Genomic DNA, 144,179 nt, shown 5'->3' on the forward strand with positions numbered 1-144,179 from the left:
TGTCCACACAGCCCTTTAGGGAATTCTTTCCAGTTGTGTGGAACTCAGTTCAAAACACACTTTTACTATGTGTCTGTGTGCATGTGTGCTAAGTCGCTTCAGTTGACTCTTTGTGACCGTAGGGACTGTGACCAGGCTCCTTTGTCCACGGGATTCTCCAGGCAAGAATGCTGGGGTGGGTTGCCATGCCCTCCTCCAGGGGAGCTTCCGGACCCAGGGATCGAAGCTGTGCCCCCTGTGGCTCCTGCATTGCAGGCAGATTCTTTGCCACTGGGCTTCTAGGGAAGCCCCTATACATGCATACTGCATGTCAGATCCTAAGTCTGGTTCTGGTGGTATGAAGAAGGTAAGGAGGGCAGCTGTTCAGGTTGTACATTCTATAACCCTAAGGGGCACAGAATCATGTATCTATTAAGTTCTGTTCCTGCAGATGCTGGAAGGTGACTTGAAGAAGACGGGGTGGCTGTGATGTCAGTTAGACACGGTTTCTTCCCTCAGTGAGCTCACCATCCGGCAGAGAGTAGGGCTGTAAGACACTGGAAGATCACAGGCTAGAAGCTGGAAGAGCTTCTCGCTCTTTTAAGAACAGGCTACATATATAGTGTTAGATAATGGTGGAAAACAACTTTGGTGCACTCTGGTCTCCTTACGATTATTGCTGTGCGTGTGCGCTTAGCATGTGCACGCTCAGTCATTCAGTCGTGTCTGACTCTACGACCCTGTGGACTGCAGCCCGTCAGGCTCCTCTGTCCATGGGATTTTCTAAGCAAGAATACTGGAGGGGGGCACCATGACCAGGGATTGAACCTGGCTCTCCTGTACTGCAGGTGGATTCTTTACCGTCTGAGCCACCAGGGAAGCCTGCTATTATTGCTAGTTAAGCACAAAATCACTGCAGATGGTGACTGCAGCCATGATATTAAAAGACGCTTACTCCTTGGAAGAAAAGTTATGACCAACCTAGATAGCATATTCAAAAGCAGGGACATTACTTTGCCGACTAGGGTCCGTCTAGTCAAAGCTATGGTTTTTCCTGTGGTCATGTATGGGTGTGAGAGTTGGGCTGTGAAGAAGGCTGAGTGCCTAAGAATTGATGCTTTTGAACTGTGGTGTTGGAGAAGACTCTTGAGGGTCCCTTGGACTACAGGGAGATCCAACCAGTCCATTCTGAAGGAGATCAGCCCTGGGATTTCTTTGGAAGGACTGATGCTAAAGCTGAAACTCCAGTACTTTGGCCACCTCATGCGAAGAGTGGAGTCATTGGAAAAGACTGATGCTGGGAGGGATTGGGGGCAGGAGGAGAAGGGGACGACCGAGGATGAGATGGCTGGATGGCATCACTGACTTGATGGATGTGAGTCTGAGTGAACTCCGGGAGTTGGTGAGGGACAGGGAGGCCTAGCGTGCTGCGATTCATGGGGTCGCAAAGAGTCGGACACGACTGAGCAACTGAACTGAACTGAACTGAAGCACAAAAATTCCATTCTTTTACCATTACCAGGATCCATTACCACCTCCCACGGACTCCCATGACCCAAGTATCTTCCCCCATCAAAGGAACGCCTTCTCTAACCTAAATAGGAAAAGAATCTGAAGGATATATCTGAATCACTTTGCTGTATACCTAAAACTACCACAACATTGTTAAAAACAACTATGCTCCAATACAAAATATAAGTTGGAAATAAAAAAAGAACATCTTCTCTTGTCCTTATATTCCATTGCCCCCAGTCAGGACAAGGCTATTAGTATTCATTATTCTTAGGAGTGAAAAAGTGAAAAAACAAAATAACCAAGCTGACTCTGACAGACGATGTTTCTTCCCAATCTCTCCAGAGGCTACCCTGGGGCAAAGCTGGCTGTGCCCAGCTTAGACTTGGGGCATCTAACTGTGAAATTTATGGCTTCAGAACCCCTGCCTCAACCCCTATTCATAACCGCCAATACCTTTCCTCCTGCATCTGAGATAACTTCCCTGCGTGATAATAATTCACCCTATGCTCCAAGCAGTGCCAATATCACATACGTTACTTTATTATTCATTCATTGGTTTTCCAAGGCAAGTGAAAAAATAATTTAAACCAATTATATGTACAGAGGCTTGGTTAGTTTTCCCAATAACTTCCAGAAAGATCCCCATCCCCTTAGATGGCAAAGAAGGGTTACATTTAACATCTATACAAAACTCCACCTATAAAAGTCACATGTGTAGAAAGGTTTCTTTATTAAGCATCACGTCTGGGGAATGGGCAGGGGTCGGGACGGAAGGCGGAGGAGCATGTGCAGGGTGGGGTCCGCACACACCTGCCCGGGCTAGTCCTGTGCAGGGGGAGCTGGGGGCTGGTGGGGCTCAGGTGGTCTGCAGTGGGGTCTCCAACATCTCCATGAGGAAAGTGTCAATGGGTGTGTCCCCGATGAGCTTGAAGAAGAAGAGGTGCTCCAGGCACTTCAAGCCGATAGAACGCAGGGCTGGGAGGCGCAGCAGCAGCTTGGCAAACCTGTAGGGAAGCGAGGAGACCTTAAGAACAGGGGGCCAGCATGCACGGGGCAGCTGCTGGCGTGAGGCCGCTTGTTTGGTCTTCTTGACCAATCTGTGGTCAGAAGAAAGAGCCTGAGGGAGGAATCTAACATGGCCGGAGAATCTCTAATCTGGGGGAGCCTCAGAAATAGGCTTGAGGTCTCATTTAGCTTCTTTAGATGGAAGCTGGATCCTGTGACCTCTTGAGCAGTGCTCGACTTCTGTGGTCAGAGCCCAGGATTGCCCTCAGCACCCCCATTCATGGCAGGTGAGAGCTAGTCTGCTTGTGATGACTCACAGCACCAGTCCTAACCACAAGATGTTCCTTACATTCTTTGCGCCCAGAGATCCCTGGGATGATCTGCCCAAACACTTGGAACACAGCTCACAGATGTGCTGAACCCACAAGGTTCGTCACCATCGGGGAAGGTGCTCCAGGCATTCAGGCCATTGGAGCGCAGGGCTAGGAGGTGCAGCCACAGCTTGGTAGGCCACGCATCAGGCATTGCAATAGGCCCTGGGAACCAGGGGGAGCCCCTGCTCTCAGGACCAGCAGTTCTGATCACCTCACCAGGCTATGCATTTCCTCACGACACCCTTACCTTAAGCAATGTGACCTCAGTGTGCCTCAGTTACATTTTTGCTACCACTTTATAACCACTTTGTAATCAGCTTCTTAGTCTATTGCTTACCTTTGTTTTATTTTTTGCCTAAGAAATGTGGCTTTCTTTTTAAAAATTTTTTTTTAATTTATTAAAATATAGTTGTTTTACAATGCTGTGTTAGTTTCAGGTGTGTGCAGCAAAATTACTCAGTTATGCATATGTATACATACATGTATATTCTTCAGCTTATTTTCTGTTATAGATTATTATAAGGTATTTAATCTAGTCTCCTGTCCTATATAGTAGGTCCTTGTTGGTTATCTATTTTATATGCAGTAATGCACATCTGTTAATCCCAGACTCCTGATTTACCCCTCCTCCCCTTCCCCCTTTGGCAACCATAAGTTTGTTTCCTACATCCATCAGTCTATTCTGTTCTATAAGTTCATTGGTATCCCTTTTTTAGATTCTACATGTAAGCGGTATCATATGCTATTTGCCATTCTCTGTCTGACTTACGTCACTTAGCACGATAATCTCTAGCCACCGTGGAGAACACTATGGAGGTTCCTTAAAACACTAAGAATAGAGTTACCATATGATCCAGCAATCCCACTCATGGGCACGTATCCAGAAAAAACCATAATTCAAAGAGATACATGCACCCCAGTGTTCACAGCAGAACTATATACAATAGCCAAGACAACATAAATGTCATCAGCGGAGGAATGGATAAAGAAGACGTGGTACACATGTACAACGGGATATTAGTCAGCCATAAAAAGAATGAAATAATGCCATGTGCATCAACATGGATGTGTTTACTAGTTAGGAAGAGAGGCAGAAAGGTAATAGTAGTCTCTGACCCTCGTGGGCCCACAGTCTGTTAGGGGAGATAACACACACATGCACGCACGCACTCACACTTACTCACACATGCCTCCCTCATATGTGCACACACACACCCTCATCACTCTCACTCACAGATGTGTGCACACACACTCACTCACACTCTAACCCACCCTCGCACACAGAAGCTTGCACACACACATATTCCCCTCCGCTCTCATCTTCCTTCACACACTGGTACAAACACTCAGGCACACAGGCATGTGTAGACACACTCACACTTTTCTATAATTAAAGACCTTTAGTTGCAGGGCTCAACAAAGGGAGAGAGACTAGCGTGTGAAGAATTAGCCTCCTTCCTACATGTCCCTCAATCAAGCCACGTTTCCAACCTGCTTCTGTGGCCGTTCTTCATCTCTCCAAGTCCTTTTTGCCAATGAAGCTTATTTGTAATGTTATTTATGATAATGACCAGAAATTAAATAACTCTACTCACAACTTTCAATAAAAAGGACAGGAACCAAAATCATGTTAACCACTACAGCCTTAAATCAGCAACTTCTGGTTGGGCTGGATCTTCCCTGGTGGTCACAACATTATTTCATGAGAAATTTTCAAACTGGAATCTTGATACTCCTTGAAAATGCATATAGGCCTATATTTGTGTCAAAAGAAGTTTTAAAGAAATGTGGCAGTATAAGAAAAATAAAGCAGCACCATCTTAAGGGGTCAGAATTACCTTCCTATATGGAAAAATTAAAGTTCTATATCAAGGCCAGCACACACCTTCAAAATGTTTGATTAGGAAGCTTCTGAGAGCATCTGAATGGTGTCACCATGCTGTGAAGAGGCCATCAGACAAACAACAAGCGGGCTGAGCTCCTGGTTGTGGCTCCGAATGGAAGTTTTATGGAATTAAGCAAAGGAAAAGGCTTTACACTTCTTTATAAAGTGTAAAATTAGACTGAGATTATCTCTGAAAGTGTATTTTTTTTTTACTCTAAAAAGGCCAAAGTTTTACAATATGTAAAATACTAAGTATTTTAGGTGCAAACTATTATACACAGAATGGATAAGCAACCTACTGATTAGCACAGGTAACTATATTCAATATCTTCTGATAAATCATAATGAAAAAGAATGTGTGCGTATATATATATATATATACACACACGTGTATAACTACAATCACTGTGCTGTACAGCAGAAATTAACACAGCGTTATCAATAAAATACATTAAAAAAAAATGCTAACCATGCTGTTACATGGCTGTCTGCTGTCTGCCCCAGGTTTAGAAGCGGAGATCAAGCCTGTAGAAATAAGCACACTCACTAATAGAGCCACCGGGTGGCAGTCACATTTCTCGCTGACAAGTCTGGCAGCAAGGCCTTTGAGGGTCCCTGCGGTGTGAGAGAGAGAATGTTCCTGCAAGCTCTGCCCTCTCCTGAGTTTTGATCTCTGCTTTCTGGCTAGAGGAAGCAGAACTTGGCCCTGCAAGGTGTACTTCTGAAAAGTCTCCACCGAGGGGCAGCCCTCCACCACCGAGAAAATGGCCATGACAGGCCCTGCGTGCCAGGAACATCGTCTGCCATTTCACAAACCGGAGGTAAGCAGCCTTTGACACACTTCCTACCTGGTTGAGCCAAGTAACATACTGATGGACTTTCTTGGTCTCAGGGCGATCACTGTCTGCCCAGGCTGTATTGGACATACCAGACGTACCCTCTGCACCCACTTCCTGAGCCCCCAGGCCCTGCTTTGGGCCAGGCAACAAGTGTCGGCACTTCTCACTCGTGCCTGGAGGCAACTCAAGCCCCTGGCAGTCCCTTTCCTGGGAAAACAGGCAAGTTCCAAAGTTTTCAAAGTGACATTCATCAGAAACAACCGAATGTCAACCACAGGGCAATGACTAGACACATTAGGGTCCATCTATCCTCTGAAATATTACAAAATCACTGAAAGCAAGAATTTTGTGCTAAGGGAGGAAAGCAGTACACTGAACCAAATGATTTCAGATCTGTAACTATACATTTCTAAGTATACATATATGCATAAATGAAGCTACTAGAAATATACCTCTCAAATTTACAATCAATATTATCTGCTTAATTTTTTAATACATTCATTTTTAATACAGTTAATGAATTTTTTAGATACTTTCATTTTTAATAATAAAAATAAATACATTTTAAAATACATTTTAGATACATTCCTTATTCAAAAAATCATGCTTGGCTTTTATCAAAAAAAAAAGTTTTCTTTTTTAAAGAGGAAAAGGATGAGTATGAGCTTTCCTAGTTCTAATGCCTGGCACACAACATGTGCACACACACACAAAACCATGTGTGATGGTGCCTCACAGCTGGGAGATCCAGTGAGTGTCACCAGCATTCTGGTGAGTTTTCAGTCAGCTCCTAAGGGCCAGAGGCTGAGCTGATGTTGGCAGCCAGGCCCTGCTTGCTGGGTAGTTTTTTCAATCTTACCCATTGCAGGTATAGGAGAGACTCCAGGCACCCACCGAGATCCACTCTCCCCTTCTTTCTTGGCATCTAGCTGCGTACATTCTCCAGATGAGCCGTGTGACCGAGTTTTAGCCAATGGAAGTGAGGGAAGGGAGATGGGCCCTTTCCGGGTCAAGGTGTTGCTCGTAGAGTCTCACCTCTGGGCCCCTCCTCTTCTGCCCCTTCAACCATCAGCGTACAAACACAACGTGACTAGGGGACCACGGAGCCCCGAGAAGGAGGAAACCTGGGTTCCCGAGGGATGGCGTGGAAAACAGTCAGTGCTCTAGACTGATTATCCACCCAGGATTGACTGGTGAGGAGGAAGTACATTTGTGTTCAACTACGGACATCGGGAAACCTGTTGTCACAACTTACGCTCCCTAACACACAAGGCCTGCACATTTATTGTACCAACAGGCTAGATCCCACTCACTCAGACTCATTCATTTCCTGTGATAAAAAAAAAAAAAAAAAGCAGAGCTCAGCCTCTTCTAGACAACTGATTGTGGCTTATGATCCAGGAAAAATGGGCTAATAAAAATCATAGGGGAATAAAAGTCATCAGTGAGAACTGGGAACACATAATTAATTCTAAAAACAAACTAATGCCTTTAACGGAGTTGATTTAGGTTTCATTTGCAGTTTTCCGTGAGATTGGTGATCTTTTTCTCTCTTTTTAACTAGAGTTAGCAGAGTAAGGAAACTTTTATTCAGTTGTACTTGGGGAAAACATTTGGGAAAAGTATTCAACGACTCAGGAATACTGACAGATGGCCTCAGAGACCTTCTGACCCGTGTCCTCCTTTTCAGACAAGAGGTTCAGACGCAGGACCTTGCCAGAGCCTACAGATGGCGCCCTCAGGGCCAGCGGTCACCCCTCTTGGCTGCCAAAGCCTGTACCTTCTACTGCAGTAGGGCTCTCATTGGGGCGAAGCGGAAAGCAGTGCAGTCACATTGGAGAACACAGGCTCTTTGAAATCAAACACACTTGTGTTCACAGCTCACTACACCATGCACCAGCTCTGTGACCCTGGGCGAGTTCCTTACCCTTTCGGAGCCTTGAGACCTCTTTAGAAATTAGAGATAAGGACTTCTCCAATTATTCACTCATTTGCATGTTCACTCAACATTTAAAGATGAGTATTATTTGCCAAGAATGGTGATAAGCTCTCGAGTGCTCGAGTGATGCCGCAGTGGTGAGTGGTGGATATACAAGAGAGACAAGACCTCCAGTTTCATGAAGCTAACGTTTGAGTAACTGTGAGCTAGTTGTGAAAAACTCTAGACAGAGCGTGCTGACCATCAGCCATTCACCAATGGCTACGTTGTTCACATTCTTTCAGGACCCCCTCACCTGCCTGGTTGTTCTGGATACTTTTGCTTGGTGTAGGCCTCGAGGGTGGCATAGACCTTCTCTCGCAGAGTCTCTACCTCAGACGGGTTGGAGAGACCCTTCGCATCTGAAAAAGACAGCTGATTAAACCTCTGGTTACGCACCTCTGTGGAACACCCTGATACAGAGGCTGTCCCCATGCATATAGGCCACCTCCTGTAGAGTTACTAGAGACACACCGGACGAGGGGCACTGTGAAATACACAGAGCTGGTGCTTTGTGCCTGCCAATCTACCCAATAAACTCTTGAAGCAAAGGTACCCAGCGCTGACTCCAAGGAGGAGAGTTTCCTTTTATCTGGGCCATTGTGCATATACAACCTTTACACATTTATTGAGTGTTTGCTCTGTGCTAAGCACGGGCTGAATGAAAAGACAGGGAACAAAACCCAGACGCAGCCAGGCCCTGCTTCCACTAACCGATCACCTGACTCAAGAGACGAAGTGTGTGCATCGGTCACTGTGTAGTTCTGAACACTCATCTTTCCGGACCCTTGGCGGCCTCTGGTGAGAGCTGAGCTCTCGCTCCTCCTCGCAGTGCTTTTCCTCCTTGAGACCCCAGGACGTCATTCTCTGGTTCTTCCCTGTCTCACCCACTGCTCCCTCGCAGGCACCTTGGCTGTTTCTTCCTTTTCTGCACAACTTCTAAATGTGGCCATGCCCCCGGACCCAGTCCTCAGCCCTCTGCTCTGCTTCTGCTTCCTCCCTGGATGGGTTCGCACCAGCCTCCCTATACTTTCCACGCTAGGTATAGGCTGACAGCTCTCAAATGTGCATCTCTGGTCCTGCCTCTCCTCTGAACTCCAGAGTCACATGAATAATTGCTTCCTGGACAGCCGTTCTTGGACATCTACATCCATCTCAGAGTTTCATGTCCAAACACCTGCTTCCTAGCCACCCACCCTTAGAACCTCCGCTTCAGTCAATGAAAACTGTTTTCCAATTGTTCAGGAAAACAAAAATATTTAATGCCTCTCTTTCATATCCTAGGTACAATCTATCAGCAAAATCCCATAAGTTCCGCCAAAAAATATATGCAGAACCTGACTACTATTTTTTTCGTCTCGCATGGAAGTAGTTTACTTAAGGCAGTGACCAAGGGAAGAGGAGGGAGGGACCGGAAAAGAAAAAGCAGGGAAGGAAGAAAAGGCAACACAAGAGCACATGACTGGACTGATCACGGCCATGGGCAACCGGGACTCAGTCTCACAGGGACCCTCTTAGAAGGCATGTGGAATGTGCCGCAGAATTGTCTACCAGGGAAGGAAGATGGAAGCACTTATTTACTCACTAGCTTCTGTCACCCCCTGGAGAACCTGACCATTTTTTACCACCTCCTTTACTATCCTAGGCCTCTATCATCTCCCACCTTCCCCACTGACCCCCAATGTGCACACTCCACGCCCGTTTGAGACACTTTTCAAGATGCCTCAAGGAGCAGAGGCCATGCAGAGGCGACTCTGTCCTCCCCACGGACAGGTCTCCTGGCCCTGCCTCCTCCCCTCTCTGTCTCAGCCGAGCTAGAGGGCCAACTACCATCAGAGCGCTGGGGGCTGACCAGGGAGGAGGGCAAACAAGACGCTGTCACCTGGGTTAAACAGCACGATGGCTCGCAGGCACCCCAGCTCTGACTTATCCATCTGCATGTCCTTCATTTTGGAGACCAGCTCAGTCAGAACTCTGTTCACAGGAAACAATGACAGGTAGTGAGAAAATCACGAGCAGCAGACCAAAAGCTGATAAAATGAATGCAATCAGTATTTATGATGTACCCACCCCGCCCACATTTTCCAGTCAATGGGCCAGGTACTAGGGGCACAGAGATGAATCAGGTGCAGTCCCTGATCTCAAGGAGCTCTCAGTTTAATCAAAGCAACAGACACAGAAACAGCACATAGCAACAACGCCAAGGCAGTGACCGACATAATCAGAGTCCCAGGAGGAGGCAGGGAACTCAGAGAGGGGGCTGCAAAAGCAGCCGAGAGGTTTTGGAAATTGGTAGAAATGCAACAGGCAAAGCAGGCTTTTCTGGAAGAGCGCAGCAGAGGATGGTGTTCACTGACACAGTAGAAATCTCCAGGCACCATCAAGAGGACTAAGTTCACTGAAGACCACGTGCGGAACATGTTGTGGGAAAAGGCAGGGAAGGAGTAGAGACATCTTAGATCGACATGCATATGGCCCTGGAAGATTGTTTATGTTGGGGTTGGAAAGGGGCCACAGGTCCCCAGCACTAAGCTCACCCTTCCTTTTCCTAGTGCGTCTCCATCCTGTCACCCCAAGCCATTCATCTCTACTCCTTTCTCATCTCCTTAAATCACCTGGCTTAATTTCCCTGAGGGCACAGAATCCCAGGCTGAGGCCATTGCTCCCTCAGCAGGCTTGCCCCAGAGAGATGGAGGGTCCAGCAAAAAGCCTAGCTCATCTTTCCTGAACTTCTAAAGTCAGATTCTAAGCCTTCATTCCTGTTCCAGCCCTCTCGGATAAGCAGTTCAAATTCCCCACCCCTACTCATTCAGTCATGTCCAACTCCAGAGACTGTAGCCCGCCAGGCTCCTGTGTCCATGGGATTCTCCAGGCAAGACTACTGGAGTGGGTTGCCATTTCCTTCTCCAAGGGATGTTCCTGACCCAGGAACTGTACCCAGGTCTCCTGCATTGCAGGCAGATTCTTTGCCGACGGAGAAACAGAGGAAGCCAGTCTTACTAGGTGATGTTAGTAACACTGTCTCTTCCTTGGAAACCGATAGGTTTTCATCTGCCAGTAACTCTGCTGGCCTCTGACTGGCTCTGTCTCCTTGAATCAACATTTCTTTTAATCACTTTCTCATTTCCCAGGTTTATGCTTTCATGTGCTTAATGGTCTCTGCTTCCAGCCATATATGTACAGCTGCTTGAGCTATCCATTCTAAACACAGACATGCACACACAAATACACACACACACACACACACACATGCTGGAAGCAGAAGAGAGCCACCTGTCAAAGATGGAGCCAACCCCAGCGCTGTGGGCACTGCTTCGGTGGACGTGTAATCCCGTGGCCAGAAGGATGCCATCCTGCACAGAAACCGAGCGGTGGGAAAAGGAGGCGATCAGCAGCTCATTCCACCCTGCAAGGATAAGGAGGTGGCCTTGAGGGAAACCTGACTGCACTCTCGCTTCATGGATAGTCATCCAAGGCATGTATTATTATCCTTTGGAATAAAAATAGAATCAGAAAACCAGTTCCAGACAATACTGCTAATTAGTGAAGAAACAAATGATACGACTGGGTTCTCCTGACTTGGGGCTATGCCCATCCCTCAGTCTCCCCCTATGCTGCCTAGAATGGCAGCTTGAGAACAAGGACTCTTTATTCCCCAGTCCATCAACAGACATGGATCAAACACTTAACAGGTAATAGTCACGATGTTAGCTGCCGTGGTGGATAAAGCAAGCATACCTTGCAGTCTCTGCCCCCAGGACCTGACAACCTAGTTTTATTTCTTTGGCATTGTCTAGTATCACCCAGCATGGCATGAAGCTTTCCATCGACACTCAGGGATCGCTCATTATTTGATAGGAATGAAATGAGTGCACTGGCTTCCAAGGCTCAGCCAATCTTCATGAAATTTCTCTGCTGGCTCCGTGACACAGAGGAGCTTTGACGTATGTCAACTGCAGTGTCCCAGAAATGGGAGGGGAGAGAGGTTACAACACGTAGAATATTAAAATAGGAAGGGACCCTGGAATCCACCTAGTACCAGTCTGAGCAAAATCTTTGGCTTCCCTTAGTTCGTCTGTGAAATGGAATATCTCTATTTTCCAATTTCATAATAATAATGAGGCAGAGCTTCAGATTGGCTTCAGTAAAAACTATTTAACTCTCCTCAAAAATTAAATGCAAATTATAAAGGCTATGTAAAATTTACATGGAAAAATAGTTCTTTCCTGGTCACTCTAAGGATTCTAGGAAGCAGTTAAAGAAGCCCAACGGACAAAAAAGTCTCTGCTTCTTACTAACTTCCCTCTTTTTTAATTTTTATGTGTGTGTTTAAAAGTTATTTTTCTCTGATAATAAAATGCATGTAGAAACTAATACAAATTTCATTGTGTAAAAAAATTTAAATATCAAAAAAGAAAAAGTCTTAGTCATCCATTAACAAATTGTTTTGTTTGGGAATGAAAAGTTTGGGAGAGGGCCATCTAAATTTAAGAGATTGTAAGTAATATAAAAAAGAACAATCTCACGTAGGGTAATCCTGTCTCAACAAGATGTACCAGCTTGGATGGGTTCAACTCCATCAGGTCACTTGTTTTAGAATCCCAAGGGCAAAATGGCAACCCACGTGCTTGTCCCAAGAAAAAAGGATCCTTAGTATCACTTACCTGCCCGGAGCAGAATGACCTGGTCCTCCAAGGTGAGGTCAGAGAAATGGGGAATACGCTTGGCCCATTCAACGAGAGTAAAAAGCTGCTTATCAGCAGCATGACATATATTGGTGACAGGGTCATTAGTCTAAAAAAAGAACAAAGTAATCTGAAGGGGCAGATTCTAAGACTCACACACATCCCTTGCCCATGTCTAGCCCCATCTAAGATACGGCAGCTGGATGGAGATCTAAGGCCACCTACCGAATTCTCCGTGTTCATGTCACCATAGGATTCTGTCTTTGGTTCAACAGCAAGTTCAGCTTCCAGAATCCTCTCCACGGGCATATCTTCATGGCCGCTATTGGCACACTCTGCCTCACTCTCAGCCCGCTCCCGGCTTCTCTGCCTTTCTTCCTGCACAGCTGGCAGCGACAAGGATGTGCAGGTGTTACCATGTGCCCAGGACAACAGTGGGAAATTTAGTTACCTCCCTAAGCCTCCATTTCCTCATCTGTAAAATGGGCACCATCATGGTAGTGAATCAGGACATTGTCCTTTTAACAAGAAAGCAGAGTTTTGCTTATGCCTCTGCAGAACTGTGGGGTTTTTAGTCCATATTCTTTCCAGTTCATAATGATGACCTCTCTAAGAAGTATTCATTTTAAGCTTTAATTACCTCCAACTTTGCCCTTTCTTTAAATGAACCACTGTCTCCTCGCATGCAGTGTGCCATGTCCTTTCCCCACCTGCTACCTCTAATAAACTATGAGCACGCAATAGTTAAGCAACAAGCACATTACTCTAAAAACCCCCTCTGTCAGATCCTATGCGTCATCCTTGGCATTCACGTCCCATTAGGTCTGCCCCTAGTGCACCAGCCTGAACACAACATCACCTGATCTGACTTGTCAGGGAAGATCTTTAGGGAGCCACGCGGGCATTTAGTAAGCAGAAGGGTGGAGGAATGTCACCTAGATGACATTTCAGAATCAGTAGATGATTTAGAGGGTGAGGAAGGGTACACAGGCAGAGGGGGAGGCTGGAATTTTCTCAGATTCCCAAAACTTAGGGTTTTCATCTAGAACCTTCTGGGTCTGTGCATGAGAATATCAGCCAATATTCCCCAATTCTGTCCTCTTCACTGGGAGGACAGTCTCTATGAGGTTGGTTTCAATTCTCTCAAAAGCTTTAGTTTTCATCTTATTCCCAGTAGCAATAAACAGAATTCAATATTAGCACACATCTTTTTAAATCCCAAGAATCAAGAAAAGTATACTCTAAACAGTGGCTAAGCAGGACCTCAGGGATAACTCCTCCATCAGTGACTTCTACGTCTCATCCCCTCTCCTTCCCTCCCCGTCATCCACTTTCCCAGGCACCTCCTACTCTCTGAGGGCAGAAGGAGCTGCCGAGGCTGCAGCATGAACGGGGACTGGCTGCTGGACATTTAGTTTGTCACGCAAGGGATATTATCGATCTGTCAAAGTAGGTCAGAAAAGAGTCTGCCTCACAGACACAGCTGATACATCACAGTCTCAAATAGAGACGCACCAGGAAGCCTCAAGATGAGAATAATACTCAGGGGTTGAGAGGGAAGGAGGGTAGGAAGGAAGGAGTAAAGGAAGAAAAGGAAGAGAGTCTAAAGCAAGGGATTAAGAAAAAGAAGAAACAGGAGAGAAAGAGAACAAAGACGAGAAAATAGCAGAAGGGCAAAAATCATGTACTTGGAGTCAAATCTTTCTCAAAATGGGCCTGACCATTTCCTAGCTAGTAGCATCAGACATGTTACTCAGCCTACAAAGCCTCAGCCTCCCTATATGTAAGGTGGGGCTTGTAGCACTTAACCTAGATTGTTTTCTGAAGATTAAACGAAGTAATAATTTAAAAGTTAAAAAAGTAGCGTTTTCCCTCCCCTTGGTCTCTCTTTACACTCTTGGACTCTGCTCTGGTCCTCTCTCTATCCTCTCTTTGGACCTCATCCTCTCTCTCCTTGTTTCTCTTTTCCCCTCATCCTTTCTTTCTGTTCATCCTGTTAGCCCTCATTCACTGACAACATACAGAAACTCTCATATGTGTTTTTATATTCAGTTGGATTTGCTGGTTAAAAAGTTGAATGCTTCTTGTATTAATTTTTTAAGATAGGTTAATGGGCTTCTATTTGTCTTAATTTGAAAAGATGGGGAAAGCAATAAAAGTTCCTTTTGTGGTGCTCAATTGATTTCTTCTATAGATTTGTAACACTCAAGGAAAATAACTTTCAAGCTTCAAAGAAAATAACCTTGGCTTCAGGGAATTAGATCCTAATTCCAATCCTGTCATTAATTGAGTGATCTTTTTCTATTCATTTCTCTTTTTTTGTGCCATGAATCTTACTGTCGTCAATAGGAGTCCAGTATCTCTGGTTGAAGGACATTCTCTATGGACAGACATTTTGAGCTACTGCTACTCCATACATCAGGCTACATTTAGGGGACAGAGGGATCTAAAACAGGATTATTCTTGAGTCCAACATGTATCTGTTGAGATGTACTAAAATAGCCAAAATTTATCAAGCTCTTTCTCTATGTCAGAATTGCGCTCAACGTTTTTCATAGATCATATGTCATTTAACCCTCTGAAGAGCTATCAACCACAGAGAAGTTAGGTGACCTGCCCAAGATCACAGGGCTAGAAAATGATGAAGTCATCATTGTAGATAGACCTAGGCTGGCGGTCTGAGCCTACCTCTAACCCCTCTTTACTACCTCCAAAGCTGTAGGCTGATTGGCTTAATAAACCCACAAGGATATCAAATGCTGCCTAAATTGCCTCAAAATAATCCATTCTCTTACTACCCAAACCACATCATATGACCCCAAATTGTGGAAACAGACTACCCCAGAACCCTGACTGTTTGGTGGCCTGGATGCCAGAGGGTCCCAGTCATACAGCAGCTCTGCCATTAGCTTGCTATGTAAGCTTAGGCAAGACTCTAGCCTCTCAGAACTCCCGCTTCTTCTTTCAGAAAATATATGTGTTACATCGGACAATAGCAAATGTCCATTTCAGCTTCACCCCAGTATGTACCCTGATCCCAGACAGGTGAATTCTGAGCCAACCTCAGTTTTATCTCTTTCTATCTGTCCAACTCTCTAGTAACATAAATTCCATTGTATCACTCAGTTATCTGTTCCAGAATTTTATTATTCTTGTCCACAAGAAGGTGTATGAACTGAGCCCTAAATTTTGCAGACAAAGACCAGAAATGATAGTGGCAAAGGGAAGGCTGTCCAGTCACTTTTAAAAAGTGACATTTCATATAGTGGGATGAGGAATTGATTCATTTCTTTGCCTTCTCTTTGTCAGGGTAAATAGTATGAATTCCTTTAGTAACTTCCCAAACAGCCCTTTTCCACTCCTAATTTTTAACGATTCAGCGTTTCATCACTCTTGTTTCACCACATTATTTTTTTTAATTCAGGAACCAAAACTGGACCCAATTTTCTAATAATGAATCAGAATACTAGGTGTAAAAGAATCTAGAGCCTATTATACAGAGTAAGTCAGAGAGAAAAGGACAAATACCATATATTAACGCACATATATGGGATCGAGAAAGATGGTACCAACGATCCTACATGCAGGCAGCAAAGGAGACACAGACAAAGAACAGACTTTGGGACTCAGTGGGGGAAGAGCGTGGAATGCTTTGCGAGAACAGCATTGAAACGTATACATCACCATGTGAAAACAGATGATCAGTGCAAGTTTGATGCATGAAACAGGGCATCCAAAGTCAGTGCTCTGGGATAACACAGAGGAACAGGGTGGGGAGGGAGGTGGCAGGAGGGTTCAGGATGGGGGGTACATATGTATACCTATGGCCAATTCATGCTGATGTATGGCAAAAACCATCACAATATTGGAAAGTAATTATCCTCCAATTAAAAGAAATAATTTTTTTTAGAAAAAGGACAGCCCAGGCTGTTATAATCCACATGTCCCTGTTTGACTTACTTTTTTAAAATAAAGAATCATATTTCCCATAGTTTTCTCCGTGAACCACACTGACCCTAATTGAGCCGGAAATATTTAGGTTGAGTTTTGAGAGACAGAATTAGACTGTGAAGCAACAGAATCAAATATAGGTGATTCTCAGTCATTAGTAATCACACTCTATGCTTATAGGAGACACACTTTGGGGTCATTAATTTAATTTTTTGGCTATCACAGTGGTGGAAGCTACAAAGAGTGAGTTACCAATTCTATCCTGGTGAAGAGAAGACAGTCTCTACCATCTGATTTTTCGCATCACATGTTCCAGTCTAGAAAATCGTTGACCCCTCTACAGCAAGTATGACACAAACATAAAGTAGACACCCAGTTAATACATGATGAATGAATGACTGAGCAAATGGATCATTTAGAAGCACCTGAATTACTAAAACATCTGACTCCAATATTTAGTTCAAACCACTCATTCATTCTCTCAACAAATATTTCCTAAATATCTCCTATGTGCTAGTCCCTGGTGATACAGCAGTAGGGGGTAGGGAGGCAGGAAAAATACCCCTGCCTTTTTGGAGACAGGCAGTAGACAAAATTTAAATATGTGTCAGATAGTAATAAATGCTATAGGAAATAAACTGGGAAGTATTAGGGGCGGTTGATGTGATATGAGTCAGTCTAGTCAGGCAAAACTTCAAGAAGTTGACAAGCAAAGATACAAAGGAGAAGTGAGCCACACAGACACCCGGGAGAGGGCAGTCTGAGCAGACAGAATAGTAAGCGTAAAGCCCTGAGGCTGGAGCAGAAAGACAGGGGGTAGCCAGACCAGGTACAGACTTGAAGTCATAACCAGGATTCTGCCTTTTTTCTAAGTAAGAAGTGAAGGCACTGGAGCGTTTTGGTGAAAGAAAGGCTTCTCCTGACCCACTTGTTCAAAGACTCACTCTGGTTGCTTTGATAAGGAGAGACTGAAGGAAGATAAAGACGGAAGCAGGCAAACTTCTTAGGAGGCTATTTGTATTACTACAAAAAAAAAAAAAAAACCCAAACAAACAAAAAAACAGTGGCTTGGCAATAACAGTAAAAATGGTGAGACACAGAAAGATTCTTAACACATTTTGAGAAAGAGACAAGATTTCCTCACCCATTGAATGTGGTGCATGAAAAAAAAAAAGAGGTGTTAAATGGCTTTTGATCTGAGTAGCTGAAAAATGGCTATTTCCTAAAATGGGGAGAACCATATGATGAACAGGCTGAGAGGGCAGGTTTGGGTCTGTTAATTTGAGACTCTTGATAGATAACAGAGTGAGAGTCCATCCTTAGTTCCATAGTTGCTTCTTGCCCTGGTAGGAGAACAGATGTGAGATGAGCTCTGAGCTGGAAGTAAGAAGTTCCAGTCTCTGTTTATCACCTATCCTTGGGACCTTGGGAAACTCTCTCCACCAATCCAAGTCTATTTCCTCAGCTATAGAATGGCTAGGTAAAGAAGCTGCCTGCAATGCAGGAGACCCAGGTCCAATCCCTGTGTTGGGAAGATCCCCTGGAGAAGGGAATGGCTACCCACACCAGTATTCTTGCCTGGAGAATTTCATGGACAGAAGAGTTGGATACAAGTCAGTGACTAACACTTTCACTTTCAGAATGGTTAGGGTTACTAAGTTATTCTTAAGGGCCACCTCCATCCCAAACATTCTAAGAGTGCCATTTTTTCCTTGCTGGTAGGATTCTTTCCTATAAAAGGTCCAAACCCTTTTTCCACCGGTCCTTTTAGCCAGCTTCCCCTCTCCTCATAGAAGAGAAGTTCTTTAAGAATAAAGAGTCACCTGGGAGAGACAAAAAAAACACTTTGTTCCCATTTCTGAGAGGCTCTTGACTCTTGAATCTATTAAGATTTACCATTTACACCCTGTACCTCTTGAGTTCACTAGCTAATTAACTTCTTGATTTGATTTATTTGTGTTACTTAATGGAAAGAATTTTTGATCTTGTAAATAAACAGAAAGCATGCTCAGACTTTTTTTCCCTACGACAACCCAGCTAACCTACTCTGTAAATTTGAAAGACGTAACATTTTAAAAGTACACAATGATGATCCCTCTGAATGAGAAGGCTGTCTGATTATTGGTAATGCCAATAATCCCCAAAGACTTTGGAATACACCAATCTCAGAGGATTTATAGCAAACCAAGGTTATAAAAGCCCAGAGAGATTAATTAAACCAGCAGGCTTCCCCAGGGTGAGGATTAGAGGGGAGAGTCAGCTGTGCCCAGAAGGTCAGTCTGATGCTCCATGGGGGCCAGCACCCTGAGACCTCAGCTCTAACACTGCCTGGATATTGGAAGAGGAAGAGAGTGGGTCCTGTGTGGACCATCATCTGAGGTCCAGGACGGGTGAGAATGGTGAAGGAAGATGCTCCTGCTCGCTTTGCTTAGGGATACACACTTACCAGGGCAGGAGGCCTCCGATTGCAGCACTTGAGAAATCATGGTTCCCAAAGTCATTCCCTCCTCTGCCTCAAACTTGTTCACACAGTCCAGCCTAGCAGGACTCTTTCCTATGTCTTGCACTTGCTTCTATATGCAAACAGAGTGGAGAGCAGGGAAGCGGGAAGCCTTACCTTCCCTCTTCATGCCCATGACCAGGCACTTCTGATAGCGGCAGTACTGACAGCGGTTGCGCTGACGCTTGTCAATGAGGCAGTCTTTGTTATCCCGACACGTGTAGATGAGGTCTTTCCTTATGGTTCTCTTGAAGAATCCTTTGCAGCCTTCACAACTGTACACACCGTAGTGCTTTCCTGGCCAAAAGAGAAGGACATTCCATAAGTTGTCTCTGTGTTTATCTGGATCTTTCACTCAAAAGAATCTCTTGGCTCTTCCTGGAAAAACTAGCACATCACCTCGGCAATGGGAACAAAAGCAAAGACTGACTAGCGGAGAATGCAGGCTTGATGACAGGAACCACACCAAGGCAGAGGAAATATGCCCTTTCTTGTGTCTCCCCTCTAGAAGTAATTCTCTGGAATCACTAATTCCAGGGAATGTTATTAAAACAGTCCTGACCTAAGACTTCGCTTCCATTTATTTAACAGGTCATTTCTTATGTTTAGTTAAGCAAAATGTTCTGCCTTCATTCAAGACATTAGTGTTCATAAAAAATTAAAATATCTACGACTGTTGTGTATTATCTAGCAGGGAAATAACCTCAGTCTCACTCGTATTTCTCCATAACTGAAGTCCGAGGACTTAAGAATCTCTCTTTGAACTATTATCCTTTATCATAAACTACGTACAAGAAACTAACTTATACATTTTTCAAATATTATTGCCTATCAGAGGAATAAACTGTTACATGATCTTTACGGCATTGCATGACATGTAATCTTGAAATGTGACATAGAGATCTTACGGAAGCTGCTTTTACTTGATCCAGGATAATCTGTTACCTCTTTCATTGCCCTTATTACCTGTTCCACACATCCAGTTTTCCATGACCCCAGCCAAGGATGGCTGATTTGTGTCAGGAGAGCCACCTCACACAGGACCACACAGGCATCAAGAATCAGTCACCATGGACTTCCTGGGTGGTCTGGTGGCTTACGACTCTACTCGGAAAGCAAGGGGCCCGGGCGGGTTCAATACTTGGTCAGGGAGCTAGATCCCATATGCTGCAACTAAAAAAGATCCTGCATACCACAACTAAAAGGATCCCACGTGCCCAATTAAGACCCCACACAACCAAAGAAATAAATATTTTTAAAAAGGAGTCTTTCTAGGTAGACGTCTTCCTAATACTACACACCAGGCAGCTGTGCTCAGTTGGTTGAAATTGTGAGACTTGAACAATATAATGAGACAAATTATGCAAAACAAATTTCTGTCTGATTCTTGAGTGTGACATGTGATGCAGTTTAGCTATAGACCTGATATGACTTTCTAATCTGGTGAATCTGAAGTCCCTGAGAACTAACCAATGTTAATATCTGGATCCCAGGAGCTTATATTTCAGAGGAAGCCACTTTAAGGTGCAATGGTGGCTAGAGATAGCCTGCTTGATGAAGTTAGTCTGTGTCTAATCAGCTGACTGCACCGATTTACTGAACTCATAGAATAACAAATAATGCTCTCAGCTCTGAAGTATTTGTCATTAAGAAACATGGGACCAACTTATCATTTCCATGGTTCTCCCACACATGAATGAACCACCCAACTTCAATTAAACCATAGCAGAAAAACACTCTCTATCAGGGTGTGGCTGGAATTCTGTTGCTATGGCAATGGCCAAATCTGCCCAATTTGGGAACAGCTTTTTGAGAACAAGCAGACACTACCCATGTAGCTAAGCTCCAGGCACTGGGAACTTTCAATGGAGTGACATTTTGCAGTGACTTTACCGGCAATAAAAAGCAGAGAAAATATTGTCAGCCATCATAGACAGACATAGAAATCTTCCTCATCTTCTCTTTCATCAAGTCAGAGATTCAATCATCATCAAAACTGTTGAGATGGGGAGTAGAGGGGCAGGAATTTTGGAGAGGTAGGGAAAGAAGTCACGAAAGAAAGAATTTGGGCAAAAGTGGAAGAAGATAAAGAGAATAAAATCAGGGAAAACAATAATTTCCACCCAGGGAAACATGTTAAAAGCCTAGAAGGTTGTAGAGGGGAATTTGCTAAAATATCAAAGGATTTCTCTTTGTTGGAAACATTATAGATAACTTTTTTAGTTTTCACTGGTAACTTTCTAGTTCTCCCATATTTAGTACATTAAGATATTATTTTTAGAACTATAAAAATAATTTTTTAATTAAAGAGACTCTAGATTGAAATACTTGGTCATCACAACATTAAAATATTATTTTTAGAATTAAAAAAATAATTATTTTAGTTAAAGAGACTCTAGATTGAAATACTTGGTCATCACAACCATTTCTGTATCCCAGATACACACGCAACACAGTAATTCCAGGGAAGCTTCCTGAAATGTTTCCTATTAATCTATCTACCTAAAGTGAAATCACACTTTAAATTCATCAAGACTGTGGTGACAGAAATTTACAGCCTGGGCCCCAGCTTGGATCACCGTAAAGGACTCTTTTTTTCTTCTTGGGTACAAAGGAGCCAAGTAGGAGGTAGAACAGGTGTCTCCGCTGGGACCTGCGTTGCATGGGGCTCTTGGGAGGGGTGTCTGCCTCTGTACGTACCTGAGGATCTGTCCCCACAGATGGCACAGATGTGCTTAACCAGAGACCCGGGGCTGGTGGATGGGCAGTTCATGTGTCCAATGCCAGGAAGCCCTGGTAAGGGCTTGATGTCCTCTGAAATGCTGACACTGTTGACCACATTTAGCTTCAAAAAAAAAAAAAAAAGATACAATAAAACAGAGCCAGAGTAAACCCAGACCCCAAGGCAGAAACTAACAAGGCCTTCCTTGGGGGAAAAAAGCAGGTTCTATTTCAAGAAGTAGTTTCCAAGTACAGAGTGTCTAAAATTGCGTACGAAGAATGTGAATTTAAGGGAGAAAAAGAGTAACATAGAGGAACTAAGTCATTTCTAAATGCCAAAACCTAAACTGAAAATCACAACACATCTACATCAGAGCTCTCAACTTTAACTCATTTTACTCATGTATTATTTGAGCTAGAAATCCACACTGAACAGCACACTTAGGACAAGTCTGTGTATTTCTAAATTTTTTATTAACTACCTCTTGTCTATTCAGCAGCGCTCCAAGAGGAGATATGGCCCTCAGGCAAAAGACTGAGACTCTGAGACAACCAAGCAAAATATGCAAATTCATTTGTCTAGAGAATCAATAGACATTCACAAGCACTCATTATGTCAGGCTCCACGCCAGGCTCTGTAGTACAAAGGTAAGTAAAATGCACACCTAAGATGTTTGCAGTAAAATGAACGAGGAGACATGTGTGGTGGTCATCTCAGTGAGCCTACTTAAGACACTAAGCCAAATGCCCCAATCACTGCAGTAGCACTAAAAATTAGCTTAAAAGCCCCGATCATACTTTAGAACTTGTCTATAAGGAAAAAATAACCTCCATGGAAATATAAAATTTTTAGCACCAAAGAGCAGCACTTCCCAGTACCTGACATCAACCCAGCACGTGGTAGTACGTTAGGAGGAAGACGGGCCTGTAGGCTGGACAGCTGGTGTTTGTCAAGTGGGGTAGAAATCAAGCATTGTTCTCACCCAGGCTCCAAGGACAAAGCTATGGCAACAGCTGAACTCTGCTAAAGTAGAGAGGTAAGGTGCTCACTCTTGAGATCAAGGAAGACTTCCCTGTCTGCACATGTGCAGGAAGGCTCCTTGGGGTCAAAAGGGAGGGGGCTCCATGGGCCGCACGCCATGAAAAGTGTGAAGTGCGCCCTCTGCAGTGGGATCCATCTTAGCACAAAGTTGCGAACACATCTTGGGGAGCTTCCTAGGAGCAGTCAGATATGAAGAAAGTAAGATAATTGGCCAGTGTAAACAAAGACACGCCTCCCAGGTGGCGCTAGTGGTAGAGAATCATTCTGCCAACGCAGGAGACAGGAGAGACATCCCGGGGTCAGGAAGATCCCCTGAGGAGGAAATGGCACCTCACTCCAGTATTCTTGCTAGAAGAATCCCTTGCACAGAGGAGCCTAGCTGGCTACAGTCCATGGGGTCACAAAGAGTCAGACATGGCCAAGCATCTGAGCGCACGCACAAAGACCCAGAAGGACAGTCCTGCATAAGTGATTTAAATCACCTCTTTCCTGCTCTGCTCCTCATTCAGGATGCCCACACTTGTCCCCAGGTGTGTATTTCTGCCTAGCTTCAGACTTACTGTGCTCCTGCTCACTAGAAAGGGTGCTCATACTCTTTCTTTCTGGGTGTGTATTTCTTCCTTACTTTTGTCTTAAATAAACTGTTTTTCTGTGTGCTCTCCCATACATGTTACGCTGTGTCTCTAATAAACTTTGTAACTACTTTTAAGTTTTGCCTCCATGAAATATTCTTGCTTTCCAACAGGGGAAAGAGCCAGGGCCACTTTGCTTCTAGCTTCTAATCCCCGGTTGGCTAGGATTCCTGGTTTTCATCCAGGTTACCCGGGTTCAATTCCTGGAGCTAAGGTCTCTTAGCAAGATCATTCATCGTTATCTCTCTGGAATCAGTAGGGAATTGGTAGAACTGAATGGCTCAAAAAAGGAACATTGTGTGATGCCTTTCCTTACCCCTTAGCACAAGTTAGCATTAGCTCCTCACCACCACCAACTCCATGTCTCTTGGTGCTCTAATGGAGATGACCGAGGAGCCACTGCTACCTGTTTTCTATTCATCAAAGAAAAGTTAAATAAACATACGTCCGTCATCAATCAGCAGCATTTCTGTACCATGGGTGCAGGTCAACATTTCAGACACTGTGAAGGGAAATATAAAATCTAGATCTGTCTCTCACTCCTCTAAAATGGTCACAATCTCAGTGAGGAGTCAGAACACACACAAACACTAAGAACACTTCCAAGTAAATGCACACAAAGGTGATGCTGAGTTCACATGCGCTCAGGTGCCTGGTGGCAGCAGCTGGTGAATGCCTGGGGGTTTTAGGGAGGGCCCACTGACTTCTGCATGGTCTATATGAATTCTGAGTCACACTGCCCAACCGAAGTGACTGCAACTCCAAACTGAACCAAAGGTAGGGTTGTCTTCTCTATTCAAGGCCTTTGAAACACAAGAAATGATCAAAAAAACATAAAATATAACAGAGCCTGAGTGAGGTTCCTTCAAAATTTACTATCTTTTTAATTCACTAAACAAATATTTATTGAGCAGGAGGTGGGCAGAGGTTCTGGATTAAATGCTGTCAGGGATGCCAAAAAGAAAAGATAGCGTTCAGGGCCTTGCTTTGAAATCAAAGTCACCAGGAATTTTTAAAAATTAATTTGTGTGAGAAATGAAAACACATATGTGATGAGAGAATTCTCCCTCCTCTTCCTCCTCCGCCCTCCTTTTTGTACAAGGCTAAGACAAGATATCTAGAATGTATGTTCAGTAATTTTTTTCTTTTGGTATAATACAGTGGTTCTCATTGCCAAATATACTCCTGGGAGCTTTGGAAAAAATTTAATTCCAAAGTCCCACACCAAGAAATGATCTGAGGGTCACTGGCGCTGGCATTTCTTTAAGTTGATCAGATAATGCTAATGGCAGTCCAGGGTTCCAAAACACTGATGTAGAGGAGAAAACTTGCTTTGAAATCACACAGCCCTGGGATTGACTCCCCGTCTACCCTTATTAGCTGCATGACTTCAAAGAAGTCTTGGATCCCAGGTCAACATCCCTCCTTATTTATCTTCCTTGACCTTCTGTCTCCTTGTCTGTAAAATGAACATAGTAATACCTAACTTACAGAGTCACTGGGAGGATTAGATGAGATGATAATGTAAAATGCCTGTCACAATGCCTGGTACACAGTAGATGTTCCATAAATTAGAGCTCTTATCATCCCAATAAAATCTGGTTAATTCAGATTTTGAATGTTTATTATGAACCAACATTCTGCTATGTGCTAGGAATTCTGAGCATCTCAAGGAAAGTTAGATCCATCCCACGAAAAGGAAATATTTTAGAGAGCTCTCTAACTGACCTATGTCTGCATATCCTGAAATGGATAATAAAGATCATGGCAATAAGGAGGAAGACAGTATCACCTGGGGCTCAGGAGACCCTCACCCACCTTCCCTTCCCACTCCCATCTCTAGTAGGACCAGCTCCACCTTCTCCAGTCTGCAGTGATCACAGAACAGTAATTATTGTTCTTGCTACTCAGTGCTACCAGCCAAGGAAAGTTTGCTCAGAGCCAGTTAACTATTTTAATCCTCACAACAACTCTATGAGGTTTTCCTGTTTTTCAGCTGAGGAAACTGAGCCAAAAAGTGGTTCATTTATTCATTCATTCACAGGTCCTACTGGGATACAAAAGAGAAGTTGCAAGCACTGCCTCAGGAAACTGGCCACAATGAGATAAAAAGCTGGTTGGGATAATTTAGGAAAGAAAGATCACAAGCAAGATTAGGGAAGATGCCTCCAAGGAAGGAGCATTTGATCTGGGACTTGACAACTTTAAAAAAAGAATGGTATTTGAAAGAGCCAGTGGGTGAAAGGTTTTGACAACAAAGACCCGGAGAGAAACCCAACTATTTGTGTGTATGGATGGGAGATAAGATTGAGAGGTGAGCTGTAACCAAGCCCGAGGCTTGATTGCCCAGGGAAAGCAAGTGGACTTAATCTGAGAGGCCATGAGGAGCCATGAGGTTTCCAGCAAAGGAAAAAAGCCCTTAAAGTATGAGGCAGCAGAACAAGGAAGAGTAGAGAGACACCCAAGGCTATGGCAGCTGCCCATGTAGCAGGTTAGGCACCTTCCCAGATCTAACATGTTGGGGCTGGAACCCTGGGCTTTTGGATCCCAGCTTGTCATTCTTCCTTCCCCACCTTGTCTGTCTTATGCAGGAGCCCCCGATTGCCCCTGCTCTGGCTGCTTCCAGCCCCCACCTCACAGGCAATAAGCCGCCAGAGGAGGAGACTTGGATCTGGTCACTGTCTCCTGGCAGCCCCTCTCCAAAACCCTTCCTTTTCCTGGGCTGGATGGTGGTGGGAGGCGGTGGTAGGGACACATGGGTTGATGCCCTCTCCTCTGTCCGTCTCTTTGCTGGCTTGGGGTTTGTAGGGGCTAAGAGCAATGGTAGATGAGATTGAAAGCAGCCACCAGAGCTCAAACCCATTAGCTGCCTGGTCCCGGTCCCACAGCTCCAGCTGTCTTGTTCCATTAGAAGCAGCTCTGCTGAAGTGAGCACTTCCGAGCTGGGATTTACCAGGCAGCTGGCCGCTCCTGAGAAAAAGGAGAAAAACACACTTGGCTGACCTGTCTTCCATTTGCAGACTCTCAGCCAAGGACTGAATGCATCCTAGATGCCCTCGAGCCATCACCAAACATCAGGTCCCACATTTCTGAGCTGCTTTCAGCCCAAATTATTCCATTCAAGGCAGATACGTGGCCAGCCAGGCAGAATTCAGGCAGGCACTCCTCTTCCAGTGGGCGGAGTCCTTAGAGTGGCTTATCTTCAGTCAAGAGAGGGTCTTCACCATGAGAAGTGCAGAGCCTGGACTTGCCACTTCCTTGCTGTGTGATCTTGACAGGATGACTTCACTCAGAGACTCCACTAACTTATGCACAGACTACAGCAGTGGTTTTCAAGCTGAGAATATGTGTGGCAGGGGGTGGGGAGGTTGAGTAAGAAGTTTTCACATCTCCTACCTCGAGTTCACCAGATCTGTTTTTACTTAATGTGCAATGACTTCCAAACATGCTTTCACTTGAAGACTTTATGGCTTTTTAAAGATCATTAAACAAGATGGTCTTCAAGATCTGTTCTAGCTGTAACATTTTTTAATTTTTACTATATTTTTATTATTTTTTAATTTTTGGTCACGCCGCACAGCTGTGAGATCTTATTTCCCCAATCAGGGATCAAACGTGTGTTCCCTGCTGTGGAAGTGCAGAGTCTTAACCACTAGACCACTGGGGAAGTCTCACATTTGTAACTTTTATTATCAAAGTAATCTCTGTAAAAATGCAAGCATCTGAAAGGGGAACAATTCAGTTATCAATCACTACCTGGGCAGGAATTGTCAGTGACAGAATGCAGATCAGGCAGCAGGGTTGGGATAGGCAAATGAGGTGGGGGCCTTCCAAAGACTTGCAGGTCCTGCTTCAGAGTCCAGCCAACAGACAAAGTTACGAAAATACAGCATTACACACACACACACACACACACACACACACACAGAGGAAAATGTAATCTAAATCATCTGTCAGAAAGCTGCATAAATATCTCCTCAATTATATACATGCTGTTTTGGGAAACAGCTCACTCCACTTAGATCCTCCCCAGGCCAGGGACTGAGTCCCGTACATTTTAAAAATCTCCAGTTCTTAGTGTAATAAATGCTTGTTGAAATGAACTTCTCTGGAACCTTTCAACAACAAAGAACACCACTTGGACTAATGATCACATAGGTATATAACATTCATCACCTTGGTGCCTGATATGCCACCTGGGTGTAATAATAATAATAGTAAAAATAATACCACCTTATGGCCATAGAGCATCATAAGTACTTAAGAAGGGACTTCTTAAGTCCACATCTTGTCTGATATATACAAAACACCTCTGTCGGGTGATCAGGGCAAAGTGTGTTATCCCACAATAGAAAAAAGGAACTGAGATAAATATAAGTTCAAAGTGATGGTTTGCAAAAGGTTACGCGGTCCTTGCTTCTGGAGTAATCAGTCCAGTTCTCTTTACTTTTCAAGACTGAAAATCCAACAAGAGCAAAAAGAGAAGCTCAAACACCAGAAAGGCAGAGCACAGAACAGGACACCCCACCTGCTCTCACCCCAAGCACCTCCCTGCTCCCTTTACCCCTAAATCACACTCACCCTAGACTCAGGTCACAGAAGACACATGTTCCCACACGAACTCCACTCAGCCTCAGTCCTGGGCAAGAAAGGCAGGCTGCATAGGAGCCGTCTGTCTGGGGCAAACGCCCAGCCCACAGTGGCTAACTCTGAAGGCACTGGGTGCCCCGTGTCACCCAGTTAATTGGGCAAAGTGTCACTGCCCCGTGACTCCAGAAACCAAGCCCCAAATGTGGCTCTGTGTCTGGGGCTGCTGAGCTCCACCAGTGCTTGGCAAGCTTAATACAGCTCTCATAGCCAAACTTGGCTTCAGCCTCTGCACACAACCCAGTTGGCCAAGACCAGAGCTTCCAGCTGACCTTTCAACCCCAATCCCTCTGTACAGACATATGGTCCAGGAATAGCAGCCCTGCCACTCACACGGCTGTGGAGCTGAATTTATTGGCCAGATTTGGTTCAATGAGACTGGAGTGTGTCTAAAAGCAGGCTTGGAGGGCGGGTGGCTTGCCCCCTCCCCACCCACAAGCCCTGTCACTGGTCATCGCCTCACCCTGTTTTATATCTTCATGAATATAGTCATGGTCATTTGAAACTGTCTGGTTTCTTCATTTGGTTTTTGTCTGTCTTGCCTGCTGCAGTATAATTGCCATGAAAGTAAAGACTTTTTCAGTGCTTATCCCTAGAACCTAGGACAGTGTCAAATAGTGACACAAATTGCTGCTGCTGGTGTTGCTAAGTTGCTTCGGTCATGTCCAACTCTGTGTGACCCCATAGACGGCAGCCCACCAGGCTCCCCCATCCCTGGGATTCTCCAGTCAAGAACACTGGAGTGGGATGCCATTGCCTTCTCCGAGTGACACAGATTCAGTTCAGTTCAGTTCATTCCCTCAGTCGTGTCCAACTCTTTTGCGACCCCATGAATTGCAGCACGCCAGGCCTCCCTGTCCATCACCAACTCCTGGAGTTCACTCAGATTCACGTCCATCGAGTCAGTGATGCCATCCAGCCATCTCATCCTCTGTGGTCCCCTTGTCCTCCTGCCCTCAATCCCTCCCAGCATCAAAGTCTTTTCCAATGAGTCAACTCATCACATGAGGTGGCCAAAGTACTGGAGTTTCAGCTTCAGCATCATTCCTTCCAAAGAAATCCCAGGACTGATTTCCTTCATAATGGACTGGTTGGATCTCCTTGCAGTCCAAGGGACCCTCAAGAGTCTTCTCCAACACCACAGTTCAAAAGCATCAATTCTTCAGCGTTCAGCTTTCTTCACAGTCCAACTCTCACATCCATACATGACCACAGGAAAAACCATAGCCTTGACTAGATGGACCTTAGTCAGCAAAGTAATGTCTCTGCTTTTGAATATGCTATCTAGGTTGGTCATAACTTTTCTTCCAAGGAGTAAGCGTCTTTTAATTTCATGGCTGCACTCACCATCTGCAGTGATTTTGGAGCCTCCAAAAATAGTCTGACGCTGTTTCCACTGTTTCCCCATATATTTCCCATGAAGTGATGGGACCAGATGCCATGACCTTCGTTTTCTGAATGTTGAGCTTTAAGCCAACTTTTTCACTCTCCTCTTTCACTTTCATCAAGAGGCTTTTTAGTTCCTCTTCACTTTCTGCCATAAGGATGGTGTCATCTGCATATCTGAGGTTATTGATATTTCTCCTGGCAATCTTGATTCCACCTTGTGTTTCTTCCAGTCCAGCGTTTCTCATGATGTACTCTGCATAGAAGTTAAATAAGCAGGGTGACAACATACAGCCTTGACGTACTCCTTTTCCTATTTGGAACCAGTCTGTTGTTTCATGTCCAGTTCTAACTGCTGCTTCCTGACCTGCATACAGATTTCTCAAGAGGCAGGTCAGGTGGTCTGGTATTCCCATCTCTTTCAGAATTTTCCACAGTATATTGTGATCCACACAGTCAAAGGCTTTGGCATAGTCAATAAAGCAGAAATAGATGTTTTTCTGGAACCCTCTTGCTTTTTCCATGATCCAGCGGATGTTGGCAATTTGATCTCCGATTCCTCTGCCTTTTCTAAAACCAGCTTGAACATCAGGAAGTTCACGGTTCATGTTGCTGAAGCCTGGCTTGGAGAATTTTGAGCATTACTTTACTAGCATGTGAGATGAGTGCAGTTGTGCGGTAGTTTGAGCATTCTTTGGCATTGCCTTTCTTTGGGATTGGAATGAAAACTAACCTTTTCCAGTCCTGTGGCCACTGCTGAGTTTTCCAAATTTGTTGGCATATTGAGTGAAGCACTTTCACAGCATCATCTTTCAGGATTTGAAGTAGCTCAACTGGAATGCTATCACCTCCACTAGCTTTGTTCGTAGTGATGCTTTCTAAGGCCCACTTGACTTCCCATTCCAGGATGTCTGGCTCTAGGTGAGTGATCACACCATTGTGATTATCCGGGTGGTGAAGATCTTTTTAGTACAATTCTTCTGTGTATTCTTGCCACCTCTTCTTAATATCTTCTACTTCTGTAAGATCCATACCATTTCTGTCCTTTATCGAGCCCATCTTTGCATGAAATGTTCCCTTGGTAACCTAATTTTCTTGAAGAGATCTCTAGTCTTTCCCAGTCTGTTCTTTTCTTCTATTTCTTTGCATTGATCACTGAGGAAGGCTTTCTTATCTCTTCTTGCTATTCTTTGCAACTCTGCATTCAGATGCTTATATCTTTCCTTTTCTCCTTTGCTTTTCGCTTCTCTTCTTTTCACAGCTATTTGTAATGCCTCCCCAGACAGCCATTTTGCTTTTTTGCATTTCTTTTCCATGGGGATGGTCTTGATTCCTGTCTCCTGTACAGTGTCACAAACCTCATTCCATAGTTCATCAGGCAGTCTATTTATCAGATCTAGGCCCTTAAATCTATTTCTCACTTCCACTGTATAATCATAAGGGATTTGATTTAGGTCATACCTGAATGGTCTAGTGGTTTTCCCTACTTTTTCAGTTTGTCTGAATTTGGTAATAAGGAGTTCATGATCTGAGCCACAGTCAGCTCCTGGTCTTGTTTTTATTGACTGTATAGAGCTTCTCCATCTTTGGCTACAAAGAATATAATCAATCTGATTTTGGTGTTGACCATCTGGTGATGTCCGTGTATAGAGTCTTCTCTTGTGTTGTTGGAAGAGGGTGTTTGCTATGACCAGTGCATTTTCTTGGCAAAACTCTATTAGTCTTTGCCCTGCTTCATTCTGCATTCCAAGGCCAAATTTTCCTGTTACTCCAGGTGTTTCTTGACTTCCTACTTTTGCATTCCAGTCCCCTATAATGAAAAGGACATCTTTTTTGGGTGTTAGTTCTAAAAGGTCTTGTAGGTCTTCATAGAACCATTCAACTTCAGCTTCTTCAGCGTTACTGGTTGGGGCATAGACTTGGATTACCGTGATATTGAATGGTTTGCCCTGGAGACAAACAGAGATCATTCTGTCATTTTTGAGATTGCATCCAAGTACTGCATTTCAGACTCTTTTGTTGACCATGATGGCTACTCCATTTCTTCTGAGGGATTCAGATTAGGTCTTGCTAAATAGTTATTTGAATAAATGTGAGTGTCCTTTGCAAAATTTTACTTCCAGAACTTAAATCTCTCTGTGTCTCTAATCTATTGACTTTGACCTGCCCTCCTGAAATCCATTCCCTTGTGGCTTAGCTGGTAAAGAATCTGCCTACAATGCAGGAGACCTGGGTTCGATCCTGGGGTTGGGAAGATCCCCTGGAGAAGGGAAGGGCTACCCACTCCAGTATTCTGGCCTGGAGAATTCCATGGACTGTATAGTCCATGGGGTCGCAAAGAGTCGGACAAGACTGAGCGACTTTCACCTTCACCTGAAATCCATTCACATGAATGAAAATGAATAAACAAATCTCTTCAAGGTCCCACGTTCTAAGGGGTAGAGGATCACCAGCTCTGCTGATGACAGTGCGAGAGAGAGGCATAAATCCATGTCCCTTCGCACTGCCATCTGGTCTCCACTCCTCTGAGTGGCTGACACTCTCATGGAACGCAAGACTGGAAGTTCTCAGGTCCCTTTTCTATGCTCCCTTCGGTTCCATCCCTACAACTACACAGCACTGCAATTTGTCTGTGTAATGTGCCATGTGCCCCCCAGGACTCCTTGGGATCACTAAGTATTCATGTTTTAATCCTTGGCAGCCAACAGGAAGATCCTGGGGTCACTGTTTAAGACAGAAGACACCATAGCTGTGAGTAAATGCAGCATCGTGGAGACTGAGTGGGGTGTGGAGATTTGGAGTCTAACCTCGGCTCTGCTGTGACTAGCTGTGTGAAGCTGGACACGTCACCTGAGCCCACTGAGCCTACATGGGATGAGGAGCCTGGATGGAATCAGTGGTTCTCAGCTGGGCCGGGATGGGGCAGTTAGAATCCTCTGTGGGGCTTTTACAACTCACAGAAGGGCCAAAATATGGGATAAGGGAGAAATGTGTATGCTGAGAAAGATCCTACAGGTGAGGGCCATTAGATTACAAATTAGGGTTAAAAGGACTGGCCAAATGGGACCCGCATAAGTACTCTGCTTGGCCATGAAATACTTCAAGTCTCTGAATTTGAATGGCTTCAAGTGGGGAGGCCAGCTCTCTACAGCCCCCACCGGTCTGATTCACCCCTCTATGTTACCTGTCTGGCCCCTGGCCCCTGTAATCCCTACACTAGAGAACTGATAAGGTCTTCTCCAGTTTCTTTAACCCACACATGAAAAACTTTCTGAAGTCCTTACTGGCTATAAAATTCTATCACTCCACATGGCTTTGCTTTTAGACTCTGAGCACACACTCTCTCTCTAGGGAGAGTCTCTGAAATTCTCTTTGTAGCGGTAAGAAATGCTAAACCAGTGATGGCCTTGTCTCTTCTACAAACTATAAATTCAAAAGAGATTATAAGACCTACTAATTCTACAGCTAGGCGTGCTGGTGGTTGGGACAAGAGGGACCCTGACCCCTGTTGTGAGGTACCAGCCCAGTGAGAGTGTGGCAGACAGGGTCATTATTCCTAATGCTTCACGCCTCCTAATTCTTCACGTCCTTTGCATTGTGTCTTTGTAGTTCCTTACATTGAAATAGGCACAAATTATTCCCCTGTCCCAGCAGTGTTGGAGTCAGTCATACAGTTTCCTTAGACCAGTGGGATATCAATGGACATGATGTGAGCAGAGACTTCACTGTATTTTCCTGGTTTGGTTTAGACTTTTGCACTCCGGGGGGACACGTTGAAAAAAGCATGATCCAGGAAGCTGCTGCTCCTGTAGTCAGGACATGAAGAGCTGACCTGCACCCAGGCTGCAGCCTAGACCAATTCCTCCACCATCTGAAACAGAACCTTCCTCAGTTCAGTTTAGTTGCTCAGCTGTTTCCAGCTCTTTGTGACCCCATGGACTGCAGCACGCCAGTCTTCCCTGTCCATCACCAACTCCCGGCGCTTACTCAAACTCATGTCCATCAAGTTGGTGATGCCATCCAACCATCTCATCCTCTTGTCCCCTCTCCTCCTACCTTCAATCTTTCCCAGCATCAGGGTTTTTTCAGATGAGTCAGTTCTTCACAACAGGTGACCAAAGCATTGGAGCTTCAGCTTCAGCATCAGTCCTTCCAATGAATATTCAGGACTGATTTCCTTTAAGATTGACTGATTTGATCTCCTTTCAGTCCAAGGGACTCTCACGAGTCTTTCAGCACCACAGTTCAAAAGCATCAGTTCTTTGGCACTCAGTTTTCTTTATGGTCCAACTCTCACATCCATACATGACCACTGGAAAAACCATAGCTTTGACTAGACAGATATTTGTTGTCAAAGTAATGTCTCTGCTTTTTAATATGCTGTCTAGGTTGGTCATAGCTTTTCTTCCAAGGAGCAAGTGCCTTTTAATTTCATGGCTGCAGTCACCATCTGCTGTGATTTTGGAGCCCCCAAAATAAAGTCTGTCACTGTTTCCATTGTTTCCCCATCTATTTGCCATGAAGTGATGGGACCAGATGCCATGATCTTAGTTTTCTGATGAGTTTTAAGCCAACTTTTTCACTCTCCTCTTTCACTTTCATCAAGAGGCTCTTTAGTTCTTCACTTTCTGCCATAAGGGTGGTGTCATCTGCATATCTGAGGTTATTGATATTTCTGCTAGCAATCTTAATTCCACCTTGTGCGTCATCCAGCTGGGCATTTCGAATGATGTATTCTGCATATAAGCTAAATAAGCAGGGTGCCAATATACAGCCTTGATGTACTCCTTTCCCAATTAGGAACCAGTCTGTTGTGTCATGTCCAGTTCTAACTGTGGCTTCTTGACACCTGCATACAGATTTCTCAAGAGGCAGGTCAGGTAGTCTGGTATTCCCATTTCTTGAAGAATTTTCCACAGTTAATTGTGATCCATACAGTCAAAGGATTTGGCATAGTCAATAAAACAGAAGTAGATGCTTTTCTGGAGTTCTCTTGCTTTTTCAATGATCCAACAGATGCTGGCAATTTGATCTCTGGTTCCTTTTCTAAATCCAGCTTGAACATCTGGAAGTTCATGGTTCACGTATTGCTGAAGCCTGGCTTGGAGAATTTTGTGTATTACTTTGCTAGCGTGTGAGATGAGTGCAACTGTGCGGTAGTTTGAGCATTCTTTGGCTTTTCTTTGGGATTGGAATGAAAACTGACCTTTTCCAGTCCTGTGGCCACTGCTGAGTTTTCCAGCCTTGCTGACATACTGAGTGCAGCACTTTCACAGCATCATCTTTTAGGATTTGAAATAGCTCGACTGGAATTTCATCACCTCTGCTAGCTTTATTCATAGTAATGCTTCCTAAGGCCCACTTAGCTTCACATTCCAGGATGTCTGGCTCTAGATGAGTGATCACACCATTGTAGTGTTACCTCACTCATGAAGATCTTTTTTGTATAGTTTTCCTGTGTATTCTTGCCACCTGTTCTTAATATCTTCTGCTTCTGTTAGGTCCATACCATTTCTGTCCTTTATTGAACCCATTTTTGCATGAAATATTCCCTTGGTATCTCTAATTTTCTTGAGGAGATCTCTAGTCTTTTCCATTTATTGTTTTCCTCTATTTCTTTGCCTTGATCACTGAGGAAGGCTCTCTTATCTCTCCTTGCTATTCTTTGGAACTCTGCATCCAAAGGGTATATGTTTCCTTTCTCCTTTGCCTTTAGCTTCTCTTCTTTTCTCAGCTATTTGTAAGGCCTCCTCAGACAACCATTTTGCCTTTTTACATTTCTTTTTCTTGGGGGTGGTCTTGATCATGGCCTCCTGCACAATATCACAAACCTCTGTCCATAGCTCTTCAGGAACTCTGTCTATCAGATCTAATCCCTTGAATCTATTTGTCACTTCCACTGTATAATCCTAAAGGATTTGATTTAGGTCATACCTGAATGGTCTAGTGGTTTTCCCTACTTTCTTCAATTTAAGGCTGAATTTGGCAATAAGGAGTTAATGATCTGAGCCATAGTCAGCTCCCAGTCGTGTTTTTGCTGACTGTATAGAGCTTCTCCGTCTTTGGCTTCAAAGCAAATAATCAATCTGATTTCAGCATTGACCATCTATTGATATCCATGTATAGAGTCTTCTCTTCTTTTGTTGGAAGAGGGTGTTTGCTATGACCAGTGCATTCTCTTGGCAGTTCTCAAAGGTTAATTCTGTTAGCCTTTGCCCTGCTTCATTTTGTACTCCAAGGCCAAATTTGCTTGTTATTATATTTATCTCTTGACTTCCTATTTTTGGATTCTAGTCCCCTATAATTAAAAGGACATCTCTTTTGGGTGTTAGTTATAGAAGATCTTGTAGGTGTTCACACAACTGTTCAACTCCAGCTTCTTCAACATTACTGGTTGGGGCATAGACTTGGATTACTGTGATATTGAATGGTTTGCCTCGGAAATGAACAGAGATCATTTTGCCATTTTTGAGACTGCATCCAAGTACTGCAGTTTGGACTCTTTTGTTGACCACGATGGCTACTCCATTTCTTCTAAGGGATTCCTGCCCACAGTAGTAGATATAATGGTCATCTGAGTTAAATTCACCCATTCCAGTCCATTTTAGTTCACTGATTCCTAAAATGTCAATGTTCACTCTTTCCATCTCCTGTTTGACCACTTACAATTTACCTTGATTCATGTACCTAACATTCTAGGTTCCTATGCAATATTGCTCTTTACAGCATCAGACTATTTGCATCACCACTCACATCCACAGCTGCATGTTGTTTTTGCTTTGGCTCTGTCTCTTCATTCTTTCTGGAGTTATTTCTCTACTGTTCTTCAGTAGCATATTGGGCACCTATCAACCTGGGGTGTTCATCTTTCAGCGTCCTATCTTTTTGCCTTTTCATACTGTTCATGGGGTTCTCAAGGCAAGAATACTGAAGTGGTTTGCCATTCCCTTCTCCAGTGGACCACGTTTGGTCAGAACTCTCCACCATGACCTACATGGTGGCCTTACACAGCATGGCTCATGGTTTCATTGAGTTAGACAAGGCTGTGGGCCATGTGATCAGTTGATTAGTTTTCTGTGATTGTGGTTTTCATTCCCACGGATTATACAATCCATGGAGTTCTACAGACCAGAATACTGGAGAGGGTAGCCCTTCCCTTCTCCAGGGGAATCTTCCCAATCCAGGGATCAAATCCAGGTCTCCTGCTTTGCAGGCAGATTCTTTACCAGTTGATCCACACAGGAAGCCCAAAAAGAAAATGAAGTGGCTCAGTTGTGCCTGACTCTTTGTGACCCTATGGACTGTAGCCTGCCAGGCTCCTCCATCCATAGGATTTTCCAGGCAAGAATTCTGGAGTGGATTGCTGTTTCCTTCTCCAAGGTGTCTTCCTGACCCAGGGACTGAACCCAGGTCTCCCGCATTGCAGGCAGACTATTTACCTGAGCCACGAAGGGATCTAGAACTTTTCTAAACAACACATAAACTTGTAAGAAAATAATTGTGTGTTTTTGTAAGCCATGGCAATTTGGGGATTGTCTGTTATGCAGCATCACTGAAGCAATAGCTGAGCACTCCCAGAAGTGAAGGTTGATGGTCTCGGTGTGACATTGCTAGAAAGAAATAAATAGCATCCGGCCAACCTGTAGTTTTCTTAGAGCAGCAAACAATGTCTACCATGCATATCCATCCTTGCCTCTGTTGCAGCAAAAGGCACTAGGAACTAAAGTGAGGGTTTCCCCCCCTGATTTTCCACAATCTTTGCCTCTATCTCAGAGATAACATGTACTTAACACAGTCTGCCTTGTTTTAGATTTAGCCATGTGCAGCACCTGCTTCTCAATGGTAAACTCCTGGAGAGCAAAGACCACATCCTGACCATTTCAGTATCACCTACAGGATATAGGAAAGGACCAGGCACTTCACTGACTTGAAAAATACCTAGTATTGAGTTGAGAAGGAACAAGGGGGTCCATCCCATGGAAGACAAACAGGCCTAAGAGATGTTGACATTACAGCCAGGACTGAACCATCAGAACTCCCGGACCATGAGGCACTGTCAGTTCTCTGCAGCTGCTTGAGGATACACTCAGTGAAGGTCTTGCAGGAGGGAAGCCTACACAGACAACCCGATTCCTTCACCAGCGTGCATTAAGCACCTACTGAGTGCTGGCTCAGCACCAGGATGAACCTGTTAAAGGTGTCTGGAAAGACATTGAAGAAGATGGATGCACACCTACCTGAGAGCTAGGCGGGGCAACCAGATTGATTCCTGGAGGGGCTGCGAGTGCTCCCGAGGGTGGGCCCATGGCAGAAGTGATGACTCGATATGGAGAGCCCAGGGCATTGAGGGGGGTCCCCACTGCACTCAGAGTTCGTGGGGCACTCACTGGGGTGTCAGTGTAGCTGGGGTGGCTGTCCATGGGCTTCCCTGTGGACAAGGCTGCCGATGGACTCATGGACGTGGAGCCAGTATGGCCGGGAGAACCTGTAAGGAGAAAAAACCAAAGGTGATGGGAGGCCAGGGGAGCACAGGGATGGTGTGTGAGGACAGAGTCCCCTCCTTTTGTCTCCTCTATCATTCCCCTTCTTCCAGCCCTACCTGCACACCTGTGAACTCTCACAGCTGGTAGAATAAAGGCCAGCAAAGACCAGGAAGGGGAAAGGACTTGCTGTAGGACAGGTTCTCTGGTGTACCACATGGAACGCACCTTGAATTGTATCAGAACAACAATCAGGGCCATGGGGACATAACCCACAAGTCCCCAGGCTGCGGGGACTGTGACCTGAGCCAGTCAGACAGGGAAGGTGAGTCCGTACCAAACTCCCAGGTTGGGGGTGGAGTGAGCAGGTGTCCGGGCTGCTCCCAGAATTCCCTGCTCAAACTCATTTTGCTCTGAGAACAAGGGTAGGGCTGGGCCTCTATAGTCAGGAGAAATTCATTCATTCATATGTAATTATGAATTCATATGCACCATCTATTATGGTGCAGGTGCCGCATCAGAGGCTAGCGATTCAGAATTGAACACGGTGCCTGCTGTCGGGGACACATTCCCTGATGATCATGGGGAGGGCAGAGGCTGTTACCATGCCTTTCACGCTCTGTAGCTTTTGCAGTTTTAGTCCCATAAGGTTCTTATCCAATCTCTAGAGCATAGGGTTAATCAGCACTTAGGGAAGAAGACTCAGGATGGCTGGGCATGGCTCGGCGGCCACAGAGACCCAAGAAGCCAAGTGCGACCAGGCCTGCCCAGACTGTTTCTTCTCTGGGGATAGGAAGCTGTGGCCACAAGTGAAATGGGCTCTGTGACAGATGACATCCGGTAACTTTTTCCTAGAAAAGTTGAGCCCAAGTTCCCTGCTAGATGCAACTCAAGATAAAAGAAAAAAGCATACCCAACTTCCATCTCAGGAGCCCAGCAAGGAGCACTCTCTCCAGAAGAGAGGAGCTGTGAACTTTAGGGTCCACAGCAGCAGGGCAGACACTCAGAGAACAGCAGAGCAGCCCACCAGGACTCACAGTGCCGGCTCCTTGTGTGGCTGGCATGCAAGAACAGATTCAGAATGAGCAGGTGCTAGGCTTCAGCACGGCACCCATGCTGTCCTCATGGATGGAACATGAGAAGGTTATGGGGAGAGGTGGTCGGTAAGCCTGGCCTGCCGGAGAAGTCATCCAATTCTCCACTTTCTCCTGGAGCCAAACTACAGGGCAGTCTTAAGCCTTTCAGAAACTTTTGTGGTACTTCCATAGTACTAGGACTAGGATGCAGAGAGGGGGTATTCTCTTCACATTCTGGAGGGGAACGTGGAGCATCGGAGGTGTAACTGTGCAGCAATTCTTAAACATAAATATCTCACTAGAAAAATGTCAACCTGGAGTTGCCCTTGGAGCTTCTCCTAGCTTTATTGCTGTTTAATTTCCAAGTGGTGTCCTACTCTCAAGACCCCATGTAGTGTAGCCTGCCAGGCTCCTCTGTCCACAGGATTTCCCAGGCAAGAATACTGGAGTGGGTTGCCATTTCCTTCTCCAGGGAATCTTCCTGACCCAGGAATCAAGCCCGTATGTCCTGCCTTGGAAGGCGGATGCTTTCCCTGCTGAGCCATCAGGGAAGCCCACTCTCCTAGCTTAGCTAAGGTCTACTTGCAGAGAGAACAGTCAGTCCTGTGTCTGAGGAGGCCAGAACCTTCCAGGAGTCTCAGTGTATCAGGGACACTTGTCTCATAAGCAGATGAATCCCAACTGCCGTGTTCTAAGTACCACAACTGAGGTGAACCACACGCTGTGGGTCCACAGAGATGTGGCCAAAGGGTTCGAAGGGATAGGTGAGATGCTTCTTGAGTGTCCTAAATAGCATCAGGCAAATTTCGATACATCAACTTATTCTACCAATTTCCATACTTTCACTCATTCTGTCTTGACAATAGGGCTGTGAAGATCATCTCAGCCTTTTACAGATGAATGACAACTTAGGCTTGGCCCCATGCTGCTCCAAGTTCTGGGATGACTTGCCCCCATCTCCTTTGTCTAGAAGTTTTTATTTTTCCTTCAAGGTCTAACTCAAGTACCACCTCCTCCAGGAAGTCTTCCCTGGTATTCTTAATCCGGTTTGATGCCCTTTTCTGTTGTTATTTCCTTGTATTTTCCATTTAACTGAGAGGGAGAACGGTGTCTGTTTTTGTATCCTCACCACTAGCACGTTACTCGGCACTAGGCAGGTAGCAAATAGCAGATCCTAGATTCAAACTGTCAATCTGAAGCCCATGCTGTCTCCTGTGCACTCTGTCAAGGACAGCAGAGATGATTTGGAGAGCCACCACATCACAAAGTACAAGATGACTCAATGATGAAGTGATCTCGAGCTGAAAGTTCATCTGAAGGAGAGAGAAGAGGGCAACTTCCAAGAGCTCAAGCCAGAAAACCCAAAAATCTTCCCAGACGGTCACTGATCTGAAAGAATTTTAGACTCTTCAGCAGCCCTGGAAGACTGTGACATTTAAAGAGGCCAATGTGCACCTTGAGCCTGCCACTAAGATAACATGTGACAGGTGAGTTAGGAGCCAGCCCAACGTGATGGGTGAGGAGCCGTGAACTTGGCTGGGATGACAGCTGTCCTTCCCCAAGCCATCTGCGGGAAACTGACTTTCCCTTCCCTGCGTAGGCTTTCCAAAACTGACCCAAGGACCCTGCATATTCTACTTGAAATGGACCTCAGGGACTGTGCTTTTCATTTCTACATCTCCAGGCTGATGTCCAGTGCTTCACACCAGCCCAGAGCTGTGGGACAGACAGGAACAAGGTTTCCCTTCACACAGTCATCAATCTGAGAGTTAGCAAGGCATGCAGCCTGTAACACTGGCGATACGGAACATCTGAGGTGGCGTGGCAAACGCTTAAAATATATTAATCATTTTATTTTCATTTTTACTGTCTCCTTCTGTTTATAGCAAGTGACTCTGCTTCCATCTTTTATAGGAAATTATCTTCCTAAAAATCCCTATTTAAGTTTTCAAAAAAAAGTAAACTGACCTCAGAAAATTTCTATGTACAAGAACATGTGATATGTTGAATATCATGAAGACAGTATACAAAGGAATGATGTTTGAGAAACATGAACTGTAATTTGCTGTAGATAAGGAGGGAGAAATGAAGAATAACACAAAATTTCCAGTTCTGTTTTGTTTTGTGTTCATGAATTAAGTTTACTCTCCTTAAAGTTTATTTTATATTGAAGTATGGTTGATTTATAATGTTGTGTTTGTTTCAGGTGTAAAGCAAAGTGATTCAGTTATGTATAGACACTGATTTAATGTTTTTGCAGCTATTATTATATGTAGTTATTTGTAACATCTAATACATATAGACAGATATGGAATTTAGCTTTTATTCCACATATAAAAATAAAGTATTGACTGCTGCTGCTGCTGCTAAGTCGCTTCAGTCGTGTCCGACTCTGTGCGACCCTAGAGATGGCAGCCCACCAGGCTCCCCCGTTCCTGGGATTCTTCAGGCAAGAACACTGGACTGGGTTGCCATTTCCTTCTCTAATGCATGAAAGCGAAAAGTGAAAGTGAAGTCACTCAGTCATGTCCGACGCTTCGCGACCCCATGGACTATAGCCTACCAGGCTCCTCCATCCATGGGATTTTCCAGGCAAGAGTACTGGAGTGGGGTGCCATTGCCTTCTCCAAAGTATTGACTAGCTTGATCATTTACTTAAAAAAAAAAAAAAGAAACATGAGCTGTACAAAAAGTATGAAAATATGGGCTTGGGGAAACTCACAAATTGTTTACAGAATAAAATGAGAGGATGCAAGAGATTTGAAATTTAAACTACATTATTTTTATTATAATTAATAATAATACAAATTAAGATGATCAGAATATTCCTTGATTACTCAGTGATGGCAATGGCATATTGAGACAGAATGCAACAGCCAGTTAAAGTCTGGTTTACCATGGCCTTTAAAATGTCTGCTGAGTCAATGGCCCAGAAGAGATGGGCTATGTTATAACCATATTCTTATAAGAAAAATTCAAAAAGACAAACACATCTTCACAAATTTTTATTCTTTGCCTCTCACAATGAATGACCACTGTTGCTTAGAAATAAATAGCTTTGCTTTTAGAAAAGGTGGAAAATAAAGATGAAAGTGTTGTTCAATGGAAAATGAATCCATTCTCCCAAATAGACACTAAAACATTCCTATCTAGGACATTTTTCATCAGTTTCTTCAGCTCTCACTCCACCCCCCCCCCCACCATGGCCATGTGGAAACTACAGCTAGCACAAGTTTTCCAGAAGTTTGGTTTCTAGTCTAAATCCAAAGTCAAGGTTTTCTCTAATGCTTCTACCTGGCTCCTGTGCAGAGGCTGGGAGCCCAGTTTTCCCAGCCTCCACAGCCTATCAGCTTTGTTCGCTCCCTGACCACATGCCCTCTAGATCCTCATCAGTCCCTCATACTGTGCCCACTCTCAGATGTTCATTCTCTTTGCACAGCAATAATTTTTATAGAGATTAATTCATCTGATGGGAGAGGGATAGTTGACTTTCTCTGGACCTTCTCTTCTCTCCTGGCAACATACCAAAGAAATGCCTTTCATCTTCCAGGGCTCACTCTCCCCAGTAAGAAGGCAGCACCTAGTGGCTCCTAAGATCCCTTCCAATGCTGTTCAGTGAACACTGAGGTGGGTAGGACATAGCTCACTGGCATCTAAAAGAAGGGTGTGCAGGTGGTGGTGGTCTGGAATGGGAGAGTATAGACCACTTGCCCAGGGGCCCCGTCATCATCAGCTGGACCGTGTTAACCCTTCAGGCTGTTTGGGATTCCAGATTGCAGTTTGAGATGCTGACAGTGTCACCAGGAACCAAAGAGGTTATGGAATCTGCAAAGTGTTTGATTTTGAAGTCCATGTGTACATTGTATGAGCATCCAGAGTGACATCTATGTGGAATACAAGACTCTGAAGCTGCCCAAATGTCCTAGGTTCCAGTCATGTAAACCTGGGCCAGGAACTTGACCTCTCTGATCTAGTTTCCTCAGCCATAAATGGAGGTATCCATATCTAGCTCAGAGATGCTAAAACCATTTGAGACCACTAGTGCAGGGTAGCAGCTACAATTACCTACCGCACTACAAAGGTGGTGAGAGAGACCTATGTCTGGCTTGAATACCATTGTAGAAGATTATGTAAATAGAGTTTAACCCACGCCACACCAAGAGTAAATGTTCTATTAAGAACAGCTACCACCAGGCGCTAGTCCAAACATACCAGTTGTTTATAATATTAACCACTTCTCTGAGCCCAGAGTGCCCCTCCATCATCCCAGCAACCTCAACCCTTCCCCTTGAACCCTCCAGATCTCCCCATTATCCATCACAACATGGAGATTTCCTCCATGCTAACTTCCATTCTGAATGCCTGGTGCCCTACTGGCTATCACATATTTTAAATTTCACCACAATTATCATTGTAGTGTCTAGCACTGTGCCTGGAATACAGTAGATACTCAAAAATTATTTGTTGACTGATCAGTGAATGAGTTTTCCTGGTGGCTCAGATAGTAGAGAATCTGCCTACAATGTGGCAGACGTAGATCCGATCCCTGGGTTGGGAATATCCCCTGGAGAAGGGAATGGCAACCCACTCCAGTATTCTTGCCTGGAGAATTCCATGGACAGAGGAGCCTAGCGAGCTATAGTCCATGGGGTCAAAGAGTGGGACACTACTGAGAGATTAAACACTTTCAGTGAATGGAATAGTTCTTTTGTGAACTGATACAACCATATAGGGAGTCCATCGGTAGAAATAATTTGCATGAGAAATCTATGTTCCTTATGTTTACCAAAACAAAAATCTCTGAAATCTCTAGATAACAAATTGCATGTGTGTGTTGAGGGGGCACTTATTGAGAAAGAAAAGCCCAGGTACTTAGAACTACAGAATTCAACCAAGGCAAGGAAGTTGCTTAGCAACCTCATCCTCAGCCAGTAAACATAAAATGTCAAGCATGAGTCTTTCTGATTGGCCAGACAAGGGAACAAATGGCTTGGCATTTCCACCCTAAACTGCTGTGCCTGGGTAGAGAGTTCACTGTCCCATCCTCAGGATGGAATGGAAACTTAGGATGAATCATCAATAATGGTAACACCCAGCCACAGGGAAGTGGACAGAGGCTAAAAAAAAAAAAAAAAAAAATCCTTGCTATTTCTAAGAGTCAGGACTCTCCATTAGAAACCAAGGGAATGTCATGGGGCCGTATCCCAATCTACTTTCTGTCATGGTGGACACAATCTCACAACCAACTTGCCTCCATTTTGCTAATGGAGGGATGTGTTACATAAGCCTAACAGTCATAGAATATTCAAAAACCTTCCTAGTCAAAGGGAAACTTGTTCACATATCTTTTCCCTACTTGGCTTATAATATACAGACAGGCTGCAAGGGAGGTAGGGAGGCCTGCAATATGAAGACACTCAACTGACACTTAAATGTCATCTCCTCTGCTAAGTAAAAACAACAGATAATATTTATTAAGCCATTGCCATGAGCCAGACATAGATCCAAACGCTTTACATATACTGACTGAATTCATTCCTACAAACCCCTTTAAGGTTACCAACTTTCATCCCTATTGTACAAATGAAAAGCAGGGGGACAGAGAAATTAAATAACTTGCCTGAGAGAACATGCATGGCTAGTACATTATACAAGTAGCATCTGATTCTAGAGGAAAGGCAGCAGACCTGAATTTTAACCCCAGCCGCACCATACACTATACTGGCTGCGTGGCTCCTTACAGCAGTTTCTCAGGAGTACTCCTTCCTCTAGCTTCCCAGGGCCCAATTTTTGTCCCCAGCTCTGCCCTTCCTAACCCAACTGTGGCCTCTCTCAGGATTCTGACTTGGTATTCTCTTTTAGATTTTTATTGGAGTAGAGTAGATTTACAATGCTTAGTTTCAGGTGTATAGCAAAGTGATTCAACTATACATATATTCACTCTTTTTTAGATTCTTTTCCTGTAGGCCATTACAGAGTACTGAGTAGAGTACCCTATGCTATACAGTAGGTCCTTATTAGTTACCTATTTTATATATAGTACATGACCTGGTACTTTCTGACTAAGATATTTCCTTTCTGATTCTAGCCCCTCATACCAAACCCAAGCTCTGGTTTCCTTCCTCAGGTAACCCAGACCTCAGTTCAACTCAGCTTTTTCCTCTCTCTTTCTTCCACAGAAGGGGCACTCAGATGCCCAGGACTGGCTCATATGCATTTCTTATAGTTAAACTGCTGTGGCATTTTCAAAAGTGCTTCCACATACTCGTCTGAGCTGTACCACCACTCTGAGACTGGATGGGAAAGTATTTTACAGGCATTGAACTCCACTTTTTAACAGATGTGGACATCACATTATTAGCTGAATTCTTACTGAGTGAGAAGCACAAGTAGAAACTGCATTTTTTAATGGGAAGCCTTCTCTGCTACCAGTGTCCTTTCTGGCTTTCTCAATGGGGAAAGTGAAGACCCATGATGGAGGTGGGAGCATGTGGGAGAAGAGACACTCCCTCGGCCCCTGTGGCTCAGCCTCCGTGGCCTCTCAGCAGGAATATGAGGAGACAGGATGCAGCGGCTGATGAGCCCTGTGCAGCTCCAACCAGCCCGCCAGCCTGAGCCCACACAGCCTGACTCCTGCGGGCCCCACCGGAGGGCTGGCGGGCTGTTCGGCTGGGGGCGGGGGCTTGCTTCTTCCAGCGCTTGGATGAGGGGGAGGGAGAGATTGGCGGCCTCTCCTCCCTCTCTGCCACCACTCTCCCCTCCATCCCTCCTTCTCCCTCCATCCCCACCCCTTTCCCTAAAACCTGCAATGATGGAGGTAGTGAAAAGCAGCAAAGATTGATAATCAGCCTCATTACTACCAGCATTATATATAATTATAGCAAAACCTCACTCATTTGGATCAATTGAGAGAAAAATCAGTCTAAATTCGTGACAAGTTGGCAGATTACTTTTAAATTACAATTTTATTACTTCTAAGTAATACACGTGAAGAGTTTGTGTTTCAAGTACCACAAGCTAATGGTTATTAAGTGGGGATTTTATAAAATCTGCTTTAAAAGATTCTTTTGTAATTAACACCCCGTTAATATGCTAATGAGATTTCTACTATGCTTTCTTTTAAAATTGCTTAGAAACCAATGTAACTTAAAGAGGCTCAAGACTTCCACAGTCGTACTTGCTTAACAAACCTTTTTTTGTTATTTTTCATGAATGTGCAAATACAGACTATTTCCTGCCATGATCAATTTAATCACCATTCCAAATTAATAATATCACAAATTAGTAAGGCCATGTTGTTTGGGGGTAGAAGTTAGACTTTCAGGACTTCAGGAACCACTTCATTTTCTAGAGAAGTTGCATGACTTGGTCGTGCAGTCAGGGCAAAAACCCTGGGCCTTCTGCTCCCACATCCAAGCTTATTCCATCCAGAACATACTGCCTTTCATTCGTAAAACTCTTTATAATTGTCTGCTGTGTATTCCCATATCGATTATTGGTTCTGTCAGTCAAAAAAAAATGCTTGTTGAGGGCTCCTAACTGTGTACCAGGCTTTCTGCCACTGTTGTTCAGTCGCTCAGTCGTGTCTGACTCTTTGCAACCCCATGGACTGCAGCACGCCAGGCTTCCCTGTCCTTCACCATGTCCTAGAGTTTGCTCAAACTCATGTGCATTGAGTCAATTATGCCATTCAACCATCTCATCCTCCCTGCTAGATGCTACAGATATAGCAGTTCCTTGGAAGCCTTTCTGTTCCATCCAAGCTTCAGTTCAGCTCAGTCATGTCCAACTCTTTGCGACCCCATGAATCGCAGCACGCCAGGCCTCCCTGTCCATCACCAACTCCCGGAGTTCACTCAGACTCACATCCATCGAGTCAGTGATACCATCCAGCCATCTCATCTTCTGTCGTCCCCTTCTCCTCCTGCCCCCAATCCCTCTCAGCATCAGAGTCTTTTCCAGTGAGTCAACTCTTCGCATGAGGTGGCCAAAGTACTGGAGTTTCAGCTTTAGCATCATTCCTTCCAAAGAAATCCCAGGGCTGATCTCCTTCAGACTGACTCAGAGTACTTGGAAGGGAAGAAATTCTCCTCATTAGACAGATTAGAAAATTGAGGTTTAGAATGATAAAGGGACCCTTTCAAGCAGTTGTTGTGAATTATTTAAAGACCTAGAATCTGAGTTTAGTCTGGCACAATTTCTGTCAGCTTCTCTGCACGTAATTAATGGCATATTGCTTACATACCACCCTTCCTACCCAGGACCAAATTTGAACCTTGCTGGTACAGATGGATATTGTGCCATCCCCAGCATATTGGAGACACAAGGGGTTACTGGAGAGAAGGGGCTCCACCAAACAGGACCAGCTGTCTGTTCCTTTAAACCAAATCCTGCACTGGTGCGCCAGGTACCAGCCCATGAAGACAAAGGCCAGGAAGCGCTCCAGGCATTAACTTACGGTGCCCTCTCTAACCCCTTGTTCCTGAAGCCCTTGAACACCAACTCTGCCCACACCCAGCTCTTGAATCCATGACTTCAATCTCTTTCTCTGTCTCTGTAGGCTTCTTGTTCACATTCTGAGGGGATCTTCCTTACCCAGGGATCAAACCCTGGTCTCCTGCATTGCAGGCAGCTTCTTTACTGTCTGAGCCAAGAGGGAAGTCTCAAACAAATCATCAGTTCAGTGTGTCGTTAGTGCGTGCTTAGTCGCTCAGTCATGCCCAACTTTTTGTGATCCTTTGGACTGTATCCTGCCAGGCTCCTCTGTCCATCGGATTTTTCAGGCAGGAATATTAGAGTAGGTTGCGATTTCCTCCTCCAGGGTATCTTCCCGACCCAGGGATCTAACCCGCATCTCCTGTGTCTCCTGCATTGCAGGCAGATTCCTTAATCACCTGGCCATTGTAAAGCCCATGCTCTCCCTAGCCTCTCAATATGGACTGTCTTCTAAAGATTGTAGTTATTTTAAAATATGGTGAACCATAGAGCAGAAATAGGGACATAGACATAGAAAACAAATGTATGGATATCAAGGGGAAATGGGTGGGGTGGGAAGAATTGGGGGATTGGGATTGACTTATATAAACTATTGATACTGTGTATAAAACAGAAAACTAATGAGAACATACTGCCTAGCACAGGGAACTCGACTCAATGCACTGTAGTGACCTAAATGGGAAGGAAATCCAAAAAGAAGGGATATATGTTTATGGATAGCTGCTTCACTTGTTGTACAGCAGAAACTAACACAGCATTATAAAGCAACTATACTCCAATAAAAATTAATTTAAAAATACAGAGAACCGTATCCTTAGTGCAATGTTACCATTGGGTAATGGGCATGGTATTATTTGTTCTCAGGTCCTAAATACCTAAATTCCTTGGACCATTCTCTTAACCTCAGCCACAAAAAACATCTCCAGAAATAAATCATCTCCAACTGTCCTACAGACTTCAGAGCTTGTAACTGGTTTATATACTCCTTCAGGACAGAGGATGGGTCTGAATTCTTGGTGTCCTACACAGCCCTTGCATAAACCATATGCTGAGCCAAAGTGTGCTACCTGAAAGATTGACAGGCCCTCCTGGAGCAGTCTGGAATATTCTTTCCCTCCTGGTGATCTCTAACTTTTGCCCTGTTCCCTATGTCACTGGGACTGAGAAAACACAGATATCATGAGCCCCAACCTTTCCAAGACTGGTTCCCCATGACATTGGGGACCAACCAAAGGAGAGACAAAAGAGATGCTGAGTCACAGAAATGCAACCCAGGCAGCCAGCCTAGAAGGAACATCCCAATGTGTTTATCAAGCGCTTTCTTTACTGGTCCTCTGACTTCTTGTAAATGTATTTTGAGTAAAAGATCACAAGCTTTTCCATTTTTTAAGCTCAGATGCTGAATTCTACTATCCCAATAGAAATTTGAGCTTGGTCTTGAATCTGCAAACTCTTGCCCTCTCCCTCGCTCCTTTCTCAGTTACAGTATCTGATAAAAGGAGCAAGCAGGCCCAGGCTGTGCAATTTGAAGTTGAGGAAACTCATGGGAATATGACTCACTAAGGACACTGGCCTGGGGTGAGGCTATCCTAAAGATTATAGGGATGGGAGGTCCCAGGTCACTGCCCTCTTTCTGCCAGATCTCACAAGTGTCTGTCCTGGAACGATTTGCTAAAATATAATTTTCTGTAACTGGCCCAGAATGGATGCCTTATTAACTTCACTTTGTCAGCCTCTCATAGAGCACAGTCTGACACTTTAAGAACGGGCATGCCTCCCCTAAGAAAAACCTCATACAAAATTTAAGCTGAATATACACCATAGGCTCCAAGTTTTCTGAAGTAGGAAAGAGAAACCAACTTTTATTGTGTGTTTACAATTTTCCAGCCTTTGTTTTATTGAATCCCTATACTGTGGAATGTTAACCCTTGACCCTGTATAGTTGGTAGTATTGTTATTTTACCAAGACATGAGGGGAGGGCTCTCTGTGGCTTAGCCTCCCTCCACATTTCTTTCTGCCACCACAGGTGGCCCCCAAGGGTGCTCAGGAGAACCCAGTTTGTAGAGCATAAGTAGCCACAGGTCCCAGGCAAGCCCCACCTGCTTTCCCTGGTTTCCTCATCTGTAACTGAGGGGTCAGTTCAGATGAGCTACAAGTCTTTTTCTGGCTTTAAAGATTCAGCTCTTGCAGGGAAGCTGGGGTGGGAGTAGGGGGTAGAGGAGAGGTGAAGAGCTGTTCAGAGCTCGTGCTGTTATTCACTGCTAACTGGGAGACAATCAAAATAGTACCAAAACTTCTCTGGAATGATCCCCTAGGGGTGGGCCAACATACTCAACACAGCACATCCCCATGCATTAGCTTATATGTTTGACCACAGCCACTTCCCCATCACAACAGAAGAGCTGAGCAGTTGAGACAGAGGCCATAACCAGCCACTGAACCAAGACCTGGGTCAGTCTCAAGAGAGCCACCCAAACCCAGGCCTTCTAGAACAGTCGCATCTTAGATTCCCTCGGCCTCTGTGTTTTCTACTTTCCAATAAGAGAAAAAAATAGCAGCTTCCTCCGGGAGCCCCTGGCACCCCAGCCACCCAACTCCGGTGGCTAAGTTCTCTGCAGATACAGAAGCTACATAATGAGGGGAAGGAAGAGGTGGAGAATTTTGATTACTCTTTGCATAATTTCTTCCCCCAGTTGCTATTCAGCTCTCTATCTCTTGGTAAGATTGTAAATGTTTCAGAAAATAGTTTAGACTAAATATACTCCTTCCTAAATCTCATAAACATTTATTCCTTCCTACATAAACCCTAACCACTTACCTCCAGGGTAAGTCCCTATTAGCCACCCACACATTTGTGGAGGGGAAAAATATGTTCTGGCATACACATAAATACACACACACACCCTCCTCCCACATCTTCATATTGCCCTCCACACACAGACACACACATACACACCCCCCTCCAACTCAACCCCTCCTCTGTGGCTATTACGTAAGAAGGGGACTATTCCACACAAGTGGTCAGACTCAGTACAGTAGGGCTCTTACAAATCATTAGACCCCCAGGGAAAAAGTGAAAGTGTTAGTTGCTCAGTTGAGTCCGACTCTTTGGAACCCTTTGGACTGTAGCCCACCAGGCTCCTCTGTCCATGAGATTCTCCAGGCAAAAATACTGTAGTGGATAACCATGCCCTTCTCCAGGGGGTCTTCCTGACCCAGGGAAGATCTCCTGCATTGCAGCCAGATTCTTTACCATCTGAGCCACCAGGGAAGACCCAGGCCCCCAGAATAAGCCAGCAATTAATTCTCCAGAGGCCGCTATTGCACCTGAGTGCCTGCTAAGTTACCGTGTACTTTACTCCTCGAGGCCAGGCTCCTGTGTCTACAGCTGCTAGGCAGTGGCGTGACTGGCTTGGGGCTCCTCATCCCTTCAAGGGATGTGCGGCTGCCTTAGCTTCCTGTGGCAACTCTGTGGCCCACAGAAGTTGTGGGAGGCAGCTCAGCACCGCTTGAACTCAGGACCAGACTGCCTGGGTTCAAAGCCTTGGCTCTGCCATTTTCCAACTCTGGGACCTTACAATGAGTTATTGCAGCTTACAATGCCTGTTTCCTCATCTATAAAAGGAGTGTAATAATGATGGTAATAATACCCACTCAAGGAGTTGTCATGAGGATTAAATGAGATGATAATGGTGAAGTGCTTACAATGGTAGTGGGCACTTAGTAAGTGTTACTGTGTGCTTGTTAAATGAAATGAGACAAGTCCCCTCTCCCCTGATCTCCTTTTCACCCTGAGGATTACTGCACAATTGGAAGGGGGATTACAGGATTTGTTCTGCCATCTTCTTAGAGGCTGCAACTGTCTCATCCAGGCAAACAAATCTCTTACTGGGCAGCTGGCAGAAAAAAAGAAGAGAAAGGTTCTTGCCTCATCACATGGGAGAGACCAGAGCTGGGCAAGTGGGCACCTTGGTGGGGCCACTGCAACCCAGCTAGTCTCCACCCTGCGGCCAGTTTGCCCAGTGTCTTGTTCACTGATGGGAGGATGGTCTGATATCTGGTAAGCACAGCCCAGACACAAATCCCAGGTGTTATTTCCCAAGGGTGACATTGCTTCCCTAGAGATTCTCAGAAATCACGGGAGCCCTCTGCAGTTCCACTAGCTAATATATAATAGGGCAGAGGTTATACACTAAATCATTTAATATGTGTGGTACAACTTGCCTCATTGGGGCGAAAGGAGTGAGAGACTGTAGGCTATGTCTGCTTCAGACTTCAGGCCTCCCAAGCACCTGCAGGGGGGTCCTTCTCCCTCCCACCCCCCTCTGTCACCTCTGCAAGTTATCAGGCAGACCTTCCTACAGATGGGGCCCTTACCTTTGCTCAATGTTTCTGCCTCTTAGCTGGCAAATACAAACACAATGGAAAACCTCAGTACAACTAAACCAAATAATTGTTCTCCTCCCTCAAGAATGGGGAGGAAAAGGAGCATCAGGGCAGACGTTCAACAGCCTAGATAATCCTTCCCCTGCCCCCGCTCCCCCCCCACCCCATGGTTATATCAACCTCCTCTTGCATGGCCCAGCCATTGCGTTTCCTTTTGTCTGAAACTTAATTACACTAAATACCAGAGCCCCCACAATTATGAAATTTTAAACCAGCAACGTATGTGGGTCTTTATGAATTTAATTTTATTTCCCCAGATTCCTAATTCATTATTCTACAGTAATTTTTGATTTTTAAATTAATTTTCATGTTAGTACTTGGGCAGAATAGAGGGGACAAAAATATTAACTTTTATTAAACACTGAATATATAGACAACACTCTATATCTGCTTTTTCAAGCATTTGCACGTTAAATGCTCACAACCATGGTCTGAGATGGGATTTTGAACTACATTTTAGAGATGAGGCTCAGAGAGGTTCAATATCTTGCCTAAGGTCACACAGCTAGTAAGTAAAAACCTGGGAACCAAACTCAGTTCTCTCTATCTGTATAGAGAGATAGAGAGATAGACAGATAGAGATCTTTCATGCTTTTTTCATTGCATCAGATAGAACGAACGTAATTAGAAGTTTGACTCAGGGGCTTTTCTAGATGGGCTCTCTTCCTCAACCCCATATAACCTTAGCCTGGTACTGCCTTCCTTGAGGCCTCAGTTTACCCATCTATATTAAGAGAGGACTAAAGCACTCTTTTGGAGAAGGCAATGGCACCCCACTCCAGTACTCTTGCCTGGAAAATCCCATGGACGGAGGAGCCTGGTGGGCTGCAGTGCATGGGGTCGCTAAGAGTTGGACACGACTGAGCTACTTCCCTTTCATTTTTCACTTTCATGCATTGGAGAAGGAAATGGCAACCCACTCCAGTGTTCTTGCCTGGAGAATCCCGGGGACGGGGGAGCCTGGTGGGCTCCCATCTATGGGGTCGCACAGAGTCAGACATGACTGACGTGACTTAGCAGCAGCAAGGCACTCTTTGAGGTCTCAGGGTATTACAATCCCAAGATTCCAGACAGCAGCTCCCAGTGAATTTTGGACTAGACCTTCTTTCCCCAGACTGTCTCTTCCTACACCTGTCCGCCTTCAATCCTTCTATTCACCCCAACCATCTCAGAGGGTCTCCTAGGCAGTTAAGAAGCCATAACCTCACAGACCTCGAGGGTCCCAAGAATCTCATGGATAAGCATGTTCTTCAGACAACTGAACTCAGGAGGAAAAGGAAAAAGTGCTTCTCAGCTGAGAAGGGGACCAAGATGGGAGTCAGGAAGGCTTTCCACAGCACCCAACTGTATACTGAAGATCAGATGTCTGCTTCACAGCCTTGGCCACCACACTCACTGGGTCACGTCACAAGACTGGCCCCAGTAACTTCAATGTTGTCTTCCCCAGAACGTGTGGCCAGGGTCCCTCACCCATCGGATCCAAGCAGCAACCTCCTTCTGCAACCAACGGTGCACATAACATGCCGTATTACAATGTGTCTGCGCAATGACAAGCTTGCCCAGGACAAATAGTACAGACTCTATCTCATGAACATCTGTGTTATGAGCACCTAACTTCATGCTTAGTTCATAAAAACTGCCCAACGCATCCCGAATAAATAAGCAAACCCCCTGGCTTAATGTCTCCAGGACAGGAACCCCATCCGCTTCCAGTGTCCCACTACACCTTATGGAGGGGCGTGCCCAGTGGAATAGACAAGCTTTGCTCCCAGGCCTTCAGATGAATTGCCTATCTGTCCTCACAGGAGGTGGGGAGGGCAGGGACTTTTCAGTCCTCAAGACCTAACAAGAATTTCTGCTTTGTCGTGCCTGCCAGCGTCTGCTCTCCGCTTTGGCTCCTAAGATTCCAAACCTCCTGCCACCAGCTGACAAGTCAGAGGCAGTTGGTCAGCTGTTGGGCCCGTTTACCCAAAGCTGGGCTACTGTGCTGCTTCTGTCACTGAGTCAAAGGAGCCCTGGGACCAAAGTGCCTGGGTGTGAGGGCAGCCCCTGGGAAGTGCCACCTGGCTGCCCTGCCTGGCTTGGCAACCTGGAGCTCCAGCTGCCTGTTCTCTGCTATGAGAGCCCAGACACCCCCTCCCCCCCACCACCACCACGCCCAGATCTCAACCCTCAGAATGGAGGTGTTGGCAGTGACCCTGGAAGTGGAATTGGGGGCAGCAGCAGGGGAGGGGACAAGAGGCTATTAGCAAATCAAAAGGGGAGAAAACAGAGGAAGGAAAACAGGCAGCAAATTAAAGCACTATGTTTTCTTTTTTTAAAAAAAAATGCAGTTCTAGGGAAATCTGCTTTTAAATAAAACAATCAGTCTGTTGTTATGAAGTATCCCAGGTACCCTTAATATTGGCAAAACCTTTTCCGTCATTTTTTTTTTTTCTCATGGCAAGCTGGGTATTAGGTTCATCCCAGTAATTTCCTCTTACCTCTTCCATTCTTCACACCCCCACAAACCCACTGAGTTAGAACAATGCTCTCAGTCTACCTTTGTCTCAGACATACTCCCAAGCATGTTGGTTCAGGCTCTCCTTAGAATATCCCCATATCCTCCCATCTGTTCACTCATTCGAATGTGCAAACAGATCCTCACCTACGGACCCGTTCTCTCCCACTCTCCCTCCCTCCCTCTCCCCATCCGTGCCCCTCACTCCTGCCCGCGCGCTCACACGCACACTCACACGGAAACACACCATAGACGCCGATAAACACATATGCCCTCCTTCCCAATTCAATCCTAATCCAGTTATCCGGATCTCCCCATGTCCGCTCGGTCTCTCCAGACGGTCCCGGCGTTGAAGCCGTGTGAAATACTCACCTCCAAAGCCTGTGGGAAACTTCATGAAGTGAGAATAATTTCCATACATGTTGACTCTTCAGTTCATAGTCCTCCTGGACGCGTCTGCTCAGTGGCTCGGCCTCTCCCTGCTCCCAAGCGCAACCGGGCTCCCTTCAACTTGGGCTAACAAGAGTGGTCATCGCTTCCTAGCAGCCCGGGCAGCTCGGGCTGGGCCAGCCCTCTGGGATTAGTCAGGAATCTGCCTCTCGATCTGAGCGTCCACATCGTGCGTCGAGCCGGCGGTGGCGGCAGCAGCTGGTGCCTGTCAGTAATCACGCATAATGCCGCCGCCGCCGCTGCCACACTGCCACCGCCGCGCTGCCGCGGGAGGCAGATCCTGTTGCTAGTTTGATTAAGTCGGGGCAGGGCTGCTGCGTGCGACTCTTGCAGCTCCCGGCTGGTCCCCAGAGGTCCCCACCGGTGGCACGATCTGTTATCTGGGAAGCCAATCGATGTGCGACTGACCCAGAGTAGGTCAGGACAGAGGAGGGGGAAGTGGGGAGGGACTCTTTAGATGTCTTTTCTTTGACTTGCGTCCCCCCCCAAAAAAAAATCAATGGGGTTTTATTAAAATGGGTTTCTTCCCTATGGCTTCTAACTAGCCAATGCACTTGGTGCTTGATCTGGGAAAGGAGGTGGGGATGGAGCGAAGAGAGAACAGACCCCTTCATAAACCCAAGATTGGCCAAGAGTGAGAGATCCTCCCCAACTTTGGAAAAACTAATCCAGAGTGGCCCTTAGACTTGCAGTAAGCACCGCCTGCTCTGGTGGCCGGAAGCACTGGTCTGTGCTCAAATGGTCGAAGCTTGAGGAGGGCAGTAAGGAGCCAGAGCTCACTCACACAGAACACAGTACAGGTAGGAAAGACAGACAGGTGGGCCTCCGATGTGTCACTGAAGGGAAGCGTTCACCTTATATACCACTGTCATCAGGCTGCCTGTTCAAAAAGTGCCATTGAATCCTCACTGACACAGAGCTTCTTTGGTGGAACCGGCCCACAGATCAGAGTCTATGCATCCCTTTGATGTTTGGATCTGTTATACAGATTTCCTGACAAGCCACTGCTCCACCTATACTCGAACACCTCCAGTGATGGGAAGCTCACTATCATTTCATTCCATTCCATTTCTGAACAGCTCATGAGAAAGTTTTCACTGAGCTGAAATCTATCTCCTCCCCGCTTCTTCTGCCCACAGGTTCTAGGCTACTCCCTGGGGCCACACAGGAGAAGCCTGTGGGGTCTTTCACAATAGGATCATCTGCAAATTCGGAGATAAATCTCCCAAGGCCATAATCTACAGTCTCTAGGCATTCTTGTCTCTTTTATTCATTTCACATATCACCAACTGTTCAAGTCTATTCACAATCTATCCTTCTTCTATGAATGTACTTCAATTTACGTAGATACCCTTATGGTAGGGAAAGGGGTCAGCCAGACTTGGATACAATACCCCATATATAGTCCAAATCTTCTCCTCGTGGAGAATGTATTGGGAGGGCAATGGGGGTGCTGTCAGCACACCCACCAGAGGTCAGGGTCATGATCTGAGCTCTGAGGGTTTTCTTCAGATGCCGCACTGCACGTAGACCACCACAGAGGCCGTCAAATCAGAGTCCCATGGTGGGGAAATAAAAAGCAAGATTCACATGGTAGGAGAGCCCGGAACAAAAGCTAAGAATAAAAGGTTAGAGGCAGGAATAGAGTTGGGATGGCAAGAGGGGAGGAGGCCAAGATGGAGGGTCAGAGCAAAAGCAGGTCAGGAAGGAGGAAGAAAGATCAGGCCAGCACTGTGAAGAGTCTTCTTGCCCAGAGCTCCCCTAGCAGGCCTCTGGTCTCAGAACATCAGCTGAGACCTGCATGGACATGACCAGTGAAAGACATACATGGAATATCATTTGCTAAATTGCATTAGCTCTGGGCAGCCTCACATGCTTATTCATGTAGGAATTGATAAATCCATACCCCCAAGTTGTATTTTATGCACATCCCCCATTCCATTCTTGGGCAATTGGTTTGAGAATCAACAAGCAGTATCTTCCTATGTTCCCCTGAAAGGAAAATGTTTAAATTCATCATCCCAGAATTTTTGAGATCCTGCTTCCTTTGTCCAGTGTATTTTTTACTCCTCTCCCCATATAATGACTTCTGAAGATCTGATGAACTGCTTTCCGTATTTTATCCAACTTGTGGATAACAACGTTGAAAAGGACATAACACGGACGTCTTGCAGCCTACCACTAGAAAGTCCATTCATTAGTATCTTTGACACTTTGTTCTGTCACTTGCTAGTTTTATGGCTTGGAGAGGCTGTACCTAAAAAGAAAGTACCAATTCAGGAGCCAGTCTTGCTGGGTACAAATCCCAGGTCCATTGCTTATAACCTCATGATACTGGCAAGTTACTAAATTTCCCTGAGCCTCCGTTACCACATAGGTTTGTTGTGAGGGTTAAACCAGCCATGCACGTGTTACTCAGCCACCCAGTCATGTCTGACTCTTTGCAACCCTATGGACTGTAGCCTACCAGGCTCCTCTGTCCATGGGATTCTCCAGTCAAGAATATTGGAGTGAGTTGCCATTTCCTTCTCCAGGGGATCTTCCAGACCCAGGAACCGAACCCACATCTCCTGCTTGGCAGGTGGATTCTTTACCACTGAGCCATCTGTCAGGCCAATACATATTAAACACTTAGAATATGCCAGATATACAGTAAATGTGTAAGCTATGCATGTAAACTATTTTGGTGATGATAATGATAATGATGATTATGATGATGATATAGCTCAAAGCAAGTCGATTAACCTCTTGTTTCCCTTTTCTCATCTGTAAAATAATGGAGAAGGGCTAGATATGTTTTAAAATTCCCTTCAACTTTAAAATTCAGTGCAAACTATAATATATACACACCACTATATTTAAAAGAGATAACCGGCAAGGATCTATTGTATAACACAGGGAACTATACTCAATACCTTTTAATAAACCATAGTAGAAAATAATCTGAAAAGAATATATGTGTGTGTGTGTGTACATATATATAGATATATATATATATAACTGAATTACTTTACTGTACATTTGGACCTAATACAACATTGTATGGAGAAGGCAATGGCAACCCACTCCAATACTCTTGCCTAGAAAATCCCAGGGATGGAGGAGCCTGGTGGGCTGCAGTCCAAGCGGTCGCTAGGAGTTGGACACGACTGAGTGACTTCACTTTCACTTTTCACTTTCCTGCATTGGAGAAGGAAATGGCAACCCACTCCAGCGTTATTGCCTGGAGAATCCCAGGGATGGGGGAGCTGGGTGGGCTGCCATCTATGGTGTCCCACAAGAGTTGGACACGACTGAAGCGACTTAGCAGCAGCAGCAACACTATTGTAATTCAACTATACTTCAATAAAAAAATAATATATCAAATAAAATTTGTAAAAATAAAGTAGAAAAATCCAATGCAAATTAATTCACCATCCATCCATTATTGTCCATTTTCTCCAGAGAGGTATCTGAAGGAAGCATCCCAATGAAGTGCCAACTAAATTTTCTATGGTACTCCTGTCAGAGAAGGAAATGAGTTGCTCCAACACAGTTGGCTTTCTGGTGAACAGGTGCTGGCAAGGGTTCTTCCACGTCCTCCAAAGCCATCCTTTAGCAAGCTCTCTGTAGAGCCTTGTCCAAGGTCATTGTCAAGATGATCTGCTGGCAGTTTGTGGTGGACTCTGCCTTCTTCCCCTTGTGCTAAATTAGGTGTGCTGTCTATTTCCTTTCCTCCCAGAATAAAGACCAGATTCCTTAGTCTGGCATGGAAAGACCTCACCATGCCATCTCATCCTACCTTTTGAGCTTCACAGTGGGAAAGTGTGCTGGTTCAGTTATGTGAGGCCCCCACTGTCCAGCTGTGTGGTCTTGGGCAGGCTCATTTATTCTCTGGGAAAACACCCACACTGCCAACCTCACTGAGGTTTCTGGGTTTTATTTTGTTTTATAGATCAAATGTGATGAGAGCTGTGCATGCACTTTGGTTTAGTTTGGGGTTTTGTCTGTTTGTTTTATACTAAGAAGTTCTATGCAAACAAGGAAGTCCTATTTTCTTGCTTGTCTTTCTTCCCTTTCTCTGATGGTCCCTTCTGCTCTGGCTAACTTGCTTGCTCACTGTGGGAGCCCAATATGCTCATTCCAACTTCTAGTTCATTGTTCATACCCAGTTACCATCTCCCAACAAAATTTTTCCACACAAACACTAAAACACACAATAGGTGCTCAATAACTATTTTTGCATTAAAAAATGCTTGATATGATTAGACCCCAAATATCCCAGCCTGCTGTCCTTATGGGTTACCTTCCATCTGGTTTAACATTCCATAACAAGCCATAAAGTACTAAGCCTAAAGCACAAAAAATATGAATGTAGCTTTTCTTTCTAATCCACATTTTTTGCTTGGCACCACTGTGCCTTGTTTAAGTTCATTATTGATATAACAACTTTATCCTGAGCTAAGCCCTTCTCAGATAACTCTGTGTCTCACTCACTCCAGTGTCTCCAGCTGGTCCTGAATTTTCACTAAGATGTCAAATTAAAAACCAAATACTCAGTGTCCATAGTGGGACTCACCAAATCCATTCATGAGAATTCTGAGCTTATTTCTTGTTAAAGCTAATTATTTTTTCTCCTTAAATGATATGTTCTGTTTTTATGAAAGCCATTTGTGCCTTTGAATAAATGAAAAGGGCATGTATTTTCACTAGTATGCTCAACACAGACTCAATGTAACGTCTTACATTCACTCTGGTAATGAAAGAATATAGATTTAACATTGGTCTTTATTTTCCTTTTTTCGCTTTAGAGTAAATGGTGATAGAAAGAATATTTTGCAGTGAACACAAATGAAAAGCCAAAGTTACTTATTTGCCAATTGCCGACATTAAATATAAGATTTAGACACAAATATCTCCACACTGATGTTATGGATTAATATTTTTATCTTTGTATAGTATTTTACCTACATGACTGTATATTGTTTCAGTTATTTTCCTCAATACTGAAGATAAATAGGGCAGGTTGTATTATCCCAGTTTTATAAATGAGGAATTTGAGACCAAGGCTGTGACAGCAGAGAAGGAAAAATAGCTACTCTAACAAATTGGATTTTGGATGTGGTCTCATAGTTAGGTAGTGACAGAAATAAGTATAAACACTGGGCCCCAACTCTGACTCCTAGCCAATGTATCTTGCACCAGACCATAATCTTTCTCTTATTAATGATATGTTTCTTTTTTACATGTCTTTCTGTGTGTGTAAGGGGATTTCCATATATATTGTTTTTTCTCTTTGCTGTCCCTCATTCATTTGCTTATCATTCAGCCAACACTGATCGAGACCTTTTTGCCTGTCACTCACTGGGGATACACTAAGGGACAAGATAGATAAAGTCCCTGACCTCATGGAGTTTATGCCAGCTGATGGGAGAGGTGGATGTCAAACAAATGGTCACAGACACAAATATATCATTATAATCTGTGATAAGTACAAGGAAGGAAAATAATTGGATGAGATGAGAGACTATAGCAGAGGAATCTAATTTCAGTTGAAAGGTCAGGGCAGACTTCTTTGAGAAAATGACAGTTATACTCAGACCTGAAGGATGAGTAGGATTCAGCCAAGGTGAAAAAACAAAGAGCAGTGGTTGGGGAGGGTGTACCAGACAGAGGAAAGAGAGACTCTGAGAGCCCCGACAAGGGAGTGAGCTTGGTGCATTCGAGAAGCTAAGGAATGAGAATGTTCAGGTCTCACCTTCAGATGCCCTAGCCGTCAGGATTTCCATCACCCCATTGGCCTACCCACAATCCGACGTTCAACACGCCATGTCAGCTGTATACTACTGACAGCCTCCCTTCTTGTCTTTTCTCTCCCCCACATGCTGGTCAAATTCAGATGACTTGCCATTTTCCGAAGGCACCACCCCAGTAATCCATCTTTGCTCTGCTCCTCTGCGCAGAACAGCTTCCCTGCTTTCTGTTCTCCATCCAAATACCACCCATTCCCCCAGGCCATTTTCATGGCGCCTTTTGGGTGCTCTTTGGTTGCACCGCTCTCTCTCCTAGACTCCTGTAGTCTGTAGTTGGGTTGGGACCACTCTTGTGTCACCAGACGTTGTTATTAACTCCTCAAGTTGTTATAATCATGAATGCAACTGAAAACCTGTCCTACTAGAAGCAAAGCTTAAATAACTGTCAACTTGATCTGAGTTACTCTTGTAGCCCCATAAGTCTTTACAACAGAGTCTAACACATACCAGAAATCTAGTACATGTGAGACTAGTGAATAATTAAGTTCACTGATTACACCGAGATCCCAGGGCATCGGACAAAAGGGGGCCGGTGTTCAGCCCAAATTTCATTTTCATGAGTTCCGTTTTCTGGAATCACAGGCTCATCTGTGGACAGGCTCCATAATGGCATTAGTACAGGGCATCAGTCTCGATGACTGAGATCCTTTGAGGAGAGAAATGAGGTACCTAATTCAGAAAGAGTGATGATTAGCTTTAAATTAGAACTGTATCCGTTATCATAAAAAAAAAAAAAACAACTGGGCCATAAGGCCTGAAATGTGTCCAAAAGTACACACTATATTTACAAGGTGTCATCCATGGCTCTGCAACCAGCCACGTTTATACTGTAGCTAACTGCTCTAATCATTGATGAAACCAGCTGACTGAATTAAATGTGCCTCAAGGGAGATATTCCCAAACTTGTCTGTGCACTGGAATCACCCAGGAAGCTTGAAAAATTCAAAAATTAGATACTTAGACAATCTACCTCCAGAGATTATTTAGTCAGTCTGGGGCTGTGGTCTGCGCTTTGGAACTGTTAAAAGAATGCCAGGAGATTCTAACATGCAGATGAGCTTGGGAACTATTGACTTAAGGAAAGAGAACCTTTCCACGATGGGAGGCTAAGAAGGACCCATCAGCAGAAAATGAGAAACCACTTCCCAAGATAGTTCCAAGGAACCGATAAGATCCACTTTGCCCATCTGCTAGTACATACAATTGGGGCTTATGAACCTGAGGAGCTCTTGCTTAGCAGGAGACGTGGTGGCTGAGGCCATCTGCTGTGTAGACTTGCATACACTGACTTGAGGTTTGCTGGCACTGCGTTCTCAGCATGACATGCTCACACCCCACCCTGTCTGCTGTCAAAATCTTACTTGTTAAAGGCACTATCTAAAGGCCGTTTTCTCTGTCAATCTTCCTTTGCAAATAGTACTTCCACTGCTTTCCAAAAAAAACTTGCTTAAATATTTATTACAGCACTAGTTGAATTTCCTTTTGTGTCATAACTCGTTAAACTGGAATCTTCTTTCTGAGTGTAGGGAGAACCTCTTATTCATCTTTATGTTATCAAAGAATCTAGTATTTTACTTTGTACACAGTAAGGGTTTGATAAATGCTTATTGAATGGATGCTGAGATTATAACTATGAACATAACAGGCTCTGTCTCTGTTCACATGGAGCTATGAGCTGAGAGTTTAAGGGTAACTTATAATGACCCTTAACTCCAAACTAAGTAACATTGTCATAAAAATTTCAAGGTAGAAGGCACATTTATGGGTATGCCTCCATCTCTTGGTTCCCAGTCAAATGATGATCATAAAACCCTCCCTGTCATAAACAACTCAACCACAGCTGCAAAGCACATGGGAGCTCTCAGGATACAGAACAACTGTGATCCTGCTGAGAGAATAATAGGGCTGAGACCAGAGGGAAACATCTGGTCCCTAGCAGAGAGAGGCCAGCCATGCAAATATGGGACACTCTAATCCAGACTGGGTCCAGATCCAAGGAGTCCCAGCCAAAGAGGTGGACGTCAGCCTCAGACCTCAGAAAGGCCTGTTTAAGTCCCTTTGAGGGAGGAAAAATGCTCGACCAAAGCCCAACCCCCAAGACCAGGCCACTGTCACTTGGATTCTGTTGAACCCACGTGTTGAGCTGGCTACCACCTACACTTATTCAGGTATAGAGCTGGAGGCTGCAACCCAATCACACACAAGCCAAGCAATCTATTTTCAGATCACACTTACTCTTGGGGAAGAGGCTCTAAATATACCGTCCAGTGACTGCTGGAGGCAGAAGATCACTGCTAGCAGCTGAGCAGGGCGGGGCAGACAGGGACGTTATGAAGCTCACCATTAACCCTGGCACAGCCCAAAGGCCCCACCACTTGTAGAGCTATATTTACAGAAGGGCAAGTGTCTATCTGACTGGGTTTTCATTTAGGAGCGCCTAGGCATAGGTTCGGAGAAAGCAATGGCACCCCACTCCAGTACTCTTGCCTGGAAGATCCCTTGGGCAGAGGAGCCCTGTAGGCTGCAGTCCATGGGGTTGCTAAGAGTCAGACACAACTGCGCGACTTCACTTTCCCTTTTCGCTTTTATGCATTGGAGAAGGAAATGGCAACCCACTCCAGTGTTCTTGCCTGGAGAATCCCAGGGACGGGGGAGCCTGGTGGGCTGCCGTCTATGGGGTCGCAGACTCAGACACGACTGAAGCGACCTAGCAGCAGTGGAAGTAGGCACAGGTTTGGTATGGCAGTAAAAGTCTCTGTTTTGCCCTCTCCAAGATCCACTGAGCAAAGCGTATAAGATACAGCAAAGGAGGGTTTAGGTGAAACTGACCCTGTTGTGTTCAGGCATTCATATCATAGGAGGGTCTTACAATTATATAAGCAGTAGTAATGAAATTTCCCATGGGTATAGCACCTCTTACTCTACAATGTGTTTTTATAGCTTATTTAAAAACAAGCACAAAATATTATTAAAAGCAAAATCCAAGGGAACTGCAGTCAGAAAGAATGCTGGATATTAAAACATGAGAATGTATCTTGCTATAATGATTTTCTCCAGAGTAGGGAAGGTCTTCTGAGTTAGTGGTTAGCTGAGAAGTAGTCCTCTTCCTGCCAAAGGCCAAACACACTGTAACCACCTTTATTTCCAGGCAGCTGTTCCCAAAAAGCCAGAAAGAATTTAGTTTCAGAAGGAATTGTATGAGAACTACATTAACCACCAGCATTCAGGTAACTCTGTTCAGCAGCAAAAATGAATAGAAACAGCTAAAGACAGAAAGATGGTTGATTGGGGTTGGGAGGAGGGAGGGTCCTGGGTTGCGGCACAAGGAAGGTCTTAAAGTCAGAGTATTCAGCAATATCAGACAGAATGTGAGTAATTGCTGTATTTAATGTATCATGTTAACCTTATGGGCTTCCCTGGTGGCTCATATGGCAAAGAATCTCCCTGCCTGGAAGACCTGGGTTCAATTCCTGAGTTGGGAAGATCCCCTGGAGGTGGAGGGCATGGCAACCCACTCTAGTGTTCTTGCCTGGAGAATCCCCATAAACAGAAGAGCCCGACAAGCTACAGTTCACGGGGTCGCAAAGAGTCAGACATGACTGAGCAACTCAGTACACACACACATTAGCCTTATAGGAGACTGTTGTGCCAGTTCCGCTAGTATCGACCATGGAACTCCCAGGAGAGAAGAAGCTGTGGCGGGGTTGCTCAGAGGGTCCAGGCACATCGGCATCAGATTCATATGGGGTGGCAGGGAGGCAGTTTGTTGAATACAGAGACTTCTGAGCTTTTCTTGGACTCTCTGAATTAGAATCTTTGGGACCTGGACATGTATCTGTCTTTAAAAAAAATACTATGTATTTTGTATTCTCTTTTTGTATTTATTTATTTATAGGAAAAGGAGTACATCAAGGCTGTATATTGTCACCTTGCTTATTTAACTTATATGCAGAGTACATCATGAGAAATGCTTGGCTGGAGGAAGCACAAGCTGGAATCAAGATTGCCAGGAGAAATATCAGTAACCTCAGCTATGCAGATAACACCACCCTTATGGCAGAAAGTGAAGAAGAACTGAAGAGCCTCTTGATGAAAGTGAAAGAAGAGAGTGAAAAAGTTGGCTTAAAGCTCAACATTCAGAAAACGAAGATCATGGCATCCAGTCCCATCATTTCATGGGAAATAGATGGGGAAACAGTGGAAGCAGTGGCTGACTTTATTTTTCTGGGCTCCAAAATCACTGCAGATGGTGACTGCAGCCATGAAATTAAAAGACGCTTAGTCCTTGGAAAGGAAGTTATGACCAACCTAGACAGCATATTAGAAAGCAGAGACATTACCTTGCCAACAAAGGTCCATCTAGTCAAGGCTATGGTTTTTCTAGTGGACATGTATGGATGTGAGAGTTGGACTATAAAGAAAGCTGAGCACTGAAGAATTGATGCTTTTGAACTGTGGTGTTGGAGAAGACTCTTGAGAGTCCCTTGGACTGCAAGGAGATCCAAACAGTCTATCCTAAAGATCAGTCCTAGGTGTTCACTGGAAGGACTGATGTTGAAGCTGAAACTCCAATACTTTGGCCACTTGCTGTGAAGAGCTGACTCATCTGAAAAGACCCTGATGCTGGGAAAGATTGAGGGCAGGAGGAATAGGGGACGACAGAGGATGAGATGGTTGGATGGCATCACTGACTCAATGGACATGGGTTTGGGTGGACTCCGAGACTTGGTGATGGACAGGGAGGCCTGGCATGCTGCAGTCCATGGGGTCACAAAGAGTCAGACACGACTGAGCAACTGAACTGAACTGATTTGTTTATTTATCTATGTATTTATTTATTCTCTTTTGGGCCATGCAGCATGCAGGATCCTAGTTTCCTGACCTGGGATCAAACCCATGCCTCCTGCAGTGGAAGCATAGAGTCTTATCTGTTGGACTGCTAGGGAAGACCTGGACACATGTCTCTTTAACAAGATTCACAAGTGAGTCCTATGAGCAGTGAAATTTGAGAATCACAGCCTTACAGAATGGTGTTGAAGAAGAGCAAATCTTGACTGGGTGTGTGTGCCACCTTTTAGCATTCGAGATTATTCATGCACCCCTCCTGGTTACTTTGTAGGCCAGCGTGATTGCCTTTTCACAACCTAACTGATTTCCTAAAGGCACAGTTTTTAAATAGTGGAATCAAACTCGAGAACCAATTCTTTTGATTCTAAATTCTGTCCATTTTCCCCCTATGCTTCACTTCACCTTTGGGATGCAACTCTTGAACTGTCCCACCTTCTGTCCCTGGCAAAAAGGAAGTCCAGCCTCTGGTCAGAGAAAGATTCTGAAAAATAGGTTGCGTGTGGGGGTAAGGTGGGAGTGAGGTGGTGCTGGCCTGCAGCTACAGGTCTTGGAAAGACTTGGTTGGGAGAAATAAGCCCAAGAGACAAGAAATATTTTGAAGCATTTATTATACAGAGAGCAGTCCCAAAAGATCTCTAGTTAAAGAGACTGACTTAGAGGAACTGAAGGGTTGGCAGGGACTGGGGATAGATAGAGAACAGTTTGCTGATGCAATGGCATGCAAAGTGGAAGGCAATGCTGGCTGCCTATGAGTTCGTCCATGAGCAGCTGTTAAGTATACAACGCTATTTCTGAAATCACCCAAACATCAATAACTCCCAAGGTGGAATTTCAGCACCATCAGCAGCCTGGGGCACAGATATTTAGGGACTGCAGCCTTTCTGATGCCAAGTCAAGACCAATGTGTGAGCTGCTATCGTCCCTTCCCCCTTTGGCCTGGGGTGATGCACTGGGTCTATCTAGCCCTTTACTGGCCTCCGCCAGCCAAGACTGGAAAGACTGTGAAATCAGAGACGGGGAAGGCAGCTGCAGCAGAGAGGACTTCCCTTTGACATCCTGGCAGGTAAAAATAACCCCCAAGGACTTCAGGCCACAAAAAGCAAAATCAAAAAAGGAGGAAACTCAATAAATCCAACAAGTAGTTCTTGAACATCCGTTATTTCCCCAGCTGTTTGAAGGCCAGTGATATACCCTCTCAGTACTTCAGGGAGGGATCCATCATGCCTGGCAATTAAGAAAAGCAATCATGATGAGTGCTAAAAATGAATCACCCTTTTCCCATTGGAGGGTGAGCAGAGGACTGCTTTAAAACTTCCATTTATTGATCAGTTTGCCAGGGTAGACCAGGAAGACACTGTGAGTGAGGCGGAGAGGAAGCTGCCACCCTTCCCTCCCCACCCCACCCCCACCCCCGTCCATCCAGCCTGTGCTCTCCTGGCAGATTAATCATCCTAATGCGCAGGGCCAAGGTGACTCCTCAGACCAAACACTCTAAACAGCTCCACTTTGCCCACAAAGGTATCTACACTGAGTCCGAGCCCACCTCCCCAGCATCTCCAGCCTCCTCTTGCCTGAGCACATGCCAGACTCTGGAAATACACACAGCGAACTCTTTACTCAAACACACCTTGCACGCTCCTTTGTCCCCAGACTTTTGCTTAGGCTGCCTCGCTCTCTGGGGTAACATCGTCTGTGCTATCTATCCCTTTAGCTGAATCCTAGCTTATCCTAAATGCTGCCTCTTGCTGATCCTCCCCAGCTCATGGTCTCTCCCCTTCTTCTGTGTGGCTCTCTGTAGCTCTTTCTCTCTCTCCCTGCCCTTGAAACATCCACCTCCCACCCCCACCTCCCAGCCTTTTGGATTTCTCGGTTCTGATCCATAACCAGCTCAGTCATGTGACCTTTGAATCTTCTCAGTGTGAGGCATTCCTACCAACTCATATCATGGAACTTTCTGCTACTGAAAACCCATCCCTCCTGCCCTTTGCTTTCACTGTTTAATTCACGCTGTCTCTTGAGCCTCCACCACGGACTTGGCCTAATTTTGATGAGACCAGGATCTCATTTTCCTTTTGGGGCAGAGATGGGGCAGGGGTAAGGCATATCATCCCAACTTTTTGGATCGAATTCTTTTCCTGAGGAAGTTTCCCATGTGGCAACCCCCAGTCCTTCCACCAGCCAAGTCAGAGCCTCATTTCTATGCCCTCACTGTGTACCCATTCTCCCTCTCCAGCACATAGCATGATTGTCATTAAATGATGGCATAAATGTTTGTTTAACACCTTCTCTCTTCACAGACAGAAGCTCCAAGAGGGCAAGGCCCACATCTGTTTTTGTTTTTTCACCAGTGAACTCCAGGACAAAGTTGGTAGACAAAAAATAGGTGGTGAATGGATGAATGGCATTTATTCCAAGCTATGCTGGATGACCGGAGAACGCAATGGCACCCCACTCCAGTACTCTTGCCTGGCAAATCCCATGGACGGAGGAGCCTGGTAGGCTGCAGTCCATGGGGTCGCTAGGAGTCTGGACACAACTGAGCAACTTCACTTTCACTTTTCACTTTCATGCATTGGAGAAGGAAATGGCAACCCACTCCAGTGTTCTTGCCTGAAGAATCCCAGGGAGGGGGGAGCCTGATGGGCTGCCGTCTACGGGGTCACACAGAGTCGGACACCACTGAAGCGACTTAGCAGCAGCAGCAGCAGCCTGCTGGATGACAACACATCGCATCCCTTCTTCACTGTTTAAGAATAAGGAGACGAAGGACACTGTTTGTCCTTCCTCAGCACTTCCACCAGTGCCTTGTTCATGGTATGTGCCAAAAAAAGGAAAGGAAAGGGATGAAGATGGGAGGGGAAAGGAAGGAATGGAAGGGAAGAGAGAGGAGGAGAGGAAAGGAAAGGAAAGAAGAGGAAGCAAGTGATGGTGGGTCAGTAACATCACATTTGAATCAAAAAGCAAACACATTAGTCAAAAAATCAGCAAGTACGGGAAGGGATGTGGGAGGGGGGTTCAGGATGGGGAACACGTGTGTGCCTGTGGTGGATTCATGTTGATGTGTAGCAGAACCAATACAATATTGTAAAGTAATTAGCCTCCAATTAAAATAAATAAATTTAAATTTAAAAAATCAACAAATAATTGCTAAGCATCCTTTCTGCAAAAAAAGGTTTAGAATATTTGTCTATCTGCTGATCCCCTAGAAGAGAAGTTGTTGTAGAGACCGCAAAGAATCAAGTTTTCAGTCTTCTGTTTCCCCTGAGAGTCTGTACAAACTGCATCAGTCAGACTGCCCTGAAATGTCAGTTTCAGTACCCTCAGCCTTTGAAAGACTTCCCAGGTGGTTCAGTGTTAAAGAATCTGCCTGCCAATGCAGGAGATGTGAGTTCAGTCCCTGGGTTGGGAAGATCCCCTGGAGAAGGAAATGGCAACCAACCCACTCCTGTATTCTTGCCTGGGAAATCCCACGGACAGAGGAGCCTGGCAGGCTACAGTCCATTGGTTCGCAAATAGTCAGACATGATTTAGCAAGTGAGCATCCACACACAGCCTTTAAAATGAACACAAAATTCTTAGCTCACAGAGATATTGTGAAGATTGAAAGAAGGGATGTGTTTGAAAGCCTTTTGTAAAATGTGACATGTGATAACATGTATAATTATTATAAGTGCATGATGAAAAGGAAAAGGCAACAAAATGAGACTTGGCTGGGAGCATCTCTAGACAGCAAAGTACAAGCCAGGAGTAGGGCGTGAGGTCTGAGCTCTCTGGGCCCCTCTGTCCTGCCCCCTGACAAACCCTTAAGCCTCCTGAGACACAGGTCCATCATCTTGTCAAATGGGCTCCAAGGCGCCCAGCTTCCAGGGAGGAGCAGGCTTACTAATACAGAGATTGTTTTAATAATGTGAGGTACTGGGTGCTATGGTAACGGGCATTACATGATCTGGAGAAGTGGAATAGCTTTTGATAAGAATAGGGAGCCTGCAGTTGCGAACCAGGGTGCGGGGGGATGCACACAGTATGGGGGTGGAGGTAAATGCAAATGTAGATAGACACAGAGTAGGCACCAAAGGGAAGGAACAGACTGTGTTGGGGTTCCTGCCTCTCAGGCAGCTTCTCCTGTCTGGGCCCTGCTAGCTGAAGAATGATTTTCTGCTGATGTTGCAGTTTAGGGTCTCCCCATGTACTTAAGCTGGTAGCCCCAGCATTTTTTAAAAAGATATAAATACATGCATAAGTGCAGATAAAATCAGACTTTTGGTGATTTTTACCAAAAAATTAGAAACATGCATTTCTTTGTTTTGGGTTGTTTTTAATTCACCAACAGATGGCTTTACGAAGTTTTCTTATAACTCTGTTTGGCATGACCTCTTGGTTGTTGATGTTCTCCGTGAGTCCTAGCAACTTGGGGGGCTAGAAAGCTTGTACACTGTTAATAGATCAATTGCAATGCTGAAGTCCAAATCATCAAACTTAATTACCCTGTCCACTCAGGACTCTGCACAGCATGGAAGGCTGCCAGAGCAATGGAGAGCATATTAGATGGGCAAGGAAGGAGATTCATGCCTAATGAGTCATCTATGCTGCAGGCGCTGGACAGGATACTTTATCCGCACTAGCTTCCACCAGGGAGTCTGATATCTCGGGTTCTGGGCCCAGCTTGGCACTAGCCAGCTGTGAGATCATTGGGTTTTCTCAAAGAGAAGAACATCTGCTCGTGGACACTTTTATGATCTCTTTATTAAATGAGCTTCCTCTTCCAGTGGTCCCTAAATGTCTGCTATTTAACCTTTGCTTTCTTCTTACCTCTTGCTAGTTCCTCACTTATAACTGAGATCCTGAGACAGTCATGATGGTGAAGAGAGCTTAGTCCCTTCTTGATTTTGTCTCACCTTATGGCTGAAATATTAGCTGCCTCAATGGTAAACTGAGTGTTGCTATTTTTGTGTTTATATATATGTTTGTATTGTTGCCAGGACTAAAGGAGATGGGTAGGAGAGAGAGGAGAGATTTAGACTGGGAAATTGAAAGAACTCCCTGGCTACTAGGATGTAGAATGTGGGGTCCACAGGAATGGTACCAGGGTCCCAGTAGCATGGCTGGCTAAGAACATTCTTTTCTATGAATTTTTAAGAAAAGCTAGACTTCCCATCCTGCAGTAGTATAAGATCAAATGTGCCTGCAGGAAAAAGAAGGAACTGCCTACTGGCTTCTTTAAAGATTTTATATGAATTTAAAAGAGCTTTGAATTTTTACAAAAATATTCTTTAGCCTGAAATAGAGCAGAATTTGAACAACGATTCACTTTGGATCATGGAATTTTGAGATGACTTCTATTTTCTTCTGCAAACCTATTAACCTTGCCTATTACCTATTATATTTACAATGAGAAAAATAATTAAAATATTTAACATTTTGAACAAAAATATTCTTCAGTCTTCAGAATTGCTTGCTTTTGCCATTGGTATGTAACAAATCACAGCCTCTTTCCTCCTTACATTTGATTTCATAAGTCAAATAGCTAAGGAACAACAGAACAAATAAACAAAAGGAGCCTGAAAGCCTTACCTTCCTAAAAAAGCCACAAGGTTGGAGACAAAAAACTACATTTTATGAGCATCCCCTTGGCACAGCCTCTCAGGGTCCCCTCACCTGAATTACATTAGACTATCTCATCCCATTAATGAATCAATCTCTTCAGTTGCCCCTCCCCCTTCTGTCTTCCACTCTCCCCCATCCATGATTATTTAACTACCATCTGTTTTCCATGTCCCTCGAAAGTCAACTAAAAGATACACCAGCAAGATTCATGGACGATTAAAACCCATCTCATTCCTTTTCTATCCTGCTGATTTTCCATATGCCTTTATAAGGTGTGTGTCTTACGAAATCAGAAGACCTAGGTTCAAATCCTAAATTTGCTATATGATCTTAGAAAATACACTTACTCTGTCTGAGTCTTCCTGTTCTTATCTAGGAAAGGTAAAGGATAGTCGTGAGAATGAGAGAGTCGCGAAACGATGAGCCGACTTCTGAGAACACAGGGCAAGGTAACCGTCGCGTAGCAGGCACTCAGTACAAATGAGGGGGCCCTGTTCTTACCCTGAGAGGACCATTCAACTCCAAATCCAGTGCCTGGGGTTACCCAGCAGGCCCGCCGGATTTTTTTCATCTTTTCCAAGTATTAATAGAAGCTTCAGCAGCTTAGTCCCCAAGAGACCAGGCTGACAAAGACAATTTCCACAAGTCACAGCTATCAACAGTCTGCTGTTACGTGGACCTGTGATCAGTCTTAGAAACAGTGCTGGGGGCTAAGCATTGAGCCAGTTCTGCCTGCCATGGAACAGTAGAATGGCTCTCTTTTTTACATTTTTTATTTTTATTGGATTTTAAAAGGTTACTTTCCATTTACAACTATTATAAATAGTGGCTATATTCCCTGTGCTGTACAATACATCTCTGAGCCTATCTTATACCCAACAGCCTGTGCCTCTCTCTCCCCTACCTGTCTATTCCTCCTACCCTGCCCACTGGTAACCACTCATTTGTTCTCTGTATCTGTGATCCTGCTTCTTTTATGTTATACTCACTAGTTCACTGTATTTTTTAGGTTACCCATATAAGCAATATCATACAGTGTTTACCTTTCTCTATCTGACATTTCATTGACATAGTGCCCTCCAAGTCTATCCGTGTTGCTGCAAATGGCAAAACGTCGTCTCTTTTTTATGGCTGAGTAGTATTCCATTGTATGTATGTACCACATCTTCCTCATTCCTCTGCTGATGGACAGTTAGGTTGTTTCAGAGTGGTTCTTCTTAGAAAGTCTTTGTATATTCTAATAGATTTGATAAACTTGGTTTGATCAACTACCATGTTCCACTATTGGGACAGAGGAGAGAAAGAAGTATAAGAAGAAACTGTTCCTTCCCTTCTAGAGTTCACAGTCTACTGATGTGGAAACAAGTATTACACTGCATTTCTTTAGCTGCGGTCCCCTTTTACCCATCACGGCCAGTCTCCTCCAAGGGGTTGTCTAAGCATCCCTCCTCCATTCCCACCCTTGTCTATCTGCTCTCCTTCACTTGCTTCTCAATCCACATAAGTCTGGCCACGCCTCTAACAAGATCACTCTTTCTAAGGTCATCAGTCTCTGTTTCCAGCTTGAGTTAACATGTCTCAGCGGTTTCTTGGTGAGCACAGAAGCACTCTGCGTGCGGACCTTCCTCTTCCCTTCTTGAAGCATGCTCTTTGGGCTTCCACGGCGCCATTTTCTCCAGATTCAAGTATTCAGAAGCCTGCTCGACATCTACGCTTGGGTATCTCGCAACCGTCTCACACCTGACATAACCCAACTAAACTCATGATCTTCTCTCCAAATCTGCTCTCTTCCAGGGTCTTCCTTCCCACACAGCATCTCTACGTACCACTTTGCTCACGCCAGAAGTCCAGCAGTCATCCACGACTGCTTCCCTCCTTGCTCCGTATTGCCCTTTCACCATCTAACCCTGTCAGTTTCTCTCCTCATCTCTAACGTACCCATGGTGGCCTACCATCTCCTTCTGCCTGGACCACTACAAAAATGTCCTTATTCTTCCCCTGTTTCCACGGTTAGCCCCTCTATTCCATTAGCCACACAACAGGCAGGATGTTTTTAACACGAGTCTGATCACATTACTACCATGCCTAAACTCAGTCAGTGATTTGTCATTGCACTGAAAAACAGCCTCCTACTATAGCTTGATCTTCAAGGTCCCATGACCAAGCCTCTGGCTACTTCTTTACTCTAAAATGATGGATTCCTGCCCTTGATCGCTGTGTGTGTTGTAGATATACAGCTCTCCTTTCAATGCTTAAAATATGCCCTATCTGTTCCTGCTCCCAGAGCCTTTAAACATGCTGTTTCCTCTGCTTGGAAGGCTCTTATATCCACTCTGCCTGGCTAAAACTCCAATCCACGTTTCAGAGCCCAATATGGATGTTACCTCCTCAAAAAAGCCTTCCCTAAAACTTTTTCAACCTAAATTAGATCTGCCACCTATGCTCCTTCATAAAACCCTGTTATTCTCATCAAGTACTATAAAAAATTTATATTGACTTATCTCATTATGTATATGATGATATATAATCCCTTCCCTGGTGGCTCAGATGGTAAAGCATCTGCCTGCAATGCAGGAGACCTGGGTTCGATTCCTGGGTCAGGAAGATCCCCTGGAGAAGGAAATGGCAATCCACTCCAGCACTCTTGCCTGGAAAATCGCATGGACGGAGGAGCCTGATAGGCTACAGTCCATGGAGTCACAAAGAGTCACATACGACTGAGCGACTTCACTAATCCCTAAGACGACAACTAACATGAGGGCAGCGCCTTGTCTCTGGCCTTAATTGTTCTCGGTTTAAGAAAGAGGCCTGATGAGAAAAAGGATCCTACATTCACCAAGGAAATGCATACTGGCTTCAAAAATTAAATTTACTCTTTCATTCAAAAAATATGAGTAGACTTCCAAGGATCATTAGGTATTTGAAAAAATCAGCATCATAAAAGAATCTTGATAAATTTAAAAAGCTCAGAGGAAACAAAATAGAAACTTTTAAAACAATTCTAACTAGTATGTTTAGAGAGACTCAGGAAGATATTATTCATAAAGCAAAAATAGTCCCTATAAAAATAAAACCTTCACAGAGCAAGAAATAGTTATTGGAAATTAAAAACAATTGCTAAAAAGAAAAGATCAATAGAGTAGGTGGAAGACAGATTCAAAGAAATCCTTTAGGCCATAGATTAAAAAAGACAGAGAGATGGAAGATATCAGAGAAAAATCAAGGGACTTTGTCACTCAATCCAGTAAGAAAACCATCCATTTGGTGAGCACTCCAGAAAATGAATAAGAGAAAATAGAAGGGAAAAAATAGTAAAAGAAAGCAAAGAGGACAAATGCCTGGAACTTACAAAAACCACAAACTAGATCCACCACCCAGATATATCCCAGTTAAAATTTAGAAATTCCAAGAACAAAAAAGACCCTAATAGGTTAGGAAAAAATAAAATTGATTATCTATAGAACAACACATAACAGCTTGTCATCACTAAAATTGTGTACTAGAGGTTAAAGTAGAGAGAAAAATCATCTTAAACCTAGAACTCTAGCCAAACAAATCAGGGACTGGGGTGGGGATGGTGGGACAAACAAAGATTCAAAAAGTGGCATCCAGTGCAGCTTTCTGTAACAATCATTTGAAAGCATACTTCAGCCAAGCAGAACGGAAATCCAAGAGTGGCGAACAGGGGACCCGGAAAGAGTGGACATAATGAAATTAAATCCTAGAGTGACAGTTCTTCAGAGGATCTAGAGAGTAATGAAGCACATTAGAAATGAAGGACAGAGTTTTGGAAATACCTTAAAGAATCAAGGGAATGTCCTGTAACAAGTCATTGGCATTAGAAGCTGGATGATCTTATTGAGAAGGTAAAAGAATATCACTGAACAGCAAGAAAAGTAGTTAGAAATGCCAGAAAAAATAAAATTAGCAAAGAGCTATCTACGAAAGTCACAATCCAAATATACAAAAATGAAAATGCTATGATTCTGAGCATGGATAGAATGTATGAAAACAGGAACTTCTCTGGTGGTCCAATGACTGGAACTCTGGGCTCCCAATGCAGGGAGGCTGGGTTTGATCCCTGATCAGGGAACTAGACCTCACAAGCTGCAACTAAGTGATTGCATACCACAACTAAAAAAGATCCCACATGCTGCAACTCAGACCTGGCACCCTCAAATGTGTGTGTGCCTAGTTGCTCAGTTAGTGACAGACTCTCTGTGACTCCGTGGACTGTAGCACACCAGGCTCCTCTGTCTATGAGATTCTCCAGGAAAGAATACTGGAGTGGGTAGCCACTCCCGTCTCCAGGGATCTTCCCGACCCAGGGATCGAACCCTGATCTCATGCATTGAAGGTGGATCCTTAAATAAAAAATTAACTTTTTAAAAAAGGATGTATGAAAACAGAACACATCTGACTGATTCTGGGATCAGTCACTTTTGAATGGAGGAGTTTCTATAACATAGTATTAAAAAGATGAACTGAGGCACATTAAATTTTTGAAGAGTTTATTTGAGCAAATATAAATTTGAATCAGGCAGAGATAAACTGAGAATGGTCCAGGGCGCAGGGCCGACAGGAACTATGGGAAAGGCTTTTATAGGGCAGACGCAGAAGCAAGGAAATGATTTAACTGGCTCAGGCTTGAACAATTGACTTATTTGGGAAAGACTAGTTAACTGTGATTGTTGTTCTTGACCTTCACTTTCTCAGATACAAGCGCACTTAAAGGGGTTGACTCTGGCTTAATTTTGGTTTGTTTAGTAGGCTGCCAAAGCATTAGGGTCACCTCAGTCTAATGCCTCTTTGTTCAATTACTTCAACAATAGATAGGACTGAATCTTTTCTATGGATCCAACCACAAATACCTGACTCTGAAGAAAATAATAATTACATGATCATCATGGAATGAGCTTCCCAGGTGGCTTCATGGTAAAGAATCTGCCTGCCAGTGAAGGGGATGCAAGAGATGCAGTTCTGTCTGTGGGTCGGGAAGATCCCCTGGAGAAGGAAACGGCAACTCAATCCAGTATTCTTGCCTGGAAAATTCCATGGACTGCGGAGCCTGGTGGGCCACGCGGTCCATGGAGTCGCAAAGAGTCAGACAGAACTGAGCGCCCATGCAAATTATCATGGAAATATTAGTTGATTTTAATTTACGAAATCAACATATAAACAAAACACAGAGGCCCTAATGGTAGTCACAGAACAATGTAAATATTTCATGTCAGCAATGTAAAAGTGATAAAACACAGAAGTTAGAATGTGGCGGGCAGTGAAGTCCTTATTTTACAGTTTAGGATCAGGAAATAGTGTCTGAAATTGAGATATGCTGAATCATCATCTTTTAAAAACATAAACTTGAATTTATTATTTCAAATTACATAAGCAAAGAACAACAAAAAAGCAAAATTTGGAAGAGAGGTACAGTTACTACAAATGACTTGTGTTTTTCCTCTATCATAGTGAAAAATCAGTAAATATTATTTCAAGTTGAAAAAGAAAACAAGAAAAAGGAATAAAAAGCATTTAAAGTTTGGAAATAGTCATGAGAAGAATGAGATACAAGTAATTAAGTGTAGGCATAAGTGAGGGAGGGGGAAGGAGCACTTTCAGTCTTCATTTTCAGTTGCTCTATATTGCCCGAGTGCTTATTTCTCTGCATGTATATCAGTGGGTGAAGAACATGCAGAACTAAACAAATAGGCCTTCCGGGGGAAGGCATATCGAACAGAGCAGTCTTATTAGAAACGAGCCACCGAGGGAGCACCTTTAGGCTCCCTCTAGCTGTGCCCTTCTTACATCTGAAATACAAATGTCTTGCAAATTTGGCATTGCAGGAGAATAACGCCTAATGATTTTAGGCAGCCACAGATAAAGAGGAAGCAATCGTGAAAAGTAGCTCTAAGCTGAAGACTCTAAAGCAATGGCAGGCTGGGTGTAGGCCATATGATTTAGTGGTCACAATGTTGGGAAGCGATTATCCTCCAATTAAAAATATATCCTATGATAAACCATAATGAGAAAAAATATTAAATATATATATATATAACTGAATCACTTTACTGTATAACAGGAATTAACAACATTATAAATCACCTATGTGTGTGTATGTGTTAGTTGCTCAGTTATGTCTGACTCTTTTCGACCTCATGAACTATAGGCCACCAGGCTCCTCTGTCCATGGAATTCTCTAGGCAAGAATACTGGAATGGGTTGCCATTTCCTTCTTCAGGGGATCCTCCCGACCCAAGGATCAAACTGGGTCTCTTGTACTGCAGGCAAATTCTTTACCATCTGAGCTACCTGGGAAGCCTGCCAAATCAACTATACTCCAATAAAAATTTAAAAGGAAGAAAAAAAATTAGAGACAGCAGTATCTGGACTGTCTCTTACTAGCTGTGTGACTTCACACAAGTGATGAAAATAATTATATCCATTCCCTAGAGCTTTGTGTGGCTAAAATGGGCTTATTTAGGTTAAGTTGGGTATTAGCTGTTACTATTATAAAGAGATGCAGATTCTAGCTTAAGGGAAACCCTAATGTTGATAATTAATATTTTGGTGATTCTCTTAGGTAATGATTCCCTATAGCTTTTTCCTTCTCAAACTACTACAGGGACAACTTGATTTCAGCCTAGGGAAAGAGAATGCCAATCTTGGGAATGACAAACTATCAGTACCAATAAAAGCTAGCGTTTACCGAGCTGAGTGTTCACTCTGTGCCAGGAAAGCACTTTATAAACATCATCTTAGCCCATCTTCACCACCATCGGGTGAGACAGACTTTATTTTCTGTTTTTTTTTAATTTATTTTTAATTGGAGGATAATTGCTTTACAATGTTGAGTTGGTTTCTGTCATGCAACAACATAAATCAGCCATAAGTATATGTATGTCCCCTCCCTCTTGAACCTCCCTCCCACTCCCCACCCCAAGCCCACCCATCCCTCTAGGTTGTTACAGAGCACAGACCATTGTATGTAAAACAGATAGCTAGTGGGAAGTTTCTGGATTTTTTTTTTTTTTTTGCAGTAAAATATACAATAACAAAATATACCACTTCGAGTGTACGGCCGTGTTGTGCACTGTTAAAAACAAGACAACAGGCCCCCAAATGAAATTGCTAATGCTAAGCCTCGTGTCACCAAACCCAGACTTTATTCGGTTACAGTTCCCACTCTCCCAGAAATGGAATCTTAAACCATCCAACCTGATTAGCATTAAGTAGGTAATCTGCCTTACGAAATCCTGCCACCCCCTGTAGGGAAAGTAACCTCACTATAATCAGTCTGCTTTCTGCCTAGTATAACTTTCTCATTCCTGTCCCCTTCTACCTATAAAGACTTTCATCTTGTATAGCAGCTCAGAGCTCCTTTCTGTCTGCTAAACTGGATGCTGCCTGATTCATGAATCACTGAATAAAGCCAATAAGGTCTTTAAAACTTACTCTATTGAAGTTTGTTTAACAGTACATTCACATTGTCAGGCAACTAATTTCTGGAACCCTTCTCATTTTGTAAAATTGAAACCCTACACTCATTAAACAACTCTTCATCAGAGGACTTGTTATGTCAAATCGTGTGAAAATGCTTGTATCCCATCACTTTTTACCTATGAGTCAATGGCAATTTAGGATAATTCCATTTAAGAGGTCAGTAGCCCAAGCCAGCTATGAGAAGAACCAGCTTTCTAGGCTGACTTTGAAGTCCTGATGTCTTCCAAGCTGATAAGAATACTTCTAGAAGGATGACTGAGGAGAGCACTCAGGGCAATGAACCAAGTTATACAGGAGAAAATACAGGAAATACAGGGACTTGGACTGTTCACATCATTAGAAAGAGGCATTAACAGCATTCTAAATTATTCTAAGGCAGAGATCCAGGTTTGTAGGACCTGATGCTGATTCAGTTGAGAGAACCATCTTTTTATTTTTTAATAGAAACAAAAAGATCAATTTATTAAGTGATTCAGATATTCAAGGACATTATAGAAACCACACTATACTTTTTCTGTTTTCCAACTCCCATCAAAATGCTTACTGTTCTGTACTTAGAATCTCCCTCAGCAGGAACAGAACTGGGCTTGAGTGATGCACACCCCTCATGGGCCATGAACCGGCATGTTGATCTCATTTGCTCCAGCTGGGAAAAAAAATTACAAAAACAAATAATTAAATGTACAAATATAGTATTTTCCATTTCTTTCCTTCGAACTCATCTCTGCAGATGACTTTATAGATGCCTGATCACCATGGGTGCCCTCCTCAGAATTTTTATGAGCATGACATGTGTCAGGAGGCAGAAGAAAAAAGGGGGCAGGAACTGCACGCCTCAGGGCAGGGGGACACTCGTGCCTCGCCCTGAAGCAGAGGCGAGCTCAGAGCCCTGACTCCCTCGGGCTCTGTCCTCTGCAGCGAGGCAACACCGATATGCAATGGAATCTCCCTTCAGCCATCAGTGTGTTCACTCAGCGATGTCTTTGAACTTCACCCCCTCCTTCCCTGCCTGGCATCACCTTCTCCCCGCCATCCCTCTTCTCTCATCACCTCTCAATACATCTCTGCTCCCTGAACCCTTCAGCACAGACTCAGGCTTCCTCTTCTTATTACTTTCAGAAAATTCTGTAGGTGGAAAGAAATTTAATCAGTAATAATAAGGCTTTCTAATTTTAGAGCTTCTGCCTCCTGAGCAACCCGAAGAATGCCTGCAGCATAACCAAATCAGTTAAAGGGTTGAAAGGGTCTTCTAAAGGTTTTTTAGGAAAGTCCCCTGCTGGGAGGCAAAACTTTCCTTAATCATACCTTGCCGCTGACCTCCCCTAATCAGACCCTGGAGTCAAACTCAGCTGCACATCTGGTAGTCTTGGCCCCTAGACCCTGTCCCCAAGACCAGCCAGAACCCTTCTTTGCATCACCACCTGAGTTTCTCTCTGGAATGGTTAAAGTGGACTCCTAATGTTCTCTGAGGCTTTCGTCTCTCATCAAATCATCCATGCCACCAATTCAGTGACTGTTCTAAAATGCAGCTCTGATTATGCTTAGAATGCAAAAGTTAGAGGTGCAAAGTGTTCTGGGAAGTTAGGGAAAATGTTACAGATTGGGACATAGGGGATCATAGGAGGTCGCCTCTTCAGCACTAAAATATAATAGAAGCACCTCCTTCCTGGCATGGCTAAGAAAGTCATAGAAAATGATGTATGTGAAATACCTAGGACACACAGAGCCCAGTAAACGCAATTTTAATATACTTTTTGCTGTTTTCTTTGGGGGTCCTCTCTAAAATTCCCCCAGAGCACTCACGAGTCCTGTGTCCCCAGGCTTTCAGGGAGATGTGCACAGCTCCACTTAACCTGAAGCTGTGTCGAGCGTACCCTCTGGACTGGGTTAGATGAGGCTGAAACAGAGTGGGCTTACGGAGTGATCAGAGTGTGTGTGTGTGTGTGTGTGTGTGCGTGCAGGTGAATCTGTATATGTCAGTCCTGCTGGTGATGCAAGAATCAAAAAGGCAACGAACGCAAAGCAGTGGTGCCACACCTAGCTGTGCAAGAAGAGAGCTAACGCGGCTAAGAGGCTGGAGGCCCGAGGAGAGGGCCCTGGGGTCCAGCTTGCTTGGTGCTCCATTCCGCTGACCTGGGAGGGTGTACGTGGGGAGTGGAGAAGACGGCAGAGCGGCAGGCCCCTCAGCGGACTACCCCACTGCAGCCACTCAGGGAGTGTGTCCCCAGGGCACTGCCTCCAAGCAGCAGCAGTTCTCCAGGGCCCGAAGCTGGGGGTTGGGCAGATAGGGATCGCCCAACAGTTTCCAGCACTCCTTCCGAAGACAGACTCTTGGCCACATGCTTTTCCGTGACATCACTGTCAGTGACCTTTGGAGGCCAACAGGGTGGAGTCCAAGGGGACGGGTACAGGCCACGATTCTCTGGTGGTCACAAAGGTTGGGATTGTGAGCTGCCCAGAGCTGGAGAGGCGCCTCAATGGGGACAATGTCTGTGGCTGCACTGGGAACGGGTCCCCTGCCCTGGGATATTGCAGGACTATAGTGGACCTGTTGTCTCTGCTCCTTTTCTAGACTAAAAAGCACATTGTTGAGTACAGAGGCTGTGTGTGCGTGCATATGTGTGTGTGCACAGAAGTGTAAAGACTCTCAGAAAATTGCATTTTGCTTTTAGAACAAATGATGATGATGTGGAGTGGAAAACTTGCAGCCCAGCCAGCACAGAGAAGTGTGCTTTTGCTTTTAAGAAGCCTTGGGAGGGAGAGAAGGGTGGAGGAGAGGTGGAGGGGGAGATTCGCCGATGTTTTAAGAACACCAGATCGTGCTGAATGATCAATATGCCCAGTGAGTCCAAAGCTGATTACAGCAAACACAACCAATGGCCGTGTGTCCACTCAAAGTAATAGCCTTAAACACTTGACGGAAATAACTCAGTTACCTTATTGATTGGGGATTTCAGTCACCTCCTCCAACATACATGAACACTACCACAGACCCATGCATCTTATTTATTTTCTCTTTGCTTCCTTTTAAAACCTCATGCAATTGGCATGACCTGTACCACCAGCTTGGAAAATAAAGTTACATCTGGTTCCTATCTGCACATACATCGCTGAGGTTCCCACCTGCCCAAATTGAAGGAAGGCCAATACCGTCTCTCTTGGGACCTCCTCCCCAACCCAAACTGAAGAGCCCAGGTGCTCACTAAGCCTGAACTGGTTAGTGTAAAGGAGTAATTGAGAAACCTGATCAGTTCCCTAGCCCCCTCCCCCCTTCATTTCCTGTTGCTGTCACTTCAAGCCCCTGCCACATGGTGCTGTGATGAAATCACGCAGCACAGATGGACGCTGCTGTGCCAGCGCTGGGCTAGCCCAGACCGCACGGAGGCGGCAGGGTTTCCTGAGGGAAGACAAGCCTGCACGCGCCCACTCGCTGGTCCATTTACACTCACGTGTGGATCGCTGTCCCAAAGCCCTGTCCTCCACAGCAGGATAGGAAGAGGCTTCCACTGACAGCCAGAAGCAGCTCTGCCTGAAGATTTTCCCCTGGAGTCCCTGATGCTTTCTCCTGCCGGCAGACCTCAGCCAGGCCACTCAACCCAGCAGAAGCAACTATACCATTGTCTCACAGTGCTCAGTGGGCTAAAGAGCCCCTCACACATCCTCCAACCCACCATCCCTGCTTCTCATATGAGGAAAATGAGCATGGTCAGGTCACTTCCAACCTCACATCTCCAGTGTGGAGAATGCGCTTTTGCTGGGGTGGAGCGGACATGGGGTGCGGTCTGGGTTCACATCCTGTTGGGCTCTTAGTAACCTGTTCTCAGTCTGCAGCAAAGCCACTCTTGGCTACTGCCTGGCCAGCTCTGCTGGACATCCTGGAAGAAGTCCCTTGTGTGCTTCTTCCCACAGCCCAGGACACCCCTTCATTCTGGACAAATTGGGGTTGGGATCAGCCTGGACTCTACTCTAGTTAGTAGCCTTTTTTTTTTTTTTTTGCCTGTGTTTCTGTCTTTTCAAACTCTCCCTCTCTACCAGTTCAAACCCTCCTCAGATCTAATAAAAGTAAGTCCTCTGTCCCCACATTTCTCTCTTCCTTCCTCACCTTCCCCTTTGTCCTCCCTGTGGCTTTGCCTTTCCCTCTCCTTTCTGTTCTGTCTTCTCCCATTTTACTTCTCTCAAAAAAATTTTTTTAATGAACACTCTCTCCCACCCTCATACTCACACACATGTCCACACTTCTTGTGCCTACACTGGGCAAGAACGGCCACAGCTGTCATCATTTCCTCTGGGGCCACTGTGCGGACTGTGACCAAGACAGACCCAGGAAGGGTGAAGTCTGGTGCTCACTAGGCACTGGGAAGACAGAGGTGGGCATGGGGGCGGGGGCAAGACCGGGCTCCTGTCCCCAGAAATGCCACTCTCCTGTTGCCAGGTGGGTACAGTCCAGACTGGGCCTATGGCCTGGAGATCCCAAGTGACCAGCTGCTGAGGCAGAGGATAACCGCAGACCAATTTGCTAGATGGAAGTGGGGCATCTGTTCTGCTGCTTCAGATGAACAGGTCACCAGCACCTGCCCCTCCCCAGCATCCACTGATCCTCCTCCTTCTGGAGGAAAGGTTTCAAAGTGTAGAAGCCTCTTCTTGACGTGTGCCTGTTTGGACCTTCATGTCATCGCAGGAGCTTTCTTAGAGGCTAAAAAGAGCCTTTATCTTCCTGACTCAGAGACCAACAACATGCTATTTACTGAGAAAGGGAAAGAAAAGAAATCACAATTGACTAAACATCTACTGAGTGCCAGGCATTTACCTATGAGTTAAGGGCACAGTGGTGAATGAGACTGACTCTGCCCTCATGGGGCTTACATTCTACCAGGGAAGCAGACGCTGTGCATGTAAACAAATAAAATCATTGTAGACGGCAAGAAGGTCTGGGAAGGTAATTAACAGGGTGTGATGGTTTATGACAAGACCAGACCAGAGATTTCTTTGGGATATAGGGAAACTCTCTAAGAAGGGGTCACTGAAGCAGATCTCTGAACAGTGGTGTTGAAGAGAGAACTCAAGATGGAATTTAAAGCCATGCTTACTACAATCTAGGAATGTCTGGGTTATTGTCATCCACAATATACACAATATTTCTTGATTAAGAAATCAAGACTCTAAGAGATAAGGTAACATACCCAGTGATGTGTTTGACACCAGAGCCATACTTTCTCTGTTGCCGCCCCTCTTTTGGGGTACTTGTGCCTTCATTCTGAATAATAAGAGGCACCTGGGAAACTCTGGAATCTAAGTGAAGGCTTCAACTGACTCTCTTCTTTGAGATCAATATGCAGTCCTGGTAAAGTATAATAAGCAGCTACTACATGCCCATGGATGATCAAGGCTGCTCTATCTTCTCAAGCTTTTGGGAAGATAACCCAAAACATAACCCAGCACTCAGATATAGCCTGGAAAGGAGTGCAGAGTAGGGCAGATGACTTGGACAGAGTCCCTGGGTAAGGAGCTCTGCTAGGGGTTGGCCCTGCAAGAACAGAATGGTCTGGCCAGACAGAAGGGAGAGGGTGACAGCTCCAGGCAAGCATGGTGTGAGCGCTCCCGGAAAACAGCTGGGAGCTGCAGGAGGATGACTGGAAGAGCTGCCAGACCTTCCCATGACCTGTCACAACAAGAGAAAACAGAGGCATGGGTCCAGCGCCCTGGATCAGTCCATCAGTCAACGTTTTCTGAGTGTAGCATTTGTAGGTCTCAAATCCGGCACAAGGTACTGTGAGGACAAAGGACACAGAACCATGATCTCTGCCTGCAGGACTCCAAAACCTCCTTGAAGAGAAGTGCTCGGGCTTATAAAATGACTGACGAACACTTACACCAGCAGCCCAGCAGCATGTTGGAATCCACATGGCAAGGCCAGGTGAGGCTGCAAAGGAGGGCTTCCTGGAGGAGGCAAACCTGTTATTTTACAGGTGGGGAAAGAGCCAGATTGGCAGAGAGGCGGCAGGGAGGACATTTCAGATAATGAATGTGCCATTTACAAGATCAAAACCAAGGCTAGCTGGAGAGGACAGTAATAGCAGATAACACAGAAGATGGATCTTGGGATGCCAGAGTCTTCATCTGGGTCAGGGACGAGTAACTCACTGCAAGTTCTTGAGCAAGGGAGTCATGGGATGAAAGCAACACCTTCTAAACTGTAACTAATTCCTCGCTTGCAAGGAACAACCTGCAATACTCAGATCCCTCCACAAATATTATTTCACTTGAATCTCACAACTTCCAATGAGGGATAGTTATCATTGCCTTCTGTGGCTGAGAAAACAGATGGGAGAGGTTTAAATGACTTGCCTAAGAGCGTACATCTAAGGCAAGGAGCTAAAGCTGGAGCCCCATCCACTGCTCTGTCATGTCATGGGAAGGGCATGGCTTTTTAAACCAGGCAGATCTGAGTTCCGATGCTGGTTCCGCCAGTTACTAGTAAGCTGAGTGGCCTGGGACAGGTTATTAACCTCTTTGAACCTCAGTTTTCCCCCTTTCTAAAATAAGAATAACATGCCTTAGAGAGACACAAGTAAGTCATGAGGCCTAAAGTAATGATGGTCCAAAGTAATGAGGCACTAAGGAAAAGTCTTCCCAATGCGAGTTTCCTTCCTCTTTTCAACTGCTACCCACTCAGGTCCTGAACAAACCAAGTTATTGACCCAACATCCCTCCATCTCCCAGTGGTGTCAGTGAAGCTCTGGAGGCAAGTGACTTCAACCTCATGACCAAGGGGTGTGGATCCTGGGTTTAGTAAGGCTACAGGCCCATCACAGCCACGTGAGGGGTCGTGCCAGCTGGAGGGTGCTCTGCCAAACAGCATGTCCCACCTGGGAGCAAGCTGCTTCAGAAGAGAAGGGCCAAGTTGCAGAGAGACTAGTGATGGCCTGAAGCTGTGCAGCACACTTCCACCCTTCATTGACAGGGCACACGTGGAGTGTTTTTTCTTTTAAAAAAATAAATAAACAGGACTTAAAAGAACAGCCCACACAAATGACTTATTAGAAATATCACCCTTGACTTATCACTTGGAATAAAAACAATTTTTTATCCTGGCAAAACTCCTTATTCTTTTTGGAACATTTTCATATACATTATTTCACTTGATCCTCAGATGCTGAAAAGGAGACAGGCAGGCTTTACTGTTCCCTTTGAACAGATGGAAAGTCCATGGTTTAGAAGTGGAGGTGAGGGGCCCCAGAGCTCTCCCCCCCTTTCCTCTTTGCTCCACTCAGAGCCAAGACCCACCCTTGGACAAGCTCAGCTCTGATGTTTTAAATCCTCCCTGACCCTGCTCAGCCACTGAATCGTCAGGGATGCCCCCCAGAGGCTCATACAACTAGTGGGCATGGATGGGGGCTGGGCTTTGAAAAGAGAGAGCTACCCTGGGCACATCCTACAGATGTGATGAACTCAGGGCAAGCGGGGGTCCCTAAACCACCAGCCCACCCAGGAGCCCTTCCTTGCTGATCCAACCACCTTTCCCACCAACCCTCTTTCAACCTGGGGGCCTCAGAAAAGCGAAAGGTTCATTGGGCATCAGCTCACCTGAGGTCCATACTGGGCTGAGCCTTCAACCCCAGCTTGAGAATTTGGGGAAGTCAGTTCACTCCTGGAACCTACCTCAAGGGAAGCTGGGGGCTGCAACCCAGACCATCGATGGGCTCCCCTGTCAGCAGATCTTCTCTGCTGTGCCATCCAGCAACAGAGAGGGGCGAGGGGGAGAACAGCAAACGCATACTCATCAGCAACCAGGAAGTGTTCTGGGCACCTGGACTCCTCGTGAACACAACTGAGAGAGTCCCTTGCTTTCTTTCGGCGTATATTTCTAGTCAAGGGAGACAGGAAAGCAAAAGTGGACATAATCAAGAAGTAGGGACGTCCCTGGTGGCCCAGTGGCTAAGACACTGTGCTTTCACCGCAGGGGACACAGGTCCAATCCCTGGTCCAGGAACTAAGATCTCACAGGCTATATGGCACAGCCAAGAGAATAAATAAAGAGAATATTTTTTTTTTAATAAGAAATAAATGAAGAGATAGGGTGGGTGATGAGTGTGAAGAGTATTGCAGGGTATCGGGGACAGAGCATGGTGGGGGAAGACAGGGAGGTGTGCGGTTCCTGTTTTAAATATAGGATTGTCACAAGCTTTGTTGAGAAGTTGACATTTGAGCAAAGATTGAAGGAATGAGGGAGTTAACATAGTGCTATCTGGAGGCAACGCTTTCCAGCCAGAGCAAAGGCTCTAGGGAACAGGGGGAGGCCCAAGTGGCTGGAGCAGAGGGCAAGAGGGGTAATAGGAGACGAAGTCAGAGAGGAAACAGAAGCCCGGTCCTGGGCTCACAGTCTTGCAGGACATTTTAGGGACCCTGAACTATACTCTGAGAGAAACGGGGGCATTTGAAAATTTTTAAGTGAAGACTGAAATGGCCTAACTTTTAGCATTATGCCCTACTGGGGACAGACTGTATGGGGGTGGGAGAGAGTGGCAGGAGCAGAAGCTGAGAGACCAGAGAGGCTGCAGCAGTAATGCAGGTGAAAAGTGGAATTCCCCAACCAGGATCAGCAGTGGAGGTGGCAATAAGTGGTTGATACTGGCTGCATTCTAAAGGTAGAGGCAATAGGATCTTCTGAGAAGTTGGATGGCAGAATAGGAGCTGAGAGAAGAAGAGAGGAGTCAAGGCAACTTGCAAGATTTGGGCTTGAGCAGCTGGAAGAATGGAGATGCCATAGCCTGAAAGTGGAGCCGGCGGGTGTGGAGTTCAAGAGCTCAGGTTTGGATGTACCGAGTTTAGAGGTTTGTTACACGTTCAAGTGGAGATGTTGAGGTAGCAAGCCACCCAAGCCAGCTGGGGTATCCTTGTCAATGCCTGCCAGGCCACAGAAACAGTGCCACTCTCATTACCCAGCCCCCGGAGTAGATGACCCAGGAGGAGGGGCTACCCAGCAGTCTCCTGCTATAATGACTGGGTACCCAGCTGCCTAGGCCCTGCCCCATGTACCATGCTGTCTACAATATGACTGAAGGCTGCAAGGCTCATGCACAAAAAGCAGCCTCAGGGAGGCATTTTCAAACTGAGGCTATTGGTGCCTTGTAAATCACCAAGGGCTGGTCAAGTTCCTATCCACTGCTTGGATCCAACTCCTGCCCAGCAAAACCAAGTCCCAGCAGTAAGACAATAAATACTTCAGACTCCACCAACACTGATTGAGTAGCCACTACGTGATGGGCACTCTGTGGAGCACTTTCCCTTATATTCTCCATTTGATTCTTAGCACAACTGTAGGTATTATCCCCGGTTTGAGGACAAGGTGACTAAGGCTGAGAAAGCTTTAAACGTGCCCACAGTCATAGAACTAAGTGTAGACACCAAATGCTAGAGTTCCAAACCCGTCTCCATCACTCCATGTAATATTTTCTGATGACTTGTGTTTCAAGGCCAAGTGCAAATCATACCTCTTCCATGGAATTTCTCCAACTCTCCAGTCAGACTGTCCCTGCTCTAGCATTTTGTTTACATCTCCCCCACGGAAACTATGAGCATGGAAACCGCTGTTACCGCTGCATGTAAGGCAACTTCCTACTGGGTTACAACTTTCTTGAGAGCAGAAATCATATCTTTCCATCCTTATTCCTATAAAATGTATATGATTTCACACTTTTTATACACTCTCACGTAGAATATTACATTTGACTCCCATACGGTTTGTTGTTCAGTCACTAAGTTGTGTCCAACTCTTTCGACCCCATGGACTGTAGTCTGCCAGGCTCCTCTGTCCATGGGATTTCCCAGGCAAGAATACTGGAGTGGGTTGCCGTTTCCTTTTCCAGGGGATCTTCTTAACATAAGGATCAAACCCAAGTCTCCTGCATTGGCAGGGGGATTCCTTATCACTAAGCTACCAGGGAAGTATTAGACACACAAGTCCTATTAGTCTCATTTATGGTTAAGAATATCTAGGGTCAGAGAAGTTGGAGGACTTGTCCAAGGCCATACAGCTGGACGGTGGGATGGGAACCAGGTTCCAAGCTTGTGACACTCAACTCAATGCCCACTGCATGTCCAGGTGGTCACTTTTGTCCTAAAGTTCCTGGGGCATACCCCAGCCTTGGGTGGCATCTTGGGAGTATGTCGTCTCTTTCTTTTACTCTTTCCCTGGCTTCTCTTCTTTTCTCTCCTCACCACTGTATCCTTCCTCCTCATCTCTGATTATCATCCCATTGTCCATTCCCTGCCCAGGTCTCCAAATCCTGAGCAAGAGGAGGAGACAGATCCCAATCCAGAGAGCAGCTCTGAGGAGACAGAACCCTGCAGCACACCTGGGACACGAGGTGAGCGGTGAGACACCTTGCTATAGTCTCCTCTTATCTGCCCGTTGGTAAGGGAGAGAGTCCACCCTGGGTTACAGGGGTGACTGAACATATGACAACTGATACCGGGCAGACGAGATAGCTTATTAGTCACATACGCTCACGGTCCTGGAAGGAAGGACGCCACGTACCACAGAGGACCACACAGGAGTCGCACTTGGGAACTCAGGGGTAAGCAGGAAGTGAACCTTATTTATTGGATAAGGAGAGTGGTTTGCTTATGAGACCTTATCTGTGGGAGCAGAGTGGGGAGGGGAACTTGCAGTCAGGCCATTTAAGACTCTACCAGTTTTACCTGCTGTCAGGTAACACACAATACTGGCCCTTAATTTGGGGGACTTACACCACACATTGTCACCACGCTATCTTTATTTTCCCATGCATTTTTAATCTGAATAATTTTGGACTTTCTTATTATTATTTAGACTATTATTACAATAGTAGAACAGAAAGTTCCTGTATACCCTTCACTTGGCCTCTCCCAATATTAATGTCTTATATAACCTAGTGCATTTACCAAAACCAAGAAATTAGTATTATACAACACTATTATCACACTTCAATTTTACTGGGATTTTACCAGCTTTTCCATTTATGATCGCTTTCTAGCCCAGGATCCAACCCAGGATATCACACTGTATTTAGTCATATGCCCCCTTAGTCTCACCCATCTCTGACAATTTCTCAGTCTTTCATTGTTCTTTGTGACCTTGACACTTTCGAGGAGTACTGGTCAGATACTTCATAGAATATCCTCTGTTGTGGGTCTGTCTGATGGGTTTTCATGCCTAGACTGGGCTTTAGGGAATTGGAAATAAGACTACAGAGGTGTGGTGCCTTCTCATTATCATACCAAAGGCATGTGATACCCATCACTAATGATGTTAACTCTCATCACTTGGTGTCTGCAAGATTTCTCCACAAAGTTACTACTATTTTACCTTTTTTTTTTTGCTTAAATTTTTCTAGATCTAGCCATTGGAGCTCTTTCACGTTGGCTTCTGTGTCGTTTTGACATGTACTCTTCCCCCTCTTTCTGCAGTGATGGAAATATCCTGTATCTGCACTGTTCAGGGTGGTAGCCACTAGCCATAGCTGGCTCCTGAGGACTTGAAATGTGGCACAACTAATAAACTAAGTTTTTCATTTTATCTTAATTAATATAAATAGCCACATGAGGCTGGTAGCTACCATTCTGGATCCCATAGTTCGAGATGATGTTCGCCACTCCTCCCTTAACCCTTAAAGGACTAGTTCCCATGCCTCTAACCTTCCTTCTCTTCATGATAAGAAACAGACCTCTCCTCAGTCTCTCATAGTCCTTTATACTTATTTCTAATATCTCAGTATACAGGAACAATGTGGTTGTATTGCTAGTCCCTAATAGACCGTGAGCTTCTTGCAGAATGGGATTGTGACTTTCTCATCCCTGTAATTCAGATGACCATTATTTCTACTACTGTGGGCAATAATCCCTTAGAAGAAATGGAGTAGCCCTCATAATCAACAAAAGAGTCCAAAATACAGTACTTGGGAGCACTCTCAAAAATGACAGAATGATCTTGGTTTGTTTCCAAAGCAAACCAGTCATGGTGAAGAAGCTGAAGTTGAATGGTTCTATGAAGACCTACAAGACCTTCTAGAACGAACACCAAAAAAGATGTCCTTTTCATCATAGGGGACTGGAATGCAAAAGTAGGAAATCAAGAGATACCCGAAATAAGAGGACTTCCCTGGTGGCTCAGATGGTAAAGCGTCTGTCTATAATGTGGGAGACCCGGGTTTGATCCCTGGGTTGGGAAGATCCCCTGGAGAAGGAAATGGCAATCCATTCCAGTACTATTGCCTGGAAAATCCTATGGACAGAGGAACCTGGTAGGCTACAGTCCATGGGGTCGCAAAAAGTCGGACACGACTGAGCGGCTTCACTTTCACTTTGGGCTTGGAGGACAGAATGAAGCAGGACAGATGCTAAAAGAGTTTTGCCAAGATGGTCATAGCAAACACTATCTTCCAACAACACAAGAGATGACTCTACACATGGACATCACCAAATGGCCAATACTGAAATCAGACTGATTATGTTCTTTGCAGCCAAAGATGGAGAAGCTCTATATAGTCAGCAAAAACAAGACTGAGAGTTGACTGTGGTTCAGATCATGAACTTCTTATTGCAAAATTCAGACTTATACTGAGGAAAGTAGGCAAAACCACTAGGCAATTCAGGTATGACCTAAATCAAATCCCTTACAATTATACAGCAGAAGTGAGAAATAGATTCAAGGAATTAGATCTGATAGACAGAGGGCCTGAACAACTATGGACAGAGGTTCATAACAGTGTACAGGAGGTGATGATCAAAACCATCCCCAAGAAAAATAAAGGCAAAATGGTTGTCTGAGGAGCCCTTACAAATAAATCAGAAAAGAAGAGAAGGAAAAGGCAAAGGAGAAAAGGAAAGATATACCCATCTGAATGCAGAGTTCCAAAGAATAGCAAGGAGAGATAAGAAAGCCTTCCTCAGCGATCAATGTAAAGAAATGGATGAAAACAATAGAATGGGAAAGACTAGAGATCTCATCAAGAAAATTAAAGATACCAAGGGAATATTTCATACAAAGATGGGCACAATAAAGGATAGAAATGGTATGGACCTAACCGAAGCAGAAGATGTTAAGAAGAGGTGGCAAGAATACACAGATTTTGTTGTTGTTGTTGTGAGTCACTCAGTTGTGTCTGATTCTTTGTGACACCATGGACTGTAGCCTTCCAGGCTCCTCTGTCCATGGGATTCTTCAGGCAAGAAGACTGGAGTGGGTTGCCATTTCCTTCTCCAAATACAACCATTGTTATTGTTGTTGTTGTGTGAGTCATTCAGTTGTGTCCAAATCTTTGTGACCCCATGGACTGTAGCCTTCCAGGCTCCTCTGTCTGTGGGATTCTCCAAGCAAGAAGAGTGGAGTGTATTGCCATTTCCTTCTCCAGAATACACAGAGGATCTATACAAAAAAGATATCAATGACCTGGATAACCACCATGGTGTGATCACACACCTAGAGCCAGACATCCTGGAATGCAAAGTCAAGTGGGCCTTAGGAAGAATCACTACAAACAAAGCTAGTGGGGGTAATGGAATTCCAGTTGAGCCATTTCAAATCCTCAAAGATGATGCTGTTAAAGTGCTGCACTCAATACACCAGCAAATTCGGAAAACTCAGCAGCGGCCACGGGACCAGAAAAGGTCAGTTTTCATTCCAATCACAAAGAATGGTAGTGCCAAACAATGTTCAAACTACCACACAATTGCACTCATTTCACATGCTAGCAAGGTCATGCTCAAAATCCTCCAAGCTAGAATTCAACAATACATGAGCCGAGAACTTCCAGATGTACAAACTGGATTTAGAAAAGGCAGAAGAACCAGAAATCAAATTGCCAACATCTGTTGAAGCACAGAAAAAGTAAGAAAATTCCAGAAAAACATCTAGTTCTTCTTCATTGACTACACAAAGCCTTTGACTGTGTGGATCACAATAAAGTGTGGAAAATTCTTAAAGAGATAGGAATACCAGACCACCTTACCTGTCTTCTGAGAAACCTGTATACAGGTCAAGAAGCAACAGTTAGAACCAGACATGGAAAACAGACTGGCTCAAAACTGAGAATGGAATGCATCAAGGCTGTATATTGTCACCCTGTTTATTTAACTTCTATGCAGAGTACATCATGCGAAATTTGGGCTGGATGAATCACAAGCTGGAATCAAGATGGTGGGGAGAAATATCAATAACCTCAGAAATACAGATGACACCACCTTTATGGCAGAACAAGAAGAGGAGCTAAAGAGCCTCTTGATGAAGGTGAAAGAGGACAGCCAAAAAGCTGGCTTAAAACTCAACATTCAAAAGACTAAGATCATGGCACCCAATCCCATCACTTCATGGCAAATAGATGGAGAGATAATGGAAACAGTGAAAGACTTTATTTTGGGGGCTCCAAAATCACTGCTGAGGGTGACTACAGCCATGAAATTAAAAGACGCTTGCTCCTTGGAAGAAAAGTTATGACAAAACTAGAAGCATATTAAAAAGCAGAGAGATTACTCTGCTGACAAAGGTCCATAGAGTCAAAGCTATGGTTTTTCCAGTAATCATGTGTTGGACCATAAAAATGGCTGAGCACTGAAGAATGGATGCTTTTGAACTGTGGTGTTGGAGAAGACTCTTGAGAGTCCCTTGGACTGCAAGGAGATCAAACCAGTCAATCCTAAAGGAAATCAACCCTGAATATTCATTTTAAAGACTGAAGCTCCAATACTTGGGCCACCTGATGTGAAGAGCCAAATCACTGGAAAAGACCCTGATGCTAGGAAAGATAGAAGGCAGGAGGAGAAGGGGGGAACAGAGGACAAGATGGTTGGATGGCATCACTGACTCAATGGACATGAGTCTGAGCAAGCTCCGGGAGATGGTGAAGGACAAGGAAGCCTAGTGTGCTGCAGTCCATTGGGTCACAAGAGTCAGACACAGCTGAGCAACTGAAGAACATCTCTGTAGTTCCTATACCTGGGAAAATGTCTGGCACATAGGAGGTGCTTAATATTTGTTGAATGAATGGATGAATGAATGAGTACAAATTTAGGACTTGTGCCCAATTTTTCTTATTTCTACTAATAGGGAGAAGCATAGGAAAGGTCAGATATGGGAGACTGTTATCCATCTGATCTTGTCATTACTCTCTTCTTCTTCTGATGGCAAAGAGACGGAGGAAAAAGAACAAGTAAGATTAGGACAAGGGTCAGAGACCACTGCACCATTTGTTTAGGAAGGCTTGAAGGTATTAACTTCAACAAAACTTCACAGACTTTAAAATCAGAGCAAGCACTTAAGAGAGAATTTCTAACTTTGAAGCCAAAAGAGGGGGGAAATTTTTTAATGCAGAAACACAGCAAAATTATATCTTGTTAATAAGGTACTGCATTTTTACCTAGGCATTCACATCTATGAAAACTACTCTTTATGATTATCTGTTTTATATTTTTGTATCAAAAGAAGTTATAATTATTGTTTGGTTGTCTGTCTGTTTTTTAAACAAACAATACCTTTGGCTAAGTTCAGTCATTTAAATTGCATCACTGAAGTAGCTAACACCCCACTCATGGTTTAGAAAGCCCATTGAGGAGCTTAACAATTTTCTTTAAAGATGCTGTAGGCCTAAACCTCTTAGAGGATAATATTATGCTTAAAGGGTTTACTGCTTTCTTCCAAAGTGTTTGGAGTATTCCTATGTGTAAAGAATTGTACTAAGGGTCATGGATAGTACAATATGGTCCCCATTCATGAGAAGTTAATAATCTAGGCAAGAATTACAAGAAAAGAGAAATGTGATTGGGCTTAAGCACTTTGATGTAACTGTTACTTTGGTAAATACTTATTTTTTGATAGGTCAGACATTTACTGGTAAAGACCCATTGTCTTCAGACCAAATTCCCAAACTAAGCCTTGGAAGGGATAAGATTGAGAATATGGAGTGTTGGGGGGGATTACTTGGGGGAATGAGCAATAAAATGGAGAAAGAGCGCAAGAAAGAGAGAGAGGGGAGAGGAGAGTTTTGGACCAAGATGCCTCTGGCTGTGGTTATTTTTTGCACTCCAAACAGCTGGCTGGGTGTACGGAGTATGGAATGCCTCATAATGTAGAAGGGGCGCCTAGGGAAGAAGAGAGAAAGCACATGGGAGGGGAGCCCCCTGCAGTCCCAGGGGTGTGGTCTAGCATTGTCTCATGGACTCACACAGGCCAGCTGACAGCATGGCCGTTTGTGCTTAAGAGGCCACTTTGTGGGGTAGTTTTAAGACTCCCCCCATCCCCAACCAAATCCCCAGAGACTCACCCAAGAACCCAGGGACTTTGGTGTCCTTGCTTATGAACCTGAGCAACCACAGGTGAAGAATCTCTGCAAAGGAGAAGTATTCACTTTTCAGAACAGAGGGGCTAGCTTGAGTTTTCCTCCCAAGAAGAAGGGAGGGAGGGAGAAGAGGAGGGACGACTGATCTTGAGCATAAAAGCTCATCGCAGAGCTCGACTGCAAAGCCCCGCATGGCCCTGTGATGTGCGCTCCTCCTGCAGGCTCAGTGAGTTTCTGGGAGTTGCGCACTGAACTCGGTCTAGGTTGAAATCCTAACCCCAGTACTGCAGAAAGTGACTGTGGAGATGGGGCCTTTAAGGAAATGACTTAGTTAATCCAATCTGACCATGTTCTTCTAAGAGGAGGAGATTAGGACACACCAGGGTACATGTGCATAGGGACATGGCCAGGAGAAGCAGAAGCAAGAGGGGAGCCAAGTCAAGTGGAGAGGCCTCAGACCTACCCTGCCAGCTCTGTGATCTGGGACTTTGAGCCTCCAGAACCATGAGAAAATAGATTTCTGCTGTTTGGGCCACTCAATCTGTGATGTTTTGTTGTGGCAGCCCCAACAAACTAATACAGAGAGGAAAGACACTCATCACTGGGTCCAAATGAGATGACCTAGTAGCTCAGTTGGTAAAGAATCCATCTCAATGCAGGAGATCCCGGTTTGATTCCTGGGTCGGGGAAATCCCCTGGAGAAGGGATAGGCTATCCACTTCAGTATTCTTGGGCTTCCTTGGTGGCTCAGACAGTAAAGAATCCACCTGCAATGCGGGAGACCTGGGTTCGATCCCTGGAGGAGGGCATGGCAACGCACTCCAGTATTCTTGCCTGGAGAACCCCCATGAACAAGAAGCCTGGCGGGCTACAGTCCACTGGGTCGCAAAGAGTCAGAGGTGGCTGAGCAACTAAGTACAGCACAGGAGGGTCTCAGCTGTAGCACTGCCCTGAGGCCCTACTGCTTCGTTGCTGTCAGTTCTGACCACAGATGCCATTATAAGAAGCAGACCTTTGAGTTTTGCCCATGACTTAGCAGCAGCAGCAGAAAGATGCTTTCTCATCCATTACCTCACATAATTATTTCTTCAACAATTTTATTTATTTATCGTTGACCACGCTAGGTCTTTGCTGCTGCACGGGCTTTTGTCTAGTTGCGGCAACAGGGGCTACTGTCTAGTTATGGTAGGCCAACTCCTCATTGCAGGGACTTCTCCTGCTGCAGAGCGTGGGCTGTACGGCGTACAGAGTTTTGTAGTCGCAGCACACGGGCTCAACAGTGGCAGCATATGGACTTAGTTGCTCCACAGCATGTGGGATCTTCCCAGATCAGGGTTCAAAGCCATGTCTTCTGCACTGCAAGTGGATTCTTTACCACTCAGCCACCTGGAAAGCCCTGCCTCACTTAACTGTTAATGCAAACCCGAGCCTCAGAAGAAGTTCATTGGTTTTCCCAAGGTCACCCAGCTGGGACATGCTGGGCCCAGGTGAGAAGCCCAGGTCCAAGGTTTCTGATGTCAGGTCCAGAGTTCCCTCTGTCCCACACACAAGGGGCTCCCTTAGAGCTTTTAAAGACCAGGCATGTTAGGGATTGCACCCCATTCTCTCTTTCAAAAGGCATCCTGGTCCTCCCAGAAACACAGTCACTCCTAACCCTTCACTGGGGTTTCTGTATAGTCTTATGACTTAGAGAAGAAAAATATTTATTAAGTCTTAATTCTATTTTTACTGGACTTTCCAACCTGAATACTTCCCTGACCACTGTACACTAAGTAGTAGCTAATTAAGAGCCTTACGCAACCCCAAAGATATTACTAAGGAATCATCTAAGAAAGAATGGTTGCTTTCTGGATAATACAATACTTACCCAGCCCCCATCCCAGCTCAGCTCACTGAGCACAACTCTGGCTGAAGCTCTTTGTCGATAACTATTTTTAATGGGATATATTTACAATTGGGCTTTCTGGTGGCTCAGAGGTTAAAATGTCTGCCTCCAATGTGGGAGACCCAGGTTCAATCCCTGGGTCGGGAAGATCCCCTGGAGAAGGAAATGGTAACCCACTCCAGTACTCTTGCCTGGAGAATCCCATGGAAAGAGAAGCCTGATAGGCTACAGTCCATGGGGACGCAAAGAGTCGGACACGACTGAGTGACTTCACTTTCATATTTGTAATCGGATACATGTATCACCTCTTCCTCATGGGCACTTGCTTTCTTTCTGGAATCACAGAGGCATCTTAATAGATTGGCTGTGACAGCAAAGAAGTGACTAGAAACAGGTTGGGCCTGATTGTCTATGGAGCCTGAGAATCCTGACTGTTCCTAGGCCAGGCCCTTGAAATACTTTATGAAGACATCTGCTCTAGTTGTTACTTTTACAAGAGAGACAGATCCTTCCACAGAGAGGCAGGGCATCCAGGTGATTAAAAGTTTTACTGACTGCTAAGAGAAACCTTCAGTGGAAATCCCTATGATTTAATACTGTTTGACAAATATTTATTGTGTATCTATTACACGCTAAGTACAGACTCATTGCTTGAGACATGGTGTTTTTCAGCAAAATTATTGAACACAATTGTCCAGAGCTGGAAGAAATTTTAGAGATTGTGTGGTCTGATCCCCTCACTTTAGAAATGAGGAACAGTTTGTCTAGTTAGGGAAAATGACTCGTCCAAGGTCAAACCATGGGTTCTTGGCAGGCAGGGGACCAGGGTTACCCTGATTCCTAGTTCAGTGGCTCCAACATCCCGGGGAGAGTCAGACCCTTAGGAGAGTCTTGTGTCCAAGTGGGTTTTTACCACATTGTGAAAACCGTGTGCACATCTGGAAAGGATCCATTAAAAATAACCAAAATGGACAGAGAATGGAAAATAGGCTTTTAAATTAAGTAGCAAAGAGTCCAGCTGGACATGAGGAAGGACTTTTTTTGCTGCCAGTGTGATAAAATATAAAAATGAGCAAATCAAAGGAAAGGAAAGCACACTCAGAAATTCTCAAGAGGACAGGAGACAAGCATCTGGCTTTAATCACTGGAGGGTTATCTGCCCCAAAAGAGGGAGCTGAAGCAAATAATCTCTCTGTTTCACCCTCCTCAACCAGAATTTGGTTGTGATTCCAGTGCCTTCTATAAGACTCTGGCCAAACTGCTATTACTGAGTTCTACATCAATGACCCTATAATTTGTTTGAAATTTCCTCTCACATGCACTTCTTTGCCTTCTAGTTGTGTGTGTGCGTGTTTAAGGCCTTCTTTTTAAACACCTTTGTAAGTGGCCAGAGAAAAATCTGGAACATCGAATCTCAGAATTTAGGGATTTTTTTTTTTTTTTTTTTCGTTTTTGGCCAGAGGTGACATGCTGAGGAATCAGAATCTTGGCAGTAACCACAGGTCCCGGCAAGCAAAAGGTCAAGTGCAGGACAAAGTTAGTTGACAGACACCATAGATCTTGACAGGCAGGGTCCCGGAGATCAAAGCAGTGTTATCAAGCAGGACCAAACTCTGACCTCAGTGCAAAAAGGCCTTTGCCTTTTAACTTTTTTACATAATCTAAATATAGGTCACCTGAAGTTCAAGATATATATCAGAAGCAGAACAAAGTCAGAAGTTTGACACCAGGAGGGTCAGAGATGCTAGGATGACCTTGAAAGGGGTGGTCACTGTTCATCTCCCATTGCCTGCGGGGCCACTGTAACACCCCAGAGTCACCCTGGGTACACTCAGAAAGAAAGCTTGTGATATTTAGGGGGTATCCACCCACAGTTATGAGATACCCATGTGTATATAGGAAATGACATAACAGCAAACCCCCAGGTTGTAAAGGGGTCTGTCTCTACTCCTTCCCAAGGTCTTTCAAATATCTCCTCAAAAAGCAACTCTGCAATGGCCCTAAACAAATGTCCAACAACCACCTCAGTCCCTCCTCCCTGCTCAGTCCCTCCTCCCTGCTCAGTCCCTCCCCCCTGCTCAGTCCCTCCCCCCTGCTCAGTCCCTCCCCCTGCTCAGCCATGCCCTCTGCTCAGCCCCTCCCCCTGCTCAGTCCCTCCCCCCTGCTCAGCCCCTCCCCCCTGCTCAGTCCCTGCCCCCTGCTCAGCCCCTCCCCCCTGCTCAGTCCCTGCCCCCTCTTCCTCCCTCTGGGACCCAGCTCAGTCAGTCTCTGGTTCCTAGTGAGATTGAATAAGAAGACAGTTACTACTGGGGCATCTGCTGCCCATGATACTGTTCTCACCTTATAAAAACTAGCTTTAGCCAACTAACCTGCCCCTTGCACCTGTAACTGTTGCTCTGTTCAGAATGAATTTCCATGGCTGCCAAATATAAGAACGACAGACCCTGACATCTCAGCTAAAGGTCACTTAGCAAAAGTCAGGACTAAAAGCATGTAAGTTATGACAGAGAAAGAGAGGAGCATACTAACTTCTTAGGCTTCCAAATGTGGAAAACACTTGCCTCCTCCTGAGCTTTCCATTAGCTTTTGGTCTTCAAAGATTTCAGCAAAAGTCCTGGATGTTAGCAAAGCGAGGTCAATCTAACAAGAAACCCCAGATGCTAAACCCATTTGTTGCCATTCCCTCAAAAGATGCAGAGGGACTCGCATGAAAACAGGCCCCTGTTCCAAGGAGTCATGAGGTTTAATTCTTAATGGACTCTAGGACTCGTCCTGAAACCTTACATCTTGTTGACGTCACTTAGCTTTAAGCCAGAAGAGAGTAGATAGTTTAGACCTGATGAATTTTCCTTCCTTTACAGACTGAGAGCTGTCTTTGATTTTTGCTTATGTTTCACTAGGCAACATAGGGAAAAAAGCTATCAGCTCTCCTCCTTCCTCCCCATTTAATCTCAGGAGAGAAGTCTCTCTATACGAAGAATGTGTGCACAGGCACGCACGGATGTGCACAAATGCACAAAGAGCGCACAGGCACAAATACTCAGGCTACAACTTGGCAGGTAGTCAATTCCTTTTCTTTAAAATAACTGAACCACATTCAAGGGATTCCAAAAGAATAACTCCACAACCTCCAGGTAAATGGTGTCACTATTTAGTTACCTGTCTGAGCTCACTTGAATCTCCATGACACCCCGGTCTCTGTGAAGGCAAGGATTCGGTCATTATTTGGGGACCCCTGCCACCTGCGTCTGCACATCATAGGCATACAATAAAAGGACATGCGAAGGAATTAAGATCTCCTTATTCTGGAGACCACCCCTGGCTGCTAGGAAAGGCCTCTTTCCTCTCCTGAATTTCTTCAGTGGCATCTTTCTTCTGACAGTGCCCAAGTCACATCTCTACACCTAGGGAAATAAAAACTGAAATTTCTATAGAGGCACAGATGTGGAGAACAAACATACGGATACCAAGGGAGGAAGAGGGAGTGAGATGAATTGAGAGACTGAGATTGGCACGTATACATTGGGATTGACGTATACATGTGTAAAGTAGATAATTAATGAGAATCTGCTGTGAAGCACAGAGAACTCGACTCAGGGCTCTATGGTGACCTAAATGGGAAGGCAATCCAAGGAAGAGGGGATGTGCGCTGAGTCACTAAATCTGCTGATTTAGTACAGCAGAAACTAACACAACACTGTAAAGCAACTATACTCCAATAAAAATTAATTTAAAATAACAGAAATTTCTAAAATAACACTAGGGGCTCTGCGACTGTGAGTGCTAAGTCACTTCAGTTGCATCTGACTCTTTTTGACCATCGCCCACCAGGCTCCTCTGTCCATGGGATCCTCCAGGCAAAAATACTAGTGTGGGTTGCCATGCCCTCTTCCAGGGGATCTTCCTGACCCAGGGATCGAACTCATGTCTCTTATGTCTCCTGCACTGGTAGGCAGTTTCTTTACCACTATTGCCACCTGTGGCTAGTTCATGTCAAAGCCAAATTCTTATTTAGTGTTGTTTTTCCACATGAAGTTGCTTCTCTTTATTGTGGCTTTACCATAAATGAAAAGCAGTATTCAAAATGTAGGTTTACAAAGTATCTTTATGAAATGGATTCAAGGCGCTTATCTAATCACAGATGCACTGATGCTCCTCTCTGTGACCCCCCCGAACAGGTGTGAATGGGTATTGTGTTTGGGCCAGCTGACTCAAACGTGGATCCGTTGCTGCTTCTTCATGGCTGATCTAGACCCTGTTGCAGACAGTCAGTCTCTAATATCCTGGAACGGTACCTGGCACTTGATAGCCACTTAATATTTGTGGATTTAACAAAATGAATACATGTATATACGGATGAATGGATGATGTTGTGACATTTTCTATGTTGTTTCTAGAAGCTCCAGCCCTGGTGAGCCTTGTGGGCCGAGTCCCAAGAGACTGAGGCAGTTACTGTTACACTGCCAGCTTTCCAAGGCAGAAGTGGGGGTACCTCACCACTCTCCATTCCATGGATCCACTCTCAAAGTGTCATGTGTCTCCTTCCTCCCAGTAACAGTTTGTGTATTACTTAGAACTCTTGGCTACATGAGACAGGAATTCAGCTAGAGTTATCTCATATGGAAAGGGTCTCTACGAGACTTGCTGTTTCCTTCTTGAAAAGTTTACTCCTTCGCCAGGCAGCCCTCTAGGTACAGCTAGTCTGACCAGGCCCTGCAGGCCTGGGAGGATGACAGCTCCCACTGCTAGCGGCCAACCTGAGGAGCCTATGCCTTTCCTGGCTGCTTTCCCTAAAGCAGTGGTAAAGAACCTGCCTGCCAATGCAGGAGACACGGAAGAGATGCAGGTGTGATCCCTGTGTCGGGAAGGTACCCTCAAGGAGGGTATGGCAACCCTCTCCAGTATTCTTGCCTGGAGAATCCCATGGACAGAGGAGCCTGGTGGGCTACAGCCCATAGGATCGCAAAGAGTCAGACATGACTGAAGCGACTTAGCAGGCACACATGCACAAACCCTGCCCATATCATGATAAACATTCCCTTTATTAAATCCTACTCAGTTATCCAGTTGAATGTGTCATCTCTCTCCTGCTGGGACCCAGACACATACGTCTACCCTCAACTCCTTTCTGATTCAAAGTAACAAAAATTCCTGGGAGGTTCAGTTCAGTTCACTCAGTCATGTCCGACTTTTTGCGACCCCATGAATCACAGCACACCAGGCCTCCCTGTCCATCACCAGCTCCCAGAGTCCACCCAAACCCATGTCCATTGAGTCGGTGATGCCATCCAGCCATCTCATCCTCTGTCGTTCCCTTCTCCTCCTCCCCTCAATCTTTCCCAGCATCAGGGTCTTTTCAAAAGACTCAGCTCTTTGCATCAGGTGGCGAAAGTATTGGAGTTTCAGCTTCAACATCAGTCCTTTCAATGAACACCCAGGACTGATCTCCTTTAGGATGGACTAGTTGGATCTCCTTGCAGTCCAAGGGACTCTCAAGAGTCTTCTCCAACTCCACAGTTCAAAAGCATCAATTCTACTGTGCTCAGCTTTCTTTATAGTTCAACTCTCACATCCATACATGACCACTGGAAAAACCATAGCCTTGACTAGATGGATCTTTGTTGATAAAGTAATGTCTCTGCTTTTTAATATGCTGTCTAGGTTGGTCATAACTTTTCTTCCAAGGAGTAAGCGTCTTTTAATTTCATGGCTGCAGTCACCATCTGCAGTGATTTTGGAGCCCAGAAAAATAAAGTCAGCCACTGTTTTCACTGTTTCAGGTGGTGGGTTATAATTACAGTTTCCTTGCACAGAGTAACTGCTCAATAAATATTTATTTGTTAAATCATAAATAATATTGTCAATAATAAAACTAGCCTCCATCTCTTCCAATTATAGATAAGTAGATACTTTCCCTTGAATTTCACAAGCTTACATGAAAATATGCAAGATCTTAAGAAACAAGAACCTCATTTTATGTTGACACATCATCCATTTCTTACTAGAGCCATCGATCTCAGCTTTGACTGTGTAACAAAAAACTATTATGCCTGGGGTACGTTTATAGTATTCCCTGGGCCCATTCCCCCAAACTCTGATTTAATTAGTCTGGAGTGGCCAGGCACTGGCAATTTTTTAAAGCTTCCCAGGAGGTTCTAAAGGGCATCTCAGTTTGCAAACCGCCATTCTTGGCAGCACCTACCTTCTCCTTCCCAGGGGTGATCAATCTCTGCTTTAGCTATAAGGAGGCTGCAAAGGTGAAAAAGAGTATAAGGGCTTTTGGAGAAAAAGATACGGAAAGTAGTGCAAAATTACTTTCCCTCTTGAACATAAACTTGTTGAATAAATAAAATGAGATGTGATTCCTATAGCACTAAGGCCAGAATGAAAATTCAGAGCTCAGAGCCCTCTTTAACAACCAGGTGCAATGGTTCTCAACCCAACAGGTACATGAGACTCAGCTGAGGAGCATTTGAAAATGTTCATGCTTTGGTCCCACCTCAGACTAACTATATCAGGGGTGGGGCCCAAACAACATTATATTTTTAACCCCGACATGAGTCTGATATAGCCAGGATTGAAGACCATTAGTCTAGATAAGGCAATTTCTTTAAATGCCTTGAAATTTACATAATAGGTTTTAACATTTTTTTGACACAAGAAGAAATTCAAATGTTTTGTGTAGAGACCAGAACACCTTGAAGTCTTAGCTATTAAATGAAATTAAATGGTATCATTGGTAAGCCTGGTTATGAATTTTCATTTCAGTGTGGCAAATATGGTGGGCTGGACAAAAACTAGTACGCTTCCAGGGCTGGCTGCTGACATCCAATTCAGTTATTTAGCTGGTAACCAGATGTCTCATAGAATGGTGATGGCACATGTGCTATTGGTGCCTAGGCCAGAAATGATAGTTCTTCTGGACACATGGTCCCCAAATGGAGTGAGTTCTGTGGAAAACGTTTCCTTGGTGTATCCGTATCACCAGCTAGAAGCTCATGGAGAGTGTTTTCTATTAACAAAGGGAATCAAAGGAGTTGCAAGATTTCCGGAGAAGAAACAGAATGCCAGAGTGCTGAGCCTGCAATGGAGAAGCAGTCAAGGAGCCAATATTTGACTCACTGGCCCCAAATACAATGAACAGTCACATCTGTCAAGAGATCATCACATAGGAAAGCATGAGTGCACTGGTGATTCAATTGTTGTTTGCCTTAAAGTGAAATCCATTTCTTAACGTTACATTAGAAACTTACATTTTGAAGTGTGCTTTTAATTTATTATGAAACCACAATAAAGAGAAGCAACTTAATGTGACATAAGAGGGTTAGATAAGAATCTGATTTTGACAATAACTAGCTATATGATTTGGACAAGATATTCCATCTCCCTGGGCCTCGAGTTCATATGTAAAATTCATCTAGCTTGGTGTTTCTCAACATCAGCTGCACAGCAGAATGCTTAGGGAGGTGTTAAAACACACCTATGTTAGGAAGGGTTCCCCTGCTGCTGCTGCTATGTTGCTTCAGTCGTGTCTGACTCTGTGCGACCCCATAGACAGCAGCCCACCAGGCTCCCCTGTCCCTGGGATTCTCCAGGCAAGAACACTGGAGTGGGTTGCCATTTCCTTCTCCAATGCATGAAAGTGAAAAGTGAAAGTGAAGTCGCTCAGTCGTGCCCGACTCTTCGCAACCCCATAGACTGCAGCCTACCAGGCTCCTCCGTCCATGGGATTTTCCAGGCAAGAGTACTGGAGTGGGGTGCCATCACCTTCTCTGAGGGTTCCCCTAGACATTCTGATTTCATTGGTCTGAAATGAGACCCAGACACCAGTAGGTTTACAATAGCCTCACGTGATTCCAATGTGGGATCATGTTAAGGACCACTGCAATGGATGATCCCAATGGTCCCTTTGAGTTTCAGCCTTCCCCTGGGCCTAAGGGGCCTCACTTCCAGGAGTGCCTGAGCTATTAGAAAAGGTAAGTAATCAATGACTAATGCATCCCATGTGCATGTATGCTAAGTTGTTACCATTGTATCAGACTCTTTGCAACCCGATGGACTGTAGCCCACCAGGCTTCTCTGTTCATGGGATTCTCCAAGCAAGAATACTGGAGTGGGTTACCATGCCTCTTCCAGGGGATCTTCCCCACCCAGAGATTGAACCCATGTCTGTTACAATATATCCCACAAGAGTACTCAGTGCTAGCTACTTTGCCTCATCAAAGGGTCACCATTCCTTTTTTAAAAAATGAATATAACTCAGGGAACTCTGCTCAATGTTATGTGGCAGCCTGGATGGGAGGGAACTTTAGGGGAGAATAGATACATGTATATGTATATGGCTGAGTCCCTTTGCTGTCCACCTGAAACTATGACAGCATTGTTAATTGGCTATACTCCAAAATGAGAAAAAGTTTTTAAAAAATAAAAGTAGGACTGTAAAAAAAAACTACAACACCTTTTAAAACAGGCTCCTGGAATACTGTGCCCCTGCCATTGTTTATGGGCCTGAGAAGACATTCAGTGGCCCTTCCCATATTCCAGGCTTAGTGCATAAAGAAATACCAGTTGAATAAGCGGTGTTTTCAGTGTGCGGCTAAAAGTTTTTGATCCCACTTCCTCCCTTCCCAATGTCCTTTAGGCATCTGGGCTGGGCTGTGGGCCCACGTACATTTTCACAGTCAGCCTTAAAGAGCAGATTCCTATTTCAGTTTGGATTTGTTGCCAGGTGGCCCTGCCCAAGTCCAGTTTCCCATGGGCTGGCTGAACCCCCAGCATGAAAGATCACGATAAAATTCCAGAGCTGGGGCTCCTCCAGCCACATGAAGTCAGAAGAACTGAGTCCATCTCAGCCTCCCAGGGTCACTGGACTCCCACGGCCAGAGCCATCCTAGAAGCCTGCAATGGATGGCTCTGGCATCTCATTTCAACACTCTCCAGCCCCTGGTTCCAGCTGTGGCGAACATACCAAAGAGAGAGAAAAAGAAATGAAGGAAGCACTAATTCAAGGCCAGTTTCAAAAAGCAAGTGGTTAAATAAAGCTCTGAAATAAACCAAATTTCTGGACACTGATAAACTACAAAATTAAAACCAGGATCAGTGTAGCTTTTCTAGACTACTCTGGGCAGAAAAGGTCCAAGTTTGCAGACTGGACTGCCCAGTTAATTGCTCTGACCTGCACCTCCTTTTGGCTTATAGAGACATAGCTTCTCAATATTAAAACCTATAAACAATTGCTTTCCCACTTGAAGGCTGAAATGACAATGGAAAACCACATCTGGCAAAGAGTTTGATCTTTGGCTCAAGGGATTAGTTTGAGTCTAGTGGAGTAAATTTTATAGCCTAGAGAATTATGTATTTTCAAATCACTCCAGCTTTGTAAAGCTGCAGTCTCCACCAAGATTCTCTGTGTGTGAGTGAGAAAGGCCACCTGGGTCTTTACATGGGATTCACCTGGAGTTTTTACTTGCCCACATAATTCCCATTTTCAAGATAAAAAGTTGACTTAATAAGAACATTTTTCTTGGGTTTTATCATTATTCATCATAAAATTGGTCTAGACCCTTCACACCGGAAGTAGAAACAAGATAAGATGGAGGCAAGAGCCTGGGGAAAGGTCAGGGACAGGTTTAAATATGTCCCACTAAGCAAGTCAGTCAGTGTTCCTGCTATCAAGCTATTCAATACTATGCCAGCTGTCACCCACGATGTCATTACCCTGGCTGCACCCTTCTGCTCAGGGAAAATGTCCAAAGGAATCTCCAACCCTAAAGAAGAGTGAGCAGACTTCTGGGACAGGTCGACCCTGGTAACACAGGATGTGAAACCCCCTGCTAGAAATATGGAGGCCAGGAATGAGCCTCACATTAGTGGTCACATTAGGGGAGTGTGAGCTGATGATTTTACAAACCAGATTAAAACATTAGCTGCCTGCACACAGTGTACTGTTGGCAGTGTCCTGCTTTGTAGCTCACGGGAGAAAAACCTGGGATCTCAGACTAACCTTGGTTCAGCTCCTGAGTCCTCTGCCCTCTCATTGAGCAAGTTACACAACTTTCTGATTCTCAATTTCTTCCTCTGTAAGATGTGGAAGCTCCGCCAACCTTATAGACTATGCTGAAATATAGGAGGGTTGTAAGAAACTATACTTCTTTTTATTATCGTTATAGTTATCTACAAAAGTGCAACCATCATCTAATCTGTCCCTCTAATAGAAGTTTTCTCAGAGCCTGATTTTGTAGGCTGACTTAATTTTTCACTAAAGAGACTTTCACGCTTCAAATTGTACACCAAAGCAGGCATGCGCCACAAAGCAGAGTGTCCACGAAAGCTAGCATGGAAATTGCCTGGTAAACAAGTAGGAGACACAGCTTTGAATGGCACTCCAGCCTGAGTCATACTTACTAGGGTAAGGCTGGGTGGCTCTGTTAAACAACCTAGCTGAGAATCTTGTGAAAGAAAAAGTTTTACAAGTTTGATACAAACAAAAAAGTACATCAGGTTAAGAAAATGTTATGTAATAGTTTTTTTTTGGAGGTTGCCTTAGGGGTTACACTGAACGTGTGGTCAGCATATTCATTCTTAATGCATGAGAGTTTCCAACACATTAGAACAGATTGATAATTTTAAAGCTTTGAATAAAAACATCTAGTTGATGATATGTCTGAGCCTCATAAGCTCTTGCTGCCTAGACAGACTCCAGTTCTTGACCAAATTAACACTTATATTCCTTGTAAAACGGGGATAGTAAATTCACTTTCCTGAAAGGACTGAGATGAGAATGAAGATTGATGAGGCCTGTGGAGCATTTAGGAGAGCATCTCAGCACAGAATAAATGCTCGCAATCAAGGGTAAATGTTGATTTATGCTTGTAGTAGCTGTGACTTTGTTGCTGCTGTTATACAGTCATTCAATAGACCACACTGCACCTGTACTAGACACAGTGACTTCAAAGCAGACACCCGAAGTCCAGTCCCTCAAGACTCCAGGGAGAGATGGACATGTAACTGCGTTCTCATACAAAGTGCCAACTTCTTTAAGGCCTAGACAAAAGCACCCAGAGGGGAGCCAACGAAGGTTTCCAAAAGGAGGCAGTCTCTTACAGGCTTAGTTGTGATCATGAGGGTGGAGCCTCCCCACCCCATGGAATTAGTGCTTTTCTAAAAAGAGGAAGAGATATCAGAGATACAAGGAGGAGGCAGACACCTGCAATCCAGGAAGAGAGCTCTCACCAAGAAATGGATACTTGCCCCTTGATCTTGGACTTCCAAGCCTATGGTATTTTATTACAGCAGCTCATAAAGACTAATCCAAAAGGCATGGTGGTCTTGGAGAAATGGTGGTGAGTGCTAGATGACTGAAGCAGAGGTCACCCAGGACGTGTGAGGAGAAGGGGCTGGAGAGTAGCTGGGGGCCAGACTGTAAAAGACCTAAAAGAGCAAGCCAAGGATTTGGAGCTGCTCATACAGGCCTCCAGAAGCAACAGACTTGGGTGGGAGATAGTGTGAATTCATTTTTTATGAAGATATATCTGGTGCCAATGGAGGAAGAGACAGACTGAAGTTTAAAGGCATAGGAGGAAGGGCCTAAGGAAAGCCATTCACAATTTAATGGGGACACAGCTGGAACTCAGTCATTATCTTCCCCTCTTAAAGGGGAACTTGAGCCATTTACAATAGGTTTCTGACTTTCTAAGATCTACCTCTTAGTCTTTAACTCCTTGCTATTTTCAGCAGGGTAGAGGCAACAAAGCAAATATGATGGGTTCAAGAGCCAGGAACACCTTTTCCCAATACTGCAGCCTGCATGGATCCCATAATCTCTAACACATACAACCCACATCTTGTGATTCCTGCAAATGGTTCCCATCTTGGAATAAGGCCTTGGTGAGGATGAATGAGAAGAAATTCACATGGGTGAGAGCTGTAACTTCATCATACGTCTTACTGTTGGCACCCATCATTAGTACTTCTTAAAATTTTTTTGTTGTTCAGTTGCTCTTTGGAGTCCAACTCTTGTTTCCATGGGCTGCAGCACGCCAGGCATCCTTGTCCTTCACTATCTCCTGGAACTAGGTCAAACTCATGTCCATTGAGTTGGTGATGCCATCCAACCATCTCTTCCTCAGTTATCCCCTTCTCCTTCTGCCTTTTATCCTTCCCAGCATCAGGGTCTTTTCCACTGAGTTGGTTCTTCACATCAGGTGGCCAAAGTATTGGAGCTTCAGTATCAGTCCTTCCAACGAACACTGAGTTGATTTTCTTTAGAATTGATTGGTTTGATCTCCTTGCAGTCCAAGGAACTCTCAAGAGTCTTCTCCACCACCACAGTTAGAAAGCATCAGTTCCTCAGCACTCAGCCTTTTTTATGGTCCCACTCACATCCATATAAGACTACTGGTATAGCCATAGATTTGACTACAGGTGGGGCTTCCCTTGTGGCTCAGCTGGTAAAGAATCTGCCTGAAATGTGGGAGACCTGGGTTCGATCCCTGGGTTGGGAGGATCCCCAGAGCCTTGGGAAAAGGCTACCCACTCCAGTATTCCGGCCTAGAAAATTCCATGGACTACATAGTCCATGGGGTCACAAAGAGTCAGACACAGCTGAGGGACTTTCACTTTCACTTTGACTATACGGACCTTTGTTGGCAAAGTGATGTCTCCACTTTTTAATACACTGTCTAGGTTTGTCATAGATTTTCTTTCAAGGGGCAAGCGTCTTTTGATTTTTATGGCTGTGGCCACCCTCAGCAGTGATTTTGGAGCCCTAGAAAATAAAATCTTTCACTGTTTCCATTGTTTCCCCATTTATATGCCATGAAGTCATGGGATTGGATGGCATGATCTTAGTTTTTTGAACGTTGAGCTTCAAGCCAGCCTTTTCACTCTCCTCTTTCACTTTTCATCAAGAGGCTCTTCAGTTCCTCTTGTCTTTCTGCCATAAGGGTGGTGTCATCTGGATACCTGAAGTTGTTGCTGTTTCTCCCAGCAATCTTGATTCCAGCTTGTGCTTCATCCAGCCTGGCATTTCACATGATGTACTCTGCATATAAGTTAAATAAACATGGTGATAATATACAGCTTTGACACACTCCTTTCCCAATGTTGAACCAGTCTGTTGTTCCATGTCTGGTTTTGTTGATTCTTGACCTGCATACAGATTTCTCAGGAGGCAGGTAAGATGGTCTGGTATTCCCATCTCTTGAAGAATTTTCCAGTTTGTTGTGATCCACATGGTCAAAGGCTTTGGTATAGCCAGTGAAGCAGTAGTAGTGTTTTTCTCCAATTTTCTTGCTTTTTCTAAGGTCCAATGGATGTTGGCAATTTGACCTCTGGTTCCTTTGCCATTTCTAAATTCAGTTTGTACATCTGGAAGTTCTTGATTCATGTACTATTGAAGCCTAGCTTGGAGGATTTTGAGCATGACCTTGCCAGCATGTGAAATGAATGCAATTCTGTGGTAGTTTGAAAATTCTTTGGGATTGCCCTTCTTTGTGATTGGAATGAAAACTGACCTTTTCCAGTCCTATGGCCACTGCTGAGTTTTCCAAATTTGCTGGCATATTGAGTGCAGCACTTTAACAGCATCATCTTTTAGGATTTGAAATAGCTCAGCTGGAATTCCATCACCTCCACTATCTTTTTTCATAGTGATGATTCCTAAAGCCCATTTGGCTTCACACTCCAGTATGTCTGGCTCTAGGTGAATGATCCTATCATCATGGTTATTCAGGTCATTAATATATTTTTTGTATAGTTCTTGTGTGTATTCTTGCCACCTCTTCTTAATATCTTCTGCTTCTGTTAGGTCCATACCATTTCTGTTCTTTCTTGTGCCTATCTTTGCATGAAATGTTCCCTAGTCTTTCCCATTCTATTATTTTCCTCTATTTCTCTGCATTCAACATCCACATTAAAGCTGCCTCTTCCATAGTCTTCCCAAAACATCTTTTTTTTAAATTTTACTGGAGTGTGGTTGATTTACAATGTTGTGTTGGCTTCAGGTGTACATCAAGGTAAATCCGCTATATATATACATATTAGAATTGACATATACACACTATATATAAAATAGATAATTAATAAGGATCTACTGTATAGAACAGGGAACTCTACTCAATACTCCCTAATGGTCTATATGTGAAAATAATCTAAAAAAGAGTGGCTATATGTATACGTATTCATACTTTTTTATAGCTGGTATTTAACACATATGTGTTTGATAGAGTAAAGGAGTGAATGAATAAAAGCAAAATAGCAACACATCAAACAAAGGTGATACCTTTGGCCACACACACACACAAAAACTTGGTGGAGAGTAACAGCCCCTTTTACTTCTCTGCAAACTGGGAGTTAGTGCAATGGCTGTGCTCAGATCTGGTCAGCTGCCACCAGGGCCTCCTGGCCTCTAAGTCCTTCTGGAGAGGTGAAGGCTTGGGGATGAGAATAGGATTTCGGTTTGATCCTCTTTACAGGGCCTAAGCTGAAGACAGCTGCAATGTTTAAGAACAAAGCCAGAAATCAGAATACATCCTTCTCTCCAGTAAGAAAGGACCTTCATGTGTCCCAGAAATGCCCAGGGTGTGCACATTTTGATGAATAAGAAGAGAAGATGGTATGTGAGGGCTTCCCTGTCATATTCCCAAACTTACATTCAGGTCTCTCACCTTGATTTATGCATTTTGTTTTCACTTCTGATATATACTTGGGGAATCATGTTTGGAAGCTGATCTGCAGAAAAGGAACTCAATTTGAAACAAAGACCAGCATGGCCAACTGCCCTAGTTCACCCTACTAAAAAGTCCCCCATCCTGTAGAGCCCCTCAGTCCCAGGCCAACCAGGACTGTGGGTTTCCCTAAAGAGACATAATAAAATGCTACAAAAGACAGTGAGTCAACATTTATGAAATTCATAGCAGATAGATATGATTTTTACTGGGTAAAAATAAGGTGATGATTTTTCCTCTATGTAATTTTAGGGTACCATACATGAGGCAACATATAATGCATGTTTCCTTTAATAAAGCCCAACATGTTGACCTGCAAAAGACAAAAGGCAGGAAACAAATAAAAATAAAAAGAGTAACAACTAACATATTGGGCTTTATCATAGGCTGGACACTGTTCTAAAAGCTGTGTGTGTGTGTCTGTGTGTGTGTGTGTCTGTGTGTGTGTGTGTCTGTGTGTGTGTGTGCGCGCGCACACGCGCTCACTAAAAGCTTTACGTAAATTAAATCATTCGGTCTTCACAACACCCTTATTGCAATCATCCCCATTTTACAAATGAAGAAATGGAGACATGGGTCATATACAAAAGAAATGGAACTGGGGTTTGAACCCAAGCAGCCTGGGTTCATAGTCCATGCTTTCAAGTATTTCCTACATATAATTACTCATATCTACTGAGCGCCTACTAGGTGCTGGTCGTTGTCCTAAGTATGCTTTCCATAAAGTATCTCATTTACCCTAACAATTGTCTGTCTGGATTTAGACAGGTTATTCACTTATTCATTTTTTCAACTAATATTTGTTGAGCTTATGCTTGTTTGATAATTATAGTACTTTACAGGTGAGAATTTAGACCAAAGTAGCAGCAGTGAAGAAGGCTGAGTGCCGAAAAATTGATGCTTTTGAACTGTGGTGTTGGAGAAGACTCTTGAGAGTCCCTTGGACTGCAAGGAGATCCAACCAATCCATTCTGAAGGAGATCAGCCCTGGGATTTCTTTGGAAGGAATGATGCTGAAGCTGAAACTCCAGTACTTCGGCCACCTCATGCGAAGAGTTGACTCATTGGAAAAGACTCTGATGCTGGGAGGGATTGGGGGCAGGAGGAGAAGGGGACGACCGAGGATGAGATGTCTGGATGGCATCGCTGACTCGGTGGATGTGAGTCTGAGTGAACTCTGGGAGTTAGTGATGGACAGGGAGGCCTGGCGTGCTGCGATTCATGGGGTCACAAAGAGTCGGACACGACTGAGCAACTGAACTGAACTGAACTGAGCAGCAGCGAATGTGGAAAATGGAAAAGAAAAGCAAGATTCAAGAAAAAATTTTGCAGTAAAGATATAAGAACCTGTGATTGATTGGATATGGTGCATGTGGGAAAAGAAATTGTCAAGGATGACTCTGAAATGTTCTATGCAAAGAATGAGAGGGATGGTAATCCACCAATCAAAAGCAAGACTACAGGATCTACTTTGAGGGGGAAGGTAATGAGTTCTTTCAGACTGTTTTAAGTTTCAGCTCCCAGGGAGCATACAAGGAAATATGGCCAGAGAGTCCTGGAAACTTGTCTGGAGCTCAGTAGCAATGGTTGGGAGCTCATGGCCTAGACTTGGTGCTTAAGGTCACAGGTGTAAATAAAATTATCCAGAAAAGAGAACAAAACAAGTAATAGAATCCTAGGAAAAGTCAACATTTCAGGGGAAAGCAGAGGAGAGCCTGCCAAGGAGGCTGTGAAGACTCGAGGAGAAGTGGGAAGAGAACCAGGAAACAAGTGGTTGCCTGGAAACCAAAGGAGGGACAGGCAATGACCAGTAGAACCAGTGCTGCAGAGAGAATTTGCAGAGGACTAAAGCAGATTATTAGGACCCGTTTGGTACCGAGAGCATAGGTCAGAATATGATCAGACAAGGGACACTGGATTCCAAGTCAGGACTGGAATAAAATCAGCCTCCTCTGCCCTGAGGAGTTAAGAGCTGCTGAATCTGAAAATGAAAAAAGCTGCGTGATGGGCTGGGCATACAGGTCACTGCTATTTACACATTCACTTCCAGGTACTCGTTCAGGCCAGAAGCCTAGCTCTGAAGAGCCACAAAACCAAAACACAAAGCAAAGGCAAACAACTTTTTCTAATCCTTTCTGTAGCAAAGAAAAAGAAAGAGTAAGAAATAGAAAGTAACTGCCTGAATGAAATTCCCTGTGCAGCTTTACAACTGCCTGACCTCTGACCACAGGCTGGAGAATGACTGGATCTTACAAAACATAAGCAAAATATGAGTGAAGAGAGGGATACGCTTTCCAAGGGTTTCATTTCATTTCCAAACCCAGATAGCTCGCAACTGACCTTGAAACCGTGGAAGATATTTTTCCCGTCAAGATGAGAGAGAAAAGACAAGGTTGCAAGAGTTCTGAATGGGAACCATCACATTCATGGGAAGCAGCTCTGTTTTTAATACACCCTGGGGAGAAAACAGGGAAAGTTATGAGCTGAGTTAAGGAGAGATAAGTGAATGCAAATCTTACCCTCATTCAACTCTAGGCAATTCAACTCAGAAAGGAAACATGTTATCTGAAGTCAGATGTTTGACCCTTTTATGGGATTTGCCCATTATTTATCTCTACACCCTTGAACTGGTATTGCCTGGGTATTTCTTTGACTCTGAAACCAGGCTCCGCATTTAAGTCTGTGATCATCCAAGCATAACAAGGTCTCTCCCCTCTAGTCCACCACACTTCATTTTTCATGTGGCAAAAGGATCAAGCAGAACATTCCAGAGCGGAGAGACACCGCCTGGGCCTCCCCCACGCTCTTTCTTTCAGGCTGATAAGCTCCTATCATAAATTTTGCCACGACTGGAGGTTTCAACCTGTTGCCATCAATATGCTTTTCTCTTGGCAAGGCACCAGCTCAATCCCCCGAGATCCATCCATTATTTGCAGAGTCCTAGCAGCTTGCAAGGGGCAGGGGAAGGAATAAGAAAAGCCTCTCCAGCTCAGGGCAAGTCACCCTCGGTTGCTGACTACAGTCCTCAGGCTGACTGCCTGCCCTAGAGTGATGCGGTATTTTCCAGTCCTTCACTTTGCCCTCCCCCACCTTTGCATCCCAACTGTTGTCAAAGCAACAGGCTAATTTACTGGGAAGTTCAATGAGAAGAGATGGTGAGGTGGGAGGGATGGGCTGGGAGAAAAATGCACTCGGTTAAGAAAAGCACTTATTCTCGCAGAAGGAACATGTGGAGGACACTCAGCTGTCTCCCTCAAGGTACATGCTCCCACTTGGGCTGTTGGACAAAGGACAGAGCTTAAAAATTCATTCTCTTTGGCCTCTAAAATTTCTCAGGCTTGGCACATGAGAAAAAGAGAGGGGTGTTAGAATTTCAGGTTTGTCTCCACAACTGGTTTGCACGCTTCGGACTACTCTCCACATTCATCCAAAAATACAAATTGGCTCCAAAGACCTTGACCATACCTGGTATGTCTGTGTCCTCTCCTTCTATCCTCCCAACAAGGAACAAGAAAGAAAGCTGCCTGATCCCTGAGGCTGCTAAAACAGAGCAGGAACCTCGGAGCTCCTGAGCTTAATCCCAGCTTGTTCCAATTCCAACAATTTTCCCCAAACAAATCACTTTTTTTCTGGTCATGTCAGCAACTGCTTTTGCATGATGGAGTGGGTCAGCCATACCGATGAGCCAGCTTGGCTGTTGGGGCTGCCAGAAGAAAAAACCCCAGTTGATCTGGTGTTTTTCATCTTATTGACAACAGTTTAATTCAGTCAAGCTGCATTTCATCTTGGACAAGTTTCTAGCTTTGGAAGAAGGGGAATCTCAGTTGCCCACCTCAACTGGAAATTGAGTCCTGAGGCCGTGTTGATGAGTGTGTCTGCAGTAACTTTGGGGGAAAGAATCCATTTCAATGTTGTAACAGTCACCCCCAAATTTTGGAGGGGGTTAAGGGCTTCCCTCGTGGCCCAGATGGCAAAGAATCTGCCTGTAATGCAGGAGACCCAGGTTCGAGCCCTGGGTCAGGAAGATCCCCTGGAGAAAGGAATGTTAACCCAGCTCCAGTATTCTTGTCTGGAGAATTCCATGGACTGAGGAGCCTGGCGAGCTCAAGTCCATGGGCTGTAAAGGGTCAGACACAACTGAGCAACTAACAGCATCAAATAGCCATTTGGTTCTATTTGGACTCTTCCCCACATGCATAATTTTAGAGAATCCCGTAAAGCTAAAATTTGTTTTTAAACATTTAAAGTTAATTTTAGATTATTTTGAGATTGTTGTGTGAGCTTCACAGTATATCTGTGTTCCCCTAGACACTTGTCGTATCTCCCAAAAACTAACTGAGGAATCAAATTTCTGCTGCCTGTGTCAGGGATGGATCTTACCAGTGCTAAGGAGGACAGCTAAGTCATCCATAACTCAGGGTTATCTCTAGGGCAACAAGAGATACGTGTAGATGGGGCCTTGAACATATCTTCTGTTCTACCCTACCCCAGCAACTCTGGCCTGTAGCTGCTCCTCAGGGATGCCTGCACTAGAAAGATGCATGAAGTTTTTATGGAAAAAGAGGCAGGAGAGAGAAATCCCCCTATTTTCCGTGACAACATGTCTCCTGACAATACGCTAACATTTACTGAGCTTTTATTATGTACCAGGTACTATTCTAAGTATCAACACTAATTTAAACCTTATAACAACTTTAAAAAGGTAGTACTATAATTGTATCCACTTTACAGATGAGGAAACTAAAGCATAGAGAGATCAGCAGTTGCCCCAGAGCTACACAGCTATAGTAAGTGATAGTGTCAGGATTCTAGCAAAGGAAGTCTGACTCCAGAGTTACACCCTTTACCTCTACAAACCTCTTCATACCTGTACATGAAGAATCATCCAGAGGTCCTGTGGAAACATAGACGGCTGGGCCACCCTCCCAGAGTTTCTGATTAAGTAGTTCTGTGTGGGGCCAGAAGACTTACATTTCTAGCACATTCCCAGATGAAAGTAATGGTATTGGACCACCCATTGAGAATCATGGGTCTATGCTATTCAGCCTCTAGAGAAAACTCTTGATAGAACTTTCTCTTCTTCCCCACATACTCCACCAATCTGAAAAAATGCTCAATAAAAGCATTAGTTATACTGAGCAATCTCATGAGATCAATCAACCAGCCATGCTTTCGGGAAGCCACGACAATTCCTCAGCACTGACAGGCTTCCAGGAGCAGAATCACAGTTTTTTCACTGGAGCTTTTCTGGGCCATTGACTGGAAATGTAGCCTGTGGGAAATGACCAACCAGGCCTAGATCCTCTTCTTTTTCTCTATTTATACTTGCTCTTTTATTAATAACACATTTTTTCCAAGCAAATGAGTATCATTAAATAAAAACTAAATTGCATCCATTTGTTAAAACTTCCTTTGTAGATGTTGGTAAAGTTATATCTCCCCACGTTAATTTATAGGTGCATTCTGTTCACTTTAAGGTCACTTCAGGAATAAGTACAGCACAGAATACACTCATGTAAGTGAGGAAAATCAAAACAAAGATGAAATAAAAACCAAGCAATTCTGTAAAATACAGAATTTTACCTATACTTTACTTTAATATTACTCTGCAAGATAAAAGAACCCTTTCATTTTTAGGGTAAAGACCATACACAGAAATGTAAACAACTATGGCTGATTCATGTTGATGTAAGGCATAAACCAACACAATGCTGTAAAGCAATTATCCTCCAGTTAAAAATAAATCTAAAAAAGAAATGTAAACCACAAGAAGAGTGACAAAGAAGAAAACAAAACAGACTCTGAGATGTATAGTTTCTGAGAAGTTTTTCAACACACTGAGATCTAAAAGCTATTTCTATCATTAAAAAGGGATCTAACGGTATCTGAATTTTGCAATAAGGACTTCATGATCTGAGCCTCAGTCACCTCCAGGTCTAATTTTTGCTGCCTCCAACTTTGGCTGCAAAGAATATAATCAATCTGCTTTTGGTATTGACTGTCTGGTGATGTCCACGTGTAGTCATCCTTTGTGTTGTTGGAAGAGGTTGTTTGCTATAACCAGTGTGTTCTGTCGGCAAATCTCTGTTAGCCTTTTCCCTGCTTCATTTTGAACCCCAAGGCCAAACCTGCCTGATACTCCAGGTATCTCTTGACTTCTTACTTTTGTATTCCAGTCCCCTATGATGAAAAGAACATCTTTTTTGGATATTAGTTCTAGAAGGTCTTGTAGGTCTTCATAGAATCATTCAGCTTCAGCTTCCTTGGCATAGTGGTTGAGGCATAGACTTGGATTACTATGATATTGAATGGTTTGCCTTGGAAATGAGCTGAGATCATTCTCTTGTTTTTGCAAAATTCAGACTTAAATTGAAGGTGGTAGGAAAAACCACCAGACTATTCATGTATGACCTAAATCAAATCCCTTATGAATATACAGTGGAGGTGACAAATAGATTCAAGGAGTTACATCTGATAGACACAGTGCCTGAAGAACTTTGGACAGAGGTTTGTGACATTGTACAGGAGACAGTGATCAAAACAATGCCCAAGAAAAAGAAATGCAAAAAGGCAAAATGGTTGTCTGAGGAGGCCTCACAGATAGCTGAGAAAAGAAGAGAAGAAAAAGGCAAAGGAGAAAAGGAAAGATATACCCATCTGAATGCAGAGATCCAAAGAAGAGCAAGGAGAGATAAGAAAGCCTTCCTCAGCAATCAGTGCAAAGAAATAGAGGAAAACAATAGAATGGGAAAGATTAGAGATTTCTTCCAGAAAATTAGAGATACCAAGGGAACATTTCATGCAAAGATGAGCTCGATAAAGGAGAGAAACAGTATGGACCTAACAGAAGCAGAAGATATTAAGAAGAGGTGGCAAGAATACACACAAGAACCATACAAAAAATATATTAGTGACCCAGATAACCGTTATGGTGTGATCACTCGCCTAGAGCGAGACATCTTGGCATGCAAAGATGGGCCTTAGGAAGCATCACTACAAACAAAGCTAGAGGAGGTGATGGAATTCCAGTGGAGCTATTTCAAATCTTAAAAGATGATGTTGTTAAAGTGCTGCACTCGATATGCCAGTAAATTTGGAAAACTCAGCAGTGGCCACAGGACTGGAAAAGGTCAGTTTTCATTCCAATCACAAAGAAGGGCAATGCCAAAGAATTTTCAAACTACTACACAATTACATTAATTTCACATGCTAGCAAGACCATGCTCAAAATCCTCCAAGCTAGGCTTCAACAGTACATGAACTGAAAACTTCCAGATGTACAGGTTGGATTTAGAAAAGGCAGAGGAACCAGAGATCAAATTGCCAACATCCGTTGGATCATAGAAAAAGCAAGAAATTGCAGAAAAACAACCTCTTCTGCTTCATTGACTATGCTAAAGCCTTTGACTGTGTGGATCACAACAAACTGTGGAAAATTTTTCAAGAGATGGGAATACCGGACTGTCTTACCTGCCTCTTAAGAAATCTGTAGGCAGATCAAGAAGCAACAGTTAGGACCGAACATGGAACAACAGACTGATTCAAAATTGGGAATGGAGTGTGTTAAGGTTGTATATTGTCACCCTGTTACTTTCACTTCTATGCAGAGTACATCATACGAAATGCAAGGCTGGATGACTCACAGGCTGGAATCAAGATGGCAGGGAGAAATATCAATAAATTCAGATATGCAAATGACACCACCCTTATGGCATAAAGAGAAGAGGAGCTAAAGAGCCTCTTGATGAAAGTGAAAGAGCAGAGTGAAAAAGCTGACTTAAAACGCAACATTCAGAAACATAAGAGCATGGCATCCAATCCCATCACTTCAAGGCAAAGAGATAAGAAAACAATAGAAACAGTGAAAGACTTTATTTTGGGGGGCTCCAAAATCACTGCAGACAGTGACTGCAGCCATGAAATTAAGAGACACCTGCTCCTTGGAAGAAAAGCTATTACAAACCTAGACAGCATATGAAAAAGCAGAGACATCGCTTTGCCATCAAAAGTCTCTATACTCAAAGCTATGGTTTTTCCAGTGGTCATGTAGGATGTGAGAGCTGGACCATGAAGAAAGCTGAGTGCTGAGGAATTAATGCTTTCAAACTGGTGGTGCTGGAGAAGACTCTTGAGAGTCCCTTCAACTGCAAGGAAATCAAACCAGTCATTCCTAAAAGAAACCAACCTTGAACATTCACTGGAAGGACTATGCTGAAGCTGAAGCTCCAATACTTTGGCCACCTGATGTGAGAAGAAAGCTGAGTGCTGAGGAATTAATGCTTTCAAACTGGTGGTGCTGGAGAAGACTCTTGAGAGTCCCTTCAACTGCAAGGAAATCAAACCAGTCATTCCTAAAAGAAACCAACCTTGAACATTCACTGGAAGGACTATGCTGAAGCTGAAGCTCCAATACTTTGGCCACCTGATGTGAAGAGCCAGTTCATTGAAAAAGACCCTTATTCTGGGAAAGACAGAAGGCAGGAGAAGAAGGGGATGACAGAGGATGAGATGGTTAGATAGCATCACCAACTCGATGGACATGAGTTTGAGCAAACTCCAGGAGATGGTGACGGACAGGGAAGCCTGGCGTGCTGCAGTCCATGGGGTCAAAAAGAGTCAGACACGACTGAGTGGCTGAACAACAGCATGCTGTGGCCCACGATGCTCTACATAACATCTCCACATGAAGTACAAAACGTTTCCCAGAGCATTTCTTGCAGGAGTCCTCAAAGGATACTTCAGGCTGCACTATTCTACAGTGGATGCTGTAGGGTCTCACATGTCAAGGCAAATGTCTTGCCCACAGTAGGTTTGCAATAAATACCTCAGGAATGAAGACACTCTTAGCAGTCTATATCATCACTATCTATACTTTGAAATACACCTTAAGAGACGGTACTACTACTGCACTTCTTTCTAAATACCCTGTAATTCTGATCCTTTTGCCACTATCCAACTTGCTAAGTGGCATTTAATTTTCTAACACTTGAAGATGTATTAGATAATTATGGTGAGAGTCACTGCACTTTGTCTTTTTTTTGTTTGTAAATAAAGTCTAGTTTTTCTTTAAAGATTTATGCTTACTCACATCAAATAATCCACTAACTAATCAGTCTGTACACTCTCCATTCTGACATTTTTCAGTACCATTTGTAGCAGGACGAAAACCGTTCAGACCAAGGGTCAAAAGACTGACACTCCAATCCTGTCCCCATAGCTCAGTGACAGTGTGGCCTTCCTTCCCTCAGTCTCTGTTTTCTCGTTTATAAATCGGAGAAAAGAAAACAACACATAAATACTCTCATTTATTAAGAAAGGAATTTTAAAAAAAAACCCTAAGGGACAAATGTTAACTCTTACCATTATGAATTGAAATTACAAGAATGGTCCCACCTAATGGTCATTGACTTGTTTTCCTTCGGGGGAGTGATGATTTCCTCCAGTGTGGAACAATGGGTGTGTGATCCCGACCATGCCACTGGACTGTAGGGAGAGCCTCATCCCAAGGGGTAGTGAGAGGACAGCAGTGTTTCAGCACAACTCAGCCAAGATTGCTCAGATCCAGGAGTGAATGCAACAAATATGTCTACATCAACCGTTGGAGCGCAGAGGCCTGGTGCATCGCAGTGCCAAGATACAAAGAAAACGGGTTGGATGGAGAACGAGGGATATGAGAAGAAAAATAGAGCGCTGAAACGGGAAAACAGGAGACAATCTGAAAAGAACTGGGAAGGTGGAAAGCCGATCTCTACAGCTGGACTTTAAAGATTTCACACATTCTATTTGCTGCTGCTGCTAAGTCACTTCAGTCATGTCCGACTCTGTGCGACCCCATAGACGGCAGCCCACCATGCTCCCCCGTCCCTGGGATTCTGCAGGCAAGAACACTGGAGTGGGTTGCCATTGCCTTCTCCAATGCATGAAAGTGAAAAGTGAAAGTGAAGTCGCTCAGTTGTGTCCAACTCCTAGCGACCCCATGGACTGCAGCCTACCAGGCTCCTCCGTCCATGGGATTTTCCAGGCAAAAGTGTACTGGAGTGGGGTTCCATCGCCTTCTCCATTCTATTTGCTGCTGCTGCTAAGTCACTTCAGTCGTGTCCGACTCTGTGTGACCCCATAGATGGCAGCCCACCAGGCTCCCCATCCCTGGGATTCTCCAGGCAAGCACACTGGATGGGTTGCCATTTCCTTCTCCAAGGCATGAAAGTGAAAAATGAAAGTGAAGTCACTCAGTCGTGTCCAACTCCTAGCAACCCCGTGGACGGCAGCCCACCAGGCTCCTCGGTCCATGGGATTTTCCAGGCAAGAGCACGGGAGTGGGCTGCCATCACCTTATTCTATTTGCTGGGGGAAGCCGAATCTGTCTCAAAGGACAGGAGCCAATCACACAGGTGGTCTTCCCAGGTTTATCTCACAATCGTGTATGTGCTCAGTTACTCAGTGTCCAACTTTTGCGACCCCCGTGGACGGCAGCCCACCAGGCTCCTCATTTCCTATTCAGGGGATCTTCCTGACCCAGGAATTACACTCACATCTCTTGTGTCTCCTGCACTGGCGGGCAGATTCTTTACCACTGCGCCCCCTGGGGAATCCCATTAGTGGCATATATTTGCAAGCCCAGCATGAAACAAGGAAGACCTAATTGACCAGCTCAGGTTTCAAACTTGGATTCACGAAGTTAGTCTCCTCACCGAGGCCCTCCATCTCAAGGTGAAGATGCCAGCGTCTTGCAAGATATTTATTACTAGTAATAGGTAATGTCCTGTAGTTTGCAAGTGTCTTGCCTATTGATATGTGTGCTTTACCTATTTATATAAATATGAATAAAACTGAGTTTCTCCATACAGTGACCCTTCTTTCACTCACAGGTATTCCAATATGTTTCTTGAATTAAAAGGGAGGATGGATTAACAGCCAGTGGTCTGAGAATTGCCTTTAAGAATATAGGCTCTGACCTTAGGGAACATTGTCAGAGGAAATGCCTGGAAACCATGGCTCAAGACAAGTGAGCTGAGTAGCCTCATGGAGATAAGAACTGGCATGGGTATTTGCTGAAGACCTGTACTGCAGAGGATCTGGAGAGAGTACCAAGACCCAAGGGCTCTATGCTGACAATGGCAAAGCATTGAATTAAGCTGATTATTAGATGGTCTTCCATAACCCTGGGCTAATGAACCATCTAGATGTTAATCATAAACTTTTCTCCCTAAAAGAGCTCAAATTTATAACTGGCTTCACTCATTTGGAATTTTTTTTAATAACAGTAGTCAGATGTTGATTCTAGAATAAAAAGTTATTCAATCCAATTCTTTCTTTTCAAATGATTTATTTGCAATATATGTGTTATTACCTTGTAGTATCCAGCCTCTAAGGTAACTCATAGTGATCCCCACATCCTGGTATTCACACCCTTGTGTAGCACTTTCCTATGTGGCATCAGGGTTGGTCGTGTGGCCAATAAAATAAAGCATAACTGATGTGTGACTTGCTACACAAGGTCATAAAAGACACTGCTGCTTCTGCCACACCCTCTTGGATCCTTGTTCTGAGAGAAGCTAGCTGCCATGCTGGGAGGACATTCAAGCAGATCTATGGAGAATCCCGTAGGAAGAGGGATTGAGGCACCAACTTTCTAGCCATGTGAGTGTGCCATCTTGAAAGCAGATTTTTGAGCCCCAGTCAAGCCTCCAGATGACTGCAGACTCAGCTGACATCTTGACTGCAACCTCATGAGAGTTCCTGAGTCAGAACCACTCAGCTAATCCATTTGCAAAAACTGTGTAAAATAATAAATATTTATCGTTATTTTAAGCCATTATGTTTGAGAATAATTTGCCATGTAGCAATAGACAACAAATATATAACTGATACACTAATTACAAATTGTTTGTGTGTATTCAGTCGCCAAGTCATGTCCAACTCCTTGCGACCCCGCAGACTGTGGCACACCGGGCCTCCCTGCCCCTCACCATCTCCCTGAGCTTGCCTGTTCATGTCTATTGGATTGGTAATGCCATCTAACCATCTCATCCTCTGTCACTCTCTTCTCCTTTGGCCTTCAATCTTTGCTAGCATCAGGGTGTTTCCCAATGAGTCGGCTCTGGCTCCTCACATCAGGTGGCCAAAGTATTGTATCTTCAGCATCAGTCCTTCCAATGAGTATTCAGGGTTGATTTCCTTTAGGACTGGCCAGTTTGATCTCCTTGCTGACCAAGGAACCATTAAGAGTCCTCTCCAGCATCTCAGTTCAAAAGCATCAATTCTTCAGTGCTCTGCCTTCTTTACGGTCCAGCTCTCAGGTCCATACATAACTACTGAAAAGACCATAGCCAGACCTTTGTTAGCAGTCTAGGTTTGTCATAGCTTTCCTGCCAAGAAGCAATCATTTTCTAATTTCATGGCTGCAGTCACTATCCGCAGTGATTTTAGAGCCCACGTAGAGGAAACCTGTCATAGCTTCCACCTTTTTCCCTTCTATTTACCTTGAAGTAATGAGACTGGATGCCATAATCTTAGTTCTTTTAATATTGAGTTTTAAGTCAGCTTTTTCACAGCTCTTTCACCCTCATCAATAAGCTCTTTAGTTCCTCTACTTTCTGCCATTAGAGTGATATCATCTGCATATCTGAGGTTGTTGATATTTCTCCCAGAAATCTTGATTCCAACTTGTAACTCATCCAGCCCAGCATTTCACATGATATGCCTGCATATAAGTGAAATAGGATGACAATAAATAGCCTTGTTGTACTCTTTTCTCAATTTTGAACCTGTCAGTTGTTCCATATAAGGTCCTCACTGTTGCTTCTTGGCCCACATACAGGTTTCTCAGGAAACAGGTAAGGCGGTCTGGTATTCCCATCTCTTTAAGAGTTTTCTACAGTTTGTTATGATCCACAGGGTCAAAAGCTTTAGCGTAGTCAGTGAAACAGAAATAGAAGTTTTTCTGGAATTCCCTTGCTTTCTCTATGATCCAGCAAATACTCGCAATTTAATCTTTGGTTCCCCTGCCTTTTCTAAACCCAGATTGACAATCAGGAAATTCTCAGTTCACATACTGCTGAAGCCTCACTTGAAGGACTTTGAGCATAACCTTACTAGCATGGGAGATGAGTACAATTGTCCAGTAGTTTGAACATTCTTTAGTAATAAATTGGGAATTGGGATGAATATTGACCTTTCCCAGTCCTGTGGCCACTGCTGGGTTTTCCAAATTTACTGACATATTGAGTGCAGCATTTTAATAGCATCATCTTTTAGGATTTTAAATAGCTTCGCTGGAATTCCATCATCTCTTCTAGCTTTATTGGCAGCAGTGCTTCCTAAGGCCCACTTGACTTCACACTCCAGAATGTCTGGCTCTGGGTGAGTGGCCACACTATCGTGGTTATCCAGATCATTAAGATCTTTATTTTAAAGTTCTTCTGCAGGGCGGCCCCGCCGTCCCCTTGCCCGGGGGGACGCGCGGGGCCGGGGGGCCGGCGGCGCGAGCCAGCCGCCGCCGTCACATGCGTCCGCGCGGGTGTCCCGTCCCTCTGTCCCGTCCCGGCGGCGGGAAGAGGCGGGGAGAGGGAGGACGGCACGCGGGCGTCGGCGTGGCCCTCGCGCTCTCCCCTTCTTCCAAAGAAAAAAAAGAAAAAATAAAGTTCTTCTGTGTATTCTTGCCATCTTTTCTTGATCTCTTTTGCTTCTACTAGGTCTTTACCACTTCTGTCCTTCACTGTGCCCATTTGTGCATGAAATGTTCCTTTGATATCCCCAATTTTCTTGAAGAGCTCTTTAGCCTTTCCATGAAGAGGAATTACAAATTACTTTTTATCATTCATTCAAACCAGATACTCAAAAATCTTATTTTCCAAAACTTCTAAAAAATTTGATGAAGACTTGTTGCTAATTCTCCCATGAGTAGCCCAAATGAGTTTTATGTTTTATTGTACTTACGTGAATCTGTTTCTCACTTTGACCAACTGATGACATTATTTATTTGAGATTAGAGTCTTGTCTCCATTGTGGCCCCTCATCTAGGGAGGAGGAATAATATATGCACACTACTCCATATAAAATGGGCTTCCTTGGTGGCTCAGTGGTAAAGAATTCACCTGCCAATGCAGAAATATGGGTTTGATACCTGAGCCAGAAAGATCCCCTGGAGGAGGAAATGGCAACCCACTCCAGTATTCTTGCCTTGGGAAATCTCATGATCAGAGGAGCCTGGCAGGCTATAGTTCATGAGGTTGCAAAGAGTCAGACATAACTTAGTAACTAAAAAAAACAACATATATAAAATAGATAACCAACAAGTAACTTCTGTATAGCACAGGGAATTATACTTAATATTTTATAATAACCCATAAGAGAAACTAATCTGAAAAAAACAGATTCATCCAAAAAAAAGAAATAAGTCATCTAAAGTCTGGTCTATGTTTGTATAGATTTTATGATGATATCTGGCCTATCTGCAGCATGAACTAATAATTACTTGTGCTGATTTTAAAAGTCACAGAGTTTCATCAAAAGAATTGATCTTATCAGAAGAGTTTATTTTCCTTCCACGAATTCAGCAAAAATTGTTATGGTACCAAGAGTGAATGGGTGGCATGGGTGAGCTCTGAGTATCTTTGCCACTTCTAAAATAAATCCAAAGGTTCAGAATTATTCATCCTGTTTAGCAAAAATCAGAAAACCTAAAACCCAAATAATTCTGTCTCACCACAGGAAAGGTGTGAACCAGAGCACTTTCAAGAGAAGATTGTCCTGCTTAGGACAATGCATCATCCTGAAAGTTTACAGACTGCATTTCCTAGGGCTTCCTGACTTAGTTGAATGTGAACTTTCTGAGAATATCAGACACAGAAACATCTGGAAATCAAGAGAAAAAACATTACAAAATAATATAAACTCTGCTTAGATTGTTGCCATGCTGAATTATATGTTCCCCTTTAATTAGTGCAAATAATCAAAAGCTAGCAATATTTACAAAAGTCTTAGCTATGATTTATTTTCCTCAAGAAAGAATTACACCCACCAACTGCAAATTGGGAAATAAAAGAAATCAGACTTTAATCAGAACTATAGCCTAAAGGCCTCAGAAAACTAGGCCATCCAGAAGATAATTCCCAAATATTCTAGCATGGTATTTTTCTCCAAATACATCTAACGTACCATACTACCTGATGAAAATTTCTTTATTTTTCATTCTTATAACTCCAGGAAGCATTCCTGATTCCTTGACTGTGTGAAGGACCCCTCCTCTGTGCACCCCCTCCATATAATAAACAGGCTCTGTTTCTCTTTAAATACTTTTAAGTCCCCACTGCCTAACACAGAGCTTGGCACACAATAGGCACAAGTAAGATATATTGACTAAAGTGTTCACTGGACCCATAATGTTCATCATAACATTTTGCTCTTCCTCATACTGTGTTTATTGCTGTTGTTTAGTCACCAAGTCGTGTTCAGTTTTTTGTGACCCCATAGACTGTAGCCCACCAGGCTCCTCTGTCCATGGGATTTCCTAGGCAAGAACACTGGAGTGGGTTGCCATTTCCCTCTCCAGGGGACCATCTCAATACAAGGATCAAACTTGTATTTCCTGCAATGGCAGGCAAATTGTTTACAACTGAGCCAGCAGGGAAGCTCCATTTTGTTATTAAACAGTACTTTTTGATTTGTTTTCTCTGCCCACTGCCCTTTATAATCCTTATTTTTAAAGTCTATGTTTCACTAAGTTTCAATCAACTGAAGGCAAAAAATAGAATAAGAGTCTCCACATTTTCACTTAGACTATGAGAATACTTATTATCGTTGTTCAGTTGCTAAGTCGTGTCCGACTCTTTGCGACCTCATAGACTATAGCATGCTAGGCTCCTCTGTCCTCCACCGCCTCCTGGAGTTTGCTCAAATTCATGTCCATTGAGTCAGTGATGCTATCTAACCATCTCCTCCTCTGCCACCCGCTTCTCATTTTGACTTCAATCTTCCCCAGCATCAAGGTCTTTTCCAATGAGTTGGCTCTTCACATTAGGTTAGCCAAAGTATTGGAGTTTCAGCTTCAGCAACAGAACTTCCAATGAATATTCAGGGCTGATTTCCTTTAGGATTGTCTGGCTTGATCTTCTGGCAGTCTCAGGGACTCTCAAGACTTTTCTCTAGCACCACAATTTGAAAGCATCAATTCTTCAGTATTCTTTGTGGTCCAGCTCTCACATTCATACATGACTACTGGAAAAACCATAGCTTTGACAATATGGGCCTTTGTCAGCAAAGTGATATCTCTGCTTTTTAATACACTGTCTAGGTTTGTCATAGCTTTCTTTCCAAGCAGCAAGCATCTTCTTTTAATTTCATGGTTGCAGTAACTACAGCCAAAAAAAAAACAAAAAAAAAACCTATCATGTAACTTTACTTCCACTAGGAAGGCTATAACCAAAAAATAGAAATTAAGAAGTGTTGGTGAGGATGTTGACAAATGAGTTCAGTTCAGTTCAGTCGCTCAGTTGTGTCCGACTCTTGCGACCCCATGAATCACAGCACACCAGGCCTCCCTGTCCATCACCAATTCCCGGAGTTTATCCAAACTCATGTCCCTCGAGTCATGATGCCATCCAGCCATCTCATCCTCTGTCGTTCCCTTCTCCTCCTGTCCCCAATCCCTCCCAGCATCAGGGTCTCTTCCAGTGAGTCAACTCTTCGCATGAAGTGGCCAAAGTACTGGAGTTTCAGCTTTAGCATCATTCCTTCCAAAGAAATCCCAGGGCTGATATCCTTCAGAATGGATTGATTAGATCTCCTTGCAGTCCAAGGGACTCTCAAGAGTCTTCTCCAACACCACAGTTCAAAAGCATCAATTATTTGGTGCTCAGCTTTCCTTATAGTCCAACTCTCACATCCATACATGACCACAGGAAAAACCATAGCCTTGACTGGACGGACCTTAGTCGGCAAAGTAATGTCTCTGCTTTTGAATATGCTGTCTAGGTTGGTCATAACTTTCCTTCCAAGGAGTAAGTGTCTTTTAATTTCATGGCTGCAGTCACCATCTGCAGTGATTTTGGAGCCCCCCAAAATAAAGTCTGACATTGTTTCCACTGTTTCCCCATCTATTGCCCATGAAATGATGGGACCAGATGCCATGATCTTCGTTTTCTGAATGTTGAGCTTTAAGCCAACTTTTTCACTCTCCTCTTTCACTTTCATCAAAAGGCTTTTTAGTTCCTCTTCACTTTCTGCCATAAGGGTGGTGTCATCTGCATATCTGAGGTTATTGATATTTCTCCCGGCAACCTTGATTCCAGCCTGGGTTTCTTCCAGTCCAGCATTTCTCATGATGTACTCTGCATATAAGTTAAATAAGCAGGGTGACAACATACAGCCTTGACGTACTCCTTTTCCTATTTGGAACCAGTCTGTTGTTCCATGTCCTGTTCTAACTGTTGCTTCCTGATCTCCATATAGGTTTCTCAGGAGGCTGGTCAGGTGGTCTTGTATTCCCATCAAATGAGTACTCTCATATATTACTGATGAGAATGAAAAATGGCTCAGCAACTATGGAGAACAATATTGTGATTCCTCAAAATAGTAAATATAAAAGTACTGAATGACACAATAATTCCTGCTCTACTTACTCAGAAGCAGGGAGGATAAAATAATAAAAGCTCACACTAGCACAACACTATTCACAATACCCAAAAGGTGGGAACAATGCAATGTGCATTAACTAGTGAATGGACAAAATGTGGTATTCCATATAATGCAATACTATTTGGCCATAAATACTACAGTTTGGGCAAGCCTTAAAAACAGTATGCTAAGAGACAAAAGCCCGTCACAAAAGACCACATGTCATATAATTCCATTTATATGAAATTTCCAGAACAGGCAAATCCATAAAGACAGAAAGCAGATTAATTGCTGCTTAGGGCTGGGAAAGGGCTTCTCCAGTGGCTCAGTGATAACGAATTCACCTGCGAGGCAGAAGATGCAGGAGACACCACACGTTCATTCCCTGGATGGGGAAGATCCCCTGGAGCAGGGCAAAGCAACCCATTCCAGTATTCTTGCCTTGGATAATCCCATGGACAGAGGAGACTAGCAGGCTATGGTTTATAGGGTCGCACAGAGTTGGACACAACTGAAGCAACTGATAGGATAGAAGGATAGGTGGATGATAGCTAAAGGGTAAAGGGAGGTCTCTTTGTGGTTATGAAAACGTTCTAAAATTGACTAGCGATAGTTGCACAAATTTGTGAAAAAACATTACATTGCCCACTTTAAATGTATGGTAAGTGATATATTCAATAAAAGATATTTAAAAGCTGTTTTACAAAAATTATATGTAACTCAGGAATTCACTGAGATGTTGGAATTGTTTTGTACCCTATTTGTGGCGCTTGTTACAAGACTTTATGCATGTGTTACAATCTATAGGACCTTATATTCCAAAAATGTGAATTTTAGTGCATATAAATTAAAGGAAAAAACCACATGTGCTTAGTTGGAATTATAAGCTGGGACCCATGGTCAACTTCAATTGAGTATGGTGCAGCTAATTAAAACTTCCTGCGTATATGCAAAGGAACACTCAGACCCTAAGGGCCAAGTCTGAACTGAGTTCCTAGGGCTACGTTCTGCAGTTGAAATCCAGACAAGCACAGAATCACTTCTGAGAGATTATCACCCGTGTAGTCTTATCTCAATGCTTAAGGCAGAGCTGTTGATTCTGTGGTCCAAGTTTTCCTTCCAGGTCCCAGAATAACCCTTGGGATTTTTCTGAATTCTCCATTTCACATGTACCAGAAACTAAACTGGGACCCAAAATGTAGAGGGCCAGATGGGATAGGAGAAATTTAATCAGGTCATCATTAACATCTCATGAGTGCTAACGATGTCTCGTTCTAATCATCAAAATACCCGCTGAGCCCTTTTATAGTTCCAGGCATCAGCTCCAATCCTCTGTGACTGTGCCCTGAGAGTGATAAACTCTGTGGTAGGGACATCTGTGTACCTGACCAAGCCAGACTACACTGCATCAGGAGACATGAAGTTTCTTGACAAAAGGGACCACCGTATCAACTGGGATTAGATATGCAGCATATACTGGAAAGCTACAAATAACTGAGACTTAAACACACAAAAAAAGTTATTCTCCCACATAAGAGGCCTGTGAGGGGGCAGGCTAGGATTGATTTGAAATCAACAAGAACTAAGATTCCTTCCAGCTTCCTGCTCCATCATCCTCAGTGGGCGGCTTCCACGCTTACGGTCCAGAATGACCACTGAAGCATCAGATTCCACATGTAAATTCCAGGCAGCAGGAGGGTAAAGGCAAGAAATGAAAAGTGGGCACATGGCCCAGCTGAATCAGCTACCTTAAAATATCCCTCTTGGAGATACATGCAAAGGTTACATTTGGATTTCAATGACTAGAGCATGGTCACAAGGCTATATACAAAGGTGCAAGGGAAGCTTAAAAATGTATTTAACTGGGCACATTGCTGCCCTCAGTGACACATCTCTATTCCTTGGGAAAAAGAGGGAATGAATGCTGGGTAGACCATCTGCAGTGTCAGCTACACCAGTCTTGTAGTTGTCTGGAGGGACTCACTAAATGTTATCAGTTTGATCTGCTTGTCAGCAGTCACGGAGGTCTGATCTAGAAGTGACTTTGCTATCTGCTTGCACAAACAAGCTTTCTCTAGTCTGCTCCACAGGTGGAGCGACTAAACAAATAGGCATGATTTTTTCCAGTTTTTGTGAATTAAGAATTGATCAGAAACATTGATATTGTCTTGTGGAAACCACAACTATATGTGAAAATGAAAGAAAGGTATTTCAATTTTCTAAACCACCAAGACTTCTCAGTTAGGTTAGAAATGAAAACTGTGTCCTTCTCTCTCCTCAGACTCACCCCACAATTCTCCCACCCACAGAGTCACACCAACCGATGGAATGCAGTTTAATCTGATGAACTATGAGGTTGAGTATAGGTACTTGACATGCCCATTCTCTTCTAAGGGAAAGTCCTGCATACATATTCAGGAGCAGAAACAGAAATTCATGACTGAGCTCCCCTTGTCCAGTTTTGTATTTGTAAAACCTCCTTGCCTTACAAAATGAGTTACTTGACTTGTCCTCTTCTAGAGGCAGGGCTAGGATTAAAATTGGGGCCTCACACTGATGGAAGAAATCAAAGATGACACAAACAGATGAAGAGATATACCATGCTCTTGGATTGGAAGAACCAATATTGTGAAAATGACTATACTATCCAAAGCAATCTACAGATTCAATGCAATCTCTATCAAACTACCAATGGCATTTTTCACAGAACAAAAAGTTCACTAGAATAAAAAGTTTCACAATTTGTATTTAAACACAAAAGACCCCCAACAGCCAAAGCAATCTTGAGAAACAAAAAAGGAGCTGGAGGAATCTACCTTCCTGACTTCAGACAATACTACAAAGCTACAGTCATCAAGACAGTATGGTACTGGCTCAAAAAGAGAAATATAGACAAATGGAACAATATAGAAAGTCCAAAGGTAAAACTCACCTGTGGGTACCTTGTGCTTCTCTGGTGGCTCAGATGGTAAATAATCCACCTGCAATGCAGAAGACCTGTATTCAATCTCTGGGTTGAGAAGATTCCCTGGAGGAGGGTATGGCAACCCACTCCAGTATTCTTGCCTGGAGAATCCCCATGGACAGAGGAGCCTGGTGGGCTACATTCCATGGGGTTGCAAAGAGTCAGACATGACTGAGCAACTAAGCACACAGATACCTTATTTTTGACAAAGGAGTTAAGAATATACAATGGAGAAAAGACAATCTCTTCAATCAGTGGTGCTGGGAAAACCAGACAGTTGCTTGTAAAAAAATGAAACTAGAACACTTGCTAATACCATACATAAAAATAAACTCAAGATGGATTAAAGACTTAAATATAAGGCCAGAAACTATAAAGCTCTTAGGGAAAAACACAAGCAATACAAGTCTTTGATATAAATCACAGCGATCTTTGACCCACCTTCTAGAGTGATAGAAATAAAAACAAAAATGAACAAGTGGGACCTAATGAAACTTAAAAGCTTTTGTCACAGCAAAGGAAACAATAAACAAGATTAAAAGACAACCCTCAGAATGGGAGAAAATAATTGCAAATGAAATGACTGACAAAGAACTATCTCCAAAATATATAGGCAGCTTATACAGCTCAATATCAGAAAAACAAACCAGCCCAATCAAAAAATGGACAGAAGATCTAAACAGACATTTCTCCAAAAAAGACATACAGATGCCAAATAAACACATGAAAAGATGCTCAACATCCCTAATTATTAGAGAAATGCAAGTCAGAACTACAATGAGGCATCACCTCACACCAGATAGAATGGCCATCATTGAAAAATCTACAATCAATGCTGGAGAGGATGTGGAGAAAATGGAACCCTCCTACACTATTGGCGGGAATGTAAACTGATACAAGCCATTATGGAGAACAATATGGAGATTCCTTTGAATACTAGAAATAAATCTACTGTATGACCCAACAATCCCACTACTGGGCATAAACCCTGAGGAAGCCACAATTCTAAAAACACGTGTACCCTAATGTTCATCACAGTGCTATTTACAATAGCTAGGGCAGGGATGCAACCTAAATGTCCACTGATGAATGAACAGATACAGAAGACATGGTATATATACACAACGGAACACTACTCAGCCATAAAAACAAGCAAATTTGAGTCAGTTCCAGTGAGGAAGATGAACCTAGAGCTTGTTATACAGAGTGAAACAAGTCAGAAAGAGAAAAACAAATATTGTATATTAATGAATATATATGGAATCTAGACAATGGTATTGATGAATCTATTTGCTGGGAAGGAATGGAAACACAGATGTAGAGAGTGGACTTGTAGATACGGTGGGAGAAGGAGACAAATGGAGAAAGCAGAGTGACATATATACACTATCACGTGTAAAATGAATAGCTGGTGAGAAGCTGCTGCATAACACAGGGAACCCCGCCTGGCACTCTGTGATGACCTAGGGAGGGGGGATGGGGAGAAGGGAGGGAGGCTCTACAGGGAGGGGAAATGACAGTAAAGAATCCACCTACAATGCAGGAGACCTGGGTTCAATCCCTGGGTTGGGAAGATCTCCTGGAGGAGGACATAGCAACCCATTCCAGTATTCTTGCCTGGAGAATCCCTATGGACAGAGGAGCCTGGCGGGCTACGCTCCATGGGATTGCAAAGAGTCGGACATGACTGAGCGACTAAGCACAGCACAGCACATGGTTGATTCATGTTGTTGTACAACAAAAACCAACACAACATTGTAAAGCAATTTTCCTCCAATTAAAAGTAAATTAAAAAAAAAAAACCTCCCAGTGCACTGCTCAAATCAACACAACTCAAGATATTATTTTTTAAAAATCTACCATTGAGAACCAAGTGCTTGAGATTCTAAATATCTTGAATTGCTGTCTGCACTGCTCTAGTTATCCAGATAAGAGTCTGATTCTTGATTTCATCTTTCCCAAATTATATATTGGCTCAGTCTCTTATGGGCTTCCCTGGTGGCTCAGACAGTAAAGCGTCTGCCTGCAATTCCGGAGACCTGAGTTCAATCCCTGGGTCAGGAAGTTCCCCTGGAGAAGGAAATGACAACCCTCTCCAGTATTCATGCCTGGAAAATCCCATGGACCAAAGAGCCTGGTGGGCTACAGTCCATGGGGTTGCAAAGAGTCGGACATGACTGAGCAGCTTCTCCTCTCTTCTCAGTCTCTTATGAAGTCATCAGTTTAATTCAATCATTGTTTATTGAAAGCTTACTCTGTCATCAGCAATCTGTTATGAAGGTAATACTGAAGGACCGCAAGATACAGCCTTATGTTATTGTATTGTTAAGACATATGACTGTGAATTAATGCGGTTAATTTTAAAATAAACACACACTAAAGACTATATCCTTGTGAGTGACATCTTAACTTGGCAAGCCTTTAGTCCAACAATGGTGTCATTGCTCAAAATATTTTTAGAATTCAGTGGGAATTCTTTTCAATAGATGAACCGAATTATATTAAATGTCCATAATAGCCATTGGGTTTTTTTGAGATAAGTATTTATTTTTCGAGAAAAGCCAAAATGATTCTGAGCCAAGTCTGGTAAAGCAGGTGAATGATCAGTTTGTGTTTCTGGTGAAATTCCTCCAGGCTCCTTTTTCTGTGATAAAATCATCTTAGTGTGTGACAGGTCCGGGGTTATGAAAACTTAGCATGCATCAGAATCACCCCCAAGACCTTGTTAGACCATAGATTGTTGGCCCCAGTTTCCAATTCTTCGGGTAGAGATGAGTTCTAAGAATTTGCATTTCTAAAAGACACCCAAATGATGCTGATGTTACTGGTTGAGGAACACTGGAGAACCACTGCTTTAAGACAGTTATTTTAGAGTTCCCTTTATATAGCAATACTTGATCTGATATAAATTTTCCTTGCTCTCAGGGAACTCCTTTGCTGCCTCTCAGGCTAAGTCTTGGGTACTCTGGGGCCTTGCACACCCTGGGGATGTAGCTAGACATTTGCTCATGGTCCCGCCCAAGAATTTTATATCACTTTTCACCCAGAGCCACAGAGGATGGAGCTAACATCTGTGACTGAAAGGGCTCACAAGCTTTTCTTTGATTAGAACTTGCCCAGTACCCAGGAAAGTCACAAAAGATTAGGACTAGACAAGAGGTTAATTATCATCTAGTCTAATTCCCTCCACCTCCACTCCTTTCATTTTAGAGCTGAGGAAACCAGAGCCTAGAGATGCCAGCTGACATGTTTAAAGTCACCCAATAAGTAACAGGACAGTCATATGATCCATAAGAAAGTATCACAGTCCCCTTCCACCTAGAGAGGACAGGACCATTATCTCACCCAATCAGGATCAAATGCAACATGAGGTAGGTCTAATGCAATACGTGCCTCTCCCAGGGAACAAATAGTGCAAACCAGACTGCATATTTCTATCTTCCACCATATAGTACCTGGGGCTAGAAACATCACTATGTATGCCCTCTGCAGTAAAATATTCCTTATACTTAAAGCATAACAGTTTGCTCCATCACCAACAATAAACCCACATTTGTAGGAAATGGCAGGGGGAGGTGAAGTGAAAGTTAGCTAGAACTCACATCCTCCCACATCTTTGGTGTAAATATTCACTGTGTTTACATGTCGGCAGAAAAACGGTCAAGAAACCACAATTCATCTGGCTGACCCCCCCAAAAGCACCTTAACCATTAACGCAAAGTCAATATCTGGTCTCAACCTGTTTTCAATCTGGCACCGATTGATGGAAAGGCTCTGGTGTTTTCGAAGTTACATGCAAGGAAGAGGCTGCCATGGAAAGTACATGGAAACTGTACATGGAAGAAAGGCTGGAAAGTCAAGGGAACCTGGGGAAGTCTGGTTTCTGTTTTTTTGTCTGCCTACACTGGGATCAGCCAGGTTTCTGATGATGGATTAGGGCTGCAAACCTCAGCCATGTGGCTGCCGATGCCCTATTCCATGGACTCTGCCTCACAGTACCCCCATCCATGCCCCTGGAAAAACACATAACCTCCCTAAAGAACTATTAACATTCTCTTTTTTCACCACCATCAAGCTTTGCCCCTTTCCACCCTCAGAATCCTGCTGGAAACTTGCCTGCTCCAGAAAATTCTCTCTGACTAAACTGCCTGCCATCTCTGAGCAAACTTTTAGGCATAACTCCCTACAATGGGTTGAGTGATTCTTGAATATGAGCATTTCATCTTCGATTTTAGTGATTAAAGTAGGTCTTTTACTTCTTTAGTGAGCTTTTGTTTATGTTGTCCCCATCACTTTCCCAGTTCTTCCAGGTGGGAAGAACTGCTTATCCCATGAGGTGCTGATTATATAGGCACCAGGAAAAAGCAGGCAGGTCACTACTCCAGAGCTGCTCCTACCTGTTTAGGTTGAGCTGGCCTCAGAATGCTGCTTTGTTACAGGCTAAGAGGGCTTGAAAAGATAGGTCTGGAAAAGGTCTGGAGAGGCATCTTAAAGAGCCCACCAGGGCAGGCGTATGTGGTTGCTATGGTTACCAGGCGCTCTGGCAGTCTATCCACCTCCTCCTAACAAGGCAATCCTTCTCTTCGAAGCAACAAAGAGAAGACACTTAGAGATTCAAACCCAATTCACCCCAAGAGCTGAAGGAACAGTGACTAACACATCTGTCCACTTATTACAATGCCAACAGCAAAGTTAGGGTCACCAAGGCTGTGAGGGGAAGGCACGTGGAAAGCTGCTTCATGAACATTCGTTCAGATGAGAATGAGATTAAACAGTGAAGTCAGAGCCAATGTTCCCTGCCCTCTCTGAGTTTTGCTCTGTTTTGCTTGGCTTCTGTTTTCTCTCGAACCAGAACTAACACCACTTCTGTCTGTATGGTTTTAATGTGCCTGGCAGCCAAACAAATGGACACAAACAGGGCTGGGGCAGTGGGGAAATAATTGAGCTGGGACTCTGTAAGGACAGTTTCCTCTTTCTACCTGAGCCTCAGACTATGATTTTCCAGACTCCAGATGGTGATCATGGTTGTTAAAAAGCAAGCATTATCCCTGTTAATGAGGATAATAAAACTGAACAATTCATGAGCACTGACAACATATGGAGCCCCCTACAAAACACAGATTTACCCAGCATTATCAGGAAATGAGGTTTTCCACATCAGTGAATTTTCTGGAAAATTAGGGCTTACCTTTTTAGCGTCAATATTTTTTCCTGAAGATATTAAGCATTGGGGATGGAAATATGTGTCAGATATGTAATGTACTTTCCTATCTTGCACACATCATTTTATCTGGTGTCTCCTTATGAACATGCACTGAAGGACAGGAGGGAGGGCTCTTCATCCACTGCATATTTGGGTCTTTATCCGGACAGCCTACTTCTCCTTGACTTAGATTCAGCTGTACACAGGTTTCTCTGCGGGCTCCCCTTATGGGGAAACCAGGGCTTTTTATCCTTGATCTTATATCCCCTACAACCTTGACACACAGAAAGTGGTCCCCAGAAGAGCATGTTAGCACCACCTGAGAGGGGATTAGAAATGCAGACTCTCTGACCCCATCCCAGGCCTGATGGATGAATTCGATTCTGAATTTTAACAAGATCCTCAAGTGATTCATATGGACATTAAAACTTGAGAAGTATCCTCCAGCTGTGCTTGCCAGCCTGTCCCTAACCAGTTATCTCATCCTCAGCTCAGAGTGCCTATTAGAAACATAGGATATGGAGCCTGGTTCAGACCCCAGAATCAGATTTTCTGCGGAGTGAAACCCAGAAATCTATTTGTATCTCACTCTAAGGGTAATTCTGATATGTACCAATAGTAGGAGTATCCAGCCCTATGGTTTGCTCATAGAAAATATTCGATGTTAGTTGTGTGTGTGTTTTTTAATCACTTTACTTCACGTTTTAGTAAACAAAGCAAATCCAGGACCGTTTGCATTGCCTTGTAAAGGGTTGCCTCACGACCGAATCATCATTTCTGAAGGGAAAGAAACCATGGCTTCACTCATATTCCTAACGTTTGGCCATGACCCGTGATCAATAGTCCAACATCACCAGGAACAAAAGCCTCAGTGTAAGGACGCCTGCCCAAGTTTCCCTAAGAGAAGTACTTCTTTGGCTCTTCCACTCCCTCTTGAGGTTCGGGGAATTTGAGATTGGGTGGGAGCCCTTCTACTTCTTTTTTTTTTATTTTTTGAGTTTCCCAATTTTTAAACTTATTTTTTATTGAAGGATAATTGCTTTACAGAATTTTGCTGTTTTCTGTCAAACCTCAACATGAATCAGCCATAGGTATACATATATTCCTTCCCGTCTGAACCTGCCTCCCATCCCCCTCCCCATCCCGCCTCTCTAGGTATAGAGCGCCCTTTGAGTGTCCTGAGACATACAGCAAATTCCCCTTGGCTATTTTCCATATGGTAATATAGGTTTCCATATTACTCTTTCCATACGTCTCACCCTCTCTCCCCTCTCCCAATGTCCATAAGTCTATCATCTATGTCTGTTTCTCCATTGTTGAAGTTGCTCTGTAAGTAAATTCAGCACCATTTTTCTAGATTCCGTATATATGTTAGAATACCCGCCCCGAGCTCGCGCTGCGGCCGTCCGTGCTCAGCAGCGCCCCCTCTGGCAGCTGGCCCTCCAGGCTTTGGACGGGCTCGCCTGCCGAGGAGCTCCGGCGCCTCTGCGCTCCGAGGCGCTCCGAGACCGGCTGCTGGTACATAGCTCCACAACAACTATTGCTATTGCCCCCTCCCTTCCCTTCTCTCGCCAGCCTGTGCCGCTTCTCGGCCTCCCGCTTCCTCCCGCGGGAAGCGTGGAGCCTGGCGGGGAATGTGGCCGACCTGGGGCGGGAATGGCACGTAGATACTCCCCTTGAGTTGAACGGCTTGGCAGTGGACCTCCGCTCCCCATTCCAAACCGCAGCTCAGAAACTCCGCTCCACGCGCGAATCCGCCCCTCAAGGGGCACACAGTGTGGCCCAGCGCACCATCGGTCTTCAATAAATCTTTATAAAATCGAATAGAATGCCTGCTTTGTTTTCATGATTATCCTGTCTCCTGCACAAGCAAGCTGGCAGGTGTTAGTCCTTTCTGTCTAAGCAAATAACAAGCCCATTTCTAAGTTTCTGACTTGGCGGTTAATATCTCTGGTATTACCATGTGAAAAAAGACAGATACAAAAGGCCAGATAGTGTATGACTGAATTTACTTGAAATGTCCCAAATAGACAAATCCATACAGACAGGAAGTAAATTAGCAGTTGCCAGAGACTAAAGGGAGGGGGGAAGTGGGGCGTGGCTGTTAGTAGGTATAGGGTTTCTTTGGGGAGTGATGAAAATAAAAGGTAGAATTAGATAGCAGTGATGGTTACACAATCTTGTGAATATACTAAAACCACTGGTTGTAAATATAAGATGGAGAGGTGAATTATATCAATTTTTGAAAGATCTTGGACTTTGGACTCAGTCCACCGGAGTTTGAATCTGGCCCCTGCCACATCCCAGCTGTGCTACAGGCACAAGTTATTTTATCTCTTTGAGATCCAGCAGCACAGTCTGGAGAAGGCAATGGCACCCCACTCCAGTATTCTACCTGGAAAATCCCATGGACGGAGGAGCCTGGTGGGCTGCAGTCCATGGGGTTGCGAAGGGTCGGACACGACTGAGCAACTTCACTTTCATGCATTGGAGAAGGAAATGGCAACCCACTCCAGTGTTCTTGCCTGGAGAATCCCAGGGATGGGGGAGCCTGGTGGGCTGCTGTCTATGGGGTTGCACAGAGTCGGACACGACTGAAGCGACTTAGCAGCAGCAGCAGCAGCAGCAGCAGCAGCAGCAGCAGCAGCAGCAGCAGCAGCAGCACGGTCTGGAAAGAGCATGATCAAAGTTCCCATGTTATAGGCTTGCTGTGAGATTTAAATAGGACAGTCTTTGAAAAAATGCCTGGTACATCAAAAGTGCTAATGAATGTTTACTGCTGACATTAAATCCAACAATTCCAAACTTAAGATGCATAAACTACCTGGAGAGCTTGATAACCCCTTACATCTTCAGATTTATAAGCCTGGAGTTTGGCTTTAGAATCAGCATTTTTAATAAGCTTACCATTCTGATACAAGTGGTCCTGAGAATGACACTAAGAGAAATACTGTTCTATACTTTCATAAAATGGAAGAATTGATCAATCATATTTTTAAGGAGTACATGTTAGCTTCCTAGTTAGGAGATAGAAAACTGGAAAAAAATATTGCTCATACCCTCACACCAAAAAAAAGAAAGTTGGACAATCTACAAATCCACAAGTTCTCTTGAACCCAGCAGAGAGCTGAAACTGAAGAGAAACCAACTAACACAAAATTTACGTAAACTACAGGCAACTCCCCAGAGAGACAAACATGAGCAGTCTGTAATCTGGAGCAAATGTCACTAGACCCAGATAAGAATAATTCAACCAAAACTTTCAACACATTGCTAAAGGCTGAGTTTAGGCTGGCAGGAAATGTAGAGCCGCTGGAGACACAGACAAAGGAGAATTATGCCCACTCTCTCAGCCTTTTCTCCATAGACCTTGCCAGGTACACCCAAGAAAAATTAAAGCAAGACAAGAATCCTGAAATAGAGGCTCAGATGGTAAAGCATCTGCCTGTACTGTAGGAGACCCAAGTTCGATTCCTGGGTCAGAAAGAATCCCTGGAGAAGGGAATGGCAACCCACTCCAGTATTCCTATCTGGAAAATTCCAAGGACAGAGGAACATGGTGGGCTACAGTCCATAGGATCTCAAAGAGTCAGACACGACTGAGCAGCTAACACACACACACGCTGCAGGCTTGGGAGAAAGGGTCGCAGTCACCATGGGAAACACATGAAGCTCCACCTGGATCCTTAACCTCTATTTCTCCTACAGAATCTAAAGCCTTAAAATACTGGCAAAAGGGCCACAAGTCCTGTCACTCTTAGCACGTGGTGAGAAAGCCACTGCAGCTGGGAGAAGGAGTGTGGCGAGGACAGAACCAACTTTCTAGCCATAGCAGGGAGCAAGAACACGTGCTGGGCCCAGACCTGCAGCTGAAGGTAAAGGGTCACCACTGATAAAGCACCACCCCCAAGACCCAGAGACACACTGTCTGCTTACAGCTGAGACTCAGTCAGGGCACAGAGGGTGCTTTCTGCTGCTCCAAACCGCCCAGTAACCAGCGATCGTAATCTACTGCTGAGACAAGCGTGAAAGCACAGGGAGAGGCGCCACTGAAACACAGTGCAAAGGCAGCACTGAGGCTGAGGGCAGAGCAGACACCGGGGCAACAAGCCTGCCAGCAAACCAGTTCCCCACCCTAAACACAAGATACACTAGAGGTACTGGAAAACTCTTGCACTGCAGGTGACCAGCGCAACAGCATCCAAGACTGGTTCATCTTCTAAGTAGCCTGGCTCAGTTCCCCACATTAAATGCCAGGAATAAGAAAAGGCACGTGCGTGTGCGCAGTTGTGTCTGACTCTTTGCGACCCCATGGACTGTAGCTCACCAGGCTCCTCTGTCCGTGGAATTTTCCAGGCAAGAATTACTGGAGCAGGTTGCTATTTCCTACTCCAGAATATCTTCCTGACCCAGGGATCTAACGCACATCTCTTGTGTCTCCTGCATTGGCAGGTGGATTCTTCACCACTGCACTACCTGGAAAGCCTAAGAAAAGGCATGCCCATTTCTAAATGTAGCAACTGGTTAACTCAGTCTCTACATCCTACACAAGATGTCTGGATTTCATCAAAAAATTACAAGGCATTCAAAGACACAAGAAAATGAAAACCATTGTCAAGAGGCAAAGCAATCAACAAAATCAGATTGTTATTGTCACAGCTAAACTCAGCTATGACACAAATGTCAGAATTATCAAACAGGGAATTTAAAACAACTGTGTTTATTATTAAACATACTAAACTATTTAAAGGCTCTAGTGGAAAAGCTAGGAAGTATACATGATGAGATGAGTAATTTCTATAAAGAGAGAAAAACTGTAAGGAAGAATCAAATGGAAATGCTAGAAACGGAAAACACAATAGCACAGATAAATGCCTCAATGGGCTCATAAACAGGCTTTAAATAATCCAGGAAAGAATAAGTGAATTTGACGATAGGTCAATAGAAACAACAAAAGCTGAAACCCAAGAGAAAAAAAAAAGAATGGGTTAAAAACAAAAATCAGAATAGGGCACCTAAGAACTGTGAGACAGAACCAGTATAATCTGCATATAATTGGAATCCCAGAAGGAGAAGAAGTCTTTAGTAGGACGTGAACTGTGAACTTCCAGATGTTCAAGCTGGATTTAGAAAAGGCAGAGGAACCAGAGATCAAATTGCTAATATCCGTTGGATCATCGAAAAAGCAAAAGAACTCCAGAAAAACATCTCTTTCTGCTTTATTGACTATGTCAAAGTCTTTGACTGTGTGGATCACAAGAAACTGTGGAAAATTCCTCAAGAGATCAGAATACCAGACCACCTTATCTGCCTCCTGAGAAATCTGTATGCAGGTCAAGAAGCAACAGTTAGAACTAGACATGGAACAACAGACTGGTTCCAAATCAGAAAAGGTATATGTCAAGGCTATATATTGTCACCCTGCTTATTTAACTTAAATGCAGAGTACATCATGCAAAATGCCAGGCTGGATGAAGCACAAGCTGGAATCAAGATTGCTGGGAAAAATATCAATAACTTCAGATATGCACATGACACCACCCTTATGGCAGAAAGCAAAGAATTAATGAGCTTCTTGATGAAAGTGGAAGAGGAGAGTGAAAAAGTTGGCTTAAAATTCAACATTCAGAACATGAAGATCATGGCATCCAGTCCCATCACTTCATGGCAAATAGATAGGAAACAGTGAAAGACTTTATCTAGTTCAGTTCAGTCGCTCAGTCGTGTCCGACTCTTTGTGACCCCATGAATCGCAGCACACCAGGCCTCCCTGTCCATCACCATCTCCCAGAGTTCACTCAGACTCACATCCATCAAGTCCGTAATGCCATCCAGCCATCTCATCCTCGGTTGTCCCCTTCTCCTCCTGCCCCCAATCCCTCCCAGCATCAGAGTCTTTTCCAATGAGTCAACTCTTCGCATGAGATGGCCAAAGTACTGGAGCTTCAGCTTTAGCATCATTCCTTCCAAAGAAATCCCAGGACTGATCTTCAGAATGGACTGGTTGGATCTCTTTGCAGTCCAAGGGACTCTCAAGAGTCTTCTCTAACACCACAGTTCAAAAGCATCAATTCTTCAGTGCTCAGCCTTCTTCACAGTCCAACTCTCACATCCATACATGACTACTGGAAAAACCATAGCCTTGACTAGACAGACCTTAGTCAGCAAGTAATGTCTCTGCTTTTGAATATACTATCTAGATTGGTCATAACTTTTCTTCCAAGGAGTAAGCATCTTTTAATTTCATGGCTGCAGTCACCATCTTCAGTGATTTTGGAGCCCCCAAAAATAAAGTCTGACACTGTTTCTACTGTTTCCCCATCTATTTCCCATGAAGTGATGGGACCAGATGCCATAGAGGTATTCCAAAATCACTGCAGATGGTGACTGCAGCCATGAAATTAAAAGACACTTACTCCTTGGAAGAAAAGCTATGACCAACCTAGACAGCATATTAAAAAGCAGAGACATCACTTCGCAAACAAAAGTCCATCTAGTCAAAGCTATGGTTTTTCCAGTAGTCATGTATGGATGTGAGAGTTGGACTGTGAAGAAGGCTAAGCACCGAAAAACTGATGCTTTTGAACTGTGCTGTTGGAGAAGACTCTTGAGAGTCCCTTGGACTGCAAGGAGATCCAACCAATCCATCCTAAAGGAAATCAGTCCTGAATATTTATTGGAAGGACTGATGTTGAAGCTGAAACTCCAATATTTTGGCCACCTGATGTGAACAGCTGACTCATCTTAAAAGACCCTGATGCTGGGAAAGGCTGAAGGTGGGAGGAGAAGGGGATGACAGAAGATGAGATGGTTGGATGGCATCACCAACTCGATGAATATGAGTTTGAGCAAGCTCCGGAGTTGGTGGTGGACAGGGAAGCCTGGCATGCTGTAGTTCCTGGAGTTGCAAAGAGTCAGACACAAATGAGTGACTGAACTGACTGAACTGAACTGAAGGAGAAGAGAAAGCAAGGCAGAAAAATATTTTAAGAAATAATGCATTTAAATTTATCTTCATTTATTCCATTTTCAGCCATTTTCTTCATTTCTTTGTATAGATCCAAGACTCTATCTGGTATAATTTTAACTGATACCAAAAGAACTTCCTTTAACATTTCTTATAGGTCTACAATTTCCTTGGA

The 144,179-nt window shown here is 44.2% G+C and overlaps 1 protein-coding gene across 4 annotated transcripts; it reads right to left on the reverse strand.

Moving 5' to 3' along the window:
• Positions 1–2,207: 2,207 nt before the first annotated feature.
• Positions 2,208–55,160, reverse strand: RXRG (retinoid X receptor gamma). 4 transcript variants are annotated; one of them, XR_011248132.1, is made up of 12 exons: positions 54,511–55,013; positions 37,377–37,624; positions 21,412–21,556; positions 18,829–19,008; positions 12,486–12,646; positions 12,240–12,369; positions 10,849–10,981; positions 9,458–9,549; positions 7,832–7,937; positions 5,228–5,283; positions 4,759–4,812; positions 2,208–2,498 (listed from the first exon to the last, which is right to left on the reverse strand). XR_011248132.1 is itself a non-coding variant. In XM_069547639.1 (10 exons), exons 1-10 carry the CDS (start codon positions 54,557–54,559, stop codon positions 2,351–2,353), a joined length of 1,392 nt encoding a protein of 463 aa, XP_069403740.1. In that variant the 5' UTR covers positions 54,560–55,160; the 3' UTR covers positions 2,208–2,350. The 4 variants fall into 4 exon arrangements, 3 of the variants coding, with proteins under 3 accessions (XP_069403740.1, XP_069403751.1, XP_069403767.1); XM_069547639.1 differs by lacking the exons at positions 4,759–4,812; positions 5,228–5,283 and having other exon boundaries at positions 54,511–55,160; XM_069547650.1 differs by lacking the exons at positions 4,759–4,812; positions 5,228–5,283 and having other exon boundaries at positions 7,836–7,937.
• Positions 55,161–144,179: the final 89,019 nt, after the last annotated feature.

Source organism: Ovis canadensis, chromosome 1 (assembly GCF_042477335.2).
Source record: "Ovis canadensis isolate MfBH-ARS-UI-01 breed Bighorn chromosome 1, ARS-UI_OviCan_v2, whole genome shotgun sequence".
In the NCBI taxonomy this organism is placed as follows: Eukaryota; Metazoa; Chordata; class Mammalia; order Artiodactyla; family Bovidae; genus Ovis; species Ovis canadensis.

What these genes read in the sequence shown, in the direction of transcription:
- RXRG (XM_069547639.1), bottom strand. Translation starts at nt 54,559, where the DNA reads ATGTATGGAAATTATTCTCACTTCATGAAGTTTCCCACAGGCTTTGGA. An exon ending in TTGCCCCGCCTAGCTCTCAG is followed by an intron (nt 21,557 to 37,376) that starts GTAGGTGTGCAT and finishes TTTTTTTTGAAG; the next exon opens with CTAAATGTGGTCAACAGTGT. An exon ending in TATCCAGAACAACCAGGCAG is followed by an intron (nt 2,499 to 7,831) that starts GTGAGGGGGTCC and finishes GCTTCCCTACAG; the next exon opens with GTTTGCCAAGCTGCTGCTGC.